The sequence below is a fragment of the Hemiscyllium ocellatum genome, chromosome 1, assembly GCF_020745735.1.
Source record: "Hemiscyllium ocellatum isolate sHemOce1 chromosome 1, sHemOce1.pat.X.cur, whole genome shotgun sequence".
NCBI lineage: Eukaryota > Metazoa > Chordata > Chondrichthyes > Orectolobiformes > Hemiscylliidae > Hemiscyllium > Hemiscyllium ocellatum.
The window spans coordinates 121,659,793-121,761,530 of NC_083401.1; the positions used below are offsets into that span (position 1 = coordinate 121,659,793).

General features: G+C 40.3%; 2 protein-coding genes across 2 annotated transcripts; both read right to left on the reverse strand.

Annotated features, from left to right (window-relative positions):
• Positions 1–7,817: 7,817 nt before the first annotated feature.
• On the reverse strand, positions 7,818–74,381 carry haspin (histone H3 associated protein kinase). The gene is made up of 15 exons (XM_060831533.1): positions 74,119–74,381; positions 61,311–61,535; positions 53,575–53,644; positions 44,762–46,159; positions 39,033–39,144; positions 37,560–37,738; positions 34,544–34,741; positions 25,596–25,681; positions 19,600–19,662; positions 16,190–16,281; positions 14,114–14,193; positions 13,946–14,034; positions 11,244–11,386; positions 9,869–9,971; positions 7,818–8,062 (listed from the first exon to the last, which is right to left on the reverse strand). The coding sequence occupies exons 1-15, from the start codon at positions 74,313–74,315 to the stop codon at positions 7,855–7,857; spliced, it is 3,243 nt and encodes a 1,080-aa protein (XP_060687516.1). The 5' UTR covers positions 74,316–74,381; the 3' UTR covers positions 7,818–7,854.
• An 8,241-nt stretch (positions 74,382–82,622) lies between these two features.
• Positions 82,623–94,977, reverse strand: med28 (mediator complex subunit 28). The gene is made up of 4 exons (XM_060831546.1): positions 94,788–94,977; positions 89,935–90,001; positions 87,060–87,172; positions 82,623–83,149 (listed from the first exon to the last, which is right to left on the reverse strand). The coding sequence occupies exons 1-4, from the start codon at positions 94,962–94,964 to the stop codon at positions 82,955–82,957; spliced, it is 552 nt and encodes a 183-aa protein (XP_060687529.1). The 5' UTR covers positions 94,965–94,977; the 3' UTR covers positions 82,623–82,954.
• Positions 94,978–101,738: the final 6,761 nt, after the last annotated feature.

Here is a 101,738-nt window from a genome sequence, read left to right on the forward strand (position 1 = left end):
CCTTCAGGCAAGGATTACACCACTTTGCATCACCTCATCAATCAGGAGCTCCAGCTCCCTATCAGAGAATCATGTGCCATTTTGCCCTTGTACAACATCCTCATTACAACTGACCTCTGCTGAGCAATACAGCTTTGGAATGCTGGTGTTTATTCAAGTGGACACAGCAACCTTTTAAAGGTGGTGCACATGGCAGGGATGTCATTCTTTTGGCTGATGTCCAGTGAGTGGTGAGTTGTTTTGGTGTGTAATATGGTGGAGCTAGAATTGGATAAGAGGACACCATTGGAGCAGAGTAGGCAGTTAATGTGGTGGGTTTGGCAAGATGCACCAAGAAATCGCACTGAACCACATGGTGAGAACCCCTCCCCAAAAAGAAACACAACACACTTAGCCAAACAAAATGCAAGATTCAGTCCAAAGTTTATCATACCTAATTGCATGCTTCTGTGCAATAAATTACAATAAAACAACCTATTGGAAATCTGAAACAAAAGCAGAAATAACTGGAGAAGCTCAGCAGTTTTAGCAAGATCTGTGGTGAGGAAACAGTTAACATTTAGAGTCCAGTGAACCTTCAGCACAGATCAGTCTAAGCTAGAGTCTTGATAACATCAGATCTGGGCTAACAGGTAGGAGATAGTGAGGACTACAGATGTTGGAGAGTCAGTCAAGAAAGTGTGATGCTGGAAAAGTAACAACAGGTCAGGCAGCACTTGAAGACTGTTTTGGGCGTAACCCTTCATCAGGACTGATAAAAGGTTATGACTGAAATGTCAACTCTCTGGATCCACAGGTGCTGCCTGATTTGCTGTGGGCTAACAGGTGTCAGGTAACATTATTTGTGCCTGATAATAGACACCTAACAAAAAAGGGAAAAATCCAGGCATCTTCCTATGACTTTTATGTTTGAGGTTCCTAGCATCAAACCTAATAATTTATTTGGTGGAGGTGGGGGGCAGTTCACTGTTGTCCAGAAATAGAACTGGACCAGCCATATGAACACTGGTTATGAAGACAAAGAAACTAGGTACTCAGATGGATGGGTCACATCCTGAACCCCTTAAAACTTCAGTCACCTTCAAGACTCAAGTTAGCAATGTCATAAGATACTATTAATTTAGATGGATGCAACCTCAACATCTTAAAAGCTCAATACCGAAGAGGACAGAAAAAAGAAAATCCTGATATTAACATTATACTTTGGCTGTGGTATGTAAATCTTGAGGATACAATACTGCAACTGGTTAAGGTTACTTTTGCACAAGTCTTTTAACTTATAAATAATAATGCAAAACCTTTGTAGGAGCATTAGCAAGGACTATAAGAATTCTGCAAGACGTCCATTCTATTACCACCTCCAAGATCATTAAGGATGAACAATAACTATACACAGTTTTTTCAGTACCTTTATCCAGAGAATTTTCAAAGGTGTAATGGAGAAATTAACATGAATTACTGTGATTCCAAAGTGTGGATATTCAAAATATTCCACATACAACATCTGTAGATAAGGGAACAATTACAAGAAACTACTAGAGAGACTTATTCCACTTGTAATGTTTTTAAAAATTGATTCATGGGAATGTTGGCTTTGCTGGCTAGGGTAGTATATATTGCCCGTCCCTAATTGCTCAGAGATCAGTTGAAAATCAATCACATTGCTGTGGGTTTGGAGTCACATATAGGCCAGATGAGCTAAGGATGGCACTTTCTTTCCCTAAGCGACATTAGTGAACCCGATTTCTTGGACGTCGTTCAACTCTTAATTCCATATTTTTATTGAATTCAAATTCTAACATCTGCCAGGATAGGTTTCAAACAGAGGTCCCCAGAATATTAGACCAGAAGATATAGGAGCAGAAATTAGGCCATTCAGCCCATCGAGTCCACTTTGTCATTCAGTCATGGCTGATGAGTTTCTCAACCCCATTCTCCTGCTTTCTCCCCCATAATCCTTGGTCCCCTTGCTACTCAAGAATCTATTTATCTCAGTCTTAAATATACTCAATGACCTGGCCTCCATAGCCTTCTGTGCCAATGCAGTCCATAGATTCACTCTCTGGCTGAAGAAGTTTCTCATTACCTATATTCTACAAGGTCTTCCCTTTACTCTAAGGTTTTGCCCTCAGGTCCCTGAGTCTCTGGATTAGTAATCTAGCGATGAAACTACAAGAACATAACCTCCCTTTCAGGAGCTACAAGAATCTAAACCGATACCTTTTTTTTAAAAAATGAGAGCAAAGTATTTTTCTTTGCTGTAAATTGGATTTATTGTTAGTAATAAGTTAATAAAGTTCTGCTGACTAGCAATTTATATCTAAGGGAAATGTCAGGTTAAATTTAGAATATCATTATTGGAATACAGTAGCTTTTAATGAATTTATTGCAAACTTAAATACTGTTAAATGGTCTGTGCTTCCACCTGTTTTTCTAATTCCATCCTTTAAGAGAATACATACCAGAAAAGAAATCAACAGATTCCATACTGTTAGAACTTCAAAAGCCTTGTAAGGGGTTAAGTCCTCAAAAGTATATTAAATATGACATTATATTTATTCTATAAAGATTAAATATGTAGCATCAGATCAATGCAAATTAACTTTTTCTGTTCCCATTACAGCATTTCAAATGAGAAAAACAAGAATAAAGAAACTAAAGGAAAAGATCCTCAGCGACAAGAATGGTTCACAAAATATTTTTCATTCTAGGAATGAGCTCCATGTCTATTTATTCCCATTTTGCAAATTATTTTCCTTTTTTAAATGTTCTTCTCAACTAGCATTTGCCAGATTCTATCAGAGATTGTAAAGGCATAATGCTTGTAAGGATGTACCAGTGATGTTCAGAACAATTTACAAGAAATTACATGGTGAGGATTAACTAACCTTTACTCTTCCCCCCCCACCATGTGTCTCTGCTCAGCACATCCCCAGATCAACTGACTGAGGAAAGGAAATGTGTCTTCTGGCACTTGTAGGGAAAGTACCATGTTTCAAAACTCTGGTGCAAACATTAGCATGCTGTCCCACTAGGACTATTTATATTAAAAGAAATGTTGTTTTGCATGCTGTTTTGCCATTCATTTAAAAGTAGTTTTGGGAGACTTACTACTGTTGTCATCAACTTCCCAATGATACAAGGTCATCTATTCAGGGTGCTGGAGTTTCTGCTATTAGTCTCAATGTGACTAAATAAGTAGATTCTCAGCTCATCAATCTTTGGATATTGGGAAGGCAGTGGGGTGCAAAATGCAGAATTTGCTTCCTTTTCTTGCCTATTCTGTGAATACCCTGCTTTATCATTAAGAGATCATGACTCAATTCTTCATTTAGCAAGATAGAGGAGGTGCTACCAATCTGAATGATTGCTAATAGGTTCTTCCCAGACGTTCATAGCAATGGTGCCAGGATTCAAGGTTTCTGCCCTCCAGTGTCAAAATGGCAGACAACTATCTTCTCTATGTCAAATGGCCAATGTTCAATGAGAGGTCAAAGAAATGCTTCACAGATTCTCAAAAATTGATTTGTAGAATATTAGTTATTAAGCATATAGTAATGTATAGTTTCAGTAACTTTTGGAGGAGTTTATATTATGAAATAAAATGGATTCATGAATAGCCAATTCAAATCCTTAAGAAGAACATGCAAGAGGTATAATGTCTTTTCCACGAAAGGGGTGTTTAGATTGAAAATGTAAGACTACCACTAAAGTAAGTGAAGATATAGCTACAAAAATTAAAACATTGTTGAGCGCTGAAACAGAAACGTTAACCATATGATGATTAAAGGTATTCAGCATTGTATAATCTCAAAATTATAAGAGAATACATTAGTTCTAAAAATAAGGACAAGTGTTTGTTGTGGATACAATAAGGCAAAGGGTCAAGGAATTAAGTAACACACAACTCTCTGAGCAAATAGTTTTACCAACAGAAATCACTACTGGGCAGATTACAGCTATTTGACAGGATATATTCATTTGGACATTAACATTCACTGTATTGAACAAATAACATGCAAAACCATGCTGTTAAGATCAGTATCAAGATCTTTCCTTTCATTATAAGATAATACCAATTGTAAGAATAGAATATGATTGAAAAATTTACCTGTGCGAGAAGGTAACAACTATGTATACTCCCAGGAAACAGAAAAAATAATGATTAAGGTCAATCCCAACTGAGACTTCACCTTTTGTCTTAATTTTCTGGGCATTCAGGACCAGTGTTGACTGTTTCTGAGGTACAGTGCATGCCACCCACATTTTTGTGCTGGTTGATGACTGTCGTCATCCACAGGTAATGATGTATTTTTCCCAACTGGAAGCACAATGATAGGTCTCCTCCTAATAATTTTCTGTGTTTGTGCAATATTTGCTGTGTTGTACCCAGAGAACCTGGTGCTATTTGTACAGTTTGTAAATGTGCTTTATTCACTGTAAATATTAAAATAAATAACATTTTCTTTTGAGCAGAGTCAACTAAAAATTAAGACATGACAGCACAAATACCAGAAATGAACTGGATATATATAGATCAATACCAATCACATCCCTAAACTATTTATGTAATTATTTTGATGATTCCATATCAAGAATATTTGTGTACCAAGTAAGATAAGAAAATATAATTTATTTCATGAAATCGCAACGTAAACTCTCAACATAATTAATATCATGAAATAATGATTAATGAATAACAAATTCCAGGCATGGTCTATGTAAATGGTTTGTGAATCAGAAGGTTCTTGTTTTGAGCTCTCAATGTAAATTTGTACAACAGTGCAGTTGCAATTGAGAACTGAGAACAGAGTGTCCCTGTAGCAGAATCAGGGATAGAACACTGTAGAATTGAGAAGTGTTAATTACGATTTTATTTTTTTTAAAAAAGTACAATTATTCATTTTAAATCCAAATCTATGAAGGCATAGTTCAATATTCAATGATCAACTTCTGGCCATGACAATTTGTTTATTCCAATGCCCAGTCCAGCCACATTTCAACGTTTATAGTTAACAGCATCAGCAGAAGACCAAGTAAAGCTTCACTGGAAAAATTAGAAAGAAAACTTTCCAGTGGCTGAGAGTTTATAACCACCATATAAAGAAGATAGTTGTGGTTATTTAAAGCCAATTACTTCAGCCCCAAGCTATCATTACTAGTTTTCAGATCTTAACTACATATTTAAATGTAACAATTGACAGTGTGTTCATTACAAAAGGTATCAACCGTACCTTTTCTCATATGGTTCCTGAACAAATGCAGCCTTAAGTAGAGATATTATGTTCACTTGTAAAATAATTCGTCACCAGTACTTTCACCATTAGATTTACCAAGGTTCAGGAGCTGGGAATGTATCAGCAGCAAGCATTGGAAAAAGTTAGCCTGTGATCGGTAGAGTGGCTCTTTACCTCTTCCTTTTCAATTTATGGGGATGATTGGTTACCCTCCACCTCAATGGCAATCCCCATGAGTGAAATTGAGCATCTGCTCACTACAGCCATGTTTTTTTGATTGTTGTCCATCTTCAATGGCTTCATAGAAACAGGAGCAGGAGAACACATGCGATCCCTCAAATCTAATGTGCTTTTCAATGTGATTATGACTTATCATTGAACTCAAAGCCCTAATCCTGACACCCCCTGCCCCCAACCTATATATTCCTTGATCCCTTTAGTCACAAGAGCTTCATCGACCACCTCCTTGAAAACAATGTATTGCCTTCAACTACTTCCCATGGTAGTGAATTCCATAAGCTCAGCACTGTCTGACTGAACAAATTTCTTACCTCCATTTCCCTTTTGCTTAAAGCAAGACTTCTGATGCTGGACGTTCCCAAAAATCAGAAACATCTTGTGTTCTTGCGTCTAACCTGTCCAATCATGTTAGAATTTTATACATTTCTATAAGGTTCCCCCTCATTCTTCTAAACTCAAGTACAATCCTAAGTAACTCAATCTCAAGTGTCAGTCCTGTCATTCCCAAGAATCAACTTGGTAAATCTTTGCTGCAGCAAGAACATCTTTCCTTACAGAAGATGACAAAACCTACATAAGATATTACAAATGTGGCCTCACCAATGTCTTGTTTAATTGCATCAAGACATCCTAGGTTCTGTAGTCAAATCCTCTCAGTATGAAGGCCAACATACAGTTTGCTTTCTTTACTGCCTGCTGCACCTGCATACTTAGTTTCAGTGGCTAGTGCACAAAGGCACCAGGTTTGATTGAACATTTCTCTCCCTTCCCCCCCCCCCTCAATTTATAACTGTTCAAATAATCTGCCTTGCTATTTTTGTCACAAAGTGAGTTGGAAATAAGTTCACATTTTTCTATATTATTATATAGCATCTGTCATGCATTTATCCAATCACAGCCTGTCCAAATCTCACAAACATCTTTGCATCTTCCTCCTACCTCACCCTTCCACTAAGCTGTGTCATTTGCAAATTGAGATATTACATTTAATTCCCTATTCTAAATTATTATTGTTGGGGTATTAGTAGTAATCTCAGCAGTACCCCATTAATCACTGCCTGTCATTCAGAAAAAGACCCATTTATTCCAACTATTTCCAGTCTACTAACCATTTTTTTTAGTTCATCTCAATACACTACACCCAATCCCATATTACACATTAATATCTCATGTAGGACTTTGTCAAAAGCTTTCTGAAAGTCTAAATTAATCACACCCATTGGCTCCCCTTATCAACTCTACTAGTTACATCCTCTAAGTATTTCAGTAGATTTGTCGTGGCTGATTTCCCTTTTGTAAATTCATGCTGGCATTCAATTGACTTTTTCCACAAGGTGAGAATTCATGCTACATATTGATGATTGCATTTTTCAGTTCCATATCACATAAGAGGATCTAATACTAAAACATTCCAAAGGAATGGTATGTGACGATGAGAGGACCCAACTCCCAACCAAAGGCCTCTCCAAAAGCAGGAGTAGGATGGATATTGCCCACTTTCCTGAATGGATGCAGCTGCAAGATTCAAGAAGCTCAATACTCCCCACAGCAATGTAGTCTGTTTGATTAGCAAGCCATTCATCAACTCTTTGCACCCACAGCAACATATCAAGGCTTCTTTGGCAGATTCTTGCAAACCCATAAGGTCAACCAACTAAAATAACAAGAGCAGCAGGTATTTGGTAAGCATTTTAAAAAGTTAAACCAAATACTCTAACATCTTCCAAGTGTTTCACAAGCAATTAATTCCTCTGAACCACAATAAGGATCATTTGGAACACAATTCATACTGCATGCCAGAGCCCAAAGTAGAAATGAACTGAATGACCGATGACAAATACTGGGAAAATTTCTTCAGAGACTTGAATATCCACCAAAACTAAAGCGTAACATCTAACCTGAAGACCAACAATCCCAAACAACAGAATTCTTTTGAAGTGTTGTACTTGAGCATCAACTTGGATATGAGCTCAGGTTTCTGGTGTGAATATTGAACCCACAATTTTTGGCTCAGGGTGAAGCGACTGATTCAGGCTATTAAATAATAGAAATGGCTCAAAGCATTTTTGTCTTATCTCATGTTCTACTGGCATACAGATGGTTTCCAATGCTATTAATAGTACTCAGCTTTTTATCTGTGCCAAAAAGGAAAACAATTGAAAATCAATTGCAAGCTGTTAAAGGTCATATTTAGTAGAATGAAATTTTGCTTTGGAAATATAAAAATTAATATCAGATTTAATCTATACATATAAGCCATCATTTTACACAATTTTATTTAAACAATACATTACATGATATTTTACAATATTTATAAAATCACTGCTTTAAAGGTCATGGAAATTTATTTACAAGTCTGAGATGCAGACAAAATATTTTAGCTTTTTTGAAACAATTGAGCTGATGTTAATACATCTGCAGCACACTGATACTCTAGACATTCTTGCATGAACTCCTTAAAAGTTTCTTTAAGTATCCTGTGTGCTTTGGTGTTTCTTTTCTTGTATTGCATGCTTAACATTTTGTCAGCCAAGTAATGCAACCATAAAACATTTGTGTGTGGATTATATTCTGCCCAGTTGTTACTGAGAAACAAAAGAGAAATAAATATTCAGTTTTATTTAAAAACCACAAAAGAGAAATATGTCTTTTAAAAGTAGCAACATTGTGAATTTTCAAGATTTGTATTCCTATAAACAACTTAAAAGATCAATAATGATAGCAAGTGTACTTTGATTATTCCATAAATTATTTTGGCTATTTCACCATGGCAATGTCAATTGCAACATTAATTTGATATCTATTTATGAAAAACAGAAAAGACACATTTTTCAGTGAAGTTCACATTTCAGTACTTCAAATCCTTGTACAGCATCTCTTTAAAATCTATGCTTAAGCAGGGGTTTAAAAATCTATTAACCTCTATACGTATATTATATAACAAGTGTAACATGCTCACACATGGATTTAAATGATTAGAAATTATATTGTAAAAATGGGACTTCTGGTAACATCATGGCCCAAAGCAATATTTTAGATTGAAACAAATTCTTAATAAAAATTAAGAATTTCTTTTGTGTATGTAAGTTTCAATTACAACTAGACTCAAGGAAACTAGAAAGGCATCACAAACTAAGAGGCAAAAGTGAGGACTGCAGATGCTGGAGCTTAGAGTCTAGATTAGAGTGTACTGGAAAAGCACAGCAGGGTCAGGCAGCATCCAAGGAGCAGGAAAATCAACATTTCTGGCAAAAGGCCTTCATTAGAAAGGTGGCTGGGAGCCTCGGGGGTAGAGACATAAATGGGAGGGGAGCGGGGATGGGGGAAAAGGTAGCTGAGAATGCAATAGGTGGATAGAGGTGGGAGTGAAGATGATAGGTCAGAGAGGAAGCTGAAGCGGATAGGTGGGAAAGAAGATTAACAGGTGGGACAGTGCTGAGCTGGAAGGGTGGAACTGGGGTAAGGTGGAGGGAGGGAAAATGAGGAAACTGGTGAAGTCCACATTGATACCATGGGGTTGAAGGTTCTGAGGCGGAAGATGAAGTGTTCTTCCTCAAGGCGTCGGGTGGTGAGGGAGTGGCGGTGGAGGCGGCCCAAGATCTGCATGTCCTCAGCAGAGTGGGAGAGGGAGTTGAAATGTTCGGCCACTAGACGGTGGGGTTGATTGGTGCAGGTGTCCCCGAGATGTTCTCTGAAGCGCTTTGCGAGTAGGCAGCCAGTCTCCCCAATGTAGAGGAGACCGCATCAGGAGCGACGGATACAGTAAGTGATGTGTGGAAGTGCAGGTGAAGCTTTGATGGATGTGGAAAGCTCCTTTGGGGCCTTGGATGGAGGGGAGTTGGTGGTGTGGACACAGGTTTTGCAATTGCTGAGGTGGCAGGGGGAGGTGCCAGGAGATGAGGGTGGGCTGTTTGGGGACGTGGACCTAACCAGGTAGTCGCAGAGGGAATGGTCTTTACGGAAAGCGGATAGAGGTGAAGAGGGAAATATATCCACCTTCCCTCCAGCCCCACCCCCTTCCCATTTATCTCTCCACTCCAGAGGCTCCCAGCTTCATTCCTGAGGAAGGGTTTTTGCCCAAAACATAGATTTTCCTGCTCCTCGGACGCTGCCTGACCTCCTGTGATTTTCCAGCACCACTCTAATGTTGAGTCAAATTACAAACTAACAACCTGTGCCAGCTGCTGACAAAGGAACAGATATTTTTAATATCCAACAATGCCCACCTATTAAAATTACCCCAAAGAGTGATACATGAGGCTATCAAATGGTGATGCATATTTTGATAACTAAAGTGCCTCAATGCTCTCTCTGCAAGTGCTGTTATATGACGTTTCATAATGTGGATGTACTCTATGAAGAAAAATTGTTAAATACTTGCAATTACTCACAGATTTTCCTTCTTCATTTTTCTGTATATATCAAATTGGTAATCTCCTTGTCCGCAAAAGAAACTATCCTCAGAGGAAAGATCACAAAAGTGCACAATATCATCTGGAGAGAGCAAATTATTTTAGTGCATTAAATGTAGTGAGTAATAGATATATGGTTGTGATTGCAGTGCAATGATTAAGATAAAATATTTGGATAAATCACAAACAAAAGCTTGGGGTGATGTTTCAAACTTGACAATACAATTACAGCTTTCAAGTTACTCTTAATACACCAGAGATGGCATCTTTCATATAGGATAGTAAACAAATAGGCCATCTGTTCCACCTGGAGGATGTAAAAAATGCATGGCACTATTTAAAATGTTTCAGTGGAGTTCTTCCAATTATACTGGGTAGCATTTATTAGTTGTTAAACACTAAAACATTATTGTCAATTATTTCACTGCTGGCTAGAGAGTTTGCTGAATGCAGATTTATAGCCGATTTTACTACAGGACAAATGGCTACACTTCAAAAAGTACTTAATTGGCTGTAAATCCCTCTGTATCTACCTGCAAAATGCTGTTTCAATCCAAGACTCTTAAAGTGGCTCTGTTCACAATCTTCAAGTGGTGCTAAAGCGTTAGAGACCTGAGGATGTTATAGTGGTATTTTAAAAAGTAGAGAGGTAACTGAGGCAACCATTTGTCAGGTAACCAAAAGGTTAGTAGTGTGGATACTTTATTTTCGTGACAATAATCTGGAACAAAATTAATTAGGAATTGGAAAAGTGTGGGCTAATAAAAGAAAGTTAAAGTGGATATGTAAAAAGGAAAATTGTATTTAACTAATTTAAATGCTTTGATAAACAGTGTTGATGAGGTAGTGTGGCAGTCCATTTGATTAGCATCACAGCCACAAACATCTATTCTCTTCTCCCACTGATGCTCAGTCGCAGTGTGGTTGATGATAAATGGATTTTTCACAAGTGTCACAGAATAGATATACTATCAAAATTATTACACCCAGTATAAAAGACACGTGGAACAATTTTTCACAGTAATTGATGCTGGTTGAATTGATTATTTTAAGCATCGGAGGTTGAAAGATTTCTGTTAATTGAAGTATAGAAGATGATTTTGACAAAGGCAGGTATGCAGAGCTTGGTCACAGATCAACCGTAATCTCTGAGTGACAAAAAAGGTTGACGAGGGCATTTGACCTACTGCCATTTTTGTTATATGAAGATTTCTCTTTTTTCTTACATGAGTATTAGATCCAGCACTGCACCACAATGTGTATGCAGATTTTATTTTTAAAATGCAGATCTATTGATCAGGCAAATGGATTAAAACAATCAACTTTATTAAAATGTATGGATGATATTACTAACCTGTTCCCATTCTTGACAGTGTATAATCAATAATATTAGCCACAAATCCATGAGTGTCAATGTTGAATGTCTTCCCACACAATTTGTATTCAATTTGTTTGATGGCAGTTTTCTTGATAAGAACATTTCCCCAGTGCAAATCTCTGAAAATGAATTTGAACAAAATCCCAGATAAAGACATTTTTTTTTAAAAAACAAACATTCTAAACAGAAAAATGCACAGCAAACAGCATTTCTGGGCAGAAGAGGATAGATTTCAATGTCATTATTTCTGGGAATAATTTGGGGCAGAGACCAGATGTGAGGTTTCCAGTTATACAACTTCAACAAATTGTAATCTAAAACGCTGGGAATTTGTCCAACTACCTGACTTGTTGGGAAAATAAAAAAAAACTCTTATTAGGCATCAAATTTCTACCTCATGAGGCATTGCTTCCATAGTTGGGGTCCGTCGGATTCAAATATTCTAAGCATTGTCACAGGATTTTAAATTTGAATGGCTGGGAAAAGTGTCAGGTGGAAGTCCTGTGCCATTGTATTTCCACCTCAAAATTATCCAGTTTTTTTTCTGCTTATAAAATGAACAAAGTTCCAGCAATTTCAATATTAACATCAGTTACAGAATTAAATACCTATTTTCAGTTTGATTCATTCTCTTCATTTGAGAATGATTTACATAAGCAATCATCCAAAGGGTAATTTTAAAAAAAAGTAGAAAATTAGCCCTTCAATAGTTTTATACCACATTCATTACACCAATTCTCAAAATCTTCAATTGAAGGCCAGCTAAGTTACAGAGAACAATGTCAATAATATCAAAAACGAGCAACAGCATTTCCCCAATATCTCAAGTGATCAGGTAACAGTGGCACTAAAATATATGATTTTATATCATACTACTTATGATTTTGCAATAATGATCTAACAAGGCTAATTTCTTTTAGAATATAATTTCCAATAATTATGTTCAGGAGAGATACAAGCAACATCTCATGTTTCAGTGTAATATATGATACTGGCCTATGAGATGATCATAACTTGTAGTAGTATGAATTTCCATTTGATCTGCTGTTTTATCAGTAAATGAAACATACTCTAACATTTTCAGACATACACTGTTGTGTGTTGATGTTTTATGCATAATGAACTATATGACTACCCATTACTTCACAACTATCTTTTTCCTTACCTTTCCCCTGAAGGGGGGAGACTCAAACACAAATACCCACAGGCCTTCAGCACATTCCAAAAGAATTGAAGGAATTTATACCAGCTAAATAAAATCATGCTCTCATCTAGGGAAAAAAAAAGTAGACTACGTGGCTTTTTGAGCCTGCTCTGCTATTCATTACAATCTCAACTGATCTTTGGCTTCATCACTCTAACCAATTGTCCATTTCCCTTGATTCATTTGGGGTGGCACAGTGGCTCAGTGGTTAGCACTGCAGCTTCACAGCACCAGGGACCCAGATTCGATTCCCGCTTTGGGTGACTGTGCATGGAGTTTGCACATTCTCCCAGTGTCTGTGTAGATTTCCTCCTGGTTCTCCCACAATCCAAAGATGTGCAGGTCAGGTGAATTGGCCATGCTCAATTGCCTATAGTGTTAGGTGCATTAGTCGAGGTAAATATAGGTTAGCTGAAAGGGTCCGGGTATGTTATTCTTCGGAGAGTTGGGCTGTTTTCATACCGTAGAGATCTAATCAAGATCTGTCTATCTCGGTCTTAAATGTATTCAACAGTGGAGTATCTCTAATTCTGAGGTAGACAATTCCAAAGATTCACAACCCTCTATGTGATGCCATCCAAGACAAAACAGTCCACTTGATTAGCACCACATCTGCAAATATCTATTCCTCCATCCACTGATACTCAGTAGCAACAGTGTGTACAATCTACAAGATATATTTTTTTTAGAATACTTACAGTGTGGAAACAGGCCCTTCGGCCCAACAAGTCCACACTGACCCGCCGAAGCGCAACCCACCCATACCCCTACATTTACCCCTTACCTAACACTACGGGTAATTTAGCTTGCATGGCAGAAATTTGCCAGGACACTAAACCAGTGCCTTCCAAACCTGCAACCACTTCCATCTAGTAGGACAAGGGTAGCAGATAAATGGGACCAACACTCCCCTCCAAGACACTTACCATCCTGGATTTAGAAATATCTCACCACTGGTTCAACTCTGGAATTCCCTCCCTAATACTACTGTGAAACTATCTACAGCACATGGACTGCAGTCATTCGAGAAGGCAATTCACCACAGTACCTTCTCAACGGCAACTAGGAACTTTCAATAAATGCTGACCCTATCAGCACTGCCTGTATCCTATTAGTGAATGAAAATAAAATCCTAGGACCAATTCATTTAGTTTACTTTTGGTTGGTCCACAATGGTCTTACTGTGAAAATCCAGGCACATCATATTGCTCAATCTATACATTCAATTGGGTCACAAATCTGAAGCATGCCTCTTCTGAACAAACAGATCTTTAAATATTAAAGGAGTCCCTGAAATTGGCAAGCATGGTATTTATTATTAAGTAATTAATTATGTTTGACTACACTTCAAGTAGTACTACCTCAGATAGAAAATGAAATGGTTTGACAGATCCAGTGGTACTGAAAAGCCCTATGTAGAACAAAGCCTTTGTTTATGAAAAGGAAATTGAAAAATTCTGCCTTCCTTCCTTACCTGTGTTCAAAGTTTAAAGCTTTTTCAGCAACAGCCAAGGATGCAGTTACTTGTTGCAGTATACTTCTTGCTGATTCAAGAGAAGATATCTGCAGGAACAGTTTGATGGTTCAATAAATTTGATAGAAAGAGGAGTTCTGTAATTGTGAAAATAATTTAAAAAGTTACCTTTGTATGCATACTTTCGAGATCATTCCCACCATTTTCAAATTCAAAAATGATGTAAAGTTGTTCTTTGAATGATGCATCTAGTAAGGAGAAAATATGCTTTATTTATTGATTAGAGATTTCAAAAATCTGGAGATTTTACAAAACAACTAAACTTTTGAGCTACATTTCAACCAGAATCAATCACAAGGTTTTGATTTTAAGTAGTCAAATGTAGACTATTTTATTGAATAATGAGAAAAGAGTACTCAAAGTAGCTGCAGCACAATTCTGGTAGCAAGTGAAGAGAAGAGACTTTGAATGTTGTCTACATCTCCCATTATTATTAATTCATATTACTTTAACAATGGGTTTTCTCAATGCAACTCAGAACATTGAGAAAAAAGAAACACCATTGAGAATATACCCATGGAGAGACTGGTTGATGAATCACTAACCTCGAATCACATTTTTCTTTTAAATAAAACTTAATGTTTATTTGTCACCTGTCCAGTTTAACAAGGCGGCCAAAAAGAGAGGTACACCCATCCCTTAAAAAGAAACATCGATGATGCAGCACATTATATTTCCACAACAATAAAATGGAAACAATTGAATGCAAGGTAAAACCCTGAAAGAGACTTTTTTTAAAAAAAAGAAATTTCAACAATTATCCCTGCACTTACTGAAAGTAACCAGAAATTAATAATAGAAAAGCTAATTACACTAAACGGTGTAAAGGCTCGAGAGAAATTGGTGGCGGATATTCAAAATAGTGGCATGCCATTCCAAATAAATTTTAGAAAGAAGGTCAATCAATTTCTGTTAATTTAGGGAATTACATGTTAACTGATTTTCATTGCAAAAACAGGAGTGCACTTAAAGCACTATCCTAGCCAAAAAGCTTAATTTTCACCTAAATTAGGCCTCAGTTTTTTTTGATTAATTTAAGTAAGATGGTCAGTTTGTTACACATTGAAACCCATTTCATCCATTGTCAGGGTCCAATACAAGGTGTTTGTTTCAATGGTAACAGACGTCAGCTAATATCCCAGGTGATCCTGAGCCAGTAACAGGTGTCAGGATCACGGAGGATCATTCTATATATCTTTCTTTTGAATCACAATTTAAAAGTTAGCTCATAGCTAAAACCACATGAAAAGCCTTAGCAGAACCCAGTGCCTGCTCTTTTCAGGATATCTTAATTTCTCAGGAGGAGCTCTAAAACATTTGTTAGCTCCTTTAGTAAAACAGACCTACTGCCCATTATAGAGAATCAATGTTCCAGAGGCCTCAGAAGACCATGAAATTGGGGCATTTAAGCCCTACTTTGCACCCAATTCAGCCAGGACCAATATCATCCCAATCTCTCCGATCAAACATGTGTTCTCTGGCAATGGTGCGGAAGGAAATTAGAATTTTTTAAAGCAGGGAATCAACAGATAGCATGGAAGAAGAGTAACCGTAGAACAGATTCCCCTCCACATTTGTCGATCTCTTTATTTGAAAAATGGACAAGATTGTCTGATGGATATTTTTAAACTTCATTCATAGGATGTGGACTAAATAAGACAGTAGTTATGCCCATTCCTGATTGCCCAGAGGTAAGTTAAGAGTCAACCACCTTGCTGAATTTGGAGTCACATATAAGCCAGATTCAGTAAAGATGGCAGATTTCCTTCTCTGAAAGACAATCAGCAATCGTTTCATGGTTATCATTAGATACTTATTTCCAGGTTATTAACAAATACAAATTCCACTATCTGCCATGGCAGGATTCAAACCCTGGTCCTCAGAACATTCCCTGGGTCTTTGGAATAATAGTTTGGTGGCATTACCACTAGGCCATCATCTATTGTATTCTTGTTCTGTATTTTATCTTTAAGAATTCTTATGCAAGAGACGAAAACAATCCCAATACAACTTGGTTCTCACTTTCTTGCTGCATGCAAATTTTAAACATCAAAACATTAGCTATATGTATCTGACCCAAACTTGGGAAAAGTGCATCTCAATTATCCCAATTGTGCTGAAAAAAAATATTTTTTGTGAACAACAGACAGTCATATTTTAAAAGTGTGCTGTTAAAATTCTCACCTGGACGGTCGTTTTCTGAAGACTTGGTTTGATTATACTTGTCCCAAGCTTTAAGTAACTCCAGAGGATAACAGTCTTTTATACAATGCACACTACAAAACAATAATTTACAAATTACTTAACATGAAGAAAATTAATAAGCCCAGATACATACAGTGCGTTTTTTTTTTGTCTAATCTACAACATGAAGACACAAAAGTATTTCCAAAATATGTGCAATGACTGGGATTACAACAGTACGGTATGGCAGACACAAACTTTAGCCTCTCTGTCCAAGATCAGGATTGTTCCCGATTGTCCTAGAATGACAGGATCGACTCCAAAGCTGCTGCTTCACAAAATGTGCAAATCTTTGGGATTCAGATTGATCATGTATTCTGAATCCCCATGATGGTTGCCATTTAGCTCCAAGAACAAAATAGTAGCATATTTAGGGAAGATGACAATCTAGTGATATTACTGTTGGACTCTTCATCCAGAGACCCAGGTAATGTTTTGAGGATCTGGGTTCGAATCCTGCCATAGCAAATGGTGGAATTTAAATTCAATAAAAATCTGGAATTAAGAGCTGAATGATGACTATATACCTGTTGTCAATTGTCAGAAAAACCCATCTGGCTCACCCCTTAGGGAAGGAAATCTGCCAACCTTACATGGTCTGGCCTACATGGTTGACTCTTAACTGCTCTCTGGGCAATTTGAGATTGGGCCAGCATTTATTGCCTGTCAGTAACACCCTAATCCCTTGAATGAATAAAAAAGCCTCTCTGCCCACTGAGCTCTACACATCTACATCCTCATATATGGGTCCCATCATTCTGCCAAAGGGGAGCTTAGCTGGGAAATAGCAAGATATCTGTGGAATTTTAGGCCCAAGATTATTAACATGTGTTTATCAAGCCAATTTATTCATAGCCTCGACAATTACCATATATACTCGAATAATGGTTGATCTCATAAACGTCGACCCCCTATTTTTGGCCAAATAACCTGGAATTTTCCATGTATCCCATGTAAAAGTTGACTCTAGTTCTTCACAGATAACAGAGCAATGCTTATGAGTCAGTGTGCACGTCACAGTCCGGCTTTCCAGTCTGTTGGTTGTTCTGTTTCGCTCCCAGTCTTCCAGTCCGTGAGCTGTTGGGTTCTGCTCCGGGTTTTCATAATTACTATAATTTTTTTTGTCATTCATTACAGATCATTTGGGCTTCTGCTAATGATACTGTATGAATCTGGACAGGCATGAATTTCAGCCCCTCAAAAATAGTATCCATGTAGCAGTCCACCCCATAAATCTAATTGTAAAAAGTAGTCAAAAATTCGAGTTTTACTACAAAACAATAATTGCTGCTCCTAGAATGAGAGAAAATCAACTCTAATATCTAAAATACGTTATCCCATCTTCCATCTTGGATTACCCTGTGACCAGTGGGGTGCCACAAGAATCTGTGCTGGGTCCACTACTTTTCATCATTTATATAAATTATTTGGATGTAAGCTTAAGAGGTATAGTTAATAAGTTTGCAGATGACACCAAAGTTAGAGGTGTAGTGGACAGCAAAGGTTACCTCAGATTATAACGGGGTCTTGATCAGATGGGCCAATGGGCTGAGGAGTGGCAGATGAAATTTAATTTAGATAAATGCGAGCTGCTGCATTTTGGGAAAGCAAATCTTAGCATGATTTATAGACTTAATAGTAAGGTTCTAGGGAGTGTTGCTGAACAAAAAGACCTTGGACTGCAGGTTCATAGCTCCATGAAAGTGGAGTCGCAGGTAGATAGGATAGTGTAGGCAGCGTTTGGTATGCTTTCCTTTATTGGTCAGAATATTGAATATAGAGTTGGGAGGTCACGTTGTGGCTGTACAGGACTTCGGTTAGGCCACTTTTGGAATATCGTGTGCAATTCCGATCTCCTTCCTATCGGAAGGATATTGTGAAACTTGAAAGGGTTCAGAAAAGATTTACAAGCATGTTGCCAGGGTTGGACGATTTGAGCTATAGGGAGAGGCTGTACTGGCTGGGGCTGTTTTCCTTGGAGCATCGGAGGTGGAGGGGTGAACTTATAGAGGTTTACAAAATTATGAGGGTCATGGATAGGATAAAGGGCGGCACGGTGGCACAGTGGTTAGTACTGCTGTCTCACAGCGCCTGAGACCCGGGTTCAATTCCCGACTCAGGCGACTGACTGTGTGGAGTTTGCACGTTCTCCCCGTGTCTGCGTGGGTTTCCTCCGGGTGCTCCGGTTTCCTCCCACAGTCCAAAGATGTGTGGGTCAGATGAATTGGCCATGCTAAATTGCCCGTAGTGTTAGGTAAGGGGTAAAATGTAGGGGTATGGGTGGATTGCGCTTCGGCGGGTCGGTGTGGATTTGTTGGGCCGAAGGGCCTGTTTCCACACTGTAAGTAATCTAATCTAATCTAAAATAGACAAAGGCTTTTCCCTGGGGTGGGGAGTCCAGAACTAGAGGACATAGGTTTAGGGTGAGAGGGGAAAGATATAAGAGAGACCTAAGAGGCAACGTTTACTCATAGAGGGTGGTATGTATTTGGAATGAGCTGCCAGAGGAAGTGGTGGAGGCTAGTACTATTGCAACATTTAAAAGGATCTGGACGGCTATATGAATAGGAAATTTTTGGAGGGATATAGGCCAGGTGCTGGCAGGTAGGACTAGATTGGGTTGGGATATCTGGTCAGCATGGACGAGCTGGGCCGAAGGGTCTGTTTCCGTGCTGTACATCACTATGACCCTACTCGAGTATATATGGTAAACACTTTGAAATGAGTGAATATGTGCTGTGGAAAATAAAAGTAAACCAGACTTGCAAAAGTTAGAAACTTTTAATTTAGAGATAGAATTTCAACTGGATAACTTTCAATTAATCAAAAGCATGATAGGCTGAACGGCCTTCTCTGTCATACGATTTCATGAGTTAATCAATTTTACAGAAATATACATTTCATTTTTGTTGGTATTTATGCTAAAATTTTGGAAAAACTCGGGAGTTTTATTTTTCTCAGTTGTCAAAGTGGACACAGTACTCTCTGGCAGTTAAGTATTCATTAACATGCAATCATAATCATAATTACTAAACCTTTGACATAGAAATCAATTATTAACAAGATACAAAAGTCTGACATCAAACTCCTAAAAGTAAGGCCCATCTCTGACAAATGGTGATGCTCAGATTCTTACTCAGAACATTTTCTGTATAGTAGCTTCATCATAGATAATCCAAGAGGCAGGTCTTGTAAATCAGCTTAAAGTGAGCTAAAAGGCCAATGCTATCATTTTGACGTGACCATGTGAAAGAAACACCTATAGCATTAATGGATACTAATGCTATTGTAGCCAGTAACAATATACTCAAAATTCAGAAGAAAAATCAAATCTAAATAAGTTCACTTACGAATACAAGGAAATAAATCCAGTTGTGCAGTTTTCACTTTCTTCACTCAGCTGACTTAATTGTCTAGAGGATGGTAAATATTTTTCAAATTAGAATTATTGTTGGTTTAAATATCAAAACAATTCTATTGAGCACTAAATGACATGACTTCTAAACTGTTGTCCAGCAATACAGTGTGTCATGAATCCAGGCTACCTTTTATAAAAAATTCACTTGTGGGACATGGGCATCGCTGGCTGAGTCAACATTGCCCGTCCCTAATTGTCCCTGGGGTGGTGGTAGCTGCAGACGGTGTTCTGTATGTACTCCCACACTGCCGTGAGGAGGTATTTCCAGGATTTTGACTCAGTGACAGTGAAGGAACGGCAAGATATTTCTAAATCAGAGTGGTGAGTGGCTTGAAAGGAAACTTGGAGGTGGTAGCATTCCCATGTATCTGAAGGTAGTACACAATGCTGCTCAGTATCAATGGTGGAGGAATTGGATGCTTGTGGATGTGGTGCCAATCACACAGACTGCTTGATCCTGGATGTTGTCAAGCTTCGAGTGCTATTGGAGCTGCACTCATCCAAATAAGTCTTTCTAATCTCTGACCTGCTTTTGCAGCCACTGTTTTTCCGTGGCATGTCCAGTTGAATTAATAGTCAATGGTAATCCCCAAGACTTTCATAGTGGAGGAATTCAATGATGTTAACATAATTGAATATTGAGTAACGCTGGATAGATTGTCTCCACTAGAGATGGACATTGCTTGGCATGTGTGGTGTAAATATTATTTGACACTTTTCAACCCAAGCTTGACATATACCAGGATTCGTTGCAGTAGAACATGGTTGTTTTAGTATCAGAGTCATTGTGAATGGCACTGAATATTGGGCAAACATTAGTGATCATCCCCACTTCTGACCTTACGATGGAGGGAAAGTCTTTGATTGAGTAGCTGTAGATGCTTGGGTCCAAGATAATACTCTGAGGAACTCCTACAGAAATGTCTTGGAGCTGAGTTGACTGACTTCCAACAATCACAACCATTTTCCCATGATCGGTTAGTTGTGCCAGGTATGACTCAAACCAGAAGAGACTTTGTCCCCTGATTCTAGTTTTGCTGGGGCTCTCTTGATGCCACACACTGTCAAATGCAGCCTTGAAGTTAAAGATTATCACTCACATCTCACGTCTGGAATTTAGCTCTTTTGTCCATAGTTGAACCAAGGCTGTAATTAGGTCAGGAGCTGAGTGGTCCTGGCAGAACCCAAACTGGATATCAGTGAACAGGTTATTGCTGTTGCTGTTTGATAATAATGTTGATGACTCCTTCCATCACTTTATTGATGACCGAGTGTAGACTGATGGGACAGCAACTGACCAGGTTAGACTTGTCAGAAATTTGGACACATTGGATACTGCAAAGCTACGGGCCCTGATAATAGTCTGGCAATAGTACTAAAGACTTACTGTGTCCCTTGCAAAACTCTTCCAGTACAGTTACAACCTGAATGTTGGAAACTGCACAGTTATGTCCTGCTTTTTGTGCACAGGACAATTCTAACCCGGTCAGTTACTGCTCCATTAGTCTACACTCAGTCATCAATAAAGTGAAGGAGTCATCAACATTATTATTAAGCAGCAACAGCAATTTCAACCCTGCAAAATCCTAACATCTGGTGTCTAATGCCAAAATTAGGAGATGTGTATCACAGACTAGTCAAGCAACATAGTCATATTCACAGAATAAACCTTACGATGTCCCAGACACTAATATCACCATCCCTAGACAAATCCTGTCCCATGAACAGGACAGACCCAGCAGAGATGGCTGCACAGTTGTTTACAGGTGGGAGACAGCTGATCAATTAGTCCACCATTTGGAGAAAACAGAGTGGCAAGGGCACAAAATGTACTCTAAGTAGGGAATTTCAGTGTTCACCAAGAGTGGCTCGGCAGCAACATTACTCATCAAGCTGGTTGGGTCCGAAAGGACATAGTTGCTAGACTGGGCCTACAGTCTATACTTACCAAATTGCCAGCTGCAGATGCATCTGTACATTAACAATGATCACCTCAAAATCCTTGTGGAGAGGAGGTCCTGCCTTCACATTGAGAATAACCTTCTTCGTGTTGTGTGGCACTATCACCATGCTAAATGGGTCAGACTTCAAACAGTAACTCAAGATTGGACATTTTTGAGGGGCTATGGGCCATCAACAACAGAATTGTATTCCAGGACAGTCTTCAACCTCATGGCCTAGCATATTCACCATATACCATAAGTCCAGGGGATCAACCTGGTTGAATGAACATATGTTAGGCACAGCACCAGGCAGACCTGAAAATGAGGTTATAACCTGCTGAAGCTACCAAACAGAACTATTTGCATGCCAAACAGCATAAATAGCAAGTAACCGATAAAATTAAACAATCCTACAACCAACAGATCAGATATAAGCTGTGTAGTCCTCCACATCCAGTTCTAAAAAGTGGTAGACAATTAATCAACTCACTGGATGAGGTGGCTCCACAAATATCCCCTTCCTCAATAATGCAAGGGTCCAGTGCATCAGCGTAAAAGCTACGGTTGAACCATTCACAGCAATCTTCAGCCCGAAGTGCCAAGTGGATGATTCATCTTGACCTTCTCGTGTGGTCCCCAGCATTACAGATAACAGTCTTCAGCCACTTCGATTCAGTCCACATGGTATCAAGAAACAGTTGGAGACACTGAATACTGCAAAGGCTATGGGCCCTGTCAACATTCCGGCAATAATTTTGAAGATGTGTACTCCATTACTTGCTACTTCCCTAATCGTACCATTCCAGTACAGTTACAACACAAGCATCTACCTGACAATGTGGAAAATTGCCCTGTAACAAGAAGCAGGACAAATCCAAACCTGATCAGTTATCGTCCCATCAGTCTACTCTCGATCATCAGTAAAATGATGGAAAGTGTCATCAACAGTACTTTCAAGCAGCACCAGCAATAACTTGCTCACTGATGCCTATTTTGGGTACTGCCAGGACCACTCAGCTCCTGACCTCATTACAACCTTGGTTCAAACATGGACGAAAGAGCCGAATTCCAAAAGTGAGGTGAGAGTTGCAATCCTGGACATCAAGGCTGCATTCAATCAAGTGTGGCTTCAAGAAGTCCTAGTAAAACTGGAATCAATGGGTATCAGGGCAAACCTTCTGCTGGTTGGAGTCATACCCGGTACACAGGAAGATGGTTGCGGTTGTTGGAGGTCAGTCATCTCAGCTCCAGGCCATCTCTGTAGGAGTTCCTCAAGAAAGTGTCCTAGGCCCAACCACCTGCAGCTGTTTTCTCAATGACCTTCCCTCCATCAAAAGGGCAGAAATGCAATGTTCACGAATGATTGAGCTCAATTTTCAGCACCATTTGTGACTCCTCAGATACTAAAGCAGTCCATGTTCAAATGCAACAAGATCTCAACAATATCCAGGCTTGGGCTGACAAGTGGCAAGTAACATTCACGTCACTCAAATGCCAGGGTATGATGTTCATCAATAATAGACAATCTAACCACTGTCCCTTGATATTCAATGATGCTACTATCACTGAATCCCCCAGTATCATTGTGGGGTTTACCATTGACCAGTAACTCGACTAAACTGACCACATAAACACAATGGCTACAAAAGCGGGTCAGAGGCTAGGAATACTGCAGTGAGTAACAGCCTGTCCATCATTTACAAGCCAATCTTACCAGCTAATCTTCCTTCCCACCTATCCACTCCACCCTCCTCTCTGACCTATCACCTTCATCCCCACCTCCATCCACCTATTGCATTCTTAGCTACCTTTCTCCAGCTCCACCTCCATCCCATTTATCTCTCCATCCCAGAGGCTTCCAGTCTCATTCCTGATGAAGGGCTTTTGTCCGAAACATGGATTTTCCTGCACCTTGGATGTTGCCTGACCTGCTGTGCTTTTCCAGCACTACTCTAATCTGGACTTTGATCTCCAGTATCTGCATTCCTCACTTTCATCCATCATCTACAAGGCACGAGTCAGGAGTGCGATGTATTACTCCCCACCTGCCTGGCTGGGTGCAGCTCCAACAACACTCAAGCTTGACACCATCTGGGACACTACTTGATTTGACAGTGCAGACTGTTCTGCTATAACGTGTGTTTCGTCACACTGTAATACAATTGATGAATTGGGGATGCTGTTTCTAAAGTGCAAATTTTTAAAACTTATATTGGCAGTAACGTTTTAAGTGCTATTTATAAAATGCAATTTTTCTATAACATGGGGTTGCACAAGAATGCAACCATTGTGTCATAGAAGAACAGACTGTCCGTCCACAAACATCCATTCCCTCTACCCCCAACGTTCAGTAGCAACAGTGTGAGCTATCTATAAGATATACAGTAAACATTCACCATGTTCCTTAGACAGTACCTTCCAACCTCTTGACCACTTCCACCAAGAAGGACAAGGGCAAGAGAAACCTGGGAACACCATCACCTGCAAGTTGCCCTCGAAGCTACTCACCATCCTGACTTGGAAATATATCGCTGTTCCTTCACTGTCACTCACTCAAAATCCTAGAATTCCCTCCCTAAGAATACTGTGGGTCAATCTATAAGACATGAACTGCAGCAAATCAAGACAGCAATTCAACATGACATTCTCAAAGGCAATAAATGGTGAGCAGCCAGTTAACACCTATGTCCAACAGTGAATAAAAAATACAAAAATGTAATGTTCACTCAGGTGCCATTTTGGCTATATGTCCTCAAAATTTTCAGTAATATTCAAGATATACAACTGCATTGTAGGACTGTCTGCACAGAAGCTAAGCAGATGTCCATCCATTGTCAAACTCAACAAGTACATTTTATAAACATGTGGGCATTTAACTAAAACATGCATTGGGATTTATTTGATGAGCCTGAAGTATATCATGAACTGTTCACCTCAAATGTGAAGAGGCTCCCTCTGCTTAAGGTTCTTTGGCACTTCGTTTCCAGCCAAAAATAAAGCTTCAAATTTTCTTTAAAAATACATGTTCCATGTGAAGCCATGAAAGAAAAGTAAGAGTTCTGGATCTTCCTGACTCAAAGATGGTCATAATCACATCAACCACTTGTGCTTCCCAATCCCATTCTCTAAACTTGTCAGAGAGCCACATCAAATGCGGCAGTGATCTGAAATTGGTTTCACCAATAAGGCAAGCTACACATTGACAGTTCACGTCAAGCAAATAGCTGAAGCTCAAGAACAAATTTCTATCAAACCTTCAGGTTCGAGTATAAGGCACCTAAAATTCAACTATTCTAAACACCACATAAATGACCCAATTACTGCTATTTATAAAACACATACATGCATTCATTTCTTGTATATTCTTTTGTACATTTCAAAGAAGTGTGCATATGGTTTTTGGTCTGTGAACTTTACTTCTATAGTTTCTACTTATGTCAAAATGGATACAATATTCATTTAAACAAAACCAGATTTCAGCACCCATGGAGTGGTCTATCTGCTTACCCAAGTGGAATAAACCCTCTAAACAAGCAGAGTAAATCAAATCTAATATGTAATGAACAGCTCTTACAAGACACATGGCAATCACCCACATTCTAGGTGGTGAGCAGGAAGTGTGTCTAGCTAGCCTCAATGTGCAGAACAATATTCATAGAAAGACTATAGAGGAAGAATATTGCTTGTAAAACATTGAAAGATGCACTGAATCCGAAGTTCAAAGTCAAGGTGAAAGATATTTAGTAAAAATCCACTTGATATACATTGATCTGTATTCAATGCAAGGCATTTTAAAATTAAAATTATTATATGTAACTAAATGCTATCACTATTTATATTGAATAACACTAAAGATAAACCTGCACTACAACTAACCTGTGAAATGTGCCAAAAGCACTCTATTATCCAGCAATGATATTTGCTCATTAATAAAACTCAATTTGAACCAAATATTAAAACCAATTCTAAAAGATAAAACACATACTTTGAAATTATTATTTCAGGAAGGACTTCTTCAAATTTCTTTTGAGGTTCACCATTCACAGGTTTCTCCCCTTCAATCGGGATTATCTGTAAATCAAGAGCAAAGAAAATATAACTTCTAGATTTTCACTGGAGTGCTGATGGAAATATATGTTAAGTAGCTTTAGAATCTTTCTAGGATTTGTTGGTATCTTAGCATGTGACATGTGCCAGCAGCTATGGAAAGCAAACAAACATGCATATTCATTAAATCTTGATCACTGAATTAAAAACATGAATTTAAATAGCCATTCATTCAAAGTCTTGACAACTCTTGCATCAGGAAAAAGTCATCCAGATTGCTGCTGCAGTATAAAATTAAGTATTCTGCTCCACTTTAACTATTTATAAAGAGCTAATACTCAGACCTTACCCAACACTAGTTCTTCTGCATCTCAAAAAGACAAGAAGGGATAGTTGATTTTTCTTGTTACAAATGTGTGTTTATGAGCAGCTAATTAAATGAAAAATTTAATTGGGGGTCATAGTTTGGGGGGTATTCTCATTTACATTATTGATTATAATTGGAAAACACGAACTAGCTTTAGCTGAAGGAAGGGATAATGCACAAAGAATGACAACTGATCTAAAGAATGGAGTATCCTTTTGCAATGAAGTATGAAGCTACATTGTGGACATTATTGACATTACAATCAAGCTAATTGAGTAATGTGTTTATGTATCATCTTCATATGCAGTTACAATTATATAAACACTAGATGACTTATACAATTTATTGTCTATTGGTGAACAACTGGTTAATGTATGGTCTAGATTTTGCTGTCAAGGAGAATCAACAAGGCACACTGCTGGCCTCAAAAAAAGCTGCCCACAAAGATCTGAAACATGGACTTTCTTTTTCCCTCTTCATTACCAACATTAATTTGAATCTGGTGACAAGTGAAAGATATCTTCAGCATTTAACATCTTCAAGCAATGTACACAGCCAATCACATTGAAATGTTTCCTAGGTAGTAAATAAGGAAGTAAAGTGCTCCTAGTATCCTTTGCTTATTAATATACAGGGGAACCTTGATTATCTGAACGTCGATTATTCTAATTTTGGATCATCCGAACAATATTGCAAGATTCCGATGCTTGGCTAAACTGTGTTAACCGAACATTTGATTAGCTGAACAAAGTACTCCCGGCACATGTTGTTCTGATAATCGAGGTTCCTATGTAATTGTATAGATGGTGAAATAAATGATTGAGATATATACCTGGAATTAAGATGGAAATTGAAACATTACAAGCAAACCTTTACAAATAAAAAAAAACAAAATTGACATTCTGCAAATATAAAATTATGTTTTAAGGGTCAGACATGTTGTAGAATAATAATTATACACTTGGTGTGCAGTTAAAAACCCCCAATTCAACAATTTTTTTGGGGGGGGGGGGGGGAAAAAAAGTGTAAATTCAGCAATTTCTCATTGATTGCGAGTCTGGGTTCTCCAACAGCGTACCCGATGCAATCATTGAATCACTCACAACTTGTAGTTTTCAAAGTTTAACTGTACATATACAGAATCCAGATGCTGCTCAGACTTAGAGTAAGGAAGGGTAACGAAGAGTTTCAATATCATTTCAGATGTATATTTTAGAATGGCATTGGTTGGTTGAGGTTTTGCAGGGAGTTACTTCTTCAAATGACATGAGGATATTTAAACAGCAAACTAAGCATCAGAGAGAGGGAGGCAGCAACAGGATAAATTGAGGCCCAAGATCAGGGACCCAGCTGTAACAGGAAAGAGATAGTTCAACAGCTGCAGCTTCAGGGGAGTGCAGATTGGAAAACAAATAACATCACAGGAAAGCAGTGGGTTGAAAGGTTTGTGATTTTAAAAAGCGTATTTTTTTGGAAGAAGGGTTTAAATGATAAACAACAGGAATAAGTGAAATTCAGCGCCAATGAAGTAATACAGGTAAGCAAAGTAGGTAAGGGTAGTGAAGTTAGCACAAAGCAGGTATATACTATGCTTATATAAACATTATAGCTGTGCGTGTGGGAAATCATGTCTCACAAACTTGATTGAGTTTTTTAAAGTAACAAAGAGGATTGATGAGGAATAGAACGGTAATGTGATCTATCTGGATTTTAATAAGGCATTCGACAAGGTTCTCCTTGGGAGACTGATTAGCAAGGTTAGATCCCACGGAATACAGGGAGAACTAGCCATTTGGATACAGAACTGGCTCAAAGGTAGAAGACAGAGGGTGGTCGTGGAGGAGGGTTGTTTTTCTGACTGGAGGCCTGTGGCCAGTGGAGTGCCACATGGATCAGTGCTGGGTCATCTACTTTTTATCATTTACATAAATGATTTGAATGCGAGCATAAGAGGTACATTTAGTAAGTTTGCAGATGACACCAAAATTGGAGGTATAGTGGACAGCAAAGAGGGTTACCTCAGATTACAACAGGATCTGGACCAGATAGGCCAATGGACTAAGAAGTAGCAAATGGAGTTTAACTCAGATAAATGCGAGGTGCTGCATTTTCGAAAAGCAAATCTTAGCAGGACTTATACACTTAATGGTAAGGTCTTAGGGAGTGTTGCTGAACAAAAAGACCTTGGAGTGCAGGTTCATAGCTCCTTGAAAGTAAAGTCGCAGGTAGATAGGACAGTGAAGGCGGCGTTTGATATGCTTTCTTTTATTGGTCAGAGTATTGAGTACAGGAGTTGGGAGGTCATGTTGGGGCTGTACAGGACGTCGGTTAGACCACTGTTGGAATATTGTGTAATTCTGGTCTCCTTCCTATTGGAAAGTTGTTTTGAAACTTGAAAGGGTTCAGAAAAGATTTACAAGGATGTTGCTAGGGTTGGAGGATTTGACCTATAGGGAGAGGCTGTAGAGGCTGGGGCTGTTTTCCTTGGAGCATCAGAGGCTGAGGGGTGACCTTATAGAGGTTTACAAAATTATGAGGGGCATGGATAGGGTAAATAGACAAAGTATTTTCCCTGGTGTCGGGGAGTCCAGAACTAGAGGGCATAGATTTAGGGTGAGAGGGGAAAGATATAAAAGAGACCAAAGGGGCAAAGGATTTACACAGAGGGGGGTATGTGTATGGAATGAGCTGCCAGAGGAAGTGGTGGAGGCTGGTACAATTGCAACGTTTAAGAGGCATTTGGATAGGTATATGAATAGGAAGAGTTTGGAGGGATATGAGCCAGGTGCTGGCAGGTGGGACAAGATTGGGCTAGGGTATCTGGTCGGCATGGACGGGTTGGACCGAAGGGTCTGTTTCCATGCTGTACATCTCTATGACTCTATATAATAAAAAAGGAGAAACTAAGGGACTTTAGGGCAGTGATGACACACCAAGTTCATTCCCATAATACTCTCATCCTGTGCTACGTGGCAAATTATGGAAGCTTTAGTTGCCCTTGGTGGCCACATGTGCAGAAAGTGCGTCCAGCTGCAGCACCTGGCTAACTGCATTTCAGAGAATCATCACAGAATCCCTAGATTGCAGAACCAGGCCATCATGTCCACACCAACCCTTCAAACAGCATTCCAACCATATCCACCCCCTTACCCTATCTGTTCGACCCTGCACTCCCCATGGTTAACCCACTTAACCTGTACATTCCTGGACACTATGGACAATTTAGCATGGCCAATCTGCCTTACCTCCACATCCTTGGACTATGGGAGGAAGCTGGAGCATGAGGAGGAAACCCACGCAGGGAAGGTGAGAATGGCTGAGTGGTATGTACACAGACACCGGAGGCTAGAATCGAACCCAGTTCCCTGGTGCCATGAGACAGCAATGCTAACCACAGAGTCACTATGTTACTGAAGCCGCAGATGAACTTACTATCAAGCATCTACGATGCTGCTTATATTGGCGATAGCACATTCAGTGAGGTTCTGATGAACTGCAGGTGAAGACTGAACAGGCAGAAAGGTCCTGGATGACCAGTAAGCAGATTAGAGGATGGTGGGTAGTGCAGGAGTCCCTTGTGGTCATCCCTACTTCTAACTGATATACCATTTTGGATACTGCTGGGGAAAGATAACTGTGCAGGGAAAGCATGGATGTCAACTTTATGGCTCCACAGGTGGATCTGCCACACAAGAGGGGAGCAAGAAAAATAGTACAGCTATGGTAATTGGAAACTCAAATTGTAAAGGGTACAGATTCCTGTTTCTATGACTGCAAAAGACATTCCAGAATGGTATGTTGACTCCCTGGTGCCAGGGTCAAGAATGTTGGTAAACAGCTGCAGAACAAACTGAAGAGGGAGGGCCAGCAGACAGAGATTGTATAACATATTAGTACCGGCCACAACATTTGATAAAGGGATGAGGTCCCATAAGTAAAATCTAGGGAGCTATGAAATAGATAAAGGAAAACTGGACCCAAAGATAGTAATCTCAGGATTACATCTGGTGCAACAGGAGAGGATCCCTGCAGGATGCTTTCAAGGAGGAAACAAGTAGAATCTAGAACAGGCATGTTACAATAAACATAAGGAATGGGACCAACAAACCACTGAACCTTGGATATTGAGGAACATACAGGATTGGATGAAAAAGAATAAAAAAGGGAGGTTTATGGCAAATACCAAGAACTCAAAAAGCAGAAGCCCTAGAGTGCAGAATGTGCAATGGGGAACTTAAAACATTCATGCAGGAGCATGAAAGAATAGTGACAGATAAAATAAAAGGAAACTCCTAGGTTGTCTGACAATTACATTAAGGATAATGGATAATTAGGGAATGAGGAGTGGCAATTTGTGCGTGAAGTAGAAGGTAGCAGGTAGGGTTTTAAATGAATACCGTGTCCTAAATGACTACTTTGTGTCCGTGTTCACCAATGAGAGGAACAATGTGGGTAAAGAAATCAGGAAGAAAGTCTGTGACATAATTTTAAATATTAGCTTAGGCAGACGAGGTTCTGATTGGTCTGGCAGGCATAAAAGTGGATACGTCTCCTGGCTAGATGAAATGTGTTGCTGGAAAAGCGCAGCAGGTCAGGCCGCATCCAAGGAGCAGGAGAATCGACGTTTCGGGCATGAGCCCTTCTTCATGAGCCCTTCATACTTTCTCCTAGAAGGATGCCTTCCTTGAAGAAGCTCCTTTCTCCTAGATGAAATGTATCCCAGGCTGTTGAGTGAGGAAGGGAGGAAATGGCAGGGGCATTGGCAATAGTTTTTGATTTCTCTCTGGAAGCAGGAGAGGTGCCAGAGGACTTGATAGACAGCAAGTGTGGTACCATTATTCAAAAAGGGAACGGAGATAAACCAGGAAACTACAGAACACTCAGTCTAACCTCAGTGATGGGATAACTATTGGAAACAGTTCTGAGGAATAGAATCAAACTACACTTCGAGAGGCAGAGATTAATCAAGAAAAGTCAGCATGGATTTGTTGAAATGAAGTAATGTCTGACCAATTTGATTGAATTTTCCCAAAAGGTGATTAGGTGCATAGAGGAGGGCAATGCATTTGACATATCAAAAGCCTTGCTGAAGTCTAACTTGGCTAAGGTCATGTATGGGATAGCAAAGGCAAGAGCCCATGGAATCCAAGGAAATTTGGCAAATTAGATCCAGAATTGGCTGAGTGACAGGAAGCAGAGGGTGATAGTTGGAGGGTGCTTTTGTGACTGCAAGTCCCTGTCCAGTGCAAGGATCTGCAGGGATCAGTGTTGGGATTCTTGTTGCTTGTGGTGTACCTAAACTTGAATTCAGGGAAGGTCAATCAATAAGTTCATGGCTGAAATGAAAATTGGTAGATGATAAATAGTAAAGAAGGTAGCCTTAGATTTTAGGAGGATATATGGATATATATGATTGAATTCCATATGCCACTGATCAGACAATCTAGATCAGCATGAGGTGTTGCACTTGGGCAGGACAAACCAGGCCAGGGAATAACAAAGAAAAAACAGGAAATGATAGATGATCAGAGACCTTGGTGTTCATGTCTACCAGTCTCTCAAAGTAGTGGGATACGTAGATAAAGTGGTTAAGGAGGCATATGGAATGTTTGCCTTTATTAGCAGAGGCATCGAGTTTAAGAGCAGGAAGGTCTTGCTGGAACTGTATAAAACATTGTTTCGGCCACAGCTTAGTGTAATATGTGCAGCTCTGGGATCCACATTATCGGAAAGATGAGACTGCACTGAAGGTAGTACAGAAAGTTTACCAAGATGCTGCCTGGGATAAGTGTTTTAACTGTAAAGAGAAATTGGATGGACTTAAGAGATTTAGGGGTACATGACTGAGATGCATAAAATTATGCTAGGATAGACAGGAAGGAACATTTCCCCTTGGAGGAGGGATCAGTGACCAGGAAGCATAGATTTAAAGGTAAGGGGCATGAGGTGTAGGAGATCAAGAGAAGGATAATACGTTTCATTTAGAAGGTGGTGACAATCTGGAACTCACTGCCTGTAGGGTGGTAGAGGCAGAAATGCTCATAACATTTAAGTAGTATTTAAATGTGCACTTTTCATGCTAAAGCATTCAAGGATATTGACCAAGTGCTGGAACATGGAATTAGAGTAGTCTGGAGTAGATTAAAGTTTTTGACAAGTGCAGATTTGATGGGCCAGAGGGCATCTTTCTGTGATGCAGATCTCTATGAATTTAAAAGGTAGAGGAGTTCAAAACCTCATTCAATGGAAGACAGTTCCAACATGTACCTTTCAGAATTGCATTGAAGGAGCAACTCAAATCTCAGAACCACAATCTTCAGATTCAAATGACCTACACTTGGACCAGGAGGCCCAGAGTAAGTCCCAATTGCTCCAGAGGTGCGTAATGACATCTCTGACAGGTTGATTAGAAAAATTGGTTAAATAGTTGCAAGAGACATAGCTGAAACAAATCAGGGTAACAAAGAAAATGACCGACACTAAATAACTAATAGCTGGGTAAAGATTTAGTTTAGTCTCCTTCCAGGAAATGGATTATTATAATACATTGATTAAAGGAGGATTTCCTATCTAAGCTCCTTTTACTTATCAAAGCTATCTGGCCTGACCACTTTTCTTTGTAGCTTAGACAATTACACAAGAAAAAAAAAGCTTACATCATAGCTCACTGCAGCAGTTGCAAATAAGCACCATCTTGTACTACATCATGAACTTGTATGGCATTATTTAATATCCTAAGGTGCTTCAGCATTATAAACAAAACAGGATTTGAAGACTTAGCTGAAAAGGTAGAGATTTACTTTACAACAAAAGTAAGGATAACAAAAATCTATGGATAGAGGAGTTCAGGAAAGAAATTAAAGAGAACAAAAGGGACCAAACAATTGAAATAACAGGTTATCAGTAATGGGTCAAAAGGAGGGACTAATGTCCATGTGGTGTGCACAACAGAACAAAAAAGAAGGGCAAATCAGCTCGGAGAGGTTGTACAGACATAGCAGAACAGGAAGCTAACATGAGTCGAGGAAGGTCTGGGCAATGGATACATTGATAGGATATGTAGATTTTGAAAAAACTGAAGCTTGTGAAAGATGAACAACCCAAGAGACTTACAGTAGCTAGGTCTGGAGATACTGGCAGTGGATATGGCAATGTTGCATTAGTGAGAGTTGACATTGTGATGAAGAGGACAGTCAGAAGGATACAAACAAACAGTCAGGTTCTCCGTAATGTAGAAAGATTTCAGAATGAGTAAAAGGTGTGATTCTTCCAAAAATAAGCATTGAGTGAGAAGCCTGAATCCACCAAAACAGTCCATGGGTCTTGTCATGTGGAGATGACTCATCAGCATACACGTGGGAGCAGATTCCATGCCTTCACATGATATCAACAAGTTGTAAAAGTGGACAGGGATACAAAAAAGAGCTTGAGGATAGATTTTAGAGGATTATTGAGATTATTATGCAAATTAGATGCTAAATTATTGTTGGAGATGCATCAGTAACAGTTTGGGAGTCCAACTCAGATTTTGGGGGTCCCAATTAATTATCTGCTGTGCAACTCCCATTTATTTAAAAGTCAGGCTTTCAAAGCTATTCAGTTATTGGGAGCAGAGGCTCACAACAAGCTGAGAGGCAGCTGGATTTAATGGGACTAGTTAGGCGGACCCTCAAAAGCAGGTTGAGATTGATTTGAGCTGGAATGCTATTGTAGTGGTGGTTATTACTGCTGGAGGGCCTCAGCAAAAGGCCAGTGTGTCCAGACCCATCCCCACCCCATTCTCACATGAGGCTGCAAGAATGTTTTTTTTTTGCATACAGACCATCAGAAAGGAACAGCAGGTTGCCAACTTGAAATGTTGCAAATATAACCAATTTCAGCTGGAAGGATCACCATGTGTAAAGAATCATGATCAGAGTCATCTGCACAACTACCAAATGCTGTCCCAGTGTGGCCTGGAGTCTGCAATATTCTCTTTAATATCTGGCAGATTACAGTGAAAACTTTAGTGAAACAATTCTCTTTGTAGTGCAAGGCAGAAAGTTCTGATTGATTGAATGTGAAAGGTTAATAGAGGACAGAAGCTGGAGTGTTGAAGTCAAAAATGGCACTGCTAGCATCAAATCAGCACGTATACTAACTAACATCCTGGCTTGCCTACTTAACATATGTCTGAATGTACGTTTCCAGCATCTGTTCCAATGACTTATCCAAGACAACACCCAGCAGTTTCTGAACCAAAGGTAAGAGTATTGAAAACACCAGTGTTACACAAACAAATGCTGGGGGCCTTGCAGTTTGTTTTATATGTAAATGTTTACTTGGTAAGATATAAATTGCCCTATTAAACCAATGCTGTATTCAGAATATGGAAAAAATCTTTAAAAGTAAAATTTAATAAGGGTTTTAGGAAAGGACTATAATTACAACATGAGTAAGGTCAAATTACATTTTTGGAGCTGTAAAATTCAACTTTAAGTATTCCAGGATATTATCTCTTGATATAGCGTTTGACATACCTTGAAAACCACGCATTTTCCATCATCATTTATCATCTGAAACACTTCCCCAAAGATTCCTTCTCCTATTTTCTCACACTTCTCTAGCATGGTGTATGGTATGCATTCTTTAAAAGAAACCGGACCATTTTGCTGACATTCACAATACACCTTCTCTTCATCTGTAAGAAACACTGGCTGCAGAATTGACCATTTTTCCTAAAAACATAATTAATACAATAAATAATTAGAATATATACTGTTCATATATTTAGTGTTTAAAATCTGTAATCAATTAAATATGTCTTATTGTTCTGAAATTAAGAATACACTCAAATGAACCTTAGAAAATATTAAATATTTTATTTTTACCAGTTATATTTGATTGGCAAAATAATACACATTGTGGCATCTTAGAAACGTAGTAAATCCAAAACAAAAAAAAGGTTTTAGAGCCTATCAAGTCGGTTCCAGTTATTAAGTACCTATCTTCCAAAATTTCATTTTCTAGCACTTGACTTATAGTCTTGTATGTATAGCATTTCAAGTACTACTCTAAACACTTGTTGAATGTTGTGAACATTCCTATCACCACCACCAGTCTTTCAGACATTGAATTCCAGAAATCGAACACCCTCTGAGTGAACATTGGTTTTCCTCAAATCCCTCTAAATCGCTTGCCTCATACATAAATTTATGGCCCCAGCCGTTGAAAATTCTACAAAGGGGAAGAATTTTTCCCCCACATATGCTACTAAATTTTGTACCCCTCAAATCAGGTCACCCCACAGGCTTTTACATCCTAAGGAAGACAACCCCTTCCTATTTATTCTCTTTTAATAGTTGAAACACTTCAGCACAGGGAACACCCTGGTGTATTATCTGTGCAACCACTCACATCCTTTCTATAGTACGACAACCGGAACTGTACACAGTACTCTGCCTGTAGCCTAACACTTTGTACAGCTGCATCATGACCTCATTGCTCTTGCCTTCAATACCTCGACTAATAAAAGTAAGTATCCTTTATGCCTTCTTAACCAACTACATACTTGTCCTGCTGGCTATGGATATACACTTCAGAGGACCCCAGAGTCCTACTATTCATGATGTATTCTCTTATCTTGTTAGTTCTCCCAAAATGTGTCACTTCATTCCTTTCGTGATTAAATTTCACTTGCCACTGCTCTGCCCATCTGACCATATATTATATATCTTCTTGCTATTTACCACATCATCAGTTTTCATATCATTTGCAACATTACTGATCATACCTCCTACATTCATGTCAAGATCATCAATGTTCTCTGCAAACAGCAACTGACCCAGCACCAAACCGTACGGTAAGCCACTGGACAGATTTAAAGCCAAAAAAAATCATTCAACCCATCAATTTCTGCCTTCCATCAATAAGCCAATTTTGGATCCAATTTTCCAAATTACTGAAGATGGCATGAGCTCTTACCTTCTATCCCATTCGACATCTTATCCAAAACCTACTGAAGTCCACGTAGAATGCACTACCCACATCTACACATCTAGTCACTCTCTTCACAAAAAAAAATCAAATTTGTTAGCCATGATCTTCCCAACAAAGCCATGCTGAGTATCCTTGATTAATCCTTGCCTCTTCATGTGGAGATTAATTTTGCCCCTTAGAACATTTTCTGTACTTGTCTGTGCATAATCCCTTTCTAAATGCTCACTCTGTATATCACCCTCCTGTCGAATTTGTTTACAGCCTCACGACCAACACTAGCAAACACTCACCCTTCACCTCCCATTAAAAGGATGGTGGGCCTGTTCTTAAAGCAGATGCAACCCATTAGACTTGTGCAGGTCCCACATTCCCCAGAAACAGACTCGTGAGTTAGAAATCTAAAGTCCTTGCTTCTGCATCAATCCTTCTTGACTGTAGCCCTCACTATTGAGACGCTTACCATTTCAGCTTTTCTCTTTATCCTCATCCCTTGATGCAGCAGACCCTGGCTGACTGACTGCCCCAGAAGATCTGTTTGAAAAATGGTGGGAATTACAAACAGTCAGATGCACTCTAAGCCTTTGCTGATCATCTGGCTGCCTACTTTCCTCCTTCTTACTGATGATCACCTATTCATTTTCTTGCTGAATTTTGTCAAGTTGTGGGGTGACCACATCAAAAAACACACTACACACAACTCTCAGCCTTGCATATGCACTGCTGTGTCTCCAGCTCATAGTCAAGATCTAAAATCCAGCACTCAAGCTGGTCAAATCAACAGCACTTCTTGCATATACAAACATCCAGACTGCAAAGAGTTTCTAAGATTTCTCATACATTTCAGACAATGCAAGACACAAGAGTTTAGGCCAAGTATTGTAATTCTCTGATTCATACTAGATAAATCTCAAATAATCATTGTATGGCATTTTGGAAATGTTCACTAAATCTTTCTACGCGGCACCACTTTGTAAAAAATTCGTGATTTCTATTCCAAGCATTGAAAAATTGTGGTACATTAAAATTATTATCCAGAGAGACCATTAATCAACGCCATCACTTTTTCTAGCCTACTTCTCTTTTACCCATCTCAAAAAAATCTGCCTTGTCTGAATTATGTGCCAATAAACATTTAATGATGATAAAGTATGCACACACTCTTTAAAAAAACATATGATAAGCAGATTAAATCCAAAGAGAACAGAAGTTTAATTTGCTCATGTTTTCCCTCCAATACAGAGCAATTGAAATGTATTAACTAATTTTGGTTACTCACTGTTTTATTGACATATAATTTTCTTTGCTTTTAATTAATATTATAGAGGAATTCTCTCTCAATATCAAAACATAAAATCAAAACATTATATAATATTATGTAATATTATGACTGCTCAAGTGATTTATATTTCATTTATAAGCAGACAGCAATCATTTTCATTCCAATGACAAGATGAAAAATGTAATAAAATCAAGTTTGCATATCAGGTTTTAAAGTTTCTTGCATTTTGCAAGTGCAAAATTATCTAATCAAGTATAACGCTCTGTTGATAGGCCTACCATAAGGCGACTTCTGGATCCTTTCATTCCATTGCTAAGTGGAGTTGCAGAAAAATTTGCCATTGAAATCAACTTATTCAAACTTTGATTATTACAATTTTCTGTTCCCGAAAGACAAGATGATTCTGGAGAGCTTTGAAATGACATGGTACAACCAGATCTCAAAGGTGTAACAATAACTGCAAAAGAGAGAAATAAATTTAAAAACTAATTTTATATATACACACTCATAAAACACTAGAGTTTCATAACACAGGTACACAATCCTTTATCCAAAATCCAAAAAGCTTCAAAATCCAAAGTTTTTTTGTGAAGTTTTGTTCTGTATAACAAGGTTGTTTTGGCATGCGACCAGGTGACCCAACTCCACACCCATTTGACCCACATAACTTAGATGTGACATGGCAATGCGGCCCAGCACAGGCAGGCGTCAATTGTGTCTCAGTGTTTGTACCAGTCACATGTGGGTCTGCTGTTCAGCAAGTTCTTTTATTTCACTGTGAAAATGTCATTTATTCTGAAATTCGAAAAATTCAGAAATCTGAAAAACAACCGGCCCCCCAGGATTTCAGATAAAGGATTGTGTATTTGTATTACAATGCAAGTCATAAGATATGATTAGGCATTCAATTCTTTTACTTGATCTCAATTCTGTATAAAATAAGGATCAACAGTAGAGCTCAAGTGAAAAAAACAACTGAAAGGACTGTAGCCAACCTTAATAACGTTGTTGAAGTGAACCACCAGGAGAAAGTGAGGACTGCAGATGATGGAGAGTTAAGAGGTGAAAAGGATGATGCTGGAAAAGCACAGCAGGTCAAGAGCATCTGAGGAACAGGAGAGTCAAGGCTTCAGGCATAAGCCCTTCCTGACATACCTGTTGGAAACATCAACTCTCATGCTCCTCAGTTGCTGCCTGACCTGCTCTACTTTTCCAATGCCACACTTTTTGACAGTGAACCACCAGCTCCAACAAGTTAAATTATGACTGCAGCATGGGAAATGCCAGATGGAATTTAAAAGTAGAATTAAAATAAATGCAAAGTTTAGTCCAGAAATTTTAGGAACAAGTCCAAATTAAATTAATTGCAGAGTTATGTTGATATTTCAATATGAGAGAAAATACAATGAAAGAAGCCATGTCAACATTACAATGCTTTTGGATGGGATGACGGACATCAACATCCATTGAAGGCTTCATTAAAAGAGAGCACAAAATCACTCAGCTCCACGTCCAACAGTTCATAGTTCCACAAAAAGAAGAGAAGCCAAGAGAAGAGGATATTAACAACCAGAATAGCAAGATAGAACATATGGCGCTCTTAAGAATTCTAGATAAAGAAGTCACAGGTTACAAATGAACTATTTACCTGTATTACAAGTAACCTGTTCAGTTACTTCTGTTTTCAAAACACACTCATTGTATTATTTAGATATTTTACAGCATAACCAAAGTTAAAGTTCACCAATTACCTTTCTTTCTTTTGTGAAGCGAATGAGTTGCTTTGAACCTTGACCAATTACGTGAGCCTAAGGGAGTAGAAACTGATGAAGAACTCATAAGCGTTGACTTCAAATTTTTTATCTAAAAAAAACAAAAAAAATTGTCATAGACAATGGATCATGGACTTGGTGTAAAGATACAACCTGAAACAGAAACCAGGTGGTGGTCAAATGGCCTTTCAATCAGCACTAGCATTCACTATGCTCATGACTGGTCCACTCTCTCAATGCCACATTCCTGTTTTCTCTCCATACACCTTGATGTCTCTTGAATAGGCTCAGTGACCTGACCTCCACTGCCTTCTCTGGTAGCAAATTTCTCATATGGCCACCTTCTGAGTGAAGAAATATTTCCCTGTCTCCATCCCATATTCTGAGACTGTGATACCTAGTTACAGACTCCACAACAAGAGGAAACATCCATCCTTCATTTAGTCTGTATAGCTCTATTAGAATTATATAGATTTCAATCACATTCCTGCCATTTTTCTAAACTTTAGTGAATAAAAGCTCAGTCAAACCAATCTGTTCACATACAACAGTCCTACCATCCTTGGTAACAGCATTGTAAACCTGCACTGCACTCCCTTTAAAGCACGTGTACCCTCTCTTCAGCAGGAAGACCAAAACTGCACGCAATACTACAATTTTCATTGACTGGAGTATTTTGTGTATCCACATTTGCCGATAGGTGCCATTATTTAAGTTATACTCTGCCTTTCAGTTTTCCAGTACAAAATGTATAACTTAAAATTTAATCGATGTTTATAGCATCTGTCACATGTGCGCTCAAGCACTCAACTTGCTTAGATTGCCTAGAAGCCTTCTTTTGCATTCTCCTCACAATTTAGAATCCCACCTAGTTTTGAGTCATCACCAAAAGTGTATCCCATGAGGGTCTGCCTGCCAACTGGAAGACGACCCATATATTCCTATTCTCAATCCATGCCAGTATATTTCTCCCAATCCCTTGTGCTTTAAGTTTGCCACAAGCCTCTTATGAGAGGCCTTGATAGTAAAGGACGAATACCCAAAGCTTCACAGTTTGCATCCTAATTCTGATGTTTATCAGGGAGTGATATGTCTCAGTCAGCATTGTAGTAGTTGTGAGAATTGAAAAAGCTACTGAGATTCATGTCTAGTGTGATTAGCTAATGCCAACGTCTTGATCCTAGCTGTTTCCAGGTTGTCTTGTGGCATGGTTTGTATTGAAACAAGGACAGTCACATAAAACTAATCGCAGCAACAAAGATTAAAAGTCTTTGTTTCAATTTCTCCTTCCCAAATTATGTCGTCCAAGTCAGAAAGGTCATGTTGCATCCACTTGCATAGAAATCCACCAATACATAAAAATGTTGTGAATTGGGGATTAAACAACATCAACCTCTGCTTAGAATTGTCTTTTGCCTTTGTAGTGAAGCAAAATTTTGAAGCGTATGCATTCATGAAATTAATAGATCCTGCAGAAGTTGAGAGGGGGACAGAGAAAACACATTCTGACCAAGTTGTGTTGGGGTCTCTCATTGGGAACATCAAATTCCATACAGTGAAGCTACATGAACCATTAGTTTAAAAAAAAATTACAGGAAGGATGCACAAAGACTTGATTGAAATAAAATCCAGACTGACAAGTGCTGCCCCAAATTATTACTGGTTACAAATGATTACAACTTTGTCAGAAAGTCCAGAACTTATTCCATACATGGAATGCTCAGGGCAAGAATGATGGGATCAAAAAGGCAACATGTCCATCAAATGATAGACTGGCTTCACGGATTAAAAAAAAACAGACAAGACGTTCATGACTGATGACAACAAAAAGATAGCTTTCCACTCATCTCCTATCTTGAATTGTACTATAGGGAGGACATGGTCATAGAGGAAGCTCAGAACACCATACAGAGCCTGTCCGTCATGGAAGAACTGGATATTCAACACAAAGTGCAGAAAATTAGCAACGCTTTAATTTGGTTACAATTGTCTAAACTCCCAGCGATAACACTACACAATCTGAATTCATCTCGTACAGGAAGCCTGCACTCCTGTAAACATCTACACAAACTGCTTTCTGCTGCAGAAAGAATGCATTACCCCTCAATACACGACTGTGACCCCAAACCAGAACAAGTGACTGCAATATCTGTCCACACATAGCCCTGCTGAGCAAAACTGTGAGAAGTGTTTCCCTTATCACATTACAGCTTTTGGTTAAAGGCTTCTTTCCTAAGTCCCAGTGTGGTTTCAAAATCAGAAAATCTGAATAAGGAACCTCAGAAATAAAAGCCCAGGGAATCTTTATAGAAGCCGCCTTCTCTTTCTACATCACTAGCTGCCATATTCAAGCAAGCAAACAAAGTTTCAAGAACCAAAGGTCACATTTAATGCAAGTGTGAAAAGAAAGTGTTGCAGCAGTTGAGAAGAGAGGTTTGGGTGCTGAGGTGGGGTCATTGAGGGATCAATGTGAGCAAGTAGTTGGTGGTGGTGGGGGGGGGAAGAGAGGGGGAAGGGGGGGGGGGGGAGTGGGTTTCAGTGTTAGGATCATTAATATATAGCTGTTAGAGCTATTTGAATCCTCTAGCATTGCATAACTAACTATCCAGGTTTGGAGCTCCATCTGTTTTTTTAACGGTTCCAGATGCTGGGTAATTGCCCATCAGAAGTTTACATTTCCACTGGGAATTATCTTGTAATCAGTGTACCAGAACAACTGAGGAGCTCAGATGTGCACCTTTCAGAATACACCTTGTTAAAGATTACCTGGAGACCAGAAAATGTGAGCTATGATCGTCTGAGATCATCAACTGAGAGCACAATATCTGTGAACAAAAAACTACTAAATATTGCTATCATTGATCTCACTAAGGCATTCGACCATATGAACAAAGGCAGCTTACCTAAGCCAAAAAAATCTGAGTGTGATCTCATCTTTCAAGGATTTGATGATGAATGGATAAAGTCATCGATAACCCTTTTCAGATTCCTCAGGGGATGCCAACAAAATTGCATTTAGCTCTTGACTTCGGCACTTTATTTGTTAAGCCACCATCACATGCCCTTATTTCATACAAAAGTGCCTACTTACAGTCAAAGATTTGACAGCTTTTCAGCCTTATCTGCCTACAGTCCAAGACAAAAGTGTGCTAAGTTCTCAGCTCTTCACTGATAATAGTGCACTAATAATCCATATCTAGGAACACCTTCTCTAGGATCAAACTCTCTCTTGCCTGTAAAGCTTTTGGTTTGACCATCAGCATTAAGATGACCAATGTCATTCTAATTGCAACAAAATCCTAGACTATCAGAATTCCCAATGTGTCCCTGAAGGTTGTAGCCTCATCTACCTTGGTTCCTTAATCACCAATATTTGGTCACTGGATGCTGAAATCGACAGACAAATTGCAAAACCTTCTGCTGTCCAAACTGAATTGAGAGAGTGCAGTCCAGCTTACAACAAGCTGAAAGAGAAGATCATACATTGTGTCTACCAAGCCTCATGTCCTTGATGCACTCCTTTACTGCAGCAAGATCTAGACAGCATATCTTCTAGTTGAAAATGTGTTGCTGGTTAAAGCACAGCAGGTTAGGCAGCATCCAAGGAATAGGCTTTAACCAACAACACATTTTCAATTGTGATCTCCAGCACCTGCAGACCTCATTTTTTACCCGAGCATATCTTCTAGACCTTCCAATTTTACAGTGACAGATGACTCTTCAGCATCTCTTGGGAAAACAAGGCAACCAACTCAAGAGCTCCTGGGAGGATGCTATTTCCATTCTTACTCATTTTTAAGCTAACAAAATCTGCAATGTCCAGATGGATTATTACCAGAGGATTACAAGAGGTTCTCCACAGTGAACCGAATGTGGAGTCACACAACCTCCTGGACATCCATACCTCAACTAACAGAATATCTGGAAATAAGATACTGACACAGACACTAAGAAGCAATGATCAACATGCATGCCCTCTGGAGGTCATCTGTTTACAAAGCATTGGAAAGGAAGAGGAGAAAGTTCAGCTAGTCTAGAAGAGAACCCAGAGAAAACAGAGACCAGTAAATTGCGGACCATCTCAGCCACTGTCTTCCTCTGCAGCAACCAATGCTGCGTTTGCTGCAGAGTGTGTTACTGAAACACAGATTGTGGTGTTCCTGCTGCCCTTGTCCTAGATGGTAGTGACTGGGCGCTTTAAAGAGTCTTAGTGAATTACTGCACGGGATCTTGGTACATCCTGTTGCTGGTTAAGGAAGTGAATGTTTGTGGATGTGGTGCCAATCAAGCATATTCCGTCCTAGTATCTTACCTGGTCTTGTAAGCATTGTATTCATTTGGCTAGTTTTTGGTCAATAGGAATCCCCAGGATGTTGATAATGGGGGATTCAGTGATGGTAATGCCATTGAAAATCAAGAGTGATGGTTGGTTTCTCTGTTGCCAGAGATGGTAATCACCTGGTATATGTGGTGGGAATCTTTCTTGTCAGTTGTCAGCCCAAGTCTGAATATTGTCTCTACCTTGCTGTATTTGGCCTGGATCTGCTTCAGTATCGAAGGAATCGCAAATGGAGCTGATCATCATAAAACCATCAGCGAACATCCTCACTTCCGACCTTAAGGTGGAGAGCACGTCATTGATGAAGCAGCTGAAGATGGTTGGACATTGGACACTACATTTCAGAATTAGCTAGGATCCATGGATTTAAATCCTATGTGCTTCAGAGATGTCCAATTACATCTTTGATAATTAGAAAATCTACATTGAGGAATTTCTGTAGACTTGTGCTGGAAACATAGTCGTATAGTTAGCTGGTAGTAGTACCAAAGTCTTATTATCGCAGATAGCATATTAGCCTTTATTGTAAGAGCAGGTTGTAGTATAAGAGTTACAAAGTAATGTGGAATTCTGGAATCTTGGTGCAATGTTTTGCACAGTTTTATGCAGGTCTCCTTACTCAAGGAAGGATATACTTGCATTTCTGAGGGTGCAAAATGGTTCATTAGATTCATAAATTGGTTAAGAGAATAGTTTTAGGAGGAGAAAACAGCCCTATGTGCTCTGAAGTTTAGAAAGTAAGATGTTTTTGTTACTCGTAGCATACCTTCATAGGGCTGCCTGATAAGATAAATTCTGTCTTCCCTAGTTGGAGACAGAGAGCTGGAAGTTATGGTATGAGGATAAAAAGTCAGCCATTTGAAATGCAGTAACGTCATCACTTAGGGATTGTGAATCTTTGAAACTCTACACCAGCCAGTTTAGATTCCCAAGGTTTAGAGTATATTCAAGAATTAAATCAAGAACGCTGAGCAAAATATATAGAGATCCATCAGGGAAATGATATCAATATAGAACAGCTGTAATCTTATTGAATGATAAAGGAACTATATTATTTACTCCTGATCCTATTTCTTGTGTTTTTCAGGCAAGCAGTTTCATTATATTTCATTGGCAAACCTATCTCCAAAATGCAGTTGAGTCAATCATTCCATAACTGTAGATAGGAGAGATGGAGTAGAGTAGGGTCAGGTTTTACAATTTCTTTATTGATTTGAAGTTGACATCCCATTCTGTAGGTTGAAATGTACAACCCTTCCCTGTATCAATCTTACCTCACCAGGGTATCGGACTTCTGACATGGAGAATGTGGCATTGAGTCAAGTTGACACAAAGACATCATTGCTACATTTAAATGTATAATCCTTACCTTAGTTGTTTGAGATTTTGGATGCCCGTATAAATCCACTGTGGATTTTTTCACACTTTTTACAGCGATTGAAGCAAGATCCATATTTTTTTGAAATGCTGAACCAGAGAGGCTGCTCTGTTTGTCAAACATACTAGGAGCATTGTCACTGATTCGGTTCCTTCGTCCAGAAAGGCATTTTGTTTTTAAGGAGTAGCCATTTTTCATTAAAATAGTTTTTCTATTTTGTTGGTTTTCGAAGTAGTCTACATCAACTGTACACTCTTTACCAGACTTCCATTCTTGGGAATTTGAGTACATTGATGACATTGATGATTTTAAAATCATGCAATCTGTTTGTCTGTGCTTTTTTCCTAGCAGATGAAAATTGTCTTCACATTCGTTGTTAAAAGAGCCATCAGATAGACTTCTTTTTACTGGATTTTTCACACATTTCTTCGTTGGTAATTGCCACTTTAGTTTAAGAGGACTAAGCACCACATCAGGCTGAAGAGCCATCCAATTCAAAAATGTCCTGCCACTTTTCTGAGATGTTAATTTTTCATGTAAATGATTAGTAACTTGCTGATTTTTTGATGAACTCACCTTGGAAGAGTCATCTTCAACAGAGGACACTGACCTTCTTTTGTGGAGATACCTAAAAACGGAAGAGTGATCTAATTGTACCACAGGCTGAAAGCCCAAATTCGAAACAATGTTACTCTTTGCAGTATGTTCCTGTTTAGTTAACAAGTCATGATTTGATGTACACTTAAGCAACTCTGACTTCACTGAAGAATTTTTGACAAATGCTGTCGTATCATCCACTCCATTAATTAAACCAGTCAGAGGAGACCCAGCTGATTCTTCAATAATATGAGAAAACAACTCTGCACTATTATTGAAGGTACTGTGTAAGGTATGACTGAAATCATCTTTCTGGGTTTGAAATAAATGTGATGTTACTGAATCCATATGCTCAAGATTTTCTTCCAAAGACGTAGAGGCTACAGGTTTACAACCAACTTCAAGACTACAAATTCCATCTAATTTCTTTGAATGATTTGTGTGTTCTGTAGAGGAACATCTCTTGCACGAAGTGTTGCTACTCTGGGTGCAACAAATTCCCACTGTACTGGGGTGATCAATACTTCCCTCAATGTAAGGTTCAACATTGTTCTTCCATATGCCATTCTCAATTTCACTGTTGAATGAAATGACACATGTCGATAGTTCCTTGATTTTAGATTTCCTTGTACAAGAAGGTGTGCTAGTCTGCAGTGGGGATCTATCCAGTTTTTTTACCACTCTGGAATTACAACAAAACTTCTTAGCTTTGCAAGAACTTCTGCCTGCCTTCTTTGGTTTATTAAAAGAAATCGACGATTCTGAAGATTCAATTAGGGATCCGAGTAATTCCTGAAGGAGAAGTGGAAGGACACAATTAGAACAATGCTGATTTATATACACATGCATATATATCTAAATGTCCACAAGTTATAATAGAATCTCAAGTTGCAGTCATTATCCAATAAATCTATGCACTATCCACAAAACAAAAATAAGATTTGTTCAAACTACATTTTACATCCAAATGTTTGTTGTCAATATAAAGGTTAAAGCAAACCATGAAATTTTAAGATTTCATACTTTGTTTGGGTTTTTAAAAAAATTTTACTCATGCACTAGATATGGATGTGGCTGGCTGGCCAGCATTTATTGCCCATCCCTAGTTGACTTTGAGGTTGTGGTGGTGAGTTGCCTTCTGGAACTGCTGCAGTCCGTGTGCTATAAATAGATCTGCAATGCCGAGTGACTTGGAATGAAACTTGAAGGTGGTGGTTATGTTCCCATTAATCTGCAGACTTCATCCTTCTGGATGGAAATGTTCATGGTTTGGAAGGTGCTGTCTAAGGATCTTTCGTAAATTTCTGAAATGTATTGTGTTGATTGTACATACTGCTGCAACTGAGCATCAATGGTGGAAAAAGTGAATGTTTACGGATGTGGTGTCAATCAAGCAGCCTCCTTTGTTCTGGATGATTTCAAGCTTCTTCAGCATTGTTGGAACTGGAACAGGTGAAGACCATTCCACCATACTCCTGGCTTGTGACTTGTGGACAGACTTTGGAGCCATGTCAGTTATACACTGTAGTATTTTTAGCCTCTTGTGCTCTTCTAACCATTGCATTTGTATGGCCAGTCCATTTGACTTTCTGGTAACTCCCATGCAGTTAATATTGGGAGATGGAAATGTCATGAATGTCATGGGGCAGTGATTATATGGTATTTCTTTTGAAAGTGGTCATTACCCAGTATTTACTTACCACTTACCAAATATTGCTTACCACTTTTCAGTCCAGGTCTGGATTTGTCCAGGTCTGGTTGCATTTGGCCATGGACTATTTCAGTATCTGAGGCATCGTAAGTGGTACTAAATATTGTGTAAGCATCAGTGAACATCTCAAATTCTGACTCAATGATGGATAAAGCAGCTACAGATGGTTGGGCCTAGGGCACAACCTTGAGGAATTTAGAGAGATATCCTGAAGCCAAGATTACTGAACTCCAACAGCCACAACCATCTTTCTATGCACCAGGTAGGACACCAAACAACAGAGATTCTTCCCAGATTGCAATTTTAAAGGAGCTCCAGATTTGGTCAAACGCAGCCTTGATGTCAAGAGCCGTCACTCGTCTCACCTCTGGAATTCAGCTCATCTGTTTGAACCAAGACTGTAATGAGGGGAGAAGCAAAGTAATCCTGGCAGACCCCAAATTTGGCATCATACAAGGTTAAATTCAAATAAGAATGCAGCTTAAACGTTGAGCTGGATTTTACCCTCTATGAGTTAAATGTGGAGTCAATAAAATAATGTGCATTGATTCAGTGTTAAACTGCCTTTCTCTTTACAAGAGAAACTATGTCCACATTTGAAAATTAATAATGATTTATACTCCAAACAACCCTCCAACTTATGTTTGTTTCATGATAAATCATAAAAGCAACCAAAAAATTCCCTTTAATATCAGCATTCAAAAGGTCTCTCATCAATGTAACCTTGCTGGCACCTGACCAGGTGGGTTGACTGAGTGAATTCATTTCCGCACTTGAAACAGATCAACTGCTGACGCTTAGCATGCTTTTTTACACAGAGGTTGGTGCGTGTCTACAACCAGAGGAAGCGGGGACGCTGACCCAATTCCAAAATTTAAAAGGAATCTGTATGGTTACATGAATAGGAATGAGTTAGAGGAATATGGGTCAAATGCTGGCAAATGGGACTAGATTAATTTTGGATATCTGGTCGGCATGGACTATGTGAATTGAAAATGTTAAATTGTAAGCATGTGAACATGCTCAACAAATAATTTCTCCATATGGTGCCATAGTATGCCATTAAGAGTTGTACGTTCTTCTTTTGTTTCGATAGTTTCTTAAAGCTTTACACTGTAAACGCAACAAAAAATAAAAATGTAGGAAGAGCAGAATGTTGTGATTATGAGAGCAAGTTGCAAAGAAATACCAACTGTCACATATAGAAGATAGTGGCATTGCAATATTGGTTCACTGGACCAGCACGTCACAGAAATGGTCTGTGACATGAGTTTGAATGCCTCTGGAGTAGATAATGAAAATTCCGAATTAAAAACAAGTTGAATTTTCTTTTTTTTTAATTCATTCATGGGACGACAACATCGTTAGCTAGGCCAACATTTATTACTCATCCCTAATTGCCAAAAGGCAGTTAAGAGTCAAACATATTGCTATGGGTCTGGATTCACATATAGACCAGATGAAATAAGGATGGCAATTTTCTTCCCTGAAGGACATCAGGGAATCAGATGGGTTTCTTCTGACAATCTACAATGGATCAATGGTCATTATTACTCTCTTAATTCCAGATTTTTATTTAATTCAAATTCGACCATCTGCCATTGTAGGATATGAAGCTGGGTCCCCAGAACATTACCTTGGTCTCTAAATTAACAGTCTAATAAGAATACCACCAGGCCATCACCTCTCCCTACAGGGAGGGTCAACTCAAAAATCCATCTGATTCACCAATATTCTTTAGGGAAGAAAAAGCTACTATCACCTGGTCTGACCTACATGTTGCTGACACAAATGTTTACCAAGGCATCTAACTGCTATAATGTATGATAAAAGGAATTCAACGAGACATATAATCTGAAATTCACTGTCACACTAAATCATAATGGGATAAATAACTAATCCCGAGTCCTTCCAGAGGAGTGGCACAGCAGTTTACACAGTCAGGAGGGGGGTTATATTGCGACTCAACATTGACTCAAAAGGTCTAAAGCCAAATAAGAGCAAGGAATGCTGCTGATTACCATCTGAATCAGCCAACATCCTCCTACCCTTCAGACATTCTAAGACCGGTTGTACACTAAAAGGAGCATGTCAGGATACCCTTGGAAGTCTCAGAATATTGACTATGAGATAATTGCCATCAGAAGTTTAAGTTTCTGATGGGCAATTATCCAGCATCTGGAAACCTCGGAACAAATTTGAGTTAGGAAGTTGAAGACTTCAAAAGATTCTTACTCATTTACTTGGATCATATCCTAGAAAAGTGTAATGCATTAAAGCCTGCTTAGTTGGTTGCAAGGGACCAAAATGTATACAGAGGAACCTTGATTATTCGGCAATCAATTAACCAAATTTTGGGTGATCCGAACAAGAGCACAAGGTCCCAACATGTGGCTAACTATGTTATCTGGCATCCATTATCCAGCACTCGATTAGCTGAACAAAATACCCCCCACCCCTGTTCTTCAGATAATCGAGGCTCCTCTGTACTGGGTGGGGACCACTACTGACCAAAATGGCGAAGTCCTAAAATCCATAGCTGTAGAATGGGCCTGTGACAACTGATGAGGAAACCAAGAGGAAAATCCATGCTTTACCTCATATACTGGTCAACTAGGAGGCATTGTGGACAAGCAATAGCTGAATTGCATTTAACCAAAAACTGTAACCACATGGGCTGGCTTTCAGGCACTCCACTATACCGCCAAGCTAGGACAATGCAAAGAGCTTAGAAGAACATACCAAAACAGCAACAGACATAACCAAGAAAGAAATTAAGCGGCAGCCTGAAGTTACAACACAGGACTACTTCTATGCCAAGCAATAGAGGCAGCATGTGATAAACCGCTGACCTACAAACAGAGGAGCAGATCTAAGCTCTGTAGGCTACATCCAGCTCCATAGGCCACATCAGTCATAATGGTGGTGGATAATTGAACAATTAACTACAGGAGGACATTTCACAAATATCCCCATCCTCAATGAGGATATGCCAAGTACGTTAGTATAAATGGGTAAAAACAAGGACTGCAGATGCTGGAAACCAGAGTCTAGATTAGAGTGGTGCTGGAAAAGCACAGCAGGTCAGGCATCATCGAGGAGCAGGAAAATTGACGTTTCGGGCAAAAGGCCTTCTTCAGGTCCTTGGATGCTGCCTGACCTGCTGTGCTTTTCCAGCACCACTCCATTCTAGACATTAGTATAAATGACAAGGCCAAAGCATTCATAAGCAACTTCAACCAGAAAAGCACAGTGGCCCATCATATCTTCCTCTGAAGGTTGCCAGCATCATAAAATATCCAGGTCTTCAATCAATTTAGTTCACTCCACGTGATTAAAATAAAAGGCTAAATGCACTGGATATCGCAAATGATAATTACCCTGACAACATTCCAGCAATAGTGCTAAAGACTTGTGCTCCAGAACTAGCCATGTTACTAATCAAGCTGCTTCAGTACACTTCTTTGGTTGTCCCTCAGGACTGAGGATGATTTGCTCCCACTCCAAAGGTTGGATTCTGCAGTGGCTAAATAGTCCAATCCTGGAGTTGCAGACTGCCAAAAGGTGGACTAGATAGTGTTTGATGAGGTGGGTGGGTAGGATACTCTGGATTCAGCATGCTCTTTCTGTTCCTTTGCTTGGTCTTTACATGTTTCACTTGGTAACATTCTAAGTGGTTAGCACTTTCATGGATGCTTATTATTCTCTAGCTTGGGCATTCTAGGGCAAGGAACTCTCTTTACTCAGCGGGTTGAGAGTTCATGGAATTCCCTGCCAGTAGCAGTGGTGGACTCTCCCTCTTTATGGTCATTTAAGCGGGCATTGGATAAGCATATGGAGGTTATTGGGCTAGTGTAGGTTAGGTAGGCTTCGGTCAGCGCAACATCGAGGGCCGAAGGGCCTGTACTGCGCTGTATTTTTCTATGTTCTATATATCATTGGAGCAGCTGCATTTGTTTAGGGAGACTTTCAGGTTGTCCTTGTAGTGCTTCCTCTGCCCTCCTGGTGGAAGTTTACCATTAAATGCTCAGAGTAATGCACTGATTTAGAGAGTCTTGTATCAGAACACAAACAAATTCCTGGATAACATTGATTATCCCCTTACTTTGGGAGTCTCCGCTTGGTGTGAGGAGGCATTGACAATGAAATCCAACATGACTCCAATGCGCTAATGCAGACTTTGGACTCCTGAAGAACAGGGATTTAGAATTCTGAGATTCCAAATCCAACAGGGCAGCCTTGGTTCCCACCCTCCCGTATGCATTAGAAACAAGGATCATGTACAGCAGATGCTTCAAATCCCTGAAGACATCTCACCAACACTGCCTTTACAAAATCTTATAAATCCACTGGCAGGATTGGCTTACCAATATGACCATCCTGTCCCAGATATGTGTAAAATTGAATCGAAAAGTGTGGTGCTGGGAAAGCACAGCAGGTCAGGCAGCAACCAAGGAGCAGGAGAGTTGATGTTTTGGGTTTAAGCCCTTCATCAGGAATGCCCAAAGCATCGACTCTCTTGCTCCTCGGATGCTGCCTGACTTGCTGTGCTTTTCCAGTGCCACCCTTTTTGACTTTGACTCTCCAGCACCTGCAGTCTTCACTTTCTTCCAATGTGGAAAATAGCCCAGTTATGTCTACAAATTGAACTCAGCCAATAAACACCCTATCAGTCTACTCTTAATTACCAGCAGAGATGGAAAGTTTCAACAGTAGTATCAAACAGCACTTAAACTTAAAACAACAAATGTTGCATCAAGGAACCCTAGCAAAACTCTCCACTCATTCGAAAGCATAATGGTTGTGATTGTTGGAGATCAAGCATCTTATCCACAATACATCACGGCAGGAATTTTTCATAGTAGATATTTTCTAAGTCAACCTGTTCAGAGATATTGTTATAACATACAGCTGGAGCAGGTAGGAGTTGAACTTGGCCTCCTAACCCAGAGGTACAGACACCACCACTGCACCACACAGTCTCTTAAGGTAGTGTCCTTGGTCAATGATAGGGTCAAAGGTGAGGATGATGATGGACGATTGCACAATGTTCAGCACCATTCACAACTCTCAAATATTGAAATGGCCCATTACCAAACAGAACAAGACATAGACCCAATTGAGACTTGGACTGTTAAATGGAACAATTGCATCACAAAAGTGCCAGGCAATGACCATCTCCAACAAGACAGAATCCAACCACCACCCTTGACATTCAATAACCTCAAGTAGTTCAAAACAGCAAGTCACCACCACCACCTTCTCAAGGGCAATTAGAAATGGGAAATATATTTTAGTTTATCCAGTGAGACACAAATTTAGTCAATCAACAAATTGAAAAAGATCACATGAAGTAGCAATACTACAACAGATGGAGGTTTGTGTGGGCAAGCACAAAACAGGATCTAAGAATGACAAATCTGAATATTAACCAAATGGTGAGAAGCTAGAGACTGTCAAGAGCCAAAGGTCTTGGGTATCCACATCCCTAAATCATTTAAAAATCAGCAGATATAAAACAAACTCAAACAAGGCCAACATGATGTTAATCTTAATGAGGCCCGATTACAAGAGGGTAGGTGTTGTATTTCAATTGCATGAAACCTCAGTCATATCACACCTTGGATTACAGCATTTTACCTGCACCACTATATGTTTCTACTAATAGATTGGTTTTGGAGGGACTAACTCAGATATTTGAGATTACAAGATAACAAACTTCCCTTTTATTTCTTTTCATGCACAAAATTCAGGGTCTAGATTAGATTAGATTCCCTACAGTGTGGAAACAGGCCCTTCAGCCCAACCTGTCTACACCAAAACTCCAAAGAGTAACCCACACCCCTTCTGACTACTGCACCTAACACTATGGGCAATTTAGCATGGCCAATTCACCTAACCTGCACATCTTTGGACTGTGGGAAGGGTCTGGAGTGCCCAGAGGAAACCCACACAGACACAGGAAGAATGTGCAAACTCCACACAGACAGTTACCAAAGGCTGGAATCGAACCTGGAACCCTGGTGCTGTGAGGCAGTCGTGGTAACCACTGAGCCACTGTGCCACCCTATGATCAAGGTGATTAAAATCCAAAAATGGACTCCCAGAAATACCCTATTTTCAAAGAACATTTTATTTGATAGCTAAACAAAATTCAGAGTATTGGCCAAAACCAGGACAATTCAGCTTTGAACTAGTTCTTCGTGATGTGCAAACTGTTTTCTACAGTGTTCAAGTTAGAATCGCACCAATTGATGTCTTTAACTAATAGTCAGTGGAGAAGACAGTGACAAATTTTATAAATTTATCATCTTGCCAAATTGTGGATTACAAATTATCATAGCAACATTCACAATCAGTTGAGAAGCTGAAAGCAAAAATGTTTCTGTTCCAGAATTTAGTAATATTTATCTACTGCAACTCAGGTGCAGTGTTCTTCAAATCAGTAGGTCAGTTTGATATTGGTTACTAAAATTAGTTTTAAAAGTAAATTTACCTTTTTCCTCACTTGAAGCTGGGTATTTACATCTTGATTTGACACAGTCTTGCAATTCCGCAGTTTCCGCCTGTAAGTGACATATTTTAGATTTGGAGATACTTTTACGATTTCTTCCATTCCATTTCTGGTTTAATTGCGTTTGTTTTTATTCACACAACAAATATGTAGAAGGAAGCAAAGGAGAGATTTTAATAGGCATCAAAATTTTAAGATGCAGCAGCAAAATATCAGAAATATCATTTGTTCTGTTAAAAAATTCAAATATTTGCTATGAAGTCAATTTTGAACTTTTAGCTATCTGTACTTGAAAACATTACAGAATCATGGAATAAGACATCACAGGAACTCAATTAACCTGAATACTGTGTTTCAGGAGGCAGTCACACTTCGTAAGTTACATCAACTTCTATAGTCAGACACAGACAATGTGACTAAGAGTGAACCAGGTATAGGGATCAGAATTATCTTGCAAAAAGCCGACAACAGCACCCTAGTCTAGAGTAATATGTTGAGATGGAGGAGGTGGTGTTTGGGTTGTGAAAGAGAAATGATTAGATTACTTACAGTGTGGAAACAGGCCCTTCGGCCCAACAAGTCCACACCGACCCGCCGAAGCGCAACCCACCCATACCCCTACATATACCCCTTGCCTAACACTACAGGGAATTTAGAATGGCCAATTCACCTGACCCGCACATCTTTGGACTGTGGGAGGAAACCGGAGAACCCGGTGGAAACCCACGCAGACACGGGGAGAACGTGCAAACTCCACACAGTCAGTCGCCTGAGGCGGGAATTGAACCCAGGTCCCTGGCGCTGTGAGGCAGCAGTGCTAACCACTGTGCCACCGTGCCGCCCATCCATTGATTAGATTAGACTTACAGTGTGGAAACAGGCCCTTCGGCCCAACAAGTCCACACCGACCCGCCGAAGCGAAACCCCACCCATACCCCTTACCTAACACTACGGGCAATTTAGCATGGCCAATTCACCTGATCCGCACATCTTTGGACTGTGGGAGGAAACCGGAGCACTCGGAGGAAACCCACGCAGACACGGGGAGAACGTGCAAACTCCACACAGTCAGTCGCCTGAGTCGGGAATTGAACCCGGGTCTTCAGGCGCTGTGAGGCAGCAGTGCTAACCACTGTGCCACCGTGCCGCCCAAAATGTAGTAGAAATGAGAACAGCTAAAGGAATAAATATTATTCTCTGCAACAAAAATAGAGCCCTGAAAGCACCAAGATTCAGGACCTCTCTTCTTGGCTACATAGGAACCACGAGTGTATATGGTTGTTTGGTTGGTTTCCTCCATTTGAGAATAACGGCATAGGTAGAATTAGGAAAAACTAGAAACGATAAGTAGTTTGTGGATAAATTAAAAAATGGAGCTACAAAAAAAAAGGCTCTGTACTGTTAAGTTTTACTTAAGGCAAAATTGCATTATGATTTAGGAAATTTATGCTGTAAATAAAGTACAACAGTAGCGTGTACACCCCTGCATTACGTTTCTATTATTTAAAATGTGTTCTTACATTAATCATATGGAACTCTTGAATCAACTGGAATATTTGATCAACCAGCACACTCCTAGTCCCATAGGTGCCAATTAATTAAACATTTTGCTGTGCATTGATAACTTGAAGAGGAATTGGTGTGCAATGTATCCAAACTCGTTGACAGTACAACATTGAGAGTGCACATTTTGTGATGAAGATGAAAGGAACATGCAAGAGTTATAGTTGGCTTCAGCAGATGAGCAAGAACTTGACAGATGTTGTTTGCTGCAGGAAAGTGCAAGTTTGTGCTTTTTGGTAGTAAGAAACAAAAAGGAGACTATTATTAAAATAGAGAGAGTTTCCAAAAAAGCTGCAGCACAAAGGGATCTAGGTGTCCTTGTGCATAACATACAATGTTAGCAGGCAGGCGCAGAAAGTAAACAAGAAATCAAATGGAGATTTGGCCTTCATTGGTCAGGGATTGGATTTTAAAAACAGGGAAGTCTTGATATAACAATACAGGGTGTGGATGAAGCCATAGCTGGAATATTGCATACAGTTTTGATGCCTATGTTTAATAACGGCTATACTGACATAGGAAGCAGTTCAAAAGAGATTCACTGGGCTGATTCTTGGGGTGAAGGGGTTAACTTATCAACAAAGATTGAACAGGTCAGGCGTTTATTCACTAGAGTTTAGAAAAAAAATGACCTTATTGAAGCATTCTGGATAATCCAAGATGGAGGATGGGAAAAATTTCTGACTGTAACAGCTGCTCCCTTTTTTTGAGGTATTTTAGGTGCTGGAGGTGATTTCCTTGAATTCCAGGAGCAGTAATTACTGTTTTATATGCTGTTGCAATTCTTTTGGAACTTTGGAAAAAAAAATCAAAACAACAGCAGTTTAAAAAAGAAGTACAGACAAAGGAAGCACATGGTGAAGTCATTGCAGTAGGGAGATAGAACCTGCACAGTTTAAACTGTGCTGTTTGAACCCACGTATCACTGGACATCGAAACGCATCTGGGAAAATTAACAAACAGTGAAATTCACAACTGATCTTGGAGGAACTGTGAGGTGAAGTTCACAGCACGGAATCAGAAAAGTTAATCGTTTTAAGTGTGGCATACAGAGAATCTGCAGTAGTGAGTAGAGTGGATTCTTTCTTGATTGTGTGTTTTTGGAGATATGTCTCTTGAATAAACTTAAAATATAAGCCACAACTATTAATTTAACCCAGGGCAGTGGTTGTAAAGGAATAAGACGGTGTTATTTTCTGGATCTGTAGATTGTGAAGGAGCAAAAAATGGCCTTTAATAGAGTAATATGTACTTCTGGTCAGATGTGGGAATTTAAAGAAAGTTATGGGTTACTGCAGATTATATCTGCCATAAATGCTGTTGGCTGCGAATTTTATCAGATCGAATGGATCGGTTGGAGAGACAGTTAGAAGCAACGAGGAATTTGCAACAGCAACAGTATGTGATGGATGACAGCTATAGGAAGGGGGGGAAATCTCAGATACAGTCACATAGATGAGTTAACTCCAGGAAAGGTAAAGAGGTAGGCAGCTAGTGCAGGATCTTTTGTGGATATACCCATTTCCAACAAGTATGCTATTTTGGAAAATGTAGGGGGGTGATGGATTCTTAGGGGAACGTAGCACGAACAGCCAAGTTTCTGGCATTGAGACTGGCTCTAATGCAATGAGGGGTATGTCAGGTTCCAAGAGATCAATTGTGTAATGGAATTCTATAGTCCAAGGTACAGACAGACGTTTCTGTGGCTAGCAGCGAAAAAGCAGAATGGTGTGTTGCTTCCCTGGTGTCAAGACAAAGGATGTCTCAGAGAGGGTGCAGAACGTTCTCATGGGAGAGAGGGGCCAGCAAGAGGTCATTGTCCACATTGGAACCAACGATATAGGAAAGGAAAAGATTGAGTTTCTGAAGGGAGATTACAGAGAGTTAGGCAGAAATTTAAAAAGGAGGTCCTCAAGATTAGTAATATCTGGATTACTCCCTGTGCTACAAGCTAGTGAGGGCAGGGATAGGAGGATAGAGCAGATGAATGCATGGCTGAAGAGGGTATGGGAGAAGGATTCACATTTTTGGATCATTGGAATCTTTTTTGGGGTTGAAGTGACCTGTACAAGAAGGACAGATTGCATCTAAATTGGAAGGGGACTAATGTACTGGCAGGGAAATTTGCTAGAGCTGCTCAGGAGGATTTAAACTATTAAAGTGAGGGGTGGGACACAGGGAGATAGTGAGAAAAGAGATCAATCTGAGACTGGTACAGTTGAGAACAGAAGCGAGTCAAACAGTCAGGGCAGACAGGGACAAGGTAGAACTAATAAATTAAACTGCATTTATTTCATTGCAAGGGGCTTAACAGGGAAGGCAAATGAACTCAGGGCATGGTTAGGAACATGGGACTGGGATTTCATAGCAATTACAGAAACGTGGCTCAGGGATGGGCAGTTTAATGTTCCAGGATACAAATGCTACAGGAAGGATAGAAAGGGAAGGAAGAGAGGAGGGGGAGTGGCATTTTTGATAAAGGATAGCACCACAGCTGTGCTGAGGGAGGATATTCCCAGAAATACATCCAGGGAAGTTATTTGGGTGGAATTGAGAAATAAGAAAGGGATGATCACCTTATTGGGATTATATTATAGACCCCCTAATAGTCAGAGGGAAATTGAGAAACAAACTTGTAAGGAGATCTCAGTTATCTGTAATAATAACAGGGTTGTTATGGTAAGCGATTTTAAGTTTCCAAACATAGACTGGGACCGCCATAGTGTTCATGGTTTAGATGGAGAGGAATTTGTTAAGTGCGTACAAGACAATTTTCTGATTCAGTATGTGGATGTACCTGCTAGAGAAGGGACAAAACTTGACCTACTCTTGGGAAATAAGGCAGGGCAGGTAACTGAGGTGTCAGTGGGAGGGCACTTTGGAGCCAGTGACCATAATTCTATTAGATTTAAAATAATTATGGAAAAGGATAGACCAGATCTAAAAGTTGAACTTCTAAATTGGAGAAAGGCCAATTTTGACAGTATTAGGTAAGAACTTTTGAAAGCTGATTGGGGGAAGATTTTTGCAGGTAAAGGGACAGCTGGAAAATGGGAAACCTTCAGAAATGAGATAACGAGAATCTAGAGAAAGTATATTCCTGAAATGGTGAAAGGAAAGGCTGGTAGGTATAGGGAATGTTGGATGACTAAAGAAATTGAGGGTTTGGTTAAAAAAAATGAAGGAAGCATATATAAGGCATAGACAGAATAGTTTGAGTGAATCCTTAGAAAAGTATACTCTTACTTCCTTTATACTCAAGAGGGAAATCAGGAGGGCAAAAAGGGGACACAAGGATCAGTGCTGGGTCCTCTACTTTTTGTCATTTACATAAATGATTTGGATGCGAGCATAAGAGGTACAGTTAATAAGTTTTGCAGATGACACTAAAATTGGAGGTGTAGTAGATAGTGAAGAGGGTTACTTCAGATTACAATAGGATCTTGATCAGATGGGCCAATGGGCTGAGAAGTGGCAGATGGAGTTTAATTCAGATAAATGCAAGGTGCTACATTTTGGGAAAGCAAATCTTAGCAGGACTTATATACTTAATGGTAAGGTCCTAGGGAGTGTTGCTGAACAAAGAGACCTTGGAGTGCAGGTTCATAGCTCCTTGAAAGTGGAGTCGCAGGTAGATAGGATAGTGAAAACAGCGTTTGGTATGCTTTCCTTTATTGGTCAGAGTATTGTGTACAGGAGTTGGGAGGACATGTTGCGGCTGTACAGGACATTGGTTAGGCCACTGTTGGAATATTGCATACAATTCTAGTCTCCTTCCTATCGGAAGGATGTTGTGAAACTTGAAAGGGTTCAGAAAAGATTTACAAGGATGTTACGAGGGTTGGAGGATTTGAGCTATAGGGAGAGGCTGAACAGGCTGGGGCTGTTTTCCCTGGAGCGCAGGAGGCTGAGGGGTGACCTTATAGAGGTTTACAAAATTATGAGGGGCATGGATAGGGTAAATAGGCAAAGTATTTTCCCTGGGGTGGGGGAGTCCAGGACTAGAGGGCATACGTTTAGGGTGAGAGGGGAAAGATATAAAAAAAGTCCCACAGGGCAACTTTTTCACTGAGGGTGGTACATGTATGGAATGAGCTGCCAGAGGAAGTGGTGGAGGCTGGTACAATTGCAACATTTAAGAGGCATTTGGATGGATTTATGAATAGGAAGGGTTTGGAGGAATATGGGCCGAGTGCTGGCAGGTGGGACTAGATTAGGTTGGGATATCTGGTCGGCATGCAAGGGTTGGACCGAAGGGTCTGTTTCCATGCTGTACATCTCTATGACTCTATGACATTCAAGACTTTGAGTGGACTTGACAGGATAGATATTAAGAAGATGTTTCCACTGACGGGGCAATCTCAAACTAGGCCATATAACTACAGGATAAAGAGACATTCATTTAAAACTAAGGTGCTGAATTTCCTCTCTAAAGGTAGCCAGCACCCGGAATTCTCTACCCCAGAAAGCTGTGGAGGTTAGATCACGAAATGTATTTCAAGGTGGTAGATAGCTTTCAGGGAGTTGGGGACTATGATGAGCATGATAAAGGAGTTCAAACCTATAGCAGACCAGCCATGATCATGTCTGCCCTGTCATTCAACATGAGGGGCCAAATGGCCTTCTCCAGTTCCTATATCTTCTGATCTTGATAAGTCTGGGCTGGCTGTATTGAAGAATAATCTAGTTAGTACTGAACCTTGCTCTTTCCCACATCCTGCAACCTTTACCTCCAATGTGCTCATTCAATTTCCAAATGCTACTATTGAATCGATTTACACTACCCAAACAGATAGTGCAATCCAAATTCAAACCACCTGAAGTCGTACAAGAAATGATTTAAGACCATAATATCTATCATACCTCCATTCCAACCCAAGTAATTAAGAAGGGAAAATCATTTTTCCAGCAATATTTTGTTTGAATTCAGATATGTAATATGATGCCCAAGAGCTATTCAGTCTAGATTTAGTAAACAGCAACATTCCTATTAACCTTTTATCTTAAACTGTAAAGGTGAAGCTATTAAGAAGTTTTATTAAAACCACAGAAGCAAAATATATTCCTTTTTTTCCCTCAATGTCCAGGTATTTTTTCATTCTTTTGAAAGAGTTTTGCCCCCTGCCCCACTCAATGGATATTCATGGACGTTAGCCCTGCCTTCTCATACCGGAATGAAAAATAAAACTAGAAAAATATTCTTTGCATCAAGTTATCAAACATAAAATTTTAGATCTGTGAAAAGTACCCTGGTGCACAAAAAGGACTTATTCTATTTGGCTATCATTGGTCGTAGCTAGATGTGCAATGTTCTGTCACTGTTATGACTTCTGCGGAAATTAGATTCTGAATTAACAGATACTAACATGCAATCAGGATGAAATTTTAAATATTTTCTAATCATTCCAAATTATTTAATAAGCCTTGGCAGCATTGTGAGGAATTCAAAAATTTATTTGAACCCAGGAGATGAAGATTTCAAATTCAAGCCATTACCTGAATTGTACATATTCCAATTCTACACCAGCAGTTATTCACAGATTTTTTTTTATATATTGTCTATAATGTTTAGTCATGCAAAAGAACTAAACAAACTTCAGTTGTATGGTAATCTTTCTTAATAGCAGACTGCAATGAATTTATGAAGATAAAAGTTTGCCTGATATTTTTGCTAATCTCATGTCAATGCTATCCTCTACTATAAATAATCAGGTTAGAGATTGCCCTCTTTTGGCAGAGCTGGCATACAATTGTGTCCACCAGAGGTTCCCAACTGAAAAAGTTGTTTAAATAAATAGATAAGTCACAGGCAAAATGCTAAATTTCTTAAAACCTGCTATTGAATGGCATACTACAGCACACTCTTGGGTGAACCCAAGCTGGATATCTCCCCTCACATGTACATGCTGCCATAATGCTTTCATGTTCTGGTAGCAATATTTTTTTGACACAACAACAGATAAATGTGTGAAAGATTGGTCTGAGATTTCTTGATTGTATCTACGTACATGCTAAAAGATCATATCAGAAATTGTTTAAAATACATAATATACATGCTTAGTTACCTACACTCCCATTGAAATTCTGACAAACATCTCAGACAAACATTGGCATTTTTGCACTGGAAAACAAACAAACGAGCTGACAATATGTACCTAGTTACAGGAACAAAACGATTTTCTTTGTCTTGCATAAACATGCGGTTTTCCTGACTTTCATCTTCTGTGGAAGAAGAGCTTTGGTTTTTATCATGTGAAATTCCTCGGCTTCTGAATGCATAAGGGCGTTTTCTCTCGACACTTTTGCTTTTAGGTTGTTTTCCAATCTTTTTCTTTGCTGCCAACTTCGCATTTGAAACATTCAGTGATGCTTTCTGTTGCCTGAAACAAATCAGAATATAAGATTTGAAACGATGTATTATAACTGAAAGATCAATATTTCTTGAGAAAGTACAGTAGCGCCTCAACTTACGAACTTAATCCGTTCCAGGACCCGGTTCGCGAACCGAAAAGTTCGCGAACTGAATCAATTTTTCCCATTGTTCGGATAGCGTAAGAATGCTTGGACGTAGCAATGAACGCTGTTCACAGCGCATGCGCCAAAGATGAACTGAATGTTGTGGTTCTGTTCGCCGAGCTGGAAGTTTTTGTTGCAAACGTTTCGTCCCCTGGCTAGGCGACATCATCAGTGCTTTGGAGCCTCCTGCGAAGCGCTTCTTTGATGTTTCTTCCGGTATTTAGTGGTCTGTCCTTGCCGCTTCCAGTTGTCAGTTTCAGCTGTCCGCTGTAGTGGTTGGTATATTGGGTCCAGGTCGATGTGTTTGTTGATGGAGTTTGTGGATGAATGCCATGCCTCTAGGAATTCCCTGGCTGTTCTCTGTCTGGCTTGCCCTATGATAGTGGAGTTGTCCCAGTCGAATTCATGTTGCTTGTTGTCTGTGTGTGTGGCTACTAGGGATAGCTGGTCGTGTCGTTTCGTGGCTAGTTGATGTTCCTGTATGCGGATTGTTAGCTGTCTTCCTGTTTGTCCTATATAGTGTTTTGTGCAGTCCTTGCATGGTATTTTGTACACTACATTAGTTTTGCTCATGTTGGGTATCGGGTCCTTCGTTCTAGTGAGTTGTTGTCTGAGCGTGGCTGTTAGTTTGTGTGCCAACCACAGGACATACAGAACAGAAAACAGGACGCGGAACCTATCAACAAAGACGGCATACTTAAACTACTGGACTTGTGCCTCACTACACACTTCACATTCAACAACCAGATATACGAACAAATCAACGGAACACCCATGGGATCACCAATCTTGGGACTCATAGCAGAGGCAGTTATGCAAAGGTTAGAACAAACAGTCCTACCACAAATTCAACCCAAACTCTGGGTCAGATATGTCAATGACACGTTTGTAATCATTAAAAACATGGAAATAGAAAAAACACACCGGATCATCAACGCCACACTCACAGGAATCCGATTCACGAGAGAAGAAGAAAAGGATAGCCAACTCCCATTCCTAGACGTGATAGTACAGGGAACACCGAACGGAGAATTCACCACAAGGGTATACAGGAAAGCAACACACACAGACCAAGTCCTAAACTATGAAAGTAACCACCCCAACACACAAACGAAGCTGCATCAGGACACTATTCAAAAGGGCCACAACACACTGTAGCACACCAGAACTGCAAAAAGAAGAAGAGGAACACCTATACAAGGTATTCGCCAAAAACGGATACCCGCACAACTTCATCAACAGATGCCTACGAGAAAGACCACGGAACGAGGACATGCCACAAACCAAAGGACTAGCCACACTACCATACATCAGGAGCGTTTCTGAACTGACAGCCAGACTACTGCATCCATTAGGACTCATAACGGCACACAAACCAACAGCCACGCTCAGACAACAACTCACTAGAACGAAGGACCCGATACCCAACATGAGCAAAACTAATGTAGTGTACAAAATACCATGCAAGGACTGCACAAAACACTATATAGGACAAACAGGAAGACAGCTAACAATCCGCATACAGGAACATCAACTAGCCACGAAACGACACGACCAGCTATCCCTAGTAGCCACACACACAGACAACAAGCAACATGAATTCGACTGGGACAACACCACTATCATAGGGCAAGCCAGACAGAGAACAGCCAGGGAATTCCTAGAGGCATGGCATTCATCCACAAACTCCATCAACAAACACATCGACCTGGACCCAATATACCAACCACTACAGCGGACAGCTGAAACTGACGACCGGAAGCGGCAAGGACTATAAATACCGGAAGAAACATCAAAGAAGCACTTCGCAGGAGGCTCCAAAGCACTGATGATGTCGCCTAGCCAGGGGACGAAACGTTTGCAACAAAAACTTCCAGCTCAGCGAACAGAACCACAACAATGAGCACCCGAGCTACAAATCTTCGCACAAACCATGAACTGAATGCCACGCGGGGCCCAGGAGCTTTGCATTCAAAAAGCGTGTAGCAAAGCAGAACAATGAAACCATGTTGTCGCACACGGGCTTTTTGCATTCATACCTTGAATTTCGTACGTACATTGAAGCAATACTTTGCGTACAATCCTGTTCATAAACCAATTTGTTCGTGAACAGGGTCATTCGTATGTCGAGGTGCTACTGTATACATAACATGCTGAGAGAAAATGAATTGTCAGCATTTTCATGTTTGAAAAAAATATTCGTGCGTGCCCTTGAAATTTCACAAAATAACTCCATACACAAAAATATTTTAAAACCTGATCTAAATGTCTGCTTTGTAACTTCTCCAATACTTCACTGGCTGTGGTCAAACTGCCTAACAAAGTATGCCTAAACTAAAACATGAAACTTAAAAAAAGGTCTAAATGTTGCAAAAACAAAAGTTACTGGAGAAGCTCAGCAGGTCTGGCAGCACTTGGGAAGAGAAATCAGAGTTAATATTTTGGGACAGATGAGCTTAATCTGAGGAAGGCGCACTGGACCCTAATTTCTTTGACTCTGACTCGTTGACTCTAATTTCTTTTCATAAATTATGTCAGACGTCCCGAGCTTTTCCAGCAACTTTTGTTTTTGTTTCTGATTTACAGCATCCATAGTTCTTTCGGTTTTTTTATTTAGCTCTGCACGTTGGCCTCTTTCTGTGCCAAAAATTTTAATTTATTAAGTGGGTATGCTGAACAACATAATCTACCATAATATCCTAAATGTGAAGCTAGAGCTAGTTAAATTCTAATATTATTACTGTCAATTAAACAGTGTGTCCCCATCATAGTTGTAGAAACACTATGCTCTCAGATTGTTTCTTACAATTCCTAATTTTACACAAAATATTCTACTTGAGTTCAGCATCACTGACTAGTCTTAAGAAAATGGTGGCAGCTGAAAATTTCAAATCAAAACCATAATAAGGCAACTAGTGACTGAAGCACCAGTGAAGAACTAGAACACAAGTAATGAAGTCACTTTATGGTACGAAAGTAGGGATCTGATTTCAAGCAACCGTTATGCAGTAGGGTCAACTAACTGCACTTGCGTCAAAGGGGTAAACACAGGTTGAAGGGCACTACACAGGACGAGAAAGACTGCTGGACAACCGTATTTGCTTGTGAACATTTTCATCAACACTTACTTGGAAAAGTTAACCTGACTATTGAATTCAACTACAAGCACTACTAAAAGCTTTATGATGATTCATGGTTTTATTGTCAATTGTTTTAAAAAACCCATCTGGTTCACTAACGTCTGTTAGGAAAGGAAATCTGTCATCCTTAACCGGTCTGGCCTATATGCGACTCGACCCAAAGCAATGTCGTTGACTATTAACTGTCCTCTGAAAGGGCCTAGCAAGGCTGCCACGCATTCATATCAAACCACTAAAAAAAAGTCTAAAGAAAAACATTGAAACTGGATGGACAACATGGCATCAACCTAGGAACTAGCAACAACAATGGCAAACTCAATCCTATCATCCCTGCAAAGTTTTCCTTCTTAAGATGGGCAGGCTAGTGCCAAAATTGGGAAGACTGTCTTGTTATTCAGCCTGACCCAATCATACCTTACATATAAAATCCAAGACAAGACCATCACTGGATATGTTATGTTCTTTCCCACTGGCAAGACAGATCCAGTAGAGGTAGTGACAGTGTTAAACAATCCAGAGGGAGTTGCCCTGAGAGATGTCACCATTGACTCCAGACTTCAACTAGTCTCATGGGATCAGGTCAAAGAAATATCCTATTGATTACTACCTACATCTTGCCTCACCAATGAAAATTTCTTCATATTAAATGTCATTTAGAAGCAGCACTGAGGATGGCAAGGCCACAAAATGTACACTGGATTAAGAACTTGAATCACCAAGAAAGGCTCAGTAATACCACAACTGACTGACCTGGTTGAGTCCTAAAGGGTTTGGTTGTGGTTGCTGGACTGGATCTGTGTCAGGTAATAAACAGAAATTAGAGGGAAAAGCATACTTTACCTCATCCTCTCTAAGCTGCCTGGCAGATAGAAATGTTGATATTGTCCTTGTGGAGTTTTGTCTTCACACCAAGAAAACTCACTGTCATATTGTGTGGTTTGTTCAATGGAATGGGTTTCAAACAGATGAACCAGCTCAGAAAGAGCATCCATATGCCGCTGGGTGCCATTGCCAGCAACCACCTGGCATATATCCAAATCTACCATTACTGTCAAGCAAGGGGATCAACCCTGATTCAATGTGAAGCGCAGGTGGGCTGGCCAAGCATAGCCAAGATTAGTCTGGTGCAAGAAAAGCACAGGTCAGGCAGCATCAAGCATCCTGATGAAGGGCTTATGCCCGAAACGTCGAATTTCCTATTCCTTGGATGCTGCCTAACCTGCTGTGCTTTAACCAGCAACACATTTTCAGCTGTGATCTCCAGCATCTGCAGACCTCATTTTTTACCCCAGCATCAAGCATAGCACCAGGCCTACCAAAAAAATGAAGTTCCAACCTGGTAAAGCAAGCAGCTTACTAGTTGTAAGCCAAACAGCATAAGCAACAAGTGATAGAACAAAGTAATTCCACAACAAACAGGCAAGATCAAAGTTTGGGAGAAGATTTACAGCTCAGGTGCTCGTTGGTGTGGTTCTGTTCGCCGAGCTGGGAATTTGTGTTGCAGACATTTCGTCCCCTGTCTAGGTGACATCCTCAGTGCTTGGGAGCCTCCTGTGAAGCATTTCTGTGATGTTTCCTCCGGAATTTATAATGATTTGTACCTGCCGTTTCCGGTCCTCAGTTCCAGCTGTCTGCTGCAGTGGCTGGTATCTTTGAAAGGTGGTACAAAAATGGAACAAGCTGCCATAAGAAGTGTGGAGGAGTACAGTTACAACATTGAAAAGGCATCTGCATAGGTACATGAATAGGAAAGGTTGCGCCGAATATGGGCCAAATGCTGGCAAATGGGAGTTCATCAGGTTAGGATACTTGATCAGCATGGACGAGTTGGACTGAAGGGTCTGTTTCCATGCTATATGACTCTATTGTTCAAAATGCCTGAAATGCCAATTCTCCTGCTCCTCGGATGCTGCCTGATCTGCTGTGCTTTTCCAAAACCACACTCTCGACTCTGATATCCAGCATCTGCAGTCCTCAGTCTCCTCTAGGACTCTATTCCACCATATCATGGTACCAGTCTTCAGTCAATGTGATTCATTCTATGTTGTATCATAAACAGCTGAAGTCATAAAATATTGCAAAGGCTAGGTGACCTGACAACATCCCAACAATACTATGAAGTCTTATGCCCAAGAATGTCCCACACCCTAGTCACGTTGTTCCACTAAAGCTACAACATTATCAAAGTGGTAAATTGCCCAGTTATGTCCTGTACACAAAAAGCAAAACAAACCAAACTGGTAAATTACCACCTCATCAGTCTACTCTCCATCATCAGTAATGTGACAAAATTTGTTGCCAGCACTTTCTGACACTTAGTTTGGGTTCTGCCAGGCCATCAATTCACAAGTGAAGAATTCAGCCACTTCATAAAGGACTAGAAAATAGAACAATACATAATATCACTACACTATTCAAGTATGGTCAGGTGAATTGGCCATGCTAAATTACCCATAGTGTTAGGTAAGGGGTAAATGTAAGGGTATGGGTGGGTTGCGCTTCGGCGGGTCGGTTGTGGGGCCGAAGGGTCTGTTTCCACACTGTAAGTAATCTAATCTAAGTATCTCTGGACATTGGAGTTCATCTAGAAAAAATTACCAAACAGCGAAATTCACGGCTGATCTTGGAGGAACTTGTGTGGGAGAGCTCACAGCACAGGAACATAGTTTTTAAGGGTAGCCTTTCTGTAAATCCATAATACTGAGTAGAGTGGGTTCTTTCTTGATTATATATTTTATTGACATGTTTCTTGATTAAATTTTAAAAATGTTAGCCTTAAGTTAGCCTGGAGCTGTGGTTTTTTTTGAGAGCAATAAGACAGTGTTATTTTCTGGGTCTGCAGATTATTAAAGTGCTGTGATGGCCTTTAGTGGAGTGATGTGCTTGTCCTATCATATATGGATGTTTTGGGAGATTAGATTAGATTAGATTACTTACAGTGTGGAAACAGGCCCTTCGGCCCAACAAGTCCACACCGACCCGCCGAAGCGTAACCCACCCATTCCCATACATTTACCCCTTTTTACCTAACACTACAGGCAATTTAGCATGGCCAATTCACCTGACCTGCACATCTTTGGACTGTGGGAGGAAACCAGAGCACCCGGAGGAAACCCAAGCAGAGGATGTGCAAACTCCACACAGTCAGTCGCCTGAGTCGGGAATTGAACCCAGGTCTCTGGTGCTGTGAGGCAGCAGTGCTAACCACTGTGCCACCGTGCCGCCCACGGGAGAGTTTCCACGTTACTGATGATTATGATGTAGAGGTGCCAGTGTTGGACTGGGGTGGACAAAATTAAGAACTATAACCTGGTGTTATAATTTATCAGGTAGCTGTGGAGGAGGATCAAAAGAAAGAATATTATCATGAAAACGTGACTGGAAAGAAGTTCTTGAATTTACACATAAATGAACTGAAACCTGCAAACCCATTTTAAAATATGAAAGACTTAACAGCAATCTAGGTTGGTTCAACATATCATTTCAGTTGCATGATACTGAGAACTTTTGCTATAAATTCTATGCCTTATGATCATGCTCCACAGCTACATGATAAAGGAGCAGCATCCTGAAAGCTAATACTTCCAAATAAATGTGTTGGACTATAACCTGGTGTTGTGCGATTTTTAACTGATGAGTATGTCTGCAGAAAATGTCTTTGATTGTGAATCCTATCTGATTGTACGGATCAGTTGGAGCAGCAGTTAGAGACAATAAGGAATTTACAGGAACTAGGGGTGTGATGGATGGCAGTTATAGGAAAAGAGAAAAGCCGCAGATACAATCACGTAGATGGGTTAACTCCAAGAAAGGCAGGAGGGTCAAGCAGGGAATGCAGGAGTCTTCTGTGATTACCCCCATCTCAAACACCTTTGCTGTATTGGAAAATATAGGGGGTGATGGACTGTCAGGGGAACGTAGAATGAACAGCCAAGTTACAAGTAACAAGAATGGTTCAAACATAATGAGGGGTATGTTGGGTTCCAAACGATCAATTGTGATAGGGGACTTTCTAGTCAGAGGCACAGGCAGACGATTCTTTGGCTGGCAGCGAAAAATCAGAATGGTGTGTTGTCTCCCTGGTTCCAGATTTAAGGATATCTTGGAGAAAGTGCAAAATGTTCTCTAAGGAGAGAGGGACCAGCAGGAGGTCATTGTACACATTGGAAATAACAACATAGGAAGGGAAAAAAGGATGAGAATCTAAAGGAAGAATTGAGAAAGTTGGGCAGAAATCTAAAAAGGAGGTCCTCAAAGGTAGTAACATCTGGATTACTCCTGATGCTATGAGAGTGAGAGTAAAAATATGAGGATAGAACAGCTGAATGCGAGGCTGAGGAGCTGGTGCAGGGGAGAAGGGTTCACATATTTGGATCATTGGAATCTCTTGTGGGGCAGAAGTGTCCTGTACAAGAAGAACAGATTGCACCAGAATTACAAGGGAAATAATATAATGGCAGGGAGATGTGGTAGAGAGAGAGAGAGAGAGAGAGAGAGAGAGAGAGAGAAGGGGGGGAAAGGTGGAGCGTGCGGCAGGGAGATAGTGAGGAAAAAGATCAATCTGAGACAGGTAGAGTTGGGAAAAAAGAGCAAGTCAAACAATCATTGCAGGGAGAACAAAGCAAACAACAAGGTAGGACTGATAAATTAAACTGCATTTATTTCAGAGGCCTAACAGGTAAGGCAAGTTAGTGGATGGACAGACCTGGCAGTTTAATGTTCCAAGATACAAATGCTATACAAAGGATAGAAAGGGGAGCAAGAGTGGAGGGGTTGTAGCATTTCTGATCGGGGATACATTATAGTTGTACTTAGGGAGGTTATTCCTGGGAAACATCCAAGGAAGTTATTTGGGTAGAACTGAGAAATAGGAAAGGGATGATCACTTCATTGGGATTGGATTATACATCCCCTAATAGTCAGCAGGAAATTAAGATCTCTTCATTCATTTGTTTCTCAATTATCTCTAAGAATACTATAGTGGTTATGACAGGGGATTTTAACTTTCCAAACATAGACTGGGACTGCCATATGTTAAGGGCTTGGATGAAGAGGAAATTGTTAAGTGTGTACAAGACAGACAATTTTCTGATTCAGTATGTGGATGTACCTACTAGAGAAGGTACAAAAGCTGACCTACTCTTGAGAAATAAGGTAGGACAGGTGGTTGAGGTGTCACTGGGGGAGCACTTTGGGGCCAGTGACCATAATTTTATTAATTTTAAAACAGTGGTGGGAAAAGATAGACCAGACCTATAAGGTGAAGTTCTGAATTGGAGGAAGGCCAATTTGGAAGGTATTAGACAAGAACTTTCAAAATATATTTGGGGGATTATGTTTCCAAGTAAAGGGACAGCTGGAAAATGGGAAGTTCTTCAAATATCAGATAAAGAGAACCCAGAGATAGGATATTCCTGTTAGGGTGAAAGGCAAGACTGATAGTTGTAGGGAATTCTGGATGACTAGAGAAATGGAGGTTTTGGTAAAGAAAAAGCAAGTAATGACAGCAGAAATCAAGTGAATCCTTTGAAGAGTATCAGGGCAATAGAAATGTACGCAAGAGGGAAATCAGGAGGGCAAAAAGGAGGCATCAGATAGCTTTGGAAAATAGTGTTAAGAGGGAGAACGCAAAGGGATTTTATAAATATACAGTATTAAGAACAAAGGGGTAACTAGAGAGAGAATAAAACCCCTCAAAGATCAGCAAGGTAGCCTACGAGTGGAACCACAGGAGATATGGGAGATACTGAACATGTACCTTGCATCAGTGTTTACTGTGAAGGAGGACATGGAAGATATTGATCGTGGGGAAATAAATGGTGCCATCTTGAAAAATGTCCATATTACAGAAGTGGTGATACTGGATGCCTTGAAATGCATAAACATGGATAAATCCCCAGGACATGATCAAGTCTACTCTAGAATTCTTTGGAAAGCTAGGGAAATGATCATTTCTGGGCCCCCTGCTGAGATATTTGTATCATCGATAGTCACAGGTGAGGTGCTGGAAGACTGGAGGTTGGCTAACATGGTGCCACTGTTTAAGAAAGGTGGTAAGGAAAAGCCAGAGAACTATGGACCAGTGAACCTGACATCGGTGGTGAGCAGGTTGCTGGAGGAATCATGAGGAGCAGGATTTACATGTATTTGGAAAGGCAAGGACTGATTAGGGATAGACAACATGGCTTTGTGTGTGGGAAATCATGTCTCATGAACTTGATTGAGTTTTTTGAAAAAGTAACAAAAAGAGGAGGACAGAGTGGTGGATGTGATCTACATGGACTTCGGTAAAGCATTCAATGAGGTCCCTCATGGCAGACTGGTTAGATCTTATGGATTACAGGAAGAACTAGCCATTTGGACACAGAACTGGCTTGAAGGCAGAAGACAGAGGGTGGCGGCAGAGGATAGCTTTTCAAACTGGAGGCCTGTGACCAGTAGTGTGCCACAAGGATCAGTCCTGAGTCCACTGCTTTTCATCATTTATAGAAGTGATTTGGATGTGAACAGAGGAGGTATAGTTAGTAAGTTTGCAGATGACAAACACACCAAAATTGGAGGTGTAGTGGACAGTGAAGGAGGTTATCTCAGAATACAATGGGATCTTGATCAGATGGGCCAATGGGCTGAGGAGTGGCAGATGGAGTTGAATTTAGGTAAATGTGAGGTGCTGCATTTTGGAATGACAAATCAGAGCAGGACTTATACAATTAATGGTAAGGACCTGGGGAGTGTTGATGAATGAAGAGACAGTGGATTGCAGATTCATAGTTGCTTGAAAGTGGAATCGCAGGTAGATAGGATAGTGAAGGCGGTGTTTGGTATGCTTTCCTTCATTGGGCAGAGTATCAAGTGTAGGAATTTGGAGATAATGTTGCAGCTGTTCAGGACATTGGTTAAGCCACTTTCGAGTAGCGTGTGCAATTCTGGTCTCCTTCCTATCGGAAGGACGTTATGAAATTTGAACGGGCTCAGAAAAGATTTACAAGGATGCTTCCAGGGTTGGAGGGTTTGAGCCGAAGGGGAGGCTGAATAGGCTGGGGCTGTTTTCCTGTAGCATCAGAGGCCAAGGGATGACCTTATAGAGGGTTATAACATCATGACGGGAATGAAAAGGGTAAATAGACAAGGTCTTTTACCTGGAGTGGGGGAGTTCAGAACTAGAAGGTATAGGTTTAGGGTGAGAGGGGAAAAAATTAAAAAGGAACCTAATAGGCAACTTTTTCATGCAGAGGGTAGTGCATGTATGGAGTGAGCTGCCAGAGAAAGTGGTGAAAGCTGGTAAATTACAACATTTAGAAGCCATCTGGATGGGTATCTGAATAGGAAGGGTTTAGAGGGATATGGGCCAAGTGCTGGCAAATGGGACTGAATTAGATGGGGATCTAATCCAGTATATTGGGTCCAGATTGATGTGCTTATTGATTGAATCTGTGGATGAGTGTACAGATTCGATCAATAAGTACATCGACCTAGACCCAATATATCGACCACTGCAGCAGACAGCTGGAACTGACAACCGGAAGCGGCAGATTCAAACCACTACAAATGCCGGAAGAAAGATCACAGAGGCGCTTCACAGGAGACTCCCAAGCACTGATGATGTCACCTAGACAGGGGACAAAATGCCTGCAACACAAATTCCCAGCTCGGCGAACAGGACCACAACACCGTGGGGCGGCACGGCGGCACAGTGGTTAGCACTGCTGCCTCACAGTGCCAGGGACCTGGGTTCAATTCCCGCCTCAGGCGACTTACTGTGTGGAGTTTGCACGTTCTCCCCGTGTCTGCGTGGGTTTCCTCCGGGTGCTCCGGTTTCCTCCCACAGTCCAAAGATGTGCGGGTCAGGTGAATTGGCATGCTAAATTGCCCGTAGTGTTAGGTAAGGGGTATATGTAGGGGTATGGGTGGGTTGCGCTTCGGCGGGTCGGTGTGGGCTTGTTGGGCCGAAGGGCCTGTTTCCACACTGTAAGTAATCTAATCTAAAAAAACGAGCACCCGAGCTACAAATCTTCTCACAAACTTTGAAGAGAAATGCACCTATTGAAACAGTGGAAAATTGTTCAGTAAAAATAGGGATAAAGCATTGAATTGGGAAACGATAACAGTCATGAGTAACAAATTCTAAGTGAAATGGTAGAAAACCATATTTCTCTTTGATAAACTGACAAGTCATTATCAGAGTGAGTACTGGAGAGAGAATCAGCATGCAAACCTTCAACACTCGAGCCAATCCAAGTTAACAACTCAGGACACAGCGAATCAAGGCTCTGTCCCCACAGCTCTGTGGCAAAAAGTTCAAAAAAGTGAAACCCTTTGAGAGAAAAAATTCCTCCTCAAATTAGTCTTAAATTGACCTAAATTAGTCTTATTCTGAATTGATGCTCTTTGGTCCTAGATTCTCCTATCCTCTCAGCATTTACCATGTCAAGTCCCTCTTCTACAATACAGTGAGTAGAGTCCTATTCTGTTTAACCTTTGCTCATAAGACAATCCCTCCATACAGGGATCATCCTACTGACCCTTCTCTGAACTGCCTCAAATGAAAGGAAATCTTTTCTTAAATAAGGGGACCAAAACTGCTCACAGTATTCTGTACAGCTTGCTATTTTGTTGTGATATTACCCCCTGGTTCCCACACCCTGGACAATGGAATTAGCAAACAACTAAGTTCAGGCTCTATTTAAGTGTAACCCATCAGGCTGAATAGAGGCTTCGTCTATGCCAGGATGATCCCATTGCCCCAGGCATCTCAAGGCCTCTCTCCATTATTTCCCCCAGCCATGTTTTCGATCTTCTTTCTCCTGTTGCTTCTACAATGATACTGCACTGTAGCTTTCCCTGACAACCTGAAGAGTGCAGCGAGAATCATGGACTTAAGTGATTGAGCTCATGATTTTAATTGGCATCAGAGTGCAGTGAATTATCCTCTCACTTTAATTCGCTTAGCACATCGCGCAATCCAAAAATTGCTACTTCTGAGGTCTTGAGTGCTTATTCCCTACCTAGCTGCCTGAACGCTGATTGCAGGACTACATATTCCCACCTACAGTATATGTGATGTTGATACAGATGTGGACCACATCCACTGGCTGTTCGTCTCCCCCTTCCTCCGCGTGGTTCTGCAACTATTTAGTGACAGCCTTGGCCGGGACAGACCCGGGAATTTCACACACATTGCTAGATTAAGGCAGTGGCAGCACAGAAACGCCGGCCGAGCCAAACTCCTATCACGATTCCGTGGACATCCGTGAGGATTACGACTCTCCCGCTCTTCCCGGTGAAAAGCAAATGACAGCTCGTGCACCTTTTTTTAGTTTTGAAGGACGGGTTCCTGCTGCCGCTGCTGCAATGGCTGCTGTTATCGATGGAGTCTGACGACGAGAAAAGATGGTCCCTGCCGGTGTCGGGGCTCAGCCACTTGGAAGCCTTCACAGTCCGCTGCCTGTATTTTCCGTAAGTCCGTACCAGAGCCGGGCGGCTACCGGCCTGAGCCTTCATCATCCCGAGCGAGTAGCCGGGAACCTGGAAGCTTCGGCCGCCGCGAGAAGCTGCGCTCGAGCGATCAATCGACTAACCGCCTCGCCGTTTGAATTTCCTCTCTCCTGATTGGACAGCCCGGAGGCAACGCTGCACATTCATTGGCTCTCACCTCTGGTAGTGCGTCACAGACGGACGGTTGGTGTTTTCCGTCCTGAGGTTAACTCTAGTTTCTCTGACCTGATCTGATGTCCTGAGCTTTTCCAGCAATTTCTATCTTTCAGTGCCACAGTCCGGGTATTGGGTAAATTTTAAATATTTCGTGTTGGAGTTTGTCTAAGTATCTATATCGTATCTGGAATGTGATATTCCCTGTTCCAGCATTTTATCGGAAGTTTCTGTTCATGTACAGTAACGCACACAAAACTGGTGGGATGTTTTCTCGGGAAACGCCACACCTGGTTAGTTACGTGTCGAAAGTTGCGGTCTTGTTTCGCACGGGGCTTGGTAAACTTGTTAATAAGGCATAGAAAGCAGATTTGGGCCATTCGATCATGCCTAATATAGAATCAATGAATCCCGACAATGTGAAAAGGAGGCCATTCGGCCCGCTGAGTCCACACTGAAGAACATCCCATCCTCCTACCCTATCCCTGTGACCCTGCATTTTCCATGGCAAATTAACGGAGTCTGTACCTCCCTGGACACGATGGGCAATTTATCAAACCCAATCCACCTAACCTCTACCTTTTGAATATGTTTCTCAACCCCATTCTCCTAGTAGCACGCGATTCCCCTAAGAAATCAAGACATCTATCTATCTCTGTCTTAATTACAATAAATGTGTTGCCTCCAGAGGCTTTTGCAGCGCAGCGTTCTGAGCTGTACAAATTAACTACCCTTTGCCTGAAGAAATTCCTCCTCAGCTGAGTTATTAAGTGTCCTTTCACTGAAGTTGTGTGCTCGGGGCACTATTGTCTCGAAATAGTAGAAACATTTTCTCTACAACCACTCTATCCAGACTTCTCAATATTCTGTAAGATTTATTCGGATCCCCTTCATCATTCTGAACTTCATCAAGTACAGACCCAGTCCTCAAACACTCCTCATGACAAGCCTGTCATCCCCGAAATCATTTATATTTCTGGATCTCCTCCAATACCAGCACACCTTTGCTTAGATATGGCTCAAAACTGTTCAGCATTCCAAATGCAGACAGACCAGAACCTGATACAGCTACTGCAGCAGTACAACTCTTGTATTTAGCCCTCTTGAAATGAATGTTAATATTGCATTTGCCTTCCTAATTACCAGCTGAATCAACATGTTAACCTTAAGAGAATCTTTAACTAAGTATCTGTGCTAGATTTGTCTCTTTTTACTTAAGATTTCTGAAGCCTATTTCTTTTTAGAAAATAGTCAATGTCTCAATTCCTGCCAAATTACATAACTTCACACTTTCCCACTTCATTGCACACTTGCTTAGCATGTCCAAGTACTTCTGCAGTCTTCCCTTTTCCTCAACCTATCTATGCCCTTATGACCCCCTTAGCTTTCTCTGCTGGAAAGAAAACAACACTAGCCTAGATAGTCTCTCCTCTTGTCTCCCTGCAGTCCAGGCAACATCCTGGTAAATTTCTTCTTCAGCTTCCAATAATGTGACCAAAACTACACCCACTACTCTAGTTGTAGCATATTAACATACTTTATAACCACCTTGCTATTAAAGTCAGTGCATTGACTCAAAATTGGAAAGTGTGGTGCTGGAAAAGCATAACAGATCACGCAGCATCCAAGGAACAGGACAGTCAATGTTTCAGGTATAAGCCCTTCCTCATGAAGGACTTTTGCCTGAAATGTTGACTGTCCTGCTCCTCGGACGCTGTCTGACCTGCTGGGCTTTTCCAGCGCCACACCTTTTGACTCTGACTCTCCAGCATCTGCAGTCCTCACTTTCTCTCAGTCCTTGACTAAGAAAGGCAAGTATCCCATGTCCCTTCTTAACCACCTTATCTATGTGTCCTGTTGCCTTCAAGGATCTCAAGACATGCATTCCAAGGTCCCTCTGATCCTTTGTAATCTCTGGGGTCCTACTATTCAACATGCACTCCCTTGCTTTGATGGTTCTCCCAAAATGCATCACCCCACACTTTTCAGGATTAAGTTCAGTTTGGCACCGCTTTGCCCACCTGACCAATCCATTTATACTGTGTTGTAGTCTCAGGCTCTGCTACCTACTACGCTGTCCATTTTAATGTCAACTGCAAACTTACTGACCATTCATGTCTAGATCATTAATGTACACCACAAACAGCAAGGGACCTAGCCATTACCCATCTAATTTTCTTTTTGACTGTGTGAGTTGCCAAGGTTCAGAAACCAGGAGTTAATGCTGTATGGGACCTTGCAGTGCAGCCATATAGCTTAGAGGGGACATTGGATACAGCATCAAACCCTGTGGTATGCCACTGGATGCAGGCTTCCAGTCACCAAAACACCCGTTAACCATCACCCCCTGTTTCCTTCCTCAAAGCCAGTTTTGGATTCAGTTTGTCAATTTGTGTGGGATCTTATGAGCTCTTAGCTTCTTAACAAGTCTGCTATGTCACAATGAAGGAAATGCCCTTAAAATGTCCTTCAGTTACAAAATTCTAAGACAGGACTGGACAGAGTGGATGCGGGAAAGGTCGGAGAGATGGCGGAGGTGTCCAGAACCAAAAGTCACAGGATACAGAGCAAGCTGTTTAAGACTGAGGTGAAGAGAAATTTCTTTACCCAGTCTTTGAGGCTGTGGAAGTTGCTATGACAGAAAACAGTCAAAGCCAAGACACTGATTTCAAGAAGTTAGATACAGTACTTTGGCCGAAAGGGATCAAAGGATATGGGGGAAAGGCAGGAACAGGCTATTGAGTTAGATATTCATCTATGATCATAATGAGTGGCAGAGCAGTATTGGAGGACCAAATGGCCTACTCTTGCTCCTATTTTCTATATTTTAATTTCATATAACAATTTAGCTTTTATTATAAATACTGCTTTTTATTTTTTTATTATTGTGGACCAAAATAGTAACAGACTTTTAATAATTAAGAATTGTGGAAAGGATTAGTGGGTTAATAAGGAATTACTGCACTTTTTGCAAAGCAAGTGTCTGACACTCCTTGTAAGTGATGCTTACACTCTGATTATTTAAGGTTATGGGGAAGCTACTACATCTGAAATCTGTAGAGACTATATAAGTGTGAACCAGTGGTCTTGTGCCTCTTCCAAGCAAAAGTACCTGGAGAAGGAAGATTGAGGAGCAGCAAGACCTGAGAAGCCAAAGGATCATCTCTACAAATGCTGTGGACATGGACCATTGAACTGCTTTCCCATACTTTTCCTCTGCTCGTGACACCCACGTTTATTTGTATTTGGGTGTGTGTGTTTGTACATAGAATTTTATAAGGTTGGGGGGGGGGGTGTGGATTAGTGTTTAAGCCAATAGAGTTGTATGTCAACAGTTCGTAATTATTTATCCGTGAGCAGAATCTCCTTATTTGTAATAAACAGTTATTATTTTTAAATACGAAAGCTGGTCCGTGCTTTGTCAACCTGGGTTTAAAAGACAGGTAAATTTGGGACATTTTACATATTTTTATGAAGAATATTTATTTTCATGACAACTTCAGGAACAGCAGGGCTTGATTTCCAGAGTGCTACCCACTGAAGTACCAGTTACCCACCACTATTGAGCAATCACACCTATATTGATCCCTGTTGTCCAATCTTTAGCTTGAAAATTGTCCTGCTTCTATTTCAATATCTTCATGGCCTAGCCCTTACAAACTTCTATAATCCACCAAATGCCTCCCCAACTCTCCTTCTCTTCCTTCAGCAGTTTCATTGCCTTTTCACTGTACTTATGTGAGTACGTCTGACAATAATCCTATTTCAATTTAATTCATGCATAATTGATTGTCTCTTCACATAAAAAGAGAAGTTCCACCGTCAGAGCAGAACATAGGCTGCTCTCTTATTAGAGAGAGAGATGACTGGTGGTGGTTTAACCTGAGGGTCACCACACCTTGAAGAAAACTCTTATTGTTGGCGTCAGCGCATCACAAACTGATTGTCTATCCAACTGGGCTAACTGACCCACTTCTTACCTTCAAATACCTAGATCCTGTACATAAGAATTCCTTTAAATTCTTTTGCGCTATCCCATTTCAAGGCCTTGCTTAAATTCTATGCCTTTCACAAACTTTTGATTTATTCCAGCTTATACTTTGTTCCTTTGTCCAGAACATTTTTGCCTAATTAAATCTCTGAAGTTCTATTTTTCAACAAGCAATCTGTTGTATAAATGCAAGCCATTGAAAGAAAAAAATGTCAGTACTGTTCAGAGCTCTGAATGCCCAAAGCATTTATTGCCAATGAATACTTCTTTTAAAATATAGGGAAATGCCACAGGCCTTTACTTTTTAAAAACACAGATCCCACAAATCTTAACAACATATTTCAACATTTAATGCTGCTTTGAAGTTATATGATTCCCAACCTAAATCATTGTGTGAACACCATTACCACAATTCACGGAAATGGTCCCACTGTTAGTGACATAGGGTAATTAGGGATTGGCAATAAAGCCAGACTTCCATTGCATCCATATGCCATGTAAGTCATAACGATAAGTAATGTTCCTTAAAATCATGATCATAAATGAAACTACTTAAACTGCAGTAAGGTTCTGTAGGCTCTTCAGGGTGTTGGAAGCTACCAAGCTCAGTCATTCCTGCTGCCTTGCCAGCCAGTAGGACAAAGAGGAAGGCAAAAGCCAAGGAACAGCTCCATTGCATTTGTACAGAGCCAACAAAAAAAGGGGCCCTTCAACCTCATATCGCTGGCTGCAAAGTAGATGTTAGGCAGCAGCTGTGACATGGCCTAGAGCAAGTGTTGACTGAAGCAGAAGGTTTGGTGCCTGGTTGATAGCCTCCCTGCTACAGGATAGAAATAGAAACACCTTCGGCTCCACTTTCATGGCGAGACTAGCAGAGGGTGGAATTACTCCAAAATATTGCTGCCAATCACATGGTCGTAGTTATGCTTTATATTTGTGAAAAATTTTGTAACAGAACTTGATAACCTAAATTGCAAATCTAGAATGAGTACCTTAGTTGTTACTGACTCTTCAGTTGCCTTTCTTCTAAAATCCAAACAACTTAACAAAGTCAACACTAAAAGACATTTCCACATGTGCCACTATTCCATTACGTGGTAAATGCACACCAGAACTTAGTAAAATGTTGAAAACAAATTTTCATTGGGAGCAAAAAAGCACAAAAATCACATCCAGCAAGTAATGCAGGCCTTAACATTGCTGTGAAATATCTATGGTATGTCAGAAGCTTTGTGAATTTTGTTCACTAATTCCAAACATGGTAAATGGTTATAAAAGTGTTGTTCAACAAAAGACTGGAAATTGCTAGTTTATCAACAGAATCCATCTAATTTGCATTCTTATGAAGTCTTCTCACATAAAAATTAAATGAAGGCAAAAACACCAAGAGAAGTACTTTCAATGTTGTGTACTTCCAGTTAATGTTAAAAATTCCAAAGTTGGAGAAAATCATCATAATTCAGATTTTTTCTTTTATATTAAAATGACTACACAGAGACCAGTATCCTGTCACCAAAGCACCCTTCATTTACACATGAACAGTCCTTGACTCCTGTACTCCCTCATACAGTCAGGCAGAGTGGTAGTATTTCTGACACTCGACCTTTTTACGTCAGCCAGAGTTCCCTGACTGGACCAGGTCTCAATCATGATCTGCAATGCTAATGGACAAACTCCTTGCCATTATACAAATCTCTCAATTTATTGTTGAATTAATGATTTCCTTCCTGAGAGATCATCCTCAACTCCACTTTCCTGCCTTTTCATCACAACCGTTGATTTCCTAGTCAGATCAGTCATGATCTCATTGAATGGTAAAGACTCAATGGGCTGAATAGCCTACTTCTCCATCTTATGGAGTCTTGTGCAGGGTATACTCCAGTTTAAAAAATACATTAACAATAACATGGCAAAAACTAGGAAAAATTCAGTACAAGAACTTGTATACATGTACATTGGTAGTGAACACCAAATTATGTTTGTGAAATTTAAATCATCCTCGTATGTTGCACTGCTAATGAACTGAGGACAAGGGGATTTAGTTACTAGTTGTGGGTGAATAGTTGAACACTCAAAATTAATCTCTGAAGTGGAAACTTTGCAAACTGAATTTGTTTTCGCAATGAATAGTGAAGCTTGAATGCTGACTGCTACCTAATAGCAAGATTGTTTTTCCAAATCCTATGATATCTTATATGGCTTGGTTCTTAGTTATTTATCCATAATATGTGGACATCACATATTATGTCCTCATCCTTAATTGCCCTTGAGAGAGTAGTTGTGCTTTTCCTTCTTTATCCACTGCAGTCCACGTGGTGTAGATACACTTAAAAGAGTGCTCGTGGGAAGGAGTTCCAAGATTTTGACTCAGTGATATTAAAGAAGTGGCGATATATTTACAAATCAGGAATGTGTGGCTTGGATGGTACCTTGAAGGTGATTGTACAACCATACATTTGCTGCCCACATCCTTCTAAGTGTTGAAAAGTGTTATTGATGAAACCTTGGTTAATTCTTGCAATGCATCTTCAAAATGCATTCACTGTTGCCACTGTGCAGAGGGAATAAATGTTGAGCAAATTGAAGATGAGGTGCCAATCAAGTGGGCTCCATTGTCCTGGACGGTGTTAAGCTTCTTGAGTGTGATGGAGCTGCACTCATCCAGGTAAGTGGAGAGTATTCCATTACAACTCCTGATTTGTGCCCTGCAGGTGGCTTTGAGGAATTGAAAATAAGTTATTCATCGCTGAATTCTAAGTCTTGCATTTATTTTGTATCGACAGTATTCATTTAGCTGATCCAGCTCAGTTTCTGCTCAATTGTAACCACAAGATGTTGATAATGGAGATTCAATGATGGTAATACCATTGGATGTCAAAAGATGATGGTTGGAGATGGTCATTGCATGGTATTTACGTGGCATGAATGTTATTTGCCATGTACAGGTCATTATGCTATAACACATTTTGTTAATGCAAATTCACTAACACAATTAATGAGTTGGGGACACTTTCTGAAGTGTGAACTTTTTAAAAATGTGTGGGTTGTAACATGATTACATCACCAACTCTTTAAGCATCGTTTCTAAAGTGTGATTTTCCTATAAATGCAGGGTTGCACAAGAACGCAGTCATTGCATTACAGTAAAACTACCTGTACTAACCCCTATTTTAATGTGGTCCAGGTTATTCTGCATTTGACACTAATTGCTTCAGACTCTGAAGAATTGCAAATGGTGCTGAGCATTATGCAGTCATCAAATATCCTCACCTCTGACCTTATGATGGAGGGATGGTCAATGATGAACCAGCTTAAGATGATTGAGTCTAGGAGACTATCCTGAGGGACCTCTGCAGTGCTGCCCCATGGCTGAGATGATTGATGACCAACAATTCCACTAGGTCTGACTCCAATAAGCAGGGAGATTTCCCTGTGATTTCCATTGACTCCAATTTGCCAGGTCTCCTCAATGTCATGCTCAGTTAAATGCTGCATTGATATCAAGGGCAATCCCTCACTTCCTCTCAAGTTCAGTTTTGTCCACGTTTGAAATAAAGATGGAATATAATCAGAAGCTGAGCGGCTCTGGTGAAATGAAAACTGAGTATATGTGAGCAGGCTATTGTTAATTAAGTGCTGCTTGATAACATTCTTTTGTTCAATATCACACATCCAAGAATTGTTCGCTTGAAAAACAGGGCCTCCTGGCTCATGGGCTCTCCTTGTTTCCATAGTTTCTGTGCCCCCTTATCTTATTCTGGGGGGATTCCCCTGACCTTCTCTCCAACATTGAAGCTCACTTTAAAAATCCCATCCGCAATAATGCATTTGCACATGACACCATACATAAAGTGTACATGATGACAGCAATGCTTGTAAATGGGCATTCCCCGATTTGCACAAATGCACAGTTGGTGTCAGCAAACACTCCTGTCTTTAGTCGAGATAGCGAGAAATTTCCCACCCAAAAGGCACAGGAGTTATCAGCAATCTGAAACCACAGAAATCAAGGCCCAATTTATACTTTGCAGGCACTTTGTTTACAACTTTACACTAAAGGATAGGTCTCAATTTCTTATACTATAGTGAATGAGGCCATTAAAGGTTACTGGCAGGACTAAGTTACTATATTGTAAAGACATTAATATGCTATGAAAATAATTGGAACAAAATGTATCTAAAAAAGTCCAATAAGATTTTTTAATTGTTCTGAAAATTGTAGAAATTCCTCAGACTTAATAGCAATACATAGTTTTATATAAAACCACGGCAGCAATAGTTTCACAAAACATTTTTACACTGAGAATGACTGACCTCAACCAGCAATTTATACCTGGCAGTTCCAAACAGTAACTGAAAAATGATTTAATTGCTGTACATGTATAAATGCAAACTGCCTTCATAGAGACTAATTGGAACTGTTTTGGTAGTGAAATTGGGGTAGCTGGTGTGGTGTCAGCAGTATAGTTAAAAGTTCCAGACACCTCAGTTTTCGCAATAATTTTCAAGTTTGCTTTAACGGAGCTGGGATATTTGCAGATGCTTGTTCAAGATAGGCCAAAGGGCCTTGAGCTAGGTCTGATTTTTTGGGCTGCACATTAATATCTTCCAAGACTTGTTGCCAGTGGCGCAGCTTACTCAGATGTTTCTGGATCAAGGCCTCCTTTCTCTGTAGCTCATTTTTCAATTCAGAAACATCCTGTAAAAGAATACAAGAACATTTTTTCAAACAGAAGAATCTATGCTTAAACATTAAAAAGGCATATGATTAGGAATACATTGTTAATAATATACACTGAGACAAGGGTTTCCAAAATAAAAGTTGAGCAGAGCAAAGCAAAGCAGCAGAATTTGGACCCATGATATTCGTGAAGCTTTGTAACTGCTAAATCAACAATGAAACTAAGTGTCCTTTCTGTAGGTCAGAGAATGAGGAAAGTCGGATGATATCACAATCAAGGAGAAAGCACACATAGAAATTATTGAATAAGTATGTAGCACAATAATGAAGTAGGATTTGGATTACAAGGTTAATTTTGAAACATTGGAACAGGAGTATGGCACTTAGTCCATTAGGTCTACCCTGCCATTCAATTAGATCATTGCTTCTGTGTCCCAACTTCAGAAGAACATAATAGGAGACCATTCAGCCAGTCAAGCCTGCTCCAGCATTGAATAATGCATGGCTAATCCAATTGTGATCTTAAATCTAATTTTCTATCTGCCCACCATGAGACATAACTTTATTGTTAAGAAAAATCTCTAAGTCAGCCATAAAAATATTCAAAGAATCCAGCTTCCAACATTCCCTCAGGAAGAGACTTCCAAACATTAAAAGCACTCAAAGAAATTTCTCCTCATCCCAGTCTTAAATGGGAGAATCCTTATTTTGAAACTCTGCCAGAAAAGAAGGCCTCCCCTCAGCATCTGACGCTGTAAAGTGCCCTCAGAATTTTGTATGTTTCAATAAGATTATCTAATTTTTCTAAACTCCACTAAGTATAGACATAACCTGCTTAACCACCTCCCATGAAGCAACATCCTTTTTTCTCGGAGACTTTGCAGATTTCAGGACTCAAGATCGAGTTCAATAATTTTAGGGCCTTCCATCTCCTTTATCCACCTCCACACCATTGGCCCTGTCATCACATGGGCTGCTTTCATCACAGACAACCCATTTTCACCTACTAATGATTCCTATTACCCTGCATCAGCTTTTCTTTTTCCCTGGCTCCCAATTCTCCATCCCTTTGCTCAACTGCTACTTTTGTCTTTGGGCTCCATTTCTACCTATCGTTTACATTGCCCTGAACATAATAGTTATGTTACAGATCTAATAATCAAGCAATAACAAATATCTGGAAACATTTTGAAATCATGTAATGGGAGCTGGAGAATTAAAATGTAATTTAATAATTAATGAAAAATGAAGCATTTTTCAAGCAAAAAAAAGCACGACATGCACTTAAAGATAAATCACTGATGCTTGCAGGTATTGCCCAAAGAAAGCAAGAACCATAAAGTAGCAGAAGTGAAGCTTCAAGCTTTAACCATCAATTGCTGAAAGATAAAAGCAGCAGTGGGAAGTCACTGTTCTAACCATGGTTGTTCTAACTGCTAGCAAAAACAAAACTCTTAATGGGATACGGCAGAAAAGACCAAGAATGGTGTCAGAGTCAAATATTACTGAGCTGAGAGAACAGATATCCTTGCGTACAAATCCATATTTAATCTGCCACTGAAATCCAGACAGTCACTGGAGCCAAATTCTGCAAACAATTTTATAATGTGCACATGCAATAGATTCCTATGATAGATGCCAAAAGAAACTTATGTCTAACTTAGAGTTTAGAATGGGCAGGGGAACCAGTAGGATGTGTAGTATTCAGACTTCCAAAATATGTTTGACAAAGTACCTTACAAAAAGCACAGCCGTACAGTAAGCTTTCACGGTGTTAGAGGTGGTATACTGCCGTAGATAAAGCATTGGATAATGGGCTGGAAATGAGTGGGGGTTTAGGGGTTTTTTCTGGTTAGTAACCTGTAAATAATGGGCTTCCATGGGGACTAGTACTTGATCCATACCAATTTACAATATCACTAAAATCGGTGTAGTGGAGTGTGAAAAAGGTTACTTCAGAGTGCAACAGGATCTTGATCAGATGGGCCAATGAATGGCAGATGGAGTGTAATTTGGATAAATGTCAGATGCTGGATTTTTGGAAAAGCAAGTCAGGGCAGGACTTATACATTTCACGGTAAGGTCTTGGGGAGTGTTACTGAACAAAGACACCTTGAAGTGCAGGTTCATAGTTCCTTGAAAGTGGAGTCACATGTAGAAAAGTGGTGAGGGCTATGTTTGGTATCCTTTGATTCACTGGTCACAGCATTGAGTATCAGAGTTGGAGGTCATGTTGCTGCTGCACAGGACATTGGTAAGGCCACTTTTGGAATTGTGCACACAATTGTGGTCTCCCTCCTATAGGAAGGATGGTGTGAAACTTGAAAGGGTTCAGAAAAGATTGACAAGGATGTTGCCAGGATTGGAGGGTTTGAGCTTTAGGGAGAAGCTAAATAGGCTGGGACTGTTTTCCCTGGAGTGTCAGAGGCCCAAGGATGACCTTCGAGGTTTATAAAATCATGAGGGGCATAGAAAAAGTAAACAGACAAGTTCTTTTCCCTCGGGCGGGGAGTCCAGAACTAGAGGGCATAGGTTTAAGGTGAGAGGGGAAGATTTAAAATGGACCTAAAGGGGCAACCTTTTCATGCAGAGGGTGGTGCATGTATGGAATAAACTGCTAGAGGAAGTGTTGGGGCCTGAAAATTAAAGCATTTAAAAGGCAACTGGATGAGTACATGAATAGGAAGGGTTTAAGAGGAATATGGGCCAACAGCTAGCAAATAGGACTAGATTAGTGTAGAATATCTGGTTGGCATAGACAAGTTGGACCAAAGGGTTTGTTTCCGTGCAGTATGTTTTAATGACTATTAATTGACATGCAAGGAGGAAACCAAACATATAGATGACACAAAAATAAATGAAAAGTAACATTACAAAGAGAATACAAACAAAGAAATATTGATATGTTAAGTGAGCGGGTAAAAAGTTGGCAAAAGGAGCATAATGTGAAAAATGTGAAGTTATTCATTTTGGAAGGGAGAAAGAGGAGAAAAGAGAGTATTACTCATCTGGAGAAAAGATGCAACACAAAAGATCTTGAGATACTTGTGCATGAAACACAAAGCAAGCACCCAGATGCAGTAGGTAATCAGGAAGGGTAATGGAACATGGTCGTTATTTCAAGGGGAGTCTTATTGTGATTGTACAAGGTGCTGGTGAGACCTTGGCATACTATCAAACAGTTTTAGCCCCTTATTTAAGGGAAGATGTGATTTCATTGGCGCTCAAAGAATGTTCACTAGGATGATCCCTGGTATGGAGAGATTTGACTTATGAGCTTTAAGACTAAACAGGTTGGACTCTCAATGGAGTTTAGAAGGGTTAGAGGTGACTTCATTCAAACATAGGATTATTAGAAGTTACCCTGTCAAGTTCCAAAAGAAGATGTTTCCATAGACAAGTCTAGAACCAGAATAAAGGGATGCCAATTTAAGACTGAAACAAGAAGTAATTTCTTCTCAAAGGGTTGAAAATCTTTGGAACTTCTTGCCACAAAGAGTTGTGGGGGTAGAGTCCTTGTAAATATTCAAGGCTGAGATAGATAGATCCTTGATCAGTAAAGGAATCAAAGGTTATGGGGACAAGGCAGGAAAGTGGACATGAGGAATGTCAGATTAGCCGTGATCCTATTGAATGACAGAGCAGGCTGAGGGGCCAGACAGCCTACTCATATTCCTACTTATTGTAGTGTGTAAGGTATTTGGTAATTTACTAGATTACTTGAGTAAACATTTCTAAGAAATTTATAGATTAGTCTTCTCAGTGGCTCTACCATGTCCTTAGGTTCAGAAGCATTAACTTCATTAAATTTTAGTTTGGATCCTAGTGATAAACTACCCATTATTCAATTTCCAGGTAATTTTATCCTCTCACAATTTATCCTGAAAATAGGAAATAAAGCTACAAAATCATAATAAATACTCTTCACCTCTTTTATGACTTGCTCAGGTTTTTGTACAGCAAGCTGCAGTCTCTTCTGGAGAAAAAAGCATTCTGTTTGTCTGGCAACATCCAAAAACCTTTGGATGCACTGTTCTACACCTGTAAAAATATGAATCAATATACTTGTTTAAATAAAAATTCAGGAAGTTTCATACATTCTAAAATATGCATCACTGTAATTAAAATGTTAAGTGAAAAATGTCTCAGCGGTAATAAAACAGCCTCAGAATTTAGAGTTCTCATCAAGACCCATATGCTCTCTTGTTTGTTGTCCAAGGCAGATAACCTTGTCAGTCTATGCCTGTATTCAAAGAGCTCTTTTCGTGCAATGGTAGGGCCAGGGGGCCTCAGGTACAATTCCCATCTGCTGGAGAAGTGTGAAATCCCATCTCTGAAAAGACAGATCAGAAAATATCTATGCTTGTATTCAAGAACACTTAGCTGTCCTGTGCTGAATAACTTAGGGTTCATTACAGTCTCTTGCTCTTTTATGAATTGTGGAAAAGATAGCATGGAAAATGCCACTAGAAAATAAGTTACTGCATTGCTGTAATGGAAAGAGCCCTTTGCTAGTTCTTTAATCCCTGCCTTCACTCGAGAGAAAATACTACTTTGCACTCAGCAACTGCCTACAGAGTTGTCACGATTTTAAACTGAAGAACATAAAGGGATAATCACTGGTGCAGACCACCATTTCCTTTACTATGTTCTGGAACGTGTTCAAAAACAAAATATTTGTAACACAAATGTTATACATTACATCACTGAAATTTACTAATTCAAAGAAGACACATACAATTTCAAGGCAAAAGGTGAGGACTGCAGATGCTGGAAATCAGAGTCTAGATTACAGTGGTGCTGGAAAAAGGGCTGAAGGGCCTTTACCCGAAACGTCAATTTTCCTGCTCCTCAGATGCTGACTGACCTGCTGTGCTTTTCCAGCACCACTCTAATCTGGACATACAATTTGAAATCATGTCAGGAAAACAGCAAAAGGTGGTTTTTGGACACAAGTTTATGTTAATACAGTTTTCTTTTACAACTTTTGTCAGATCACAATAAGGAAGTTAAAGCTATATTTAATTGCAAACAATCAGGGAGACTTGGATGATATAATGTCTTTAAAAATTAGAATCAATATAAAACGCATAAGGAAACAAAGAGAATAAAATGTTAGGCACATACAAATAGGTGAAACACAAATAGACCATTGTGCCCCTCAAGCCAGCTCTGCCATTCAGTAAGATCAAAGCTGATGTTTGTTTCAAATTATACATTCCCATCTACCCCCAGTAACCCCAGATTCCCCTGCTTAAGAATCTATCCAGCTTGGTTTTAAAATATTCAATGACCTCTGTGACAATACCTCTATAACTGCTGATCAGCACTATCTTCTCACACAGCAAAGAAACATCTTCACTTTACAGTTATGTTTTTTTATGAAATGCCATGATGAGTTCAAAATGAAAAACTTTTCAGCAATACCAAAATGAAAAGAACACAAAAATCCTGGAAAGTCAGAAAAATGTAAAGAATTGCAAGACACTGCATTTCAAGAGAACTAAGAAAAGCAGAGTATTAAAAGAAATCCAGGAATATCAGAAGTAAAACAAAACCTTCTATAACTATATATGGAAACAGGGTGTTTGAGAGAAATACGAGCACTTTGAAAATTTATAAAAGGTGATGCGGGCAATAATAATAATATGGTGGTCATATTGAATTACTTTTCATCAGTATAGTGAGAAGATTTTATAAAGTGTTCTACCAGGAATATGGCAACTCAGACTGAAAGGCGATTTAGTAGGCATGAACTTTGAACACGCCAAGGGTGTTCACATCAGGAGTGACTGGAAAAGAACCCTATACATTTTAAGACATGTACCAACCTTAAAGCAGACAAGAATATAAACAGTTCCAGTGGACAGGATAGGAGAAAGATAGAACAGAGGATTTATGACAATCCCAAAAACTGAGCTTGCTATCATTTAATATTAAGATAGAGACCATATAAAAACAATTGAAGTTGTTTTAGGTAACCTGATGAAACATTTAAATTGAGACTTATTAAAGGTAAATAAATTGAATAAAAAGTGTGTTGAACGGGTACTGTACTTCAGAACTTGATCAGTGATAAATCTGAAAATTGAACTTGAAATTGTAAACCTTGAACTCCCTGCCTAAAACCTGCAAAGGTTTTCTTTCACTGGTGAGCATATGTTTAATGATTGCAGCTAATAAATTGGAGACATCTAACTTTCAATGGTGTAAACTTTATTATTTTGAGAAGGACTTACCATGTAAGAACAGTTGACTGAGTAGTCAAAATATGAATGTTTAATAAATAGTGGGATGGAGTATAAAAGCATAGGTAATACTAAATGCATACAAATAATAATTTAGGCTAGAGTTCAAATATTGGCATAATTTCCAATTTTCTCACCTGCACGTTTTGTCATATCCCTCGTCATTAATCATCAGGCCACTGTTGCCAGATACTTCAATAACAATAATGATGATCAAATGTAGGTGTTATTCCCTATATTATGTGATTTTGAATGGCAAATCAGCCTTATGTATTCAAAAGGATTATTTAAAATGTTAGAACAGTTCACACCACTTTTGTAATGGCGCAAAAGTGTTTGAGAAATGTTTCGATTACATTGTGTCATATCCAAATGCTCACCCCAGCTACAAGATATGTTTGAAAAGAAAGAACAATTGCGCACTACAACCTTCAACACATGACCCTTAAACAATGCAAAGCAACACCTGAAATGCAACTGATTGCTTGTAAGATACGTATCATTTAGTAGTTATCATTTTTACATTATCATGTGTACGATTTCAGAGAGTCTCACCTGTTCTAATTTCTTCTTGATCAGTACCATTCACATAGTCTTGACTGACCAGTGATGCAAAGCATGCCTACAAGAAATTCACAATTAATGCTTCCAATGCATCAATATTTAGTTGACCGAAACAATCTTAGGTAAGGATATTTTTTATACCCAACTACAATTGCAAGATCAGATTCAAGGATTCTGTGGAAAGTGAGCACATAAGGTGTAAGGAAAATATGTACATTAGAGTATTGGTGGAGAAAGCCTAAGATAACAGACACTATTTCAACTCGAAGATGCCATTCCATTCTACTTTCACTTATCTAGATCCCCCTTAAATGCATCGACGTTCTTCACTTCAACTCCTAATAAGTTCCATGTCAATATAATATATTGGAATTGTTAGATAGTTGGCACAGACTCGATGGGCTTTTCTGTTCTACAGACCCCTGACTTTACTATTATTGAATTTCTCCTCAATTTCGAATGGAATTTATAATTTACTATTTTGTATTCATATCCCTTAGTCTTGAACTATTTTGAATATCCTCTCAGCCCACGTGATTTCTTTACATGGATTTGCTTCCTGCAAAGCTAACTTATTCTGTAATATTCATAATTTTAACACCTATTTTTGCATCATAACTCTCCTCTACAACCAATAGCATTCTCTTAATGTTTTGCTTTGAGCACACTCACCATCTCCACCTTCCTTAGTCGCATAAAAATCATTTTCCATCCCACTTCAGTTGCATATCAGATCCTAAATGTTCTCTTTTCACAGACTCTGCCAGACCTCAGTTTTTTCAGCAATGTTTGAAGCTATTTTGGTACATTTGCTTCTTTCTACCTCATTTCACATTCTTTATCTTCATCCAGTTGCTCTAACTTTAGATGCCTTTTTATCTTTCAATAGAAATGCTTAATTTCTGTACCCAAACCATTGTGATCATGAAACCATACTTCAACCATGAAAAGACCCATCCTGATACACTAAATGTTTTTGAGGAAAGGAAAGCCGGCAACTTCACCGGTCTGGGCCTACATGTGACTCCAGACCCAAGCATTGTGGTTGATTCTCAACTGAACTCTGAAATGGCCTAGCAAGCCACTCAGTTGTATAATCGCTACAAAGCTTAAAAATCAAGCTTTGTATGGACTACTTGGTATTGACCCAGGCACTGGAAAAGACAATAGCTAAAAATGCTCCATTGACCGTGCAAAGACCTCCCTACTAACATCTGGGGTCCGGTGCCAAAATTGGAACAGCTGTCTCACAGACTTGTCAAGGAACAGCCTGACATAGTCATGTTCATGTTATCATACGATGTACCAACCATCACCATTACCATTCCTGGATATGTCTTGTCCCATTGGCAGAGCAGACCCAGCAGCGGTGCCAGCAGTTGGCAGGGAGTTGCCCTGAAATTCCTCAACCCCACAGAACGCCATGGCATCAGGTCAAACATGGACAAGAAAACCTTGTGATTACCAGTAACCATTCTCCCTCAGTTGAGGATCAGTACTCCTCCAAGTTGAACAATACTTGGAAGCAGCAGTGAGGGTGGCAAGAGCACAGAACATACTCTGGGCATGAGACTGCAGTGTCCAGCACCAAGAGTGGCTTGACAGCAATACTACTGATCAAACTGATTTAGTCTTAAAACAAACCTGCTAGACGAGGTGTGCAGCTGTGGGATGGGGGAAGAACAAGAGAGGAAGAAACATACTTAAGCTCATCCTCACCAATCTGCTGGCTGTCGATGCATCTGTCTACAACAGTATCAGTAAAAGTTACCACCACACTGTCCTACTGAAGAGAAAATCCAACTTCACATTGGGAATACCCTCCATAGTGCCACGTGGCATAATCACCACTCTAAATGGGACAGATCAAACAGATCTAGCTACTAAGACTGGGCATTCATGCTGTGGGCCCACAGCAGTAGAATCGTACTCCTACATGATCTGTCACCTCGTGATCCAGCATATACTCCATTCTACCATTACAATCAAGCGAGTCAAACTGGTTCAAGGGATTTAAACAACTCACTGGAGGAGGTTCCACAAATATCCCCATTTTCAATGTTGGAACAGCCTAAAAACATCAGTGCAAAAGAGAACACTCCGATATTTGCAATCTTCAGTCAATAGTGCCGAGTGAATGATCCATTTCACCACCTCCAGTGGTCCCCAGCATCACAGGTGCCAATTTGATTCACTCCACATGATATCAAGAAACAGTTGAAGGCACTGGATACTGCAAAGGCTACAGACCCTTACAACATTCCAGCAATAGTCCTGAAGACCTGCAATCCAGAACTTGCTGCATCCCAAGCCAAGACGTTCCAGTACAGTTACAACACTGGCAACTACCCACTAATGTGGAAAATTGTTTAGGTATACTCTGTACATAAAATGCAGGACAAATCCAACCCGGCCAATTACCACCTCATCAGTCTACTTTCAAAGTTAAAAATCACAACACCAGGTTATAGTCCAACAGGTTTAATTGGAAGCACACTAGCTTTCGGAGTGACGCTCATTCATCAGGTGATAGTGGAGGGCTCGATCGTAACACAGAATTTATAGCAAAAATTTACAGTGTGATATAACTGAAATTATACACAAAAATTGATTGTCTGTTAAGCCTTTCATCCGTTAGAATACAGTGATAGTTTCACTTCTTTCATGTGTAAATCACAAAATCTTTTTTTTCAAAAAGTTGCATTCTCAGGTTAGCTGTTAACGATGGTGATAGCTAGACAATATGTTGAAGGTGTTAGCCCCCTGTGTTCTCTGTCTATTCCATGTTTAGATAGTTATCTCACTTTTTAGATTAGAATCAGAGTTTTACATAAATGCATGTAGTTTTTGAGCAAAGTGCAATGTAACTCTGCAAGTACAAATTCATCCCACAAAATATATATGTTTGCATATTTTGTGGGGTGAATTTGTACTTGCAGAGTTACATTGCACTTTGCTCAAAAACTGCATGAATTTATGTAAAACTCTGTTGTCTCATTTTTTAGATTAGAATCAATCAATCTAAACATCATGGCATAGACAGAGAACACAGGGAGCTAACACCTTCAACATATTACCTAGCTATCACCATTTTTAAAAGCTAACTTGAGAATGCAACTTTTAAAAAAAGGTTTTGTGATTTACACATGAAAGAAGTGAAACTATCACTGTATTCTAACAGATGAAAGGCTAAACAGAATCAATTTTTCAGTGTATAATTTCAGTTACATCACACTAAATTTTTGCTATAAATTCTGTGTTACGATCGAGCCCTCCACTATCACCTGAAGGAGCATCGCTCCGAACGCTAGGGTGCTTCCAATTAAACCTGTTGGACTATAACGTGGTGTTGGTGATTTTTAAACTTTATACACCCCAGTCCAACACCGGCATCTCCAAATCATGACTTCAATCATCAACACAGCTATCAAATAGCAGCTGCTTAGCAAAACCCTCCATGCTCACTGCTAGCCAGTTTGCATTCTCCCAGGGCCACTCAACTCCTGACCTCATTACAGCCTTGTTTCAAACACATTAAAAAGGACTAAATTCCAGAGGTGAGGTGAGAGTGACAGCCCTTGATGTCAATATCACAATTGATTGAATGTGGCTTCAAGGAGCCCTAGCAAATTTGGAATCAATGGCAGAGGGAAATCTCTCTACTGGTTAGAGTCATACCTGACACTTAGGAAGATGGTTGTGGTTAATACAGGTTGGTCTTCTCAGCTCTAGGATAACGATGGAGAAATTCCTCAGGGTAGTCACATTAATCTAAATCTGCTTCATCAATGACCCTCCCTCCATCATCAGGTCTGGAGTGGGTATGAATAACCATGGGTCAAGATTAGAGTGGTGCTGGAAAAGCACAGCAGGTCAGGTGTATCTGAGGAGCAGGGAAAAAAGAAAGAAAAAAAAAAATCGACCTTTCAGGAAAAAGCCCTTCATCAGGAATGATTGCACAATGTTCAGCACCATTCACCACTTCTCAGATACTAAAGCAGTCCCTGTACAAATGCCTTTTCAGATTTAAACACCACACACAAATACCAAGTAATGAACTCCAACAATGGAGAACTGTACATCATCAACACCTACAGGCTTACCCAAAGACAAGAAACTCAAATGGACTCCTCGTACAAATATGGCCCACACCAGTACCTCCACATCATGGCTTAATATTATGATCATTGTTCCCCAAACATTCGCCCACTAAAAACACATTTCTTCTGTTCAAACCTAAATGCAATGTTTCCTCCCACATTGGCTTTAAAACATCCTGAAAAAAATACTAGGGCATCACTTTTCAGAGGTAACCATTCCCCCTAATCTTCATTCTTACACCGTTACAATTTCATTTTCTCATTTCATTTTGGGCGGCACGGTGGCACAGTGGTTGGGCGGCACGGTGGCACAGTGGTTAGCACTGCTGCCTCACAGCGCCAGAGACCCAGGTTCAATTCCCACCTCAGGCGACTGACTGTGTGGAGTTTGCACGTTCTCCCCGTGTCTGCGTGGGTTTCCTCCGGGTGCTCCGGTTTCCTCCCACAGTCCAAAGATGTGTGGGTCAGGTGAATTGGCCATGCTAAATTGCCCGTAGTGTTAGGTAAGGGGTATATGTAGGGGTATGGGTGGGTTGTGCTCCGGCGGGTCGGTGTGGACTTGTTGGGCCGAAGGGCCTGTTTCCACACTGTAAGTAATCTAATCTAATCCCTGTAAAAATCCCTAAGACAGTCTTGGGCTCCACTTGCCATTCGCTCCTTCACCCTGACCCTGTCCCCACCCCTTCACCTCTCCATCTCCCTGAGTCCCGCTCTCTTGCCCCTTCACTCCGGTGTAGCTGCTACCTCAAACGAAGCCTCGAGCTCATCCACTAGAGTGCTGGGAGGCCGCGCCGGAGCTGCAGTCAGACCAACCGCGGCCGCTCCTTGGGGCCCGGGTCCAGGAGGTGGTGGTGGAGGAGGAGGAGGAGGCGGCGGATTCTGTGGAGGATGCGAAAACATCCCCGTCAGCGAAGAGGCCATCTTGCGTCGGGGACGCTGCGCACGCGTATAACCGCATCTCGAAAAGGGGCGGGGCCTGAAAGGGACAAAGAAAGGGTAGGCGGAGCCAGAGCAGGGCGGGGTCAGAGCATAGTGCGTGCGTAGGTGGGCGGAGCCAGGGCGTGGTGCATGCGTAGGTGGGCGGGGGCTAGCAGAGCCAGAGCAGGGTGAGGACAGTGTGTGGGTGGGAACCGAGTACAGGTGAATTGGTGTGTGGGGACAGAGTAGGGGTGAGTGGGTGGTTGTTTGGGGGCAGAGCAGGAGTGGGGAATGAGCAGGGGGAAAGGAATGGGTCAGGCCTAAGCAGACTCTGAACTCCCAAATTGCAAATACGTCTACATTTGCCCTGTCTATCCCTGTAAACATCTTTTCGATTAGGTTTTCGATAATGTTTTGAAACTCTCAAATACAGATCCAGTTACCTAATTTCTTTACATTGCTGCCCCCATAGTAGGAACAAGTGAGGCGAACCTTTATTGCATTTATACAACAATGTCGACTGTAGAGTGTTTATGGTTATTGTTTCACACCTATACAGAGGTTGGGCCTTGCACCTATTTCTTCTGGCTCAGTGATAGCAACACAATTTCTGCAACACAAGGACATTACTTGCACATAAGGGAACAAAAATTATTTACAGTCCTCAATGTGTGATCTAACAAAGGCTCCACACAAATGAAACAAGACTTCATGACTTCATGTACTCCACTCGCCATCAGAATCAAGATGACAGTGGAGTAGGACTTCCATGCCACAGCTCATCTGCTCCATCTGTTTTGTTTTCTTTTTCCCCTTCAGCTTAACTTGGATGGCAAGTCCCCATCGCAGACCAGGTTCTGGAGACATGGTCTGGAGATACATTTTAAGATCCACTGTGCGATCTGCAGACAAGCGCCTCTGGAGACAAGTTTAATTCTTGAACTTTTAGTTTTTTTGTAATTCATTCCTGTGTTTTGTACTTTTTTTAAAATCAGTGGTGGACTTATTATTTTATTTTTCTAGTTATTCCTAAGAATCTGCACTTAAGAATCTACCTGGGTGCCTCAGTACCCATGATGGCATTGTAAGTGGTGACTTGTAAAGTTTTCAATGTACACGTAACAATGAAGCTAATTCTAATGACTAACGCAGCTTTCCTAAATGCTATCTTCATTTATATGTTAACCATTAGTGACTTATTGATGCAGACTCCAAAGTTCCTTCATACTCTATGTATTTTCTAAACAAGTTGGTCAGAGATGTTATTATACATCTCTGGAACAGATGGGACTTGAACAGAACTGACTCAAAAGTAGAGACATTACCATAGATCGTTACAGCACAGTACAGGTCCTTCGGCCCTCAATGCTGTGCTGACCTGTCATACCAATCTGAAGCCCATCTAACCTACCCTATTCCATGTATGTCCATATGCTTGTCCAATGATGACTTAAATGTACTTAAAGTTGGCGAATCTACTACCATTGCAGGCAAAGCATTCCATACCCTTACTACTCTTTGAGTAAAGAAACTACCTCTCATATCTGTCCTATATTTATCACCCCTCAATTTAAAGCTATGCCCCCTCGTGCTCGCCGTCACCATACCTGGAAAAAGGCTCTCCCTGTCCACCCTATCTAACCCTCTGATTATCTATGTCTCTATTAAGTCACCTCTCAACCACCTTCTCTCTAACGAAAACAACCTCAAGTCTGTCAGCTTTTCCTCATAAGACATTCCCTCCATACCAGGCAACATCCTAGTAAATCTCCTCTACACCCTTTCCAAAGCTCCCACATCCTTCTTATAATGCGATGACCAGAACTGTACACAATATTCCAAGTGCGGCCGCACTAGAGTTTTGTACAGCTGCAGCATAACCTCATGGTTCCGGAACTCGATCCCTCTATTGATAAAAGCTAAAACACTGTATGCCTTCTTAACAACCCTGTCAACTTGGGTGGCAACTTTCAAGGATCTGTGTACCTGGACACTGAGATTTCGCTGCTCATCTACACTACCAAGAATCTTACCATTAGCCTAGTACTTAGCATTCCAGTTACTCCGACCAAAGTGAATCACCTCACACTTGTCCACATTAAACTCCATTTGCCACCTCTCAGCGCAGCTCTGCAGCTTAGCTATGTCTCTCTGTAACCTACAACATCCTTCGTCACTATCCACAACTCCACTGACCTTAGTGTCGTCTGCAAACTTACTAATCCACCCTTCATCCAGGTCGTTTATAAAAATGATGAACAGCAGTGGACCCAACACCGACCCTTGCGGTACACCACTACCAACTGGACTCCAGGATGAACTTTTCCCATCAACCACCACCCTCTGTCTTCTTTCAGCATGCCAATTACTGATCCAAACTGCTACATCTCCCACAATCCCATTCCTCCCCATTTTGTACAATAGCCTACTATGGGGAATCTTATCGAACACCTTGCTGAAATCCATATACACCACATCAACCGTTTACTCTCATCTACCTGTTTGGTCACCTTCTCAAAGAACTCAATAAGGTTTGTGAGGCACAACCTACCCTTCACAAAATGGTGCTATCCCTAATCAAATGATTCTTTTCTAGATGATTATAAATCCTATCTCTTATAACCTTTTCCAACACTTTACAAACAACTGAAGTAAGGCTCACTGGTCTATAATTACCTGGGTTGTCTCTACTCCCCTTTTGAACAGGGGAACCACATTTGCTATCTTCCAATCTGCTGGCATGATTCCTGTAGACAATGATGATTTAAAGATCAATGCCAAAGGCTCGGCAATCTCCTCCCTGGCTTCCCAGAGGATCCTAGGATAAATCCCATCCGGCCCAGGGGACTTATCTATTTTCACACTCTGCAGGATTTCTAATATCTCTTCCTTGTGAACCTCAATCCCACCTAGTCTAGTAGCCTGTATCTCAGTATTCTCCTCGACAACATTGTCGTTTTCTAGAGTGAATACTGTTGAAAAATATTCATTTAGTGCTTCCCCTATCTCCTCTGACTCCACAAACAACTTCCCACTACTATTCGTGATTGGCCCTAATCTTACTCTCGTCATTCTTTTATTCCTTAAATACCTATAGAAAGCCTTAGGGTTTACCCTGATCCTATCCGCCAACAACTTCTCATGTCTCCTCCTGGCTCTTCTGAGCTCTCTCTTTAGGCCTTTCCTGGCTACCTTGTAACCCTCAAGCGCCCTAACTGAGCCTTCGCATCTCATCCTAACATAAGCCTTTTTCTTCCTCTTGACCAGAGATTCCATTTCCTTTGTAAATCACGGCTCCAGCCCTCTACAGCTTCCTCCCTGCCTGACAGGTACATATTTATCTAGGACACAGAGGAGCTTTTCCTTGAATAAGCTCCACATTTCTAATGTGCCCATCCCCTGCAGTTTCCTTCCCCATCCTATGCTTCCTAAATCTTGCCTAATCGCATTGTAATTGCCTTTCCCCCAGCTGTAACTCTTGCCCAGTGGTATACACCTATCCCTTTCTATCACTAAAGTAAACATAACAGAATTGTGATCGCTATCACCAAAGTCTAACACCTGGCCGGGCTCATTACCCAGGACCAAATTTAATGTGGCTTCGCCTCGAATTGGCCTGTCTACATACTGTGTCAGGAAGCCCTTCTGCACACACTGGACAAAAACTGACCTATCTATAGTACTCGTACTATAGTGTTCCCAGTCAATATTTGGAAAGTTGAAGTCCCCCATGACAACTACCCTGTCTCTCTCACTCCTATCGAGAATCATCTTTGCTATCCTTTCCTCTATATCTCTGGAACTATATGGAGGCCTATAGAAAACTCCCAACAGGGTGACCTCTCCTTTCCTGTTTCTAACCTCAGCCGATGAGTCCCCAAACATCCTTTCTGCAACTGTAATACTGTCCTTGACCAACAGTGCCACACCTCCCCCTCTTTTACCATCTTCTCTTTTCTTACTGGAACATCTAAATCCTGGAACCTGCAACAACCATTCCTGTCCCTGCTCTATCCATGTCTCTGAAATGGCCACATCGAACCAACCCATGCTGCAAGTTCACCCACCTTATTCCAGATTCTCCTGGCATTGAAGTAGACACACTTCAAACCAACGTCTTGCTTGCCGGTACCATCTTGCGTCCCTGAAACTTGAATTCGGACCTCCCTACTCTCAACCTTTTCTATACTCAAACTACACTTTTGGTTCCCATCCACCTGCTGGATTAGTTTAAACCCACCCCAATAGCCTTAGCGAATTTCCCCTCTCAGGATATTGGTACTCCTCTGGTTCAGATGTAGACCATCCTGCTTGTAAAGGTCCCACCTACCCCAGAAAGAGCCCCAATTATCCAAGAATCCAAACCCTCCCTCCTGCACTATCCCTGTAGCCACATGTTCAACTCCTCTCTCTCGCTATTCCTCGCCTCACTAGCAAGTGGCACTGGCACCAAACCAGAGAAAACAATTCTGTTCATCCTAGCTCAAAGCTTCCATCCTAGCTCCCTGAAATTCTGCCTTAAATCCCCATCTCTCTTCCCACCTATGTCGTTGGTGCCTGTGGACCCCGTCTTGGGGCTGATCCCCTTTAAGGATCCCAAAAACACGATCAGGGACATCACAAACCCTGGCACCTGGGAGGCAACATTCCAACCGTGAGTCTCTCTCATTCCCACAGAACCTCCTATGTGTCCCCCTAACTATGCAGTCCCCAATGATTACTGCTCTGCTCCTCTTCCCCCCTTCCCTTCTGAGCAGCAGGGACAGACTCTGTGCCAGAGCCCTGTGCCCCACTGCTTTCCCCTGATAAATCATTCACCGCCCCCAACCGTATCCAAAATGGTGTACTTATTGTTGAGGGGAATGGCCACAGGGGATCCCTGCACTGCCTGCCGGTTCCCTTTCCGTCCCCTGACTGTAACCCATTTGCCTTTTTCTTGTACCTGAGGAGTGACTACCTCCCTGTAACTCCTCTAAATAACCACCTCTGCCTCCCAAATGATCCGCAGTTCATAGAGCTCTAGCTCCAGTTCCCTGACGCGGTTTTCAAGGAGCTGGAGTTGGGTGCACTTCCCGCAGATGTAGTCAGCAGGGACACTAGTGGTGACCCTTACCTCCCACATTCTGCAGGAGGAACATTCAACTGCCCTAACCTCCATTCCCACTATTCCAAATTCCCCAAGAGACTATTGAAAAATAAGGAATAAAAAATAAAATTGTTACCTTACCAATCTGGTGCACAGAACCTTTTATTTTGGTTAGAGGAGGAGGATGGGTGGGAGACACTACCCAAATAGTGTTTCGGGTAATACAACCACACAAATATGTGACTTCCCAGAAGTCCTTCACTCCTCCTTCGTACCTCTCGGTAAATGGAGGCCCCAACGCCTGAAGTAAGGTTTTTAAACAGTTAGACTCACCTTCCCAGAAGTCCTTCGCTCTTTCCTCACACCTCTCAGCAAATGTGTCACAAGAGCCTTACTTCATACTTTCTAACCTTATCCCATTTAAAATATATTCTGCCCATCTGTTCCTCCTAACAGAGTGGATAACTTTAGTAACAAAATTGAATTGCTCAAGTTTGATAAATGTATCAACAATTTTTATCATTTTTATGTCAGAATGACACCAAAAACAAGCAGGATAATTATAGTTTTCAATGGAGTTACATTTACTTTATCACACTGCATTTTCTCAATCATTATCCAACATAGTGAATGAATGATCATCATATGACTATCTTCATCAAGGATCGTCAAATAATGGTCTCGTGTTCTGTGTGCTGAAAAATCCTCCACCATTTTTTCCTGTGACCAGTGGGGAAAATTTTCTAGGTTGATTTTAATGTTCAAAATGAACACTATCTCATTTATGTCCTTCTAACATTTCCTTCCTAAAGTTCACAATGCTCTTAAGTTGTTTATCATCCACAAACTTTGAAGCTGTAGCCTTTTCACAGAGGTCCAGGTTATTAATATATATTAGGACGAGCAAAGGTAGCAACACTGGCCCTGACACTATAACAGTATACTACAAACCTCCCTCCTGTCTAAGATGTATCCATCAACCATTCACATGTATCCTGCCACTTAGTAAATTTTATATCCGTGTTGCTACAGTCCCTTTTATCCTATGAATTTTGTTCACGTTTGTTGTTCTGAAATATACTGAAGCATTCATCCTCACCGGAACTTTGTGTTAAGCTAAAATGTACAGTATGAGAGCAAGGTTAACCTCTTGGCATGATAGAACTTGTAATGAGAGGAATATGTCAGACCAACCACAGATTGTGGTTGAATGCAGCTCCCCATCTGCTGATGATCCACAGATCCTCCTGAATGGCCAATTTTGAGTTGCCAGATCAGTTTTGAATCAGTTGAGCATGGCAGCAGTACCACAAAACACATTGGATGGTATCCTCAGTGTTAAGACAGCACATTGTCTCAACAGGAATTGTCATTCTTATTAATACCGTCATAGACAGATACATCAGTATTACGTAGATTAGTGTTGGCATAGTATAGTAAGTTTTCCTTGTTGTTAGTTTCCTCACCCTTGCCACAGACCCAGTGTGGCAGGTGTTTTTTTCAGGGTTCAACCTGCTGAGTCAGTGTGGAGGACATTGAAATTACTCCATTCAGAATATACTTTCTGTGTGTTCACCACCTTCTTCTTCTTACAAATGGTGTTCAAATGGTAATTCATCAGCTGAGGTGGGATGGTAGATATTAATCAGGAATTTCCTTTTCCACATTTGATCTGATGCCGTGAGACTTCA

Excerpts from the sequence above, each read along its gene's own strand:
- haspin (XM_060831533.1), bottom strand. The coding sequence starts at position 74,315 with ATGATGAAGGCTCAGGCCGGTAGCCGCCCGGCTCTGGTACGGACTTAC. Across the intron at positions 14,035-14,113 it reads TCGAAAGTATGCATACAAAG|ATATCTTCTCTTGAATCAGC; the intron begins GTAACTTTTTAA and ends CTGTTCCTGCAG. Across the intron at positions 9,972-11,243 it reads ACTGTCAAGAATGGGAACAG|ATGATATTGTGCACTTTTGT; the intron begins GTTAGTAATATC and ends TGCTCTCTCCAG.
- med28 (XM_060831546.1), bottom strand. The coding sequence starts at position 94,964 with ATGGCCTCTTCGCTGACGGGGATGTTTTCGCATCCTCCACAGAATCCG. Across the intron at positions 90,002-94,787 it reads AGCTCGAGGCTTCGTTTGAG|GCATGCTTTGCATCACTGGT; the intron begins GTAGCAGCTACA and ends AATTTCTTGTAG. Across the intron at positions 83,150-87,059 it reads CTGAGCAAGTCATAAAAGAG|GATGTTTCTGAATTGAAAAA; the intron begins GTGAAGAGTATT and ends ATTCTTTTACAG.